This window comes from Heloderma suspectum, chromosome 1 (genome assembly GCF_057233095.1).
Source record: "Heloderma suspectum isolate Gila_16-S chromosome 1, 16-S_ref, whole genome shotgun sequence".
NCBI classification, from domain to species: domain Eukaryota; kingdom Metazoa; phylum Chordata; class Lepidosauria; order Squamata; family Helodermatidae; genus Heloderma; species Heloderma suspectum.
The window spans coordinates 319,055,039-319,199,217 of NC_139458.1; the positions used below are offsets into that span (position 1 = coordinate 319,055,039).

Genomic DNA, 144,179 nt, shown 5'->3' on the forward strand with positions numbered 1-144,179 from the left:
TTGTGGAGCCCTGCACTGACCAAAGCACACCAAAGCCGATCACTTGAAAAAATCCAGGTAATCCTCCATTCACTTCTTCTTCTGTTGTTGTGGAGAACACCCCCCCCCCCGATCATCCTCTGGAACAGGTGAATTTGGAAAAATCCCAGCAGATTTTTCTCAATAAATAAATAAAGCATTCTATGAAAGATCCTTTCCATAGCACAAATACTTAAGGGTCAACTTTTTAAGCTTTCCCTACAACGGAGATTTGAGACTCTTTCCCACAGCTCTAACAAAGCCATGCCTCAACTTGGTAGATATCTCATTTGGTGAAGCTTACATTGCCTCTCAAAAGAAATTTCACTCTTAAAGAGGCTAGCACAGTCTATCGTATGCCAACAGCGACAGAACACTTATTGTGGAACCTGCTCCCTAAGGCCCCTTCTTTGCTTAGTTTTAGGTGCACAGTTAAAACTTTTTTGTTCCGCGTGGGTTTCAAGAGACGTTGAATGTATTCACCTTAGCAGGATACATTCCAGGCAAGTGGGACTTAGCAGGGGGGCATACTGCATGGTTTAGGGGGGGTGTCTCCACAAGCAACTTACTCCAAGCTGGCTGTGTTGGAACGTCATTAGGGATACATGACATTGTGGCCATCCAGCAGCTACTCCCCTCTGAGACTACTTTTAGTCTGACCGTTTTCCTTAATTCAGCTTGTTTGTGCTTCTGTTGTGGTGTGCGCCACCCTCCACATTTACTCTGGCAGGATAGCCATGCCCAGGGGTGTGCCTTTCACCTCAGTGACCCCAGTCAAGGGGTGTTTTTCCGCTGTTTCCGCCATTTCAGGGCTGGCCGTCAGAGTTCTGCGGTATGTCATGGCATTTATTTCACCGTACCTACCACTAAACTCTGGTGGCCATCCCCACAAAGTATAGGTGTGCTCCAGGCAGCCTCTAACTTCTTTTTTAAAATTTAAGAGTTAAACTGAAGTAGCGCTTTTATCAGCAGTACCTACACCTTCCCCCATCTCGCTATCTCAGTATGTCACTATCTTGCATTTGTCCAGCAATACCTATATCCCCTCTCTAACTACCTCACTATGCCACTATTCAGGGGCATAGCTATTGCTGGACAAATGCATGAGTGATAGTGACCTAGTGACATTGAAAACCCCTTTGTAGGTGTAATTTTTTTAACTTCTTCCTTTCTGGATGGATGATTTCTTTCATGTCTGTATGCTTCTTTCATGCATTTGCTCCATCACGCAATTGTGCTATGGTGCGATTGTGCAATAACACAATACAGCACTTGCGTGATAGAGCAAATGCGTGATAGAGGCATAGAGACATGAAAGAAATCACCCATCTAGAAAGGAAGTTTTGAAAAAATCACACCTACAAAGGGGTTTTTAATGTCAGCAGGTCACTATCACACATTTGTCTAGCAACAGCTATGCCTCCTATCTCTCACTATGTCACTATCACACATTAGCACTATTGTCCAATAGTAACAAAGTGAAATAGAAGTTTTAGAGGGGGAGAAATAAAAACCAGTTCACGGAACTGGGCATAGCTTGGGGAAGGGGTGTCCTCAGAAGTAATTCCCATTGTGGTCAATGAGGCTATGCTTCCATCCATTGCTTTACAGGAGTATCGGGGAAGGAAAAAGGAGAGCCTGGATGGGGGGGAGGCTTTCTTATTGGCTGAGCAGCCCCTGCCAGTCTGATGACATTTACTCCAATCGCCCCCCACCCCACCCAGACGTATGTTCTGTTAAGTGACTTATACTGGAGTGGTGCACTTGCTCATGGAGCCCTGCACAGACCAAAGCCAATTCCTTCAAAAATTCCAGGTAAGCTCCCTTCACTTCTCCTTCCATTGTTGTTGAGACAGGGTCTAGGAAGGCCACACTAATGGCTAAGCATATTATTCTACAACAATAGAAAGCACATAAAACCCCAAATATACACAGTTGTGTTCAGGATCTATTGACTTTAGCCACCCATGAAAAGTTGTGTTACACCAACTTAATAAAAGAAAATAAATTCCAATTAATATGGGGAAATCTTCTTGAATTTTATGCAGAGTAATGTGATCCACTGCAGAACCAGTGCAGGCCAGCAAAGAGACGTGCATGACACAACTCTTTTATTTTTATGTATATTTCTATCTAACTATTTATCCATTTTTTTACTTAATAATTTTACATGTATACACTATACCTTTACTCTTTAAATACAAGATGGTATGAAGAAGGGAGGAGGAAACCTAAAGGAGAGGGGAGAGGGATCAGAGGGAAAGGGTTTACTGCGTGTATTGTATTGGAAAATGAAAAAAAAATCTAATAAACTGTTAATAAAAAAAAAAATTGCTCCGCTCACTGTTCTTAAAGGTTTCCTTGCCCCCTGTTCCTAACTGTGCTGTGTACATTCTAAATTGCTTAAAAGTTTTAAATTGTAAGTCACCTTAAAGGCCCTTCTGAGCCAAAAGTTGAGTCAGAAATGTTTTCATCAATCAAGAATCATCTGCTCCTTTAAGATTGCTGGAGAGAGAAAAGCTTTATAAGTGCAGCTGTCCCATCAGAGAGTTGCAGTGGCAAGGGAAATGACACTGGCCGAATTCTGTCCTGTTTCACAGCTCTCAAAGAAATAGAAGCTTTTCTGGAATGTGGTCAACCTGCCAGACTGGATAGATGTTGCCTGCAGAAACCAACCTGCACATAATTCATCCCCATGACGAAAGTGTGTACAGTTCCTGCTGAGAGTAGGCTCAGAATGATTTCCCAAATTCAAAATATTTTCAATGTGGAAATATACCGCAGCATTTCCTGGATCTGGATTATAAATGTGCCAATACTGTTATGAGGTAAACCTAACTGTAACATTTCTGGCCAAGGAAATGTCAGTAAATAATTGGTTCGCCAGAGATGCTCATCACCAAATTTGCACATGAAAATTCCAAGAACTTGAATTGGCACTCAAATATCAGGACAGCAAATCAAACCAGTATGGAGATCCGTCTAAACTTAGTAATTGGGTTAGTTACACCAAGTCTGAGATGTAAGATCTCCTCCTACCTTTTCAGTAGGAGATACATTTAGGCTACAATTCTATGGCCCCTGAGAGGATGTCCTAGAGGCCACGGGATATATTGGATTTCCCCCTCCATGGGCAGAGGGGGGGGGTCCCCCTCAGAGGGGGAAACCCAACCTCAGGCCCCTGTACTCCCACTAACTGTGTTGCACAAGTGGGAGCGACTGCTTGCATGACAGGGAATTATCACTTCTAAAATTAGCCCTGGAAATAAGTAGAAATGCTCGTTTATGGATTGGGACAGGTCAGTGGAGTTCTGTCCTATGAGTTTCGCTGATCGGTCCCATTCCAGAAACGAGCGTTTCTGCTCATTCTGGGTTGTTTTTCAAACCGATAATTCCCCATTGTGCTAGCGGCCACTGGTGCACGGACACAGTAGGGTGCTGCCCAACGAGTCAGATCATTGGTCTGGATCATCATCCAGCTAGTGCTTTTTAGCAGTACTGAAGTGCACAGATAACTGCCGGGCCACATTATACATTCCGTATACTGCTTTTCTAGTGTTACTTCCCACTTTATATTCCATATTTTCCAAAATACCGCAACAGATGTCATTGTATGTGCTACAAGGTATAAATGCGCAAGAGGGATATAGCATGGTGGGATTGTATTGATATGACACGAGGTGTAGCTCTGGCCCCGGTATTGTTAGAGTGGCAGTGGCACTCTGGGGTCTCCTCTCAGGCAAAGGTGATCCTGGTTTTTTTAGCTGGAGATACCAGGAATTGGACCTGGGACCTTCTAAATGCAAAGCATGTACTCTCCCACAGAGCCTTAGGCCCTCCTTATGTGAGTCAAAAACGTGATGTATATCCTTCTGCACGTTCACTTACATGTTGGGGCTGTATGTGAGACAGCCTTAAGGGCAACTTGTTCATGTCCAATATGTATCAAGGGCAATGAATCTAATAGAAGGCCTTGACTGGATTTTTGTTTTGTGTGTAGGGGAAAGCAGTGCATTCCAAAGCACGCTCCTCTGTGCCTGCCACGTATGGTGTCTTTAATGGGTTTTTTAAGACCTTGCCCCTCCTCCCTGCAGCTGTCAGATGGTAACAATTTTCATCTGCTATTGCTGTGAGTTGGTTTTGAACTTTTTAATGCAAACAATGTCTGAACTGGGGAGGCAAACACTTTGTTCACTAGGGAAACTTCAAAGGATTCAAAAAACAATGCCACGCTTGATAAAGAAGCATGAAACAAAATATAAATAAATAAATAAGGAGGGCTTGGAAAAGTGAAAGCCAAATAAATAACCACAAGAGCAGCCAAATAATTAAAAAAAATAAATCAGTTGCTATGTAGAACAGAAGGCAAATCCAGTGGGAGACGATATCACAGTGTTGGTCTGTTGTACCTAAGTATCGGCTTTTTAGTTGAGACCCTGGAGTTAAAGGATATTAATATTGAAATGTTAGGGTAATCAGATAACTAGAAAGGCTGGGAGTACAGTCAGTGTCAGAGTCCACAGACCTGCAGAGATGGGAAAGGACCCTTGACCTGGTTTGAATATGTTTTCATCTATTTATCTACCTATTTATCTATCATATTTGTATCCCGTTCTTCCTTCAAGTCTTACACCGTTTTTATCAATAGAAGACCAACTGTTAAGCTGAGAGATGATGATGTAGCCCACAGTCAGTTTGTGACTTGTGGGATATGAGTGTAGGTCTCTCCGTTGAAGACCATGTGCCTATGGAGTGGAGGATGCTTCAGTCTTCTGGGATTCCCCATAAGAGTATTTCAGAAGCACAACAAATCCTTTATTTAGGCTGGCTTTCAGGATTGCTCCACATATGACAATTTCCCTCTGTAAATATAATGTCCATATCTGAAAACCCGGTGTAAGATGTGAGGTCAGGTCTGGCCCAAGAATTTTGCTTCCTGAGGTGAAGGTCATATATGGAAGCCAACCGGACTAGCAGTTGAATTTTACTTCAACAGTAGTGATGGGACATCCTCCTCCACCGCACCTGAGGGCATCAGGTTAGCTTAGGGGGCACAGCACAGGCCAGGTAGCACACACAGCTCTGTATGCTCCCTGCCCCTCAGCATCTGCTACCTGAGGTGACTGCCTCACTCTGCTTCATGGTAGGGGCAGCCCTGTGCGAGGTGCAGCCACAGCCCTACAACAAAACTTTTTCTCCCTGGAGAGCATGTAGAATTTTCAGGGAGGAAAATTGTTACGACTGAAATGGCCAAGAGGCTAAAGTCACTGTGGCATGCTTGTATACAAATGTAATTCTCATTATTTCAAAATACTGTAGAAAAAGCAATGCAACATACGAATAAAATAGCAAATAGTGTTTTAAATCTGTTAGGGCGCAATCCTATGGCCACTAGTCAGAGGCTAGATGGCCATAGGATAGGTCAGTTCCTGGGAACCAACCTTGGAGCCCACACCCTGAAGTCGGTTCCCTGACAACCGACCTCCACCCCCTCCCGCGCTGCCTATGAGGCAGCACGGATTGGCTCCGCGCTTGTAAGGGCAGCGCAGAGCAGCAAAAATGGGGAGTTCCTGGGGGCGGGGCAGGGAGGGCAGAAGTGCCTTTCTGACGCTTCCTATGCATCATCCGGCCTCCGCCCCCGCCCCCCACTCTGACTTCCCACAGCTAGACAGCCGAAATTGGCTGTCTAGTTGCAAATCCAGGACAGCTGAAGCATGGAGGAGAAGATCCCCTCTGCACTGCTCCTGCCCTGCATTGGATAGGCAGTCGCCTCCGAGTTCAGAGGTGGCCACCTATCTTGATAGGATTGCACCCTCACTGTATTTTACATCTCTGCATCGCTGCTAGGTTTTATTTTGGTCTGTATGTTTATATTGTAGTTTTAAGCTGTTACATTTCATATTGTATTTTATGATGCATTTTGTGATTTTAATTTTAGTGAACTGCCCAGAGAGTTTTGGGTATTGGGTGGTATAGAAATGTAATAAATATATAAATAAATGTTTGTGATATGAAGAGACAAAATGAATTCATAAAGCATAAATATTCAAGCAATGGGGAAAACATTTATCATCCATTATATTTATACAATATTTCCAGAAAAATGGTGAGTAACTGTCATTTGCTGCCAGATTTTCCTGATGGCCATTTGGAATGGAATTTCACATAGTAGTCATGTTTGGGTGAATTTTCAGTGCATTAAATAAATAGTATAATTTACTGATGGTGTAATGATTCTATGTCAACCGCATTGTGAGGTTCACCTGAAAAGCAGTAGAAGTGTCACTCATCAATAAATAACTAAATGAATGAATGAATAAATAAATAAATAAATAAATGGGACTTTATTTTCCTTGAAAACATTCTCAAATGTTTGATAGTTTAATCACACCAGCCACATGTCATATATAAAAAGTCAATTTACTATTAGGGGATTTTAAAAATAATTTTATTTAATGTTAACCTGCTGGGTAGGTGTGTGGAAACAGAGGGAAACAAAATAAATTGTAAATCTGGAAGTACGTCTCCCAGAATTTCTATTTGTTTAATCCATGAAACCAAATGATAGCCATTCAGAGCCAGATTAGATGTTTCAGAGGTGAGCTGTGATTTTGTTTTCTCTTTACTAATTAGCAACTCACTACTGCTTTGAAGATTGAGGAAGTGACACTCTGGGAGAGGGCATTTAACCTCCCCTGCCTTACTCTTTGCTCAGGCTGAATGTCAAGCCCAAGTCTGCTCTTGGCTCCACAGAGGCAAAAAGACTCACATAGCAACCCTGACTGTTCCTCTCCTTCCAAGCTAATGGCAGCTTTGAGTTGGGGTGATTTAGATGGGGAAAGGGGTGAGGGAGGAAAGGGTTCAACACCCTCTCCCACAGCACTACTTCGCCGATCTTCAAAGTAGGCACATCAGGCTATTCAGTGTCAAAACCTGCATCGTGTCGAGTTTGGCTCTTAGCCTTGAAGGCTGGTAGAGTCAGATGAATCATATTTGGTGCTCATGAAATGTCTTCTGAAAGTGATCCCATGAGTTATGTACATTGATGAACACATTATATGTGTACTGGTTATCTATGCAATATTTCTGGGAACAGAGCCCATAAGCTGACAGGTTCTTGTGAGGACAAAAATATTACACCAGGAGAGGTTTTATCTAGCTATGAAACAGAAAACCGTCAAACCAATCACCAGTATTGGCAAAGGGAAGCATGGCAGTCAAGAACTGATGAAATCGTACCATATGGGAATTCCCGGGAGAGCTGACTCATTGGGATGACAATGAATAGCTTGGCAGACTGTGTTACAAGAAACTTAATATCCTGGGTTTGTTAACGACAGTCATTAGGAATTTACAGAAATTGTTCTGATTGATGATAATCTCTGAAAAGTAATTTTATAATGCTTCCATGACTGCATTGCTAAGCTCCACTCCCATCCACCCACGGATTTCTTCAGGAGCTTAGCCTGCCAGCTGCAAGTGAATCTATGACTTGGCACTGACTATCAATTAATAAGATCAGATCCTGAAAAAGAGAAAGTATGACACACTGGGCTTGTAGTACTACTCTTGCATTACTTGCTAGTTCTGTGCCAGGCGGACTTTGTATCTTAATATAAATGGTGGCCAATCATGTTGATGTTTGAAACCCAGTTCCTCTCAAGGAAATAAAAGTTTGGTTATTAATGGGAGCAAATCCATAGTTTCATCTACTCTTTAAAATACATCTCTCTATCTCTGTCTGTCTGTCTGTCTGTCTATCTCCATATCCTTCTAGCATTTGAGTCATCTGTTATAGATTAATTTTGATTTTAATTGATCATTTAAAATGTGGACACTGTGATGGCTTACAGTAGGGATCAGCAAAAGGTGGCGCATGGATCAAATTTGGCCTCACATATGGGAGGCAAAATCAGCAGTGACAAACAGTACTAAGTCTCAATGTTGAAATGATCGGATCCTTTTTCTTCCAAGGCAGCAAGGGTCGGCATGGCTGGGCACGTGCTAAGACCCACAGCTTAGCAGAGGGGCCCACCACTAACCCAAGATGAGCCAATCTTCCATTTCTCTGACTCATCTCAACTTCCAATAGACAATGTTGTCAATTTTCCCACCCCAACTCCCACAGAATCCCACTAACCTTAGGTCAAAACAAGTTACTAAACAATGAGGGAAACCACCACATTCAGCTAACTGGCAATTTAGTCACTAATCTAAACACCCTTTAGAAATACATTTCGTAGTTGGTGGCTGATGCATCTCCAATTAATCTCAAATTATGGATGAGCAGTGAACTACTATCACGCCTTAACAACAAAAATAATAATTGGTTGCCCCACGCCAGCCCCCTGCCACTCTCTTCTATCTCTACCATTTCAGGGATGAGTCAAACGGCCAAGCCACAGAGTCTGAGAAATCACGCCACAATCAGTTCTGGCATCAACTGCTTCTGACTTACAATCTGGTTCTTGTTAACTAAGACTCCTAGGAGCTGCCTCTGACTGCGAGTCTAGCTTCTGAACAGGCATCATTTATCCAGCTTCCAACCATTTCCAATTGAGAAGTCGTACTGAAAATAAACAAAACAACTGACCAGCGTTCAAAAAAACCCACTGCATTTCTAATGGACCATTAGACAGGAATTTACCCCACTGAATACAGAGAGAAACCACTAAATTGAATACAGAAACTACTGGCTTGACAAAAATGTCATCTACCCAAAGTGACACAGAAGGGAAGCCTCAGCTGAAAATTCTTCCCTCAGGCCTCACAGAATCTTGAAAGGCACCTATCCCATTGATCTCAACATTGTATTATTTTCATTAATATTTACATTTATTATATTTTGACCCTTTTTAATTCATGGGTTTTAACTGTAATCATTTTACAGTTCAACTTTTTGACTCCCTTAGATTTTTGAGCTGGAGTTCAAGGTTATTCAACAGAAGCCAGCTCAAGATGGTGTCATACTTTGAGTTATCACCTTGTTCTGATTCTCGGGCATCCCTTGGCTGCTGCGTGGTTTTGAGAGGTGTGGTTTTATTTCATAGTATCACTACACCCTTTTTTTTTTTTTACAGAGATTCAAAATAAGCACAGCGGCCCAGTCCTACCCATCTTATTAACTATGAGTAAGATCTGGGCCCCAAATGTATAATGATGCATATTTACATCCTTATCATACCAGTGAAAAACCGTACAATCACTGCTTTAGAAATAAGGAAATAATTGCTATGAGATACCTTGTATCTCTCCAGAAGGTGGCTGTTACTTACCAGGAGTTCAACTACCTATTAAAATATAGGTAGTACAGTACACCTATATTTGTTAGATTCCAAAGTGGAACAGATGATCACAACTACCTATGAGTAAGAGCTGGAAAGGACACTCAGGACTAGATTTGACTAATGCATGTGTAATGAGTTTGCATAGAATAAATTTAAATATAGACTTTTGTTACCTTTGGGATTTCTAGATATGAATGAAACTGCTAAATGATGATTACACATTATGGATAAATTATAATTATTAGATAGTAGAGCATGAAGATTTGTGTCAGGGTGGAAACTGAGCCCAGAGAGCCCCCGAGCAGTTCTGATTCTGAGGAGGAACAGCAATCCGTGGGAGTGGAGCCAGCTCATCCCTCACAGGCTCAGCACCTGGCAGAGATTCCTCCTGCCGGCATTCCTGGGAGAGATAGTGACCCTGGTAGTGAGGGAGTGTGGGAGGGGGGCTTCTTAGATGCTCAACGCAGACGCAAAGAGCGACAAGCAATGGAGGGCGGAAAGGAGGTGTAGCACCCGTTTGAAGCGCAAGCAACGGCCGCCTCCCATGGACCCAAGGGAAAGAGAGAGGATCTCTCCCTAGCCCATAAGTTCTGGGTCTTCAAGTTACTCTCTTTCAAACGGGGATCAACTGCCTGCCTGAAGCTTAGGCCACGCTGCTGTTCCTTGCTTTAGCCGCTGGTGATTAGCATCTGAAAGAGTCATTAAGTTGTAATGGGATTAAAGCTTTGAAAAGAATTCCCTTTCATCTGTGTCTTGAGTTGGCTACTGGAATCTACTGAGAGAGGCCACCAAGGCACTCCTGACAATTTGGATCACTCTTGTCCCCAGCTACTCTCCTACCTCTGTCACCTATGGTCTACACCGCTGCCATGCTGCCACCCTTTTAATTCACAGTGCCCATGCATGTATGTGCATCAGAACATGGTGGCATCTGTGTACCAGATTCTGGCAATGCTAGTGGACCTCATCCTACCACACTGATAAGGTTAAGAATGGGTGGCATAGAACTGGTGCAGAGGATAGTGGGTGGGCCTATCAGTGAGTGGCTCAAGGAGCAACCAGTAGGTTTTAACTGGTAGGTGCTGTTTATTTATTAAAGTTATTTATGTGTTTAAACTTGATGAGCTTTTCTGTTTTGATTATAATTTTGTACTTTGTCTGGCATTTTACTGTGGCTGCCTTGAGCACTATTTGTAGTGGAAAGGTGGGATATAAATTAAACCAACAAAGTCCTTACTCAAACACCCACATTTTGGACCACTTATACATCCTCTACTACATTTGGACTGCAATCCAGTTAAGCATGTTTAAGACAACTTACTTTAGTGAACCTAAGTCTGCCTAACTTGGTGCTGGATTGTGGCCACAAAGTGAAATTACCCAGGAATTAATATTGATTTTAGAATAAGAATCAAATGGGAATCTGTTGTGTCAATATTTGTATAAAGGGATTGTATCCAATTATGTCCTTCTGCCAACAGAATGGACACTGCTGGTGGACTGAATTTCTCTTCCCCCTGTCGGGCCCCTGTGTGCACCCCAAATCTGCTCCAGGGGGTTAGGGGACCCTCCACAGTAGACTTGGGGAGCTGGAAGGGAAGAATGAGAATGGAAACTCCCTCAACATGAGCAGAAGCCAAATGTATGACATTGAATTTAGTCCAATCTTTTACTTTATCCACTTGCCCAAATAACAAAAAAGTACATGTGATTTTAAAAATTCTTAATATTAACATATATATCCACAAAATATAAAAACACATTCATTATGAATTGCAGATTGTGGATTAACAGCAGTCAAAGTTCATTGGGCAGGGATTTAAAATGAAAACGTTAAATTTGAAAAGGTAGCAAAAAAGGAAACAAAAGGTAGCAAATATTACCAGATCTGTCAAGCGCTCTTTGTATTTTTGTACTTCTCATTACATGAAATTCAATAGGTAAGGAACAGAGCTCAAGCTTTCCTTGTAGTATTGTATATTACATTAGCATAATGCACAGGAAGGATTTTGGCACGGCCATTGAGAACAGGGAGCCGGCAAGAAATTTGCCATGCTGCCAAGACTCCTAGAGCCCACAACACTTATCAAAAAGACCAGCTGACAATAAGAAACTGTTTTTATAATCACAGTAATCTGATAAGAGATTCAATGGATCTCAAGTCTGACTTTTAAATATTGGGACATTGAAGTGGAAACAAATGGCAATAAAAATTATAGAGCATTGTGTATACTAAAACTTGGTCCAGACAATACAACAATCCACTGTTAAACAAACCATGGGTTGCTCAGGACTAAGCAAGTGTTCTAGCCCCTGTCCGCTTGCCCATTCCCGCTCCATCCCTGGGTTGTTTAGTGTGAACCTGGAATTTGGGGTTGTTGGGGGAGAGACTACCCGGAGTTGGAACCCATGGTTAAACCGTAGGTTCAAGTCTGAGTTGTTCCTCCTCCAACAACCCCAAATTCCAGGTTCGCAAGTTGCACTAAACTCAGAAACGGAGCGTCCCTGAGTTGTTTAGTGCTGTGAGAGTGGGCAAGTGGTTGGGAGCCAGCTTGCTCGCTCCCCCTCATTCACAAAATCCACCGTTTGTTTAAACTGTGGGTTGTTGTATCATCCAAACCGGGTCAATGAATACTTCTGCATGCAAATTCTGATGCTGGTGCTGAATTATGTATACAGCCTTCAGTTGCTCCTTTAATTTTCTGAACTGAGGCATAACTGTTCTCAGTATAATAGTACAAAACATCTTGCCATGTTATTTAAGCCACAGTTAGAGGTACATTAAAAAAACACATATGCTTACATTGTCCCCCAATCTACAAAAAAAAAAAAAAAAAAAAAATTTAAGGAGACCAATAAGATAATTGTTCCAACCCAACATAAACATTTTGTAAATTCTAATATTTTACTATAAAGGACAGTTAGTGGTGCTAATATCTTACACATGAAGTTGGCATATGTCTTGGGAAACTATGCAGCCCCTCAAGCTTGAAGCCAATCACATGTGAACCAGGCATATGCACCTAGCACAGCGCATGCGGCTGGCATGATTTCTGCTTTCTACCACATCCACAGGCAAAGGGATTGTTAAAATTAGACACACAACATATGTTGTATCCAGATCTTTTCTGCCGTGGAAGGACATCGCTTGCAAAATGGGATTTCTGTGTCTTCTCCCCTTCCCCAGTAGCTCCTCATGCACCCTCCAGTCCTTCTCTGGAGGGGTAAGGAGAGGACACAAAAGTCCCATTTTGCAAGCGGTGTCCTTCCACTAGTAGAATGGAGGATCTGGATCCAACCCCACTGAGATTACTTTATTTATTTTATTTATTTAAAATATTTCTTGGACAACTCTCAGGGCCGGAGCCCTCCCAAGGTGGTACAGTAAAAACACAATAAAAACAGCAACAGCAGCAAACTTCCTTTAAAAAAAGAGAGCAAAGACCAGCATAAAACATACATTACAACAGACAACTAGAGCTACAACCCAGTCTGATAAAACATAATCAGGGGAAGAACAGAGTAAAAAGTAAGTTTTTGATGGAATTATTTAGTAATGATGCCTCCTGTTAGAAAGGCAATTAGCAGAGAAAAACAAAAAGGCAAAACAGAATGAGCATTTACCAATCCCACGTGCACAAAGGCTACCTTCGAACAATAAAAGACCACACCCTTCTTTAGTGAAGAAAATAAAACAGTTTTACTTACAAATTTTCTTGCATATACAATGCAGGTACAGTGTAGAGTTTCAAAAGAGTTTGTTCAGTCTATTTTGTTCTATTATACTGAAAGGAGTGAGAGAGCAAACAGGCATGCTCCCAGCAATGGAAGAGGTCAGAGGGAGAGGGAGAGGGAGGAAGGGGGGAGCAAATCACAAGAAACCATGCTGTAGGTTAGGATCTCTAGATCCTAAGGCTAGCTATGCCCCAAATTACCATGAATTAACTAACTGCAACACGGCCCCCTTCCAGTAACTTGCAAATGAAGTTGCAATACTCCCAACAGTTTTCAGGGCCTTCTTAAAAGCCTACAATGATGGGGCCTAGCGGACCCCTGATGACAACTTATTCCAGAGGTGTAGGTCCACGGCAGAAAAGGCCCTCTCTCATGTACTTGCCCACCTAGCTGCTCTATCAGGTGGGCAAATGAGAAGGGCCTCTCTGGCTGATCTTGTGTAGGCAGGCTGGTGTGGGTGGAGGGCGGCCCTTTACTTTACTTCATGTACTGGCAGATGCATTACATTACTGAGGCCCATCCTCATGCCCTACCATGCATAGGAGATCACTAGGGCAACTAAACATCTGAACCAGCCCCTAAAAAAAAGCTTTGTAAAATTTACCTCTTCAAACTGTAAACCCACTTCTCATCTAAGAATACTTCACCAGGGTAAGTGGGACATTTCCAGAAGTTAATGGCAACCTGCCAGTATCATGACTTGGAGAGAGCTGGCAACTACCAAAGCATGAAACAAAATTATCTTAGTGCTGGTTGAATAAAAATGCAAAATATATAGGCCTAGTTTTCCAACATTCCTTTTAGTCTGTTAAAATTTTAAATCTCAGAAAACAAATTATTGCAATAGTAAAGGTGAATGAAGAATGTTTAGGCTGCAATGCTGTACACATTTACCTGGGAGTAAGCTCTGCTGAACTCAATTGGGCTTATTTCTGAGTAGACATCTATAGGATTGAGAAGTTGGAAAGTGGCTTTTGATACCACAGCAGTGTTATCCCTGACTGCAGTTTGTATTCTTCCAAGCTCTGTCTGATCCTCTCTTGCTCAGACAGTTTAATGTTAAATGAGTCTGCCTCTTGCAAGATTTGAAGGCTTCCTGGGATTTATGTATCAGTGAATTACAACAAAGAGATTCCCTCCCCACATGTCTCCACAATCTGTCTGGGGTATAATTAGATTAATGATAACCTGTTGAGACCTTTCATTTTTTTTTCCCATTCTAGTATGCATAGGGCTGTTTCTTTAAGTCATAAACATTATATATTGATGTTGCTATTAATAGAAATCAATGCATCTATTTAAAATAGTGTTTACATTATTCCCTCTAGTCTTTTGTTGTTGTTACACAAGATGATATCCTTCCTACTCTGAAGCTGGCAAGAACTGTGCTCTTGACTTAATCAAGGAAGCTTTTGGCCATAACCTTTGTCACAACTGATGATGCTCATTTCACCGACAACCATGGAGAGACACCATAGACCCAGGCTGTTCTGCCAGACAAGGAGTATTTCGGAGCATGATTATGCCATTGCCTTAGGAGAATTTGTAACAATGAAAAAACAAGAGGTCAGCGATGAAGTAAAGGGTGAAGCCATAGCTAGTAAGTAGATACAGAGGTGGGCAGACATATGTCAGGCTGGTGGGATCTACTTTTATTTTTACTAGAACTCCAAGATCCACCAATTGGAGCTCGGGACAAAAGATACACACTTGGAATGAAAGCATTCTGAGCCCAGCAATTTGCTCTGAGTTCCAGAATGAAACTCACAGCCCTTTAATCCACTTCTGGTTATCCCAAACTTCCTTCATTTCTGCAAAATAATTTAAGGGCAGGGACATGGGAGAGTAATTTTGTTGCTGCTATTGTTAAATAACTAGGAGTCAGAAATCCTTGCAGATCTACTGCTAATCACCCAGAGACCCACCAGTAGATCAGGTTCTATCTTCTGCTTACCCCTGAAGTTGAGTACTGCAATAAAGGTTATAAACTTTGCTCCAACAGCTTCTGTGCGCATATGGGGGTTCCAGTGCACACGTGGAGCTCTGTAAAAGTAGGGGTTGCCCCATGCTCTTCAGTACTGAGGAATGTTTCATGTCCACAGTAGGAAAGATCTACACATAGAAGTATTTCCCCATCTAATTGTTTGGACCAGTTTTATTGGATGCGTTCTAGTGGATGTGGACCAGGGGCTTGGCCAAGTCTGGCCAACCACCTGTACCCTCAGCCCCTATGGGCTTATTACATCTAATAAGGAGGAGATATCTGGCTGGGTCCAGGAGGTTGTAGATTCCTTTTTGAGAGAGGAAACAATATCAGCAACTGATAGCAGTCCTCTCCTGAAGAAACTTAATCTAGAACTGGAAGATCTAAAGAACTATAGGCCAGTTGTCAGCATTCTCATCTTGGGCAAGGGTCTTGAGTGAATGGTTGCTGGTTAACTCCAGCCACTCTTGAATGAAATTGGTTTTCTAGATTCATTTCTATCAAGCTTTAAGCTGGTGTTGAAACAGAAACTGCTCTAGTCATCCTATGGGCTGACCTTTACTGAGAGAGGAATAGGGGAATGTGACCCTCTTGATTCTCTTGGACCATGGTATCCTTTTATATAGACTAGCTGTGTTGGGGCTTGGAGGTCCTCTATTGCAGTGGTTCTGCTCCTAGTTGGATGGCTACTTCCGGAAGGTGATGTGGAAGGATTATTGCTCTACCCCATGGCAGTTGTGGTATGGAATTCCACAGAGCTCCACACACACACACACACACACTGTTTAACATCTGCATGAAACCATTGGAAGAGGTTAACCCAACCCTGGATGTGGACTGAAGTGTCATTAAGAGGCAGATGACTCCCATCTCTACCTCTCCTTTTCATCTAATCCAGGTGAAACAGTGGGGGTTCTGAAACAGTATCTGGGAAGGGGAATGGATGGGATGAGGACCAATCCAGATAATAATGAGGTACTGTTAGTGGGTGGTTCATCTCCCAAACTGACTGGTATTCAGACTGGTTTGGAGTGGGTTATACTTCTCATAAAGTTAGATTTGTAGTTGGAACCACACCTTGGTCCAGCATCTAGTGGAGGCACAGGTGGCCTTGGTGGCTCCGAGTGCCTTTATCTGTTTCCCGCCTCCCAGCTGAGCAGAGCAGAGCAGAAGCAGAGCAAGCTGCTCCAGCTGGTCCAGGGACTACAGAAGCAAGCAAGCTCCCAGACAGCGAGCGACCAGAGCGAGCGAACAGGGGGAGCAAACAGGAGTTGGCCAGGGGAGTTGCAGTGGTAGAAGAGACAAAGGAGACAAAGGAGACAGAGGCTAAGAGGTAAGTGGGCTGCAGGAAGCCCAGGGGGCTGCCCTTTATCCTTCTGAGTGGCTGTGAGCTCACCAGGTGCTTCTGAGAGCTCCAACTGAATTGGGGGTGTGTGGCCTGAGTACTCCCAGCAGCTGAGTGGGCGGGAAGCTTCAGTCTGTTTCCCGCCTCCCAGCTGAGCAGAGCAGAGCAAGCTGCTTCAGCTGGTCCAGGGACTACAGAAGCAAGCAAGCCCACAGAGAGCGAGCGACCAGAGCGAGCGAACAGGGGGAGCAATCAAGAGTTGGCCAGGGGAGCTGCAGTGGTAGAAGAGACAAAGGAGACAAAGGAAACAGAGGCTAAGAGTGGGACTCTGCTTTTAACCTCTACTGAGTAGAGGAGCAGGCACAGGCTAGTCTAGAACAATCACAAAGCTAGACACAAAAAGGGAAAAGAGGCAATGAAAGGACAAGACTTTCCAGTGGTGGTGACCTCCAAGGTGTGTGCAATGTTTGTTTTCTTGCCTGAGAACAACATGGCCTACACCTGCAACAAGTGCAAGTTGATCAAGCTGCTGGAAGAAAAAGTAAGTGGACTGGAGCGGCAACTGTCAACCCTCTGGGGACTAAGAGAACATGAAGAGTTCTTGGGCAGAATGGGGGAACTACAGCAGCAAAGGGAAGACCAGAAGCTTGAAGAGCAACAGCAAGATGAGGCAGTGGGAAATGCTGAGGTGAAGACAAATAGAGTAGAGGATACTCCTTGGAAAAGGGTGACAGTTAGGAGAAGAAGAGCTAGACGCCACTGTGCACCAGCGGAAGCAGTGGAGCTGTGGAACCAATTCCAGGTACTTGCGGATGAGACTGGACGACAGCCTGCAGAGGAAGAATCACAGGGGAACCTACATGAGAGTGAGCAAGAGGCTGAAGGTCAGTCAAACAGAGGCGATGAAACCCAGGCCTACAAGAAGAAGAAGAGAAGAGTGGTAGTAGTGGGAGACTCCTTGCTGCATGGGATCGAGACCCAAGTATGTCGCGAAGACCCGTGGACTCGCCAGGTATGTTGTCTCCCAGGAGGATGGATTAGAGATGTGACTGAAAGGTTGCCTGCACTCATAAAGCCCACTGACAGCTATCCCTTTCTTCTCATCCATGTGGGAACAAATGATACCGCCAAGTGGAGCTATGAAGAAATCACACCAGACTTTGAAGCTTTGGGAAGGAAACTCAAGAACTTTGGGGCCCAGATAGTTTTCTCATCCAGCCTTCCAGTAGTTCGAAGAGGGATAGAAAGGGAACGAAAAATAGTCCGGGTGAATGACTGGCTATGAAGGTGGTGCTGACGAGAGAGATTTGGATTCTGGGACCACGGGCTATACTTCCTGGAAGATGGGCTGTTGGCAAGGGACGGGTTGCACCTCACAAAGGATGGGTAGAATGTGTTTGGCCACAGCATGAAGAACTTCATCAGGAGAGCTTTAAACTGAATCCTACGGGGAAGGGAGATGTAATGTTGGGGGTAACAATGGACGTAGGTGCATGCACTGCAATGGAGAGAACAGCTCTGATAGCACCCAATAATAGTCTTCAGACACATGTAGGAAGAAAGCCAGACTATGAAGCACATGGTCTTCGATGTCTATATACTAATGCCCAGAGTATGGGAAACAAACAGACCGAACTTCAACTCTTAATACAGGAGGGGAATTATGACTTGATAAGTACAACTGAGACTTGGTGGGATGACTCTCATGACTGGAATACAGCAATTGAAGGATATAACTTGTTCAAAAAGAACAGGAGGAACAGAAAGGGAGGTGGGGTTGCACTGTATGTGAAAAATACATATCTCTGCACAGAAATACAGGAGGAGGAGCTTGGTAGCCCCATCGAGAGCATCTGGATCAAAATAAATGGAGCAAAGAATAAAAGGAACCTGGTAGTCGGAGTCTACTACTGGCCACCCAACCAAGGAGAAGACGAGGATGAAATTGTTGAAAAGCAAATAGCCAATGTTTTAAGGAAACACGATGTAGTAGTAATGGGGGACTTCAATTTCCCCGATATTTGTTGGGAGACAAATTCTGCAAAACATGGCCCCTCCAGGAAATTCCTGACTTGTGTGGCGGATAACTTCCTCCTACAGAAAGTAGAGGAAGGAACTAGAGGATCGGCTATCCTTGACTTGATCCTAACCAACAGAGATGACTTAGTGGATAAAGTAGCAGTTACAGGAAGTCTGGGGGAAAGCGACCATGTTGTACTTGAGTTCTCGGTTCTAAGGGAAGCAAAAGCCGAGTGTAGTCAAACGCGTACCCTGGATTTTAGGAAAGCTGATTTTCATAAACTCAGCACAATGATCAGTAAGGTCCCATGGCAAGCGATGCTAGCGAGAAAAGGAGTCCAAGATGGGTGGGTGCTTTTAAAAAAGGAAATTCTCAAGGCACAATCACAAGCAATTCCAACAAGAAGAAAAGGTGGAAGACAACAGAAGAAGCCAATGTGGCTTCACAAAAAGCTTAGGGATGACCTGAAAACTAAAAAGGACACATATAGGAAGTGGAAAGAAGGCCAAGTAACAAAGGAAGAGTACAGGCAGATAACACAGAATTGCAGGGATGGCGTCAGGAAGGCTAAAGCTGAGATTAGCAAGGGATGTTAAAAACAACAAAAAGGCTTTCTTCAGCTATAGTAAAAGGCAGAGGAAAGAAATGGTGGTTCAGCTATTAAATAAGGATGGCAAAATGATAACAGATGACAAAGAAAAGGCAGAGGTGCTCAATTCCTACTTTGACTCAGTCTTCTCCTGAAAGAGGGTCTATGACCCCCCTGGCAAAGGTGAAGTACAGGCTGAAGGGGCAGGATTGCAGCTTGAGATTGATAGGCATATGGTCAAGGAACACCTAATTACTTTGAATGAGTTCAGATCTCCAGGGCCAGATGAACTGCATCCTAGAGTGATAACGGAACTGGCAGAAGAACTCTCAGAACCTCTGTCTATTCTCTTTGAGAAATCATGGAGGACGGGGGAAGTGCCAGATGACTGGAGGAGGGCTACTGTTGTTGTCCCTATTTTCAAAAAGGGTAAAAAGGAGAAACCTGGGAACTACAGACCAGTCAGTCTGACATCAATCCCTGGAAAAATTCTGGAGCAGATGATAAAGCAATCCTTCTGTAAACACCTTGAAAACAATGCAGTGATTACTTGAAGCCAACATGGATTTGTCAAAAACAAGTCCTGTCAGACGAATCTGATCTCATTTTTTGATCAAGTAACCTCCCTTGTGGACCATGGGAATGCTGTAGACATCATATACCTCAACTTCAGCAAAGCTTTCAACAAAGTGCCCCATGATATCCTGATGAGCAAACTAGCTCAAAGTGGGCTAGATGAAACAACGATCCGGTGGATCCACAGTTGGCTACAGAATCGGACTCAAATAGTGCTTATCAATGGGACCTTCTCAAACTGGGGAGAGGTAACGAGTGGGGTACCGCAGGGCTCAGTCCTGGGCCCAGTGCTCTTCAACATTTTTATTAATGACTTGGAGGAGGAGGTGCAAGGAATGCTGATCGAATTTGCAGATGACACAAAATTGTGTGGGATAGCTAATACTTTGGAAGACAGAAACAAAATTCAAAGTGATCTGGATAGACTGGAGCGCTGGGCAGAAAACAACAGAATGACATTGAATAGGGATAAATGCCAAGTTCTGCACCTAGGAAAAAGAAACCAAATGCACAGTTACAAGATGGGGGATATGTGGCTCAACAACACTACAAGCGAGAAGGATCTTGGAATTGTTGTCGATCATAAGCTGAATATGAGCCAACAATGTGATATGGCTGCAAAACAGGCAAATGCTATTTTGGGCTGCATTAATAGAAGCATTGCTTCCAAATCCTGGGAAGTATTAGTTCCCCTCTACTCAGCCCTGGTTAGGCCTCATCTGGAGTATTCTGTCCAGTTCTGGGCACCACATTTTAAGAAGGGTTCAGACAAACTGGAGAGGGTTCAGAGGAGGGCAACAAAGATGATCAGGGGACTGGAAACAAAGCCCTATGAAGAGAGACTGAAAGAAGTGGGCATGTTTAGCTTTGAGAAGAGAAGACTGGGGGGAGTCTCTTCAGGTATTTGAAAGGTTGTCACAGAGAGGAAGGCCAAGATCTCTTCTCAACCATCCCAGAGTGCAGGACACAGGCTAATGGGCTCAAGTTACAGGAAGCCAGATTCCGGCTGAACATCAGGAAAAACTTCCTGACTGTTAGAGCAATACGACAATGGAACCAATTACCTGGGGAGGTGGTGGGCTCTCCCACACTGGAGGCGTTCAAGACGAGGCTGGACAGCCATCTGTCAGGGATGCTCTCACTTGGATTCCTGCAATGAGCAGGGGGTTAGACTCGATGGCCTTGTAGGCCCCTTCCAACCCTACTATTCTATGATTCTTTGATTCTATCAGTTTAGGCTGATACACTGACTGCAGCCCTACCCAGACAGAAATAGTCTTGCTTCAGTTATCCACACCTTGGGAACCTCCCATTTGGATTACTGCAATCCATTATAGGTGGAGCTGCCCAGAAACTTCAGTTAGTCCAAACTAGGGCAGCAAAATTTTTGCCTGGGACTGACAGATACGATCCTATTATGCTCAAGACCTGTCATCTACATTGGGCGTGGGTCTGTTTCTGGGAACAATTCAATGTACTGATATTAACCTTTAAGACCCTTAATGTTTTGTGGCAAGGTTACCTGAAGGAACATCTCTCTCTGTATATAACTAACCAAACTCTAAGTTCATCTTCTGAGGCCTTTCTCTGGGTGACCCATTAGAAATGTGTGACCCTCCAGATGCTTTTGGACTATAACCCCCATCATCCCTCACCATTAGCCATACTAGCTACAGCTGATGGAAGTTGCAGTCCAATTGCTTCTGGAGAGCCACACTTCCCACCTCTGTTCTAGTGAGTCCCCCAGAGAAAAGCCTCAGAAGATGACCTTAGGCTTTGGTTAGGAATATATGGGAAGAGACACTAGCCAGTATCCAAGAGGGCCCCCACCAATTCTCCTGCACCCCACCAATCCCATTGCACTAGCAGGTACCGCCACTTGTGCAATGGCGCTTTAACATTTCCAGAGGCAACATGAAACAAGTGGAAATGCTCATGTCTAGAAGGAGGCAGGTCAACAACAGAGCTCACATAACGGAGCTCCACCAACCTGCCTTCTTCCAGAAACAAGGATTTCCACTCGTTTTCGGGCTTTCTTTAGGAAGTGGTAAATCTCTCTTGTGTAAGTAGTGGGTCCTGCTTGTGCAACAGAATCAGCAGGACCCACCGCTTGCAGAAGGGAATCGCCAGCAGCCCACTCCTTCAAGTAATTGGCCCCAAGCTGGCTGGGGTTAATGGGACTTGCAGACCAACCATATCTGGAGGGCCACGCATTTCCCAATCCTTCACTTTTAGTAGAGGAGTTGTGCAATGCCCTCCCCAGAGAAGCTCCTGAGAAGTCACCCTATCACCTGGCACCTACATTGTGGTCTTCTTAGTGCCAGGTGATAGGGTGGCCATGTGTCCTACTTTATAGAGGATAGTCCTTTATTTGAAGGGCATACCAGCCCAAGTCCCAATTAAAGATAGAGAACCATAAGAAGGGAGAACGGGAGCGGCCTTGAAGTTGCCCATCAGCAGTTGGCACCTGGGCAGCAGACTGAACAGGCATATGTGTCATCAGGCCACACTCTACCCCACTATGGTGAAATGCACTGTATTTCACCTACCAGTTGAAGATCTTTTTACGGTCCAGTCCGTCCTATGCATGTCTAGCTGGGGAGTCCTGAGTGTTGTAGGGCTTTTTTCTGTCTAAACATGCATAGGATTGCACCCTTAGTCTCTGAAGCCTCTTAGTTCTTCAGTTTTATAAACATGTTACTGTTTTTTAGATCCTTGCACTGCTGTTGCCTTCTGCAGCTTGTTTTACTTTGGTTTTATTCTGTGGCTGTTTATATTTGTTTTAGATTTTACATTATGTTTTATTCTTATATTCCTTATTTTATGGTTTTAACCTGTATTTTGTGAATAGCCCAAAGAGCTTTGGCTGTTGGATGGGATAGAAATCTAATCAATAAAATAGATAGATGATAGATAGATAGATAGATCGATAGATAGATAAGATTAGTATATTGCCCATTGATTTCAATGAATTTTAAGAGCACATCACTTTCTCTTAACTGACAATGTTAACTTGAGCATTGCAAACTGTTTTTTAGCCACCTCTGTTTACATGGCTTCATGATTGTAGATCTGCTTCTCATCATCAGTTAGTATTTCTAGCTGTTCTAAGGTTAGAAAGCACTGTGGCCTTAAAATTTTACAAATAATACCCCACCATGGCTCTTGTATTTATGAAACCATCTGTCTTATAGTAATGAAGATAACTACCCACATCATGAAATCATTAGTTTTCTTGAAAAGAGATTGACTCTTTTTATTTGAGGGTCTTGGATTTTTGTTTTACTTTTATTTTTGCACACTCCATGCTCTGGTATGGCTTTTCTTTTTTCTTTTGTGCTTATAAAAGCATTTTTATTATTATTATTATTATTGCTAGCCTTGTGAATGCATCCACAATGCACCTCCATGGCTGTAACAATACTTGGAAATATTGAGCCAAATATTAGATGCATTTAGCCTCCCAAAGTCTCATCTATAGGCCAAAAGACAGATCTGTCTATCATAAAACATGCCATGGCTGTCAGTTATTCTAAGCCTCAGAGCCCAATAGAGCAAATATTGTTGGATTGCATCCTCCATCATCCCCAACAATTGGCCAGTAACATCTGGAAGGTCACAGGTTCCCCATCCCTGCAGGAGTGGGCACAAGGTAGATTTATTTATCAATCTACTGAGAGATCTCCAGGCGGTTTGCAGTAGATCAGCAAGAATGTCTGACTCCAACTGTTAAACAATAGCAGCAAATATATTGACTCTCTCCCCCTCAAAATTATGCTGTGGAATTGAAGAACACTCAGGATAACCAGGAGCGGATTTTTGTGTGGAAGGACTGTGAGCTCTGTTCAGTTCTAGTACTCCAAACAGATTCCTGGGCTCAGTATGTCTTTTGTATCAAGCACTGGTTAGTGGATTTCTGGATTCTCTCATAGATCCCACAAGCCCATAGAGCATAAAATCTTCACATAATAATGAAACTTCTCCTAAGACTTAGAACCTAAGCGGTCAAAACACTTCATTTATATTTTTCTTAACAACCTTGTAAAGCAGGCCAGTGTTATTATGCCCATTTTATAGATGGGGGCTGAGGCTGAGACAGTGAATTGCCAAAGCTGAACCACAGACTTCCTGGGTGAAGTGAGATTTCAGTCAGAAACTACCTGGATCACAGCTCCCTTTTTTTTTTTTTTTTAACTATTATACTACACTACCTCTCTAAATAAATTTAAGCAGTACTCTACAGCTTCACATAGAAAGAATATAATAAAATTAACTATGGAGCAAACACAGGATGTGGTTCTGATTAGCTATATGTTATCACCCTCTCAGAAGTAAAGGAAATTGATCTGGGCCAAACTAGACATGACACAAGACATTCTGTTATTTGATATCTTGTTTGTTTGTTTGTTTGTTTGTTGATAACAGCCAGTGGGGTGGAATTTGGATTGGGTTTATGGTGCTGGCTGAGGGGGGTTTAACCCCTTATCCAAGTTAAATCACACTCCCAAACCTGTTATTAGCCATAGAGCAGAAGAGCAATTTCATCATGAACTATCTTTATTCATTCCATATTAATATATTCCAAACTATTATACAGTAACACTTCTTAACTATGAGAAAGAAAATACCAAGAAAGCAAAAGGAAAGGAAAACTCAGTTTGAGTTCACACTCACTTAAATGTTTTGTTGTTGCCAACTATTGAACTGGCCTCCAAAGCTGTTGCTTTAAAAGCAATGTGATATATAGCAATTTATTTATTTTCTATATTTATATAGCCAGCCTATAACATGAATTCTCTGGGCACCTCCCAAAACAAATACAACATTAAAATACAATAGAATACAATAGAAAATAAGGGAAACTATTAAAAATTTAAAATGCAATTAAGACACATTTTAAAACTGAGAGGCCTAGATAGTGAGACACAAGTTATTTAAAAGGCCTGGGTAAATAAAAACCTGCTGAAAAAACAGTGGCTGCATTTGCATGTCACAATAAACCAAAGTCTGAAAGAATCCTAGCTTATTGTGAATGAGCTAGTGTGCTATTGCACACTCCTGGATCGTTTCCACTTGTTTCCTCCTGCAAGAGGGGGTGCTAAACAAACCACGTACCTCCCATCCATTATTTGTTTATCATGATGTGCAGACTGGGAAATTTGGGTTGTCAATTGCTAGACAAGCCAGAGTCATATGCCATGGTTTGTTCTTGGGTTATGACTCTGCCTTGTCTGCGGAGAGACAAGCCAAAGTTCCCAGTTTAGATGTCATGAGAAACAAACCATGGATCGAAGGTCTGTGGTTTGTTTAGTTGCTTCCACTTGGAGTGGGAGTGATCATGCAGTGTGTACCACCACACTGGCTCTTTCATAATGAGCCAGGATTCTTTTGAATTCTGGCTCCTTCTGACATGCAAACGTGGCCCATAAAGAAGGCCCCAGGTGCACCTGTCTCAGAAGGCTGTTTCATAACTGTGGTCCCACTACCCCAAAAACTGTCTCCCTAGTGGTTACCCACCTCACTTCATTTGGTAGGGACACTTGGTGCAGGCCCTCCAAAGAAGATCTCAAGGTTCATGTAGGAACATATTTAGTTAATTAGTTAGCCATTTATTTATGATATTTATATACTGCCTTTCATTAGCAAAGCACAGGACAGTGTACAAAATTCATTAAAACAACAGTTAAAATGCAAAGATGAAAACAAAAAAATGGGAGAAGGCAGTCATGTAGATTACTCTTGTAGGTCAGGCAGATGATCATGTTTAGCTCCATGCTCTGAAAAGCTTTGCTTTCTGATTTCTGCAGATCAAACCTCTATTAAAGACACAGAATCAAGCTGAAGCATTGTTTTAATAGATAGCAGGCAATGCTACATCACATGCAAGCCCTTTCCTGTGGTGTGATCTCACACTGCTGGAGAGTGTATGAGAATATTGCAGTCACCTAGTTGGGGCCAATCATGAGTCTTTCTTCTCCATGCTTTCCAACAAGGTGGGAAATAACAACACAATTGCTTCCACCCATGTGACAGGAAGTGATGCTGGGTAAAAGGGTCCAGCGATACTAACGTCAGGTGGTGGTTAACCTATCTGCAACAGGTTTCATTGGAAGAACTTTCACATCCTCTCAGAGACATCATATTTTCAATGAAGGCCCTTCACACATTCAGGCAAGAGTAATCAAGTGATGGCGTATTGAGTAGAGCTGTGTGCAAATGACCTCTTGAAATGATTCACCCTGTCTGTGAGGAGAGAAATTGAAGCGGTGGCTGAATTTCACCAAATTTCTCCAGTGAAAGAAGAAATTCTCCGGCCGTTTTTCACAGGTAGGGCTCACTACTGGCAACAGTTGTAGCACAGCTACTTTCTTTTTTCCTAAGGGGGCAACAGCAGCAACTGTGTTGGTAGCCTGGCCTCCATTTTGCATTCTCCACAATACCTTATACCCAGCATCGTTCTGGGGAGAGAGGGAAAATGAAATGCACCCAAAATGGGGAAGGACATTTGGGAAAATTCTGCAAAGTGGCCTTTTATTTCTAGCTGGATAAGAAAAGAAAAATCTCAGGACTTTTCTGAGAAAAATGTCTTCTGAGAAATTTTGGCTCAGCTCTAGATGTCATTCTTTAGGGTTCAGTCCTGCCCTAGCAATGTTACATTTCTGAAGGGTAATTGTGGATACACCTTGCCTCTAACGCAGGTGCAGAGACATGACTATAGAATGAGAGACAGGACACTCATACACACCTCAGCCACCTCATAAGTAAGATAAGCACAAGAACCCTGAACCCAGCCCATGAGAATTTCTCTGAAATTTCTTCTCCTTCAAATTTCTTTTCGAAAACAATTTTGTTACTATCAAATTGAATGAGAATGATAAAAAAATAATGTGAAAGAAATTTTCAGCACAGCGCTAGTTCTGAGTGATGAATATAAATGTGTGAATCGGCCACCCGATAATACTTTGTTTGCGACTTGTGTAATACGTTTACAGAACAATGCTTTCAAAACTGATGCAAAGATGCAATGAAACAGATGCAGCAGATGTAGGAAATATAGCACTTTTAGCAAAGCAGACTTTTGGGGGTAATTCAGTTTATTAATGGCATGTATTATGGAGTAACAAGTTGCAGATGATCATTAAAAAAAAACTTATCCTTAACAGACATTCATCATACATTCATCTTCTTGTTGTTTCCAGAGTAGGGGTGGGAGAACCTCACGGAGCTTGTGGCTTTGAAAACTTCACTCACTATATTCTTGTGTTCCCAGAGTTCAATCTCACAAACCTTCTTTATCCTGTAATTAAATCCCTTTGAAAAAAGGATGACATAACATTTTAAAGGTTTTTTTTTAATTGCTTTTACTAAAAAGGAAATCCTGTGGCCCATTTTAGAGAGAAAACACCCTCTGAGGAAATCTCTTTCCCACTCTCCTTCCTTTCCTTTACTCCAGGGGTGGAGCTGATGGGAGCTGGAGTCCAACAACATCGGGGGGGGGCACAGGTCTTGCACCCTCCGTGTGGTACAGAAAGAAGCATGGTAAGATGGCTTTCATAATCTATGACTTTACCAGCTCTGATCATGGATCCTGAAGAAATTCACTGATTGTAACATTCTGAAGGGAATGATCCAGGTAAAGGTAAGCCCCATCAATTCAATTGAAGAGTTAAGAGCTTTGTTGTTGTTATTGAGTAAACAGTCTTAAGAGCATAAGAAAGGTCTGACCATAATAACTATACCTCCTTGATGACCCCATTAAGCAATAAACTGTTTTCAGATTCCTGCAAGTAATTACAACCAGCATGTGGCCTGATGCTTGTTTCAGAACTTTATTTAGAATAGACTCTTGGTGGTCAGGAAGTCGCTTATTCATGAGCCAACCTAGAAGAGCCGGCCTTCGTGTTTACATTTAAGCCCAATTGTCATGTCACTTCTGAAGGACTCCTCTTCAGGAGATGACCTGGAGCCCTCCAAGCCAAACATCACAGAGGAGCTGCCAGGGTCAAGGGACCTTGAGGCAGTTCAGGGGGATCTTTGGCCCTTGCAGAAATGGCTGTCAACCCTATCCCTAAGAGTGGAGTTAGCTCCCTCTTGGATGCAGAGGCAAATGCCAAGTGACCACCTAGCTCCAGGGACCACAGGCGCCTCAAGGTTCAAGTTTAGCCAGCTGCCAGATGCAGAGGTGCCCACCTAAGTAATAAGGATTCCTCAGGAGTAAAGGGATACCTTTGAGCAAGGCTCTGCTCATGGGCAGACCACTGATTGCCTGCCTCTGGGCTCTGGGTGGGGCTCTGAAGGCCAAAAAGCCTTCAGTTCTAGGCTCAGAATACTGGAGAACACATTTGTCCTCCAGTTCCTGGATTCTTGCCTTGTATTTCTATGGTAACCTAGCCCTTCTCTGGAGCTCCCTGTGTTTGGACTGCATACTGACCTTGCCTGTAGTACAGACCCTGACTAATTCCCTGGTGTTCTGTCCCCATGCCAGTGCAAACAGGATATCCATAGAATAAGTCTCAAGTGATGTCAGTGCTACCTTGGACTTCTCTCAGGTTACCTTCCTGGCAGGACAGTCCCTGTAACATGGCTCCTTCTGAAGGAGCATGTAATGTGGTACCTCTCCATGTCAGTATTGCCCCAGTTTCCAGAAAGTGCAGCCCCACAATAAGGGTGGAGAATACATTTGTTTGGTTCATATTTGAATGCAAACCTACTTAATTCACACTTCCTGAAACAATATCTGAACTGACGTACAGCTGTCCTTCAGTATTCACATGCCTCCAAATGTTGTGATGCAGCTCTCCAATCGAAACTATAGAAGTCAAAATGCATATATTAGGAGATGTGAACAAGAACATGTGTATGAATGTTAACGTGTGGACCTTTTTTCTGTTTATTCCCTTTTTAAGAAAAGCAACCTGATGCAGAAGTGAGATAGAACAAATTTAAGATGGGAGAAATGTGAAACTGACATGAGCTGAAATTGAGAGATTCACCCATCTCTGTCCCAGGGTACAGAGGACTTACAGAATGGGATCCCCCCACATGGCCAAGGACTTCCAATATTACAAAAATAACATGAGAAAGGGCCTTGGATGGGCTAACTTTATAGAACCTGAATATGGCAGATAAACATTTCCACTGAAACATTATCTTGACATTTTCACTTTATACAGTGCGAGAGTAACGGCTAGAGTGTTGGACTGGGAGTTGGGAGATCTGGGCTCTAGTCCCCACTCAGCCATGAAGCTCACTGGGTGACTTTGGGCCAGTCACAGCCTCTCAGCCCAACCTACCTCACAGGGTTGTTGTTGTGAAGATAAAATGGAGAGGAAGAGGATTATGTATGCTGCCTTGGGTTCCGTAAGGAGGAAAAAAGCCGGGATATAAATGTAATAAATAAATAAATAGACTGTCAGATTTTCCTAGGTTTTCCTTGCTTAAAATTAGGGTTACCAGCCAGCCAGAGCAGAATTTGATCCTCTTGGCCAGTTGCCAGAGTCAAAGGATACAGAGCCAGAACAAACAAACAAAATCACTGTGAGTTGCTCCTGCTGTTAGCACACATGTGTTTGCCATCACAACACATGTCTGTGCACTAAGGCTTCATATGGCTGTAGAGACTGGACCTGTAGAGTGGATGTGTGTATTGTGAAGGCTATTTGCTGTGAATTCACAGCACATGATGTAGACAGTGCCACACATGGAGCTCCATTCCTCAAGGTGGCTAGTATCATTCTGTGGGATGCATTTAGTGCGGCTGTACATTTTGGCTGAAGGCCAGCCAGCCAGCTCAGAATAGCATCAGCACCTCTTAGAGATGCTAAAGTTATTTGATCTTTTCAAATTCCGCTGAAAACTTACCTGACTCACGTCTCCTGGATTAATGTGAGGGTTGGAACTTAGTTATCCACTGATTGTTGTGGTTCCCAAATCTTCTGGCTCAGTTCCAGGCTTAAATAATGGATAAACATTCATGTTAAAGTGAATTTTTTGAGGTACGCTTAAAAGTGCATATTTAAATATTTAAATGTGCATTTTCATGCAGATTTTTTGAAAATTGCGAATGAATGCAGAAATGAATGGAACATTCTATAGGTGAGCAGATGCAAAAGGACTAGAAATCAAATTACTCTCACTCTCCCCTCAGTTGACTGGCTACCTGTGGTCTCACTCCAGTTTGTCTCTCAGGCAGAGCAACAGTTGTGTGGGGATGCTGCCACCATAGGCAGCAGCCAAAGGTGAGGCACAGCACACAATGGCCTTGCTCCCCTGTCACAGTAAGCCTGGGTTACCATGAACAAGCTGTGCTGTGTACTGGTACACACAGTCCATTTGCTCCCACCTGGCTTATGAATTCTGACTTGGTTGGGAACAACAAAAGGATCCCGGTTTGGATGACACAGTAACCTTTTGATTTCTGGCTGGTTTAGCTGACTCCACTAGCAGGAGGAGTCAAGCTGAAGTGAATGGGCTGCATGTGCAGGCGTGCAATTCTTCACAGTGCAGTAAGCCAGGATCCACCAGAATGTTGTACAAATGCGACTAGTCTCTAGGCAGGCAAGAGCCACAAAATTGGACTACACAGGCAAGATGAAAAAGGCTCAGTAAAGATCAAGAATACATGGCAGCACTACAGAGGCTTTTTTTTGAGAAAAGCAGAATTATTATTATTATTATTATTATTATTTATTTATTTATTTATTACATTTCTATACTGCCCAATAGCCAAAGCACTCTGGGTGGTTCACAGAAATTAAAACCACAAATACAGCATAAAAACAATATAAAATGTAAAAGCATTAAAACTACAGTATAAAAGTACAACCAGCAGAAAACCTAGCAGCAATGCAGAGATTTAAAATACAGTAACAAATTTCAAACAGCAGAGCTAAAAGACTAGAATGCTAAAATGCTGGGGAAATGAAAAGGCCTTCACCTGGCTCTGATAAGAGTACAATGTAGGCGCCAGGTGAACCTCTCTAAGGTGCTTATTCCACAACCAGGGTGCCATAGCAGAAAAGGCCCTCTTCCTTTAAGAATCCTTTAAGCTTAATATAATGACAATGGAAATCATTTTCAAATGGTCAATTCTGTCCAGTTATCAAGAATCATATAAGTGCTGTAGACTTACAGACAAACGTCATGTTCTATGGATTGTAAACAGTGGTGCGTGCCCACTAGCAAAACAGACACCAGTGGTGCAACAGACTCCCCCTATCCGTGAAGCCCTGTGTATCCCCAAATCTGCTCTGAAGGACCTTCCAGGGGGAAGGAGATGTCCAGATGTACAAGCAGAAGTCCTCTCACATAATGTTGGATGTATATGTTACATGCTTAACCAGATTTTTGTATTGTTGTTGTTCAGTCGTTCAGTCGTGTCCGACTCTTCGTGACCCCATGGACCATAGCACACCAGGCCTTCCTGTCCTGCGCTCTCTCCCGGAGTGTGCTCAAGTTCATATTCATTGCATCGGTGATGCTATCTAGCCATCTCATCCTCTGTTGTCCCCTTCTCCTTTTGCCTTCAGTCTTTCCCAGCATCAGGGTCTTTTCCAGAGAGTTTTCTCTTCGCATTAGGTGGCCAAAATATTTGAGCTTCAGCTTCAGTATCTGTCCTTCCAATGAGCACTCAGGGTTGATTTCCTTTAGGATGGACTGATTTGACCTCCTTGCAGTCCAGGGGACTCGTAAGAGTCTTCTCCAGCACCACAGTTCGAAAGCATCAATTCTTTGGCGCTCAGCCTTCCTTATAGTCCAGCTCTCACAGCCATACGTTACTACTGGGAAAACCATAACTTTGATTAGACGGACCTTTGTCGGCAAGGTGATGTCTCTGCTTCTTACTATGCTGTCTAGGTTTGCCATAGCTTTCCTCCCAAGGAGCAAGCATCTTTTAATTTCATGGCTACAGTCACCGTCTGCGGTGATCTTGGAGCCCAAGAAAGTAAAATCTGTCACTGCTTCCATTTCTTCCCGTTCTATATGTCAGGAAGTGATGGGGCCAGATGCCATGATCTTCGTTGTTTTAATGTTGAGTTTCAAACCAGCTTTTGCACTCTCCTCTTTCACCCTCAACAAGAGGCTCTTGAGATCCTCTTCACTTTCTGCCATTAGGGTGGTATCGTCTGCATATCGGAGGTTGAGCTTTGCATAATAGCTGTAATCGTAGCGGCGTAAATGCAAGCACCTGTGCAGCCTAAATAACATTTCTAAAAGTTCACAACTGAAACAAAATGTTAGCATATCCATAACCACACTGCTGCATGCGTGTGCACCACACAGTGTCAAAACACTGACAGTTGCAGAATGCTTCTAAGTGTTAAATCTATTCCAGATAAAAGTTCATAGATGCTTTTTGACGGCGGGTGATCTGTGTGTTTCTGCTCTGTGTGAATTATGTATAGCTTGTTGAGGTCCCACAATGTGAGCCCACACAGACTGCTCCAGACACAGTGAATTAATGAGCGCCATGTTCTTCCTGGCAAAGGAAGGAAGGAAGGAATGAACTTTCTGCCAGTCCAAGTATGCTGACCTGTTACCAGGCTTGCAAGTTCACTCTGATCTGTTTAGGTTCTTTTGCTTTCTATTTGTTTGTGTGTCCCTAAGCCAGGGGTGGGCAAGTTCTGGCCCACTAGATGTTTTGGCCTACAACTCCCATCAGCTCTAGACAGCATAGACAATGGTGAGGGATGATGAAAGTTGTAGGCCAAAGCATCTGGAGGGTCCACCCCTGCCCTCAGCTGAATGACACAAAATGGGAATATGAACGGAGGTGGTAGAATTCTGGACTGTACCACTTCAGATTGCAGGTAAGAGGTTGCATTTTCTGAAAGCTTCCGTGTGTGTGTGTCTGGGACCGGGGGGGAGACTTCCTGCATGTGGCAAACTGGCACATTAGAGAGCAAAGTTTGCTGTAGCCTTTTCTCTAATGTGCTAGCTCACTACATGCACAGAGCGCTTTACATGTGGGAGTATTCACAAAAGAGACCCACCCACATCTGCAGGCTGAAGTGGTATAGTCCAGAATTCTAACACCCCAGTCTATCATATCTTTGTGCATAATGTGTAGAATGGCTCTCACTCAGTCATCTTCCAGATGTTTTGGACATCTACACAGGGAGCTGCTTTAAACCAGCTCAGACTATTTCTCCCTCTAGCCCAGTATTGGCTAGTCCAAATGGTGGTGGCTCTCCAGGGCCTTTTCACTGGAGATGCCAAGGACTGACGATAGAACCTTCTGCATACAAAGCATGTGCTGTACCTCCAAGCAGTGGCACCCTCCTCTTCTCAGGGAGCAGTTTGTCTTCACCCACCATGCCAGCAAGCAGGACATGCCCAGGATTTGGATCTTGTTATTCTCTCCTTTGGACCTGTAAGGCAACCATGCTTGTAGCTAATAATTCTGAGCTTCCAGAAAATCACTCCGTGGAGTCTAGAGGCTTTTTCTTCTTCTTTTAACCTCCTTTGGGGAGGGGAGGTTTAACTACCCCTCCCGGAGTGCCATGGTCCTGATCTGAATTGGGGCCATGTGCACTGTCATGAAGGTGAAGGAAGCTATCATGCATCACTCCACTAGGCATGATTAGCTGAAAGTTTAGTTTGGCCCTTAGTCCCACAAACTGATAATTTCACCTTCTGATTCCATTTACTTTTAGTATGCGAGATGGCATACTATCCACCAGTCCATATGCGGTATTTTCTGGATTCTTTTTCATTAGGCCAGCTAGTGAGTGTCCTGATCTTTGGAAAATCTACTTGCACTTGGCTTTCAATTGTTTCCTTTACTGCAAAATGTCAGTCCCACACTTATCCTCTGGGTACACTCATTCCAGGAAAAGGGACTTCCAGTGCTGCGTTGCTACATTTAGTGCTAAGCTGTGTACTGCTGCATCCTTTCCAGATGTCTAGCTGAAGAGTAGGATGTTGTCCCAATTTCTTGTCTCATAAACAACTCTAGTCCAGAGACTACTATCCAAGTCTGAATCTGGCAGCATCCGGCAAGACAGGCAGTGATTGGTGCTGATGGAATGGGTGCACATCACTCCTTTTGAAATCGGGATGTTCTCTCTGTATCAGCACGGTAACTGGCACAGTATCTGTTGCAACACAGAGAACATGTTGAAATCAGTACTTTTCTTTTCCTGAACTCTGCCCCATAAGTCATCACACGACATCAGCCATTATCACAGGCTGGCTGGCGAGCGAGTGCAGTTGGGGTGGGGGTTCTTAGTAACGGTCCACTGTGCCATGTGCATTGCTGTTGTGGAATCCTGCTCAGAAACACCATGGAAATGGAGCTTTGTACCATTTGGGGAGGTGATTAGAAGCAGATGCCTTGCCTTTCTTTTCCACGATCTCCCATGCACCCTGTCCTTTTATTATGTGTGGCATATGTTTGCAGTACGTTATGTCTCTGTATCACAGGCAAATAAAAGGCAACTTTCACCATTTGTGTGGTATTCCTTGATAATGAGGACCTTACTACACTGCTCTGTGGTGTTACCTCCTACAGATGTTGATGGCAGGTTTGCAGTAACCATCTGGAGCTATGTGCTGAATTGCTGTTATGCTGTACATGTGTGAATCTCTAGCATGTGTGCAGACTGAGTAATAAGTAAAGGCAACAGCTTCGAGTATCTCGGCTGTGTTAGCTAATGTAAAGATTCAGGGGCACAATCCAGAAAAAGTTAGTTGTAGTGAAGTGCCCTTAAAAGGGATAGAATGAAACTCAGTTGTGGCTGGTTTGGCTGTTGATTTCCATGTGACTTCAGCTTTGTTCCATTGCTAGAGCACTCTTCCCTTTGTACAATGAATGCACAGATGGCAATGCGAAGCGGGCTCTACTCTCTGCCATCCACAAGTCAAAATGCATGTCTGTAATGTACACCCATGCATATAAAATAGGATGGCCATGTGTCCTCTTTTACAGAGGACAGTCCTCTATTTGAAGGGCTATCCAGTCCAAGTCCAATTTAAAGATAAAGAACCATCAAAAGGGAGAGCTGGGCCTTGAAGTTGCCCAACAGCAGCACCTGGACAGGAAACTGAGCAAGGCACACAGGTTCCCTGGTCACAGTCTTACACACTAGGGTAATATGGACTATATTTCTATTTAAATTGTAATAATTATTTCTAAGTGTGCATCTAAACACAAAATTAGCACATGAAAATTTTATGCAAATCAGTGTTTTCTTTAGTCTTTTTTGGTGATGCATTTCCTCTTTTTTGGCAATTCATAACATACATCCATGCACATAACCCTATGTGCATGGATGATTGCTCCACATGATTGCTCCACATGATTGCAACTCTGCTTTTTCAGGGTTCCCATCACGTGGAGTCCTGCTAATATGCATATGATTGTACGTGTGGACGTGCAAACATGAGTGAGCAAGGAGCCTGACCCCTAGAATCAGAATCATAGGGCTGGAAGGGGCCGACAAGGCCATCGCGTCCAGCCCCCGGCTCAATGCAGGAATCCACGTCAGAGCATCCCTGAGAGGTGGCTGTCCAGCCTCGTCTTGAAGGCCTCCAGTGTGGGAGAGCCCACCACCTCCCCAGGTAATTGGCTCCATAAGTGGACTCCACTTACTTATTCACTGCATAGATGCAGACCCTTATTATTGATGGAATAGGCCTCAAATCACAACTCACCTTAGGTGGCGTAGATGTGTAGAGAGCGGGTTGTTCAATTTCTTTGTGTTCTGAGAGAGCTGAAGTCAGAGCAAGGTTTCAGAAATGGTGGTATTCTCCTTCACGTAATGAAACAGAAGGGGAATTATTGCCACCTCATATAGTAATAGCAAACTCTTTCTCTGAGTTTGAGCAATCTTTATGTAGCCAAAATGGCACTAACAACACACAAGAAGGAGTTGGTGAAAACTCAAGGTCTGCAGAAGCCCCACAAAAATGTTTTAGAAAAAAACCCTAAGGGGGTGGGAAGCTCCCAAAACAGCCCCATCATGAATGAGCATGTTTAGCAGCCACATAATGCTGAGTGTTTGTTGGGATAGTGGTGAAATGGAATAGCCTCGAAAAGGGCATAGCTGGCTGGCATCCCAAACAGGAACCGTCCACATTGCAACATTTTGTTGCAAGTCCCAACTGTCAGCTTCTAACCACAATTTGAAAGGAAGGTGGAAAAAATGACTCACAATTGCTGTCTCCATTTATGAGCTGTATACCTGCTATATTGTTTTATTTCTTTTTACAACTCTAAACCCCCACAGCTTTATAAAGCCCACATCTAATGTTTTGGTGCCCAATATCCAATGAGACTGCACACTTTTGAGGTTACACATGTGTGGTTTGCTAAACTGAAACTAAAATAGGGACGGAATCGTCTGAGATTATGCATCTACATAAAGGAGAAACATACACTTAGGACTGGTTTGCACATGTGTGTTAATTACTGCGACATCGAGTGGTGAGCTGTCTGTGAATAAACCATCACAGATAAAACGGCACAGATAGAGGTTTTGGATTCACTTCATAGAATCATAGAATCATAGAATAGTAGGGTTGGAAGGGGCCTACAAGGCCATCGAGTCCAACCCCCTGCTCAATGCAGGAATCCAAGTCAGAGCATCCCTGACAAATGGCTGTCCAGCCTCGTCTTAAAGGCCTCCAGTGTGGGAGAGCCCACCACCTCCCCAGGTAATTGGTTCCATTGCCGTATTGCTCTGACACTCAGGAAGTTTTTCCTGATGTTCAGCCGGAATCTGGCTTCCTGTAACCATGTTCATATACCACAACGCTTGTGTCACTGGATCCAGTTCACAAATTTGACTGAGAGTTGTCAAGTGATATATCAAAGGCCAGTCTTTCTGGGTATATGGGCACATTTGGAATTTTGAGGGAGTGTCATGGGTGCTCTCACAAAATGGCTGTCATGGTGTGCATGGCCAGTCATGAAACATTCATTTTCCAGAAGGCAAACTGGTGAGACTAAAAGAAAAGTAACTTGGCCAAGAACCCAAGGACAAGGCAGCAGTGGGTTCTAGGTCTGAAACACAAAACCACTCTGTTGAACCCAAATAAAGGGCAGCCCAATGCTTTACATCATGACAAACTCCCAGTTAAAAAAAGGAAATAAAATATAAACAATAATATTAAGAAATAATATTAAAATTTGGAGGGGCAAGGAGCTTGGTGTGTGGCAAGGGTAGTATCTGCAGGCACATTGGTGTCCATGGGCACCACATTGGAGATCCCAATATGACATAATCAAGGGAAGCATCATAGCACAGAGAAAGAGCACATGCTTTACATACAGAAAGTTGCAGATTTAAAAAGGATCTTTAAAAAGGATCTCAGTGGTAGCAGGTCTGGAAGGAACTGCCAATCAAACTAGACAATACTGGGCTAGATGGACCAATGTTCTGCCTCTATATAAGAAAGTCTTGTAAGACCTTCCCAGGTATAGATGCACATATAATGCTTCCCTCCCCCAAATAGAAGTTGCCATTTGTACTTCTGGCACAGTTGGCAAGATGTTTAATTGCAGTTTTTAATTCTTTAATTTTTTTATTTCCCCCACTGTAATTGTTATTTTTTTTTGTATTTTAATGTATTGTTTTATTGTTTTAATCAATTTTAATTGTGCCTGTAAGCTTCCTGGGTGCCATTTTTTGGTAGAACGGTGGAGTTCCAATCAAATCAATCAATAATAATAATTTCAAAGATCAGAAAGCATATTGGTCTCAATTAGGCCATGTTTTGTGTGTGTAAATCTGGTATATTGGTTAGTCACAAATTATTATTCTGTTCAGATATCAGTGAAAATCAGGGCTGTATAAATTACATTGAGAAGCTTCTTGTCTTAAATTATGATGGCAAAATTACCCAATATCCTCAGAAGAAAATATCAAATATAGTACAAGACATAAAACTCAAGGAGGGCTGGCGCTAAAATTAGTAGCTCAAAAAAGACACGCCAACTCTTTTTCTATTGCACCTTTCAGTCAAAGACCCCTGCAGCAGGCAACAACATTTAAAAAACAATAGACATAATAAAATTGCATGAACATTTCAAAAGATAAAAATGTTGAAGCAGTAAAAACAAGATCAGGCAGCAGCAGCACAATAAACATCAGATATCATTAAAAGGTAGAGAAAATAATAATGCACTGAATGCAGCCTAGACACTATAAAACTGAAAATAGACTGGAGTGGGGAATTTTAAAGGCAGGGCACCACAAATGGGATTCAGAGAAATGTTTTGCAATTTGTTTCATCTTGAGCTGCATCCTTTTTCTTTCTCCTGGTCACTAATCAGATACCATTTGCTTTTCAAAAATCTCACCATATATGCAAAAATCTCACCCACTTTTTATGTAGACTAGGGTGTGGAACCAGTGGCCCTCCAGATGTTGATGGACTCCAACTCCCATCAGCCCCAGACAACACAGTCATTGGTCAGGGATTATGGGAGTTATGATCCAACCACATCTGGAGGACCACAGATTCCCCACCCCAGCTGTAGACCCCTACAGAGAGAGATGTCTTTTGAAGGTTCTCCCACTATCTTTCTGGATTTTGCACACCTCAGTAAAATTCATCATGTGTCAAAAGAGTAAACCAAGCTGTGTGCCATTTTTAAAAACCACTAAGCCAACCACAACAATAACAGAAAAAATGCCCAGTTATGATAGCAGGGAGAAATGTGTATGTACTGTAAATAGGATAGCATACACAAAGCTCACAAAACGTATGGCTTGGCAACTATGAAGAATAATATTTGGGCAGAGGCCATAGCTCGGTGGTAGAGCGCATGCTTTGCCTGCAGAGCACTAGGAAAGAATCCACCCTGAAACTCTGGAGAGCTGCTGTCGATCAGTGTCAACAATACTGGGGTAAATGAGCCAATGGTCTGATTCCGTCTAAGGCAGCTTCCTATGTTCCTAATATAATAAGGCACTGTTAAGAAATGGAGATGTGCCAGCTCGGATAGAGCCTTTGCCATGTGTTTCAGGGCCAAGGCCAAAGTGGACAAGACTGATGTGGCCTCAGATGATAGATGTTACTTCTATCAATAGCTACTAGCCATTGGCCCATGCTGAGAGACACTATATCTCTGAATACCAGATGATGGCGACAAAGAACAGCAGGTTCTTTGAAGAGGCAGGCAATAGGGATGTCAGAGAATTTCGCCCCAAATCTCAAGGAGGCCGAATGCCAGTGCATTCGGCCCCCCTAAATCGGTGGCGAAACGGTCTGCCCCCCCGCTCCCCCCGGGACGGGACTTACCTTGGACAAATCTCCCTAGCAGCGGTGCGGCGGCGCTGCGGCGCTGCGGCAGCAGCCGGTCTTCCGACCGGCTGCCGCCACTACCATTTCCAAGCTTTTTTTAAAAAAAAAAGTTATAGGCTACGTAAATCTTCACGTAAATGTTTACGTAGCCTATCACGGCTGAGTGAAAAAAAACAAAAACCGTGCGTACGCAAATGGCGGCGCCCATGGGCGCCGCCATTTGCGTTCCTTATTTTGGCACGTCTAGTCTACATAAACATTTACATAGACTACGGCGAAAATAAGGGGAACGCAAATAGCGTAGCGTCTACACTATTTGCGTTCCCCTTATTTTCGCCATAGTCTACGTAAATGTTTACGTAGACTAGACATGCCAAAATAAGGAACGCAAATGGCGGCGCCCATGGGCGCCGCCATTTGCGTACGCACGGTTTTTGTTTTTTTTCACTCAGCCGTGATAGGCTACGTAAACATTTACGTAGCCTATCACGGCTGACTGCAGGGACGCAAACAGTGGTGGCTACGGCCGCCGCCATTTGCAGTCCTGGCAGGACAGGATTCGCAGCGGGAGGGACGGGGCGCCTCCCCCCCGGCCAGAATTTTGGGGGGGAGGGATAGGACGCCTCCCCCCCAGCCAGAATTTCGGGGGGAGGGACAGAGCGCCTCCCCCCCACTGCGAATCAAATTTCGTTACAGGTAAGTGACTTTCGTACATCCCTAAGAGGCAATTACCCTGTTCTCTTCCTTGTAAGCTTACTGGGTTATCTGTCTGGACACTGTTAGAAACACTAAGACTGTGTTACATTAGGGGAAGCAGGACCGGATGATGATAGGGCGGTGGGGACATCATCCAGCCTGCCAGATCTGGCCCCCAGACCAAACCAAGTTTGACACCCCAGTCTCATGCCCGCCCAAGTCCTCCATATGACTGGTTTCCATGGTCCACTGAATTGGCGTTCTCCAATCAAGATCTGGTAAAGACCAGCCTTCCTAAATGGAAATCAGACTTCTAAAGAAAGCATCTGCTGATGAACTGACAGGTTGGGTTGTTTCCAACCATGCTCTGCTGTGACATGGAAGTGTGTGTTCCTCTGGGCGCAGCAATGTGTCTTCCTGATGAAATGTATTCTGAAGGGTTTCCAAAGGACAACAGAAAAACAAAGTAACACTTTCATTCATTCCAATGATTCAGGTTGTGGTCAGTAGCCAAGCCCATTCCAGGGTAGGTAATTAGCATGAGGCAGATTGTTTTCATCTTTAATAATACATTTGTATGCAGGTAGGGAAGGGTGTGGATATTTACAGCAGCCACTATCGTGCTAGAGTAATCATCTCATGGGTTTCACTATAAGTGCAGGTAATTTCCAGAATGTCTATTATTAGGTTCAATAAGACAGAGTCATAGGCGTAATTGCAAAATACCAGAAGGAAGGCAGATAGGCTGTGACAAAGTGCTGGGGCATGTTGTAAACAAAGAGAATCCGGGGCTCTCTTGCCCCAACAAGGCACAATCTTCCAGGACGTCTTATTCTCTGCAGAGTCTGCTTTGTTAGAGATGTCTAGCCAAATAACATATATTAAGTTAAATCCTTTTTTGCGTTTAACACAACTTGGTTTAAAAACAACAATAACAAAACCAATCATTGTGGGGTGTTCCCAATCAGGATCAGGGCTACAGCAGGTAGAGGTGGCTTAACCTTCTCCTCACCCCCCCCCCCCACACACACTCATGGTCGCAGTGACCTCCCCACTCCTGCAGAAAGTTGGTATTAGCCCTGGGGAGGGAAACTCCCAAAGCAATTAGTGAGAAAGGGCCTTCCCAGTGGCTGCTCCCAGGCTCTGGAACCCCCTGCTGAGGGAAGCCAGGTTGGCCCCTTCTCTGTTGTCCTTCTGCAGGCAGGCAAAGATGTTTTTATTCAGGCAAGCCTTTGGCATGTAAACTGGTCTGTTTTGGAGGGTTGGCTGCTGTTTATTTCTTTTCTTGCTGTGTTTTAATTGTGTTTTTCATTTATTGTGTTTATGTTACTTTTTAATTAAGATTTTGTTTCTAATCTGCATTTGATTATTGTTAGCTGTCTTGAGTGCCATTTTTGGTAGAAAGGTAGGATATAAATTAAACAATAAATAAAATAGAATTGGAAGGCCATAATGTCTGCAGTATGATAGGAAAAGTAATTCATAATGAATTTCTAAATTAATCACATTAAAAATGTCATTTTTTTAAAATGGAGCTTTAAAGACAGTTGGCCCTGTTTATTTCATTGTTGTAAACAGTTACAAATAATTTAAACAAGAAGTCTCTTGTTTCATATACTACATACAACAGGGTGGGGAATCTTTTTCACCCAGAGGGCCACATTCCCTCATGAGTAACTTTTCAGGACCCACATCCCAGCGGTGGGTGGGGCCAAAGCCAAAAGTGAGTGTTGGCTAAAGTAAGGTGCTGCTGTTTATTCGGTCAGTCGCTTCCGACTCTTCGTGACTTCATGGACCAGCCCACACCAGAGCTTCCTGTCGGCCGTCGCCACCCCCAGCTCCCCCAGGGTCGAGTCCATCACCTCCAGAATATCATTCATAAAGTAAGGTGGCCACTTGTGAATTCCCAAAAAAGAGGAAATGCATTACAAGCATGCAAAAGAGGGTGCCAATTTGCATAAAATATGCATATGCTAATTTGTATGTATAAACACAAATTTAGAAATTATTATTATTATACCTTCACTAGAAATACAATAATCTAGCAACTTCAAGGCCCAGCTCTTCCTTCTGATGGTTCTTTACCTGTATACCAGGCTCAGATTGGACAGCCTGTCAAACAGAGGATGCCTTCAAAATAGAGGCCTGTCCTCTGGCAGCCCTTCAAATAGAGGACTCTCCTCTGTGAAAGAGGACACATGGTCACCCTACTCCCCATATTCTCACATACACACATCCCACAAGATGGTTTTCAAACAAGAAGCTTGATGTCATTGAGTAATAAATTCCTTAAAGTTTCGTCAAAAAAATCACCTGCTGTGAGATAGCGGCACATTTCTCCCCGTTGGATGAGTAGCTGGTTAAAAGCCAGAAAGCTAATGGAGGGCAAGGCGATCAGTGGCTGCTAGTCATGATGGCTCTATATCACCTTCGGCATTGGAGGCAGTATGCCTGTGTACACCAGGTGCTGAGGAATGTGAGTGGGAGTGTCCTCACAGGTGGCCAGGTGGCTTCTTTTCCAGGGGATAGTGCTCTATTTGAAGGGCTACCAGACGACCATCCCCTACTTGAAGCCGCCCTCTGTTTGAAGGGCTGTCCAATCCAGATAAAGCTTAAAGATCAAGATCCATAAGAACTGTTGCCCATCAACAGTTAGCACCTGAAGAGCAGACTGAACAGGCAGGCACAAAGGTCCCCTGGTCACAGTCTTCCGCACTATGGTGAGATGGACTGTATTCCTATATAAATTATAATTATTTCTAAATATGGATCTATACATATAAATGAGCATATGCAACTCCCATGGAAATTGCTGTCCTCTTTTGTCCTCTTTTTTGGTGATTCATAAGTGGCCACAGCACTGACGTGTGGGCTTTCCATTTGGGCAGCTGGTTGGCCACTGAGTGAACAGAATGCTGGACTAGATTGAGCGCAGCTCTTCTCATGTTCTTCCAAATACCTTATTTCCTAACACTGCTGAGAATATGGCTACTGGTTAGCATATTGACAGCCTAATATAAGACCCTTTTCTTGGCTTCACATACATAATTCCCCTGTCTGTTCATTCTGCTTGTTCTACTCTGGATACGTGACATTAAAAATTGCTTTTGAAAATGCTTGGCTGTAGCACATTCCTGATGCAAGCAGTTCTTTCTCTTCTGCTGTCACCCTTTGGTGACCTGCTACATCCAGTTCTAATTGGAAGTGCATTCTGCTATTAAAGATCTTGTTGGCACTCGCTACTTAGGACATTTCTTAAAGGAGATCAGAAGCAGGTAGCCAACTTGATATCCAAGAGCGCTCGATTTTCCAAGATGTTGTGCAAGAGACATTTTCAGGCACCAGACAAGGTTTTACTGTATGCAAATGCATAACTTACACTCTAGGATAAGACTTAATGGAGCCTCCAGCTTTCATTCCATCGGTTGCTGCTGCTGCTACCATCTCCACCTGACTGAATGCTGTCTATAAATAATTAAAGAAATTGCCCCCACCCTTGTCATCAAGGTATGTCATGAGCTGATGCACTCCACTATACATTGCATATTGTCAGGACATCAAGAAAATGCAATCTTGATAAATGGATGTGCCAATTGGATTGCGCAAATGGACTATGGAATGACAAAAATCTTGAAAAACATCAGTGATTCTGGGCTCCTTTAATTCCTATCCTATACATTCACTGAGCTTGTGGAGGAAGAACACTGAGCAGTGTTATTAAAGGCTGGAACAAATTGTGCAAAACTAGTTCAACCAGATCAGGACAGGACTGTGCAGTGCATACTATCTACCAAATGTGCATGCATAAGCACAACATTAAAACATAATAATAAAGACGCACCTAAATCAAGCCAGAGAAATGTTTGGCAAAATAAGGGTGCATATTCTGTTAACCACGTATTTGTGACAATTATATTAGATAAATAGGAATTATTAACTTCATACTGTTGTGCCAATATCATTACAGCTGGAGTCATTTATGAAAAATGAAGGCCTGGATGTGTAAAACCTTCAATATAAACCAAAATGCTTAGTTATGTGCATATGCTTAGGTGAGAAGACCTTGTTTGTACTGGGACGTAGGCCATGGGTCACACTGGAAACTTTAGCCATGACCAGCTAGAGGTCTGAAGATCAGTCCCTCCCACCATACGTGCTGTGTGCTAAGCCAAGTGTGCGACAAATAGTGTCAGCTGCTCCACATTTGGGGGAAGCTTCCTGTCGGAGTGGATCCACCTCCTCTTACTACTTGTCGTCACTGCCCATTCAGTTGCCCTCTTGCTATGGACCACACAACTGCTCAGAAGGAGAACACAAGGCAAGTGGAGGAGGATGTTCTGTATCCTCACTCCTGCCACTGCTTGCATGTTTGGACGGAGAGTGCAGGAGGTGAACAGGCAGTGGTGACAGCGAGGAGGAGGAGGAGCAGGTCCAGGAAGCTTCAGGGGAAAGTAGAGGGGCCCCCACAGATATGTGAGCCTCAGCCGTTGCTCAACTATGCCAACCTGATGCCAGCTCTTATTATTATACACTACATGAAGACTGCAGCTCCTATATCCACTTACCTGGGAGTAAGACCAATTGTAATTAGAGGGACTTATGCCTGAGTAGACATGTACAGGAATGCACTGTAAGAGAGCTATCTCACTTCTATGTAGTAGTTTAGATTTGCATCATTTACTATCCATTTGTCTCAGATTATCTGATGCTTCCATTGAGTAGAAGGACACCTTGTGTCTACATCTGTTGGATTATTCCTTAGGAACTGCACTGCGGATAACACTGGAAAGAGTAGACACCAGTTCAGGTGAGGGATTCCCATGAACGTGAGACTGGAATTACTTTGCCAGTTGCTATGGATTGGGAGCTGGCCTTAACATGGAGATCGTAAGCATGTCATTCTGAGGACACCTTGAGGAATCTAAAATGGGAGCTCACATGTTTGATTTAGTGCAGATGTGTGTGGTGGTGGTGTTGGTCAGGGGGCGGCTGATCGGCAGCTTGAAAGCCAATGATCCTACTGCCAGTACTGGTTACTTTGACTAGTATTAGTCCTCGAGGGACACAGCCAGAGGCTTCTTCCAGTTTTGCTATCTGCAATCATTTTAACTGGTTCTTCAACCTGGGACCGTATACAAGCAAAATATGTCCTGTGTGTCACTCAGCCATGACTGCTATGTGTTAGTACAATGAAGTGTCTTGATTTTAACCAGCTAGCAGTATCACATGTGTAATATCCATGGTTCTAGATATTGCACGCATGATACTGCTTAACTGCAACGGAACGCCTTCGTTTAATTGACACTGAATTTCTACAACTCTCTATGTGGGGCTGCTGTTGAAGAGCGTTTGGAAACTTGGCCAGGTCTACATGGCAACGAATGTGAAGTGCTTTCAAGTGTAATGTGGATTTTCATGAAATCGGCTTTACTCCACAGTTTTTGCTTCGTGTGCTCCTGATGGACTAAACACAACCTTGAAACCCACTTTTCACAGGTCACGCTGCACTTTAGTCCACCTTACTTTGAGGTTGGATGGGCAGAATCCCATTAGTAAGCTTCCTCATCCCCCCCCCACACACACAAACACGCAGGAAAATCACACACACAGGGGACTATTCTGAAGGGAGACAAGAATGAATCAGCGGCTGCTATCTGTGAATGGAAAAGGCAAACTGCTGCATTACTCTGAAGGAGCGACCCAGCATGATTCCGTGATTGGGGAGGTTTGTTCCCAGCCCTGTGCATGCTCCCTTGCTGAACTGGCCACCCTGTTTCCTTCCCGTGTGTCTATTCCCTAGTTTCAGGTGTATTGCATGACTGCAAAGATGCAGGTGTATCGCCACTGCAAAATAGCGGCTGGCTAGCTGGCTGCCCTTTCTCCTTCTGCTCTGTGTATTCTTCATTGTACACTACATATAAACTATGAACTTCAGCACACTCCGGGGGAGAGCGGAGGACAGGAAGGCCTGGCGTGCTATGGTCCATGGGGTCACGAAGAGTAGGACACAACTGAATGACTGAACAACAACAACAACGACATATAAACTGGCTACTACACTACTATGAATGAAACAGGACTACTGATATTATGAATGGGAAAAGAACGCTACTTATTATGAAAGCAGCCCTACTGCAAATGGGGAAACAGAGGGAACGGGGGGAGGGGAGCAGCCCAACCCCTTGACCACCTCACTGCCAGGCCACAGCCACATCACAGAGGCACGCCCAGGATTTAATGTGCAGGGACGGGGCATACTGCAGGGGAACTGCCTGGGAACCACTTTAAATAAAAATATGCTGTAAAAGGACTTCCAGAAAATGCGGCTTTTTTAGAGGAATGCAGCTGGTCGGCTGCGGATTGGCCATGACATCATGTGACCCTAACGACTTTAAGCCACAGCGGCAGCAGAGAAAACCTCCCATGTAGATGGGCCCCTTGTCTAAATGTGGCTGCAGGGGCTTGAACCAGAGCCAATTTTATGGAGCATGTCATCCGCTTTTGTAACTACTTCCCTAGTTCCAGGTTGATTTCTGGGTACAGTTCAAAGTGCTCGTTGTGGCCCTAAAGGGTTTAGGACCAGGATATCTTAAGGACTGCTTCATCTTACATAATTTTGCCAGCCCTCTGTGATCAGCTTGAGAGTCTTTCAGACTCACCTAGACTTGCCTAGGAAAAGCCTCATCTGGAAGTACCCCAAGTCTGATAGGGAGGTTGCCGTATGGATATCCAGCATTAGTGCAAACTGCATTTGACAAGAAGATCAGCATCCTTTTCCAGGTTCCCATGTCCAGTGACTTCAGGATTGCAATCTAAAGCTGTGAGGTGTGTAGAATCTAGTGCGCTAAAAAGATTGCTGGAAAATTTCTTTGTAAACCTCTGTGTGGCATTTTTCAAGAGAAACAAATTCAAATGTCCCCTTTGCATTGTAACATCACAAAAATAGTGCTTGAAACTAGAGTGGCTGAATTCCAACCGCAGCTCTGCCTTGCTTAAAGGAGGCTGAAAGACCTTTTTTCAGCCAGAATGAAAAGTATTTGCAAAAGTGAAACCAACAGCTAATCATCCTGTCTACACATGCCGGATCTTTCCCCCTGACTAATTTCTCTTGTAGTGGGAGTAATTAGGTTTATTAGTAACAATGACTGCATTGTTACCTTCAGGCAAACACTGGAGGAGCAGCTTACTAACACAGTGTCACTTGACTTATCTCACACCGGTTAACTTCAACCTTTGCTCTACAACTACATGTCTGCCAAATATCTCCTGGACTTCTTGTCTCATTTTGAAAGCAACATTTTAACAGCCATGTTAGCTATGAACATCGCTGTGCAACATCTCTGCAGTGCTTGTGCATGGTGCCAGCCCACCTCTGAATGAAAATGGCTATTCTCTATACCCAAAAACAAGTGTGACCCCAAATCACAAAAGCGCCTGTTTATTTTGTGCCAGCCCAGCCAACATTTCGAAGATGAACTCTGTCCTCAGGACAACATATAATTTCATACACATTCAAAAAATCCTCCAGGGTCCTAAAGAAACAGTCAGGCGAGCATTTGAGTAACATCACAAATGGAAGGGAAGGCTCCCCTTTGCAGCAACACTTCATGAGAATAACCATGCTGTCTCAGATGTTTCATTTTGGACAATGGAACAGGTGGTTCAGGGAGATGGAAAAAATGTTATTAAGAAAAGAAATTAAGTGGATTCTGGAGCTTGGAAGTTTGTTTTCAGGAGAGTTGAATGAGGAGATACAATTTCTTTCCTTATTATGATTGTATTTTGGATCCCCCCCCCCTTCTTTATAAAAATGGAGATTGGGAGTAGTCCTTGTGGAGTGAAAAACAGTACTCTGGGTTTTGGCTTTTTGAGATGAGCTCTAGAGGAAAATGTTTGCATCTCTGTTTGCGCATATATATATATATATATATATAGTTTGGGGGTTGTATCTAGTGGTAATCTAATTTACACCCCATTCATTCCAATGGGTCTATCTAAGTAGGACTAACACCGGATACAATTTTTGTGACACTGTTGTGATTTTGTGTCCCTTTGGGGTTTAGGCTACTTGGTGGCCTCCCTTTTTTGGCTGCAATTCTCTATGCCAACCTTTCCCAACCTGGCGCCTTTCAGGTGGGTTGAACTACAACTCCCATTATCCCCTGATAGCATGCCCATTGCTGTGAGTAATGGGAGTTGTAGTTTAACCCATTTGGAGGGCACCAGGCTGGGAAAAGTTGCTCTATACAGAGTCAGGCACAAGGGTGCATGGAGGAAGTGATGTGTGAATTGGTTGGCATGAACATATATCCCTTCAACCTTTCCTTTACATAAAAAGGGGGAGTATCATGGAAACTGGTGTATCAGAAACAATGGCTGGATGGACCTCCCAATTCAGCGCTGGAGGTGACTCACTGAGGATGTGCCCACTATTCACAGAGAATCAACCGATTTAGCAATGGATGAACCCAGCCTTAAAGTTTCCACAAACTATGATGATGAAGCCTGAACAAGTGTGTTTACTCTGTTGCCCCAACCTTATGTAGCAATTTAAGCTGCCGTGACTGACATGCATGGCTGTAGCTGGAGCCTGAATCTATGTCTGAAAAGAAGCGTAGCTTACTCTTCCCAGAAAACCTATCCCTTTACTTACGATCAGCTAGGGCTGCTCCCTTGCTTTCTACTACCACCCCTCACCAGAGCAGTGTGCAGTGGCCCTTGCTTGGTACAAACATGGAACAATCAGGACTGAGAAAAGCTCTAGGGTTTCTTCAGCACTACCCCTTTGTCTAGAATTGCCATCCTTCATTCACTAACTTTTTTTGGAATATCCAGGCAACAACATTATCACCACATTACATTCCAGTGATTTCAGTGTTCTCCTCCTGTGTTTTTTTTAGACTTATAGAATCATAGAGTCATAGAATAGTAGCGTTGGAAGGGGCCTACAAGGCCATCGAGTCCAACCCCCTGCTCAATGCAGGAATCCAAGTCAGAGCATCCCTGACAGATGGCTGTCCAGCCTCGTCTTGAACGCCTCCAGTGTGGGAGAGCCCACCACCTCCCTAGGTCATTGGTTCCACTGTCGTATTGCTCTAACAGTCAGGAAGTTTTTCCTGATGTTCAGCCGGAATCTGGCTTCCTGTAACTTGAGCCCATGATTCCGTGTCCTGCACTCTGGGATGATCAAGAAGAGATCCTATCCTTCCTCTCTGTGACAACCTTTCAAGTACTTGAAGAGCGTTATCATATCTCCCCTCAGTCTTCTCTTCTCAAGGCTAAACATGCCCAGTTCTTTCAGTCTCTCTTCGTAGGGCTTTGTTTCCAGTCCCCTGATCATCTTTGTTGCCCTCCTCTGAACCCTCTCCAGTTTGTCTGCATCCTTCTTAAAGTGTGGTGCCCAGAACTGGACACAGTACTCCAGATGAGGCCTAACCAGTGCTGAGTAGAGGGGAACTAGTACTTCCTGGGATTTGGAAGCTATGCTTCTACTAATGCAGCCCAAAATAGCATTTGCCTTTTTTGCAGCCACATCACATTGTTGGCTCATATTCAGCTTGTGATCGACAACAATTCCAAGATCTTTCTCGCTTGTAGTGTTGTTGAGCCACGTATCCCCCATCTTCTAACTGTGCATTTGGTTTCTTTTTCCTAGGTGCAGAACTTGGCATTTATCCCTATTCAATGTCATTCTGTTGTTTTCTGCCCAGCGCTCCAGTCTATCCAGATCACTTTGAATTCTGTTTCTGTCTTCCAAAGTATTAGCTATCCCGCCCAGTTTTGTGTCATTGACATGCAGCTATTCTCTGTGGGCGTGCGAGAGAGAGAGAGAGAGAGAGAGAGAAAGAAAGAAAGAAAGAAAGAAAGAAAGAAAGAAAGAAAGAAAGCAATTGCAGCACCAGCCTGTACAGCGTGCTGGAGCACTATTAAGGCTTTTCAACATTCCTGGGCCTTTTGCAGTGAACTCTTCTTTTGTATTACTTCCTGTTGATCCCAGGTGCGGAATTAGTGAAGAACAGCTTCTGATTTGCCCCAGTGTGAGTTTATCTCCCTGTACAGGAGGACACACTAAAAAAATCCCTGTACAGGGTAGACTGAGAAAGAGGGTTTAATTACCGATACTAGGTGCAGCTGTATATTGCTACTGAAAAGTGTGTGTGTGTGTGTGGGGGGGAGATAATGAGAGGAAATTGGTAATGAAAGTGCCCCCTCTTAGGAAGGGAAACTGACGCTGAGACAATGCAGAGAGGCTATTCAAGGGGTAAATCTGAGGCCAAATCCCATCATTATACCCAACCTGGATCAAAGAAAGCAACAAAACAGGATGAACCTACAAACAGGAGGCTTTCAACCAGCATTGGAAAGGACCTTTGCTGAATGGAACTTACTTCTGAGTACATATGACAGATATTGGTGTAATATACAAGGTGTAATACAAGGTGTAATATACACCTTGAGGTGCATATTAAGTGGTGTGAGGAGCCTCCATTTTGATTGCACTTCCAGCTAATTTCAGAAAAGTAATGCCTCAGCAGAAATAAAGGGCCCTGGTGTGGAAGCAACCTAGGCTTGCTGTGAGAAAGCTGTATACTTGTATCAGTCATAGGATCCCTGTACTAGATCCTATCGGGACCATAGCCAGGGGTAGGCTGGGGGGTTTGCCCCCCTAAATTTTCTCATCCCCCCTAATATTTTTACAATAAATAATTTTTTAAAAGTTTACAATTTTGTCTTTAAAAGGCCTGCAAACCAAATGAACTGTCCCGTACTTTTTGGGTGCCCCCCCCGCCGGACTTTTAGGCTGGTTATGGGCCTGAATCCTATGAGTCACTGCTCTGGAACAGCAGTTTATTTGCCAAAGCCCTCAGAGTGCCTGCAAAACTGTACAGGCAGGGAACATGGGTTATGTCTTCATAATGTCTGTGATCAAGTATCTGTGGCAAATGCCTGCGTCACTTGTCGTTCACACTAGGGCCTATCATGGGGGGGCCAGGAGGGCCATTTGTCCCTGGCCTCACATTCACAGAGGGCCTCAAATTTAGACTTGACGTTATCTCCAAATGAGGTTATACATACAGCCACAGAGATAAATTGACTGGATTGCAACAAGAGGGTATTCCTCATACAACTTCAAACTTTAAACCATTAGTAATGGGCCCATGGTAGACTCAGAATCATTCTGGGACTTTTTAAAGCATTTTTGACAGTTTGACTTAATATGTCCTGAACTGCTCTAGTAAAAGCATCTTCGCTCCACCAACTCAGTTTAAAAGGGTGTAAATGGGTACCTGCTCCATGGCCAGGAATTTACTCTCAGTTGGGTGAGATAATCCAGTAGATGACTTCCAAAGCTGTGCTGTTTAGAATGCATTTTCCCTCAGTCTGTCTTTTCACCATCATCTCCCTCCTCAAGGAAAGTTCATCAGCCATTCCTGCTGCCTCCTGGACATTTTTTAGGATGTTTCTCCATAGCTGCCTCGCAGGGCCAGCGTCAAAGGTAGGCATGATTGGGCACCTGCTAAGGGCCCACACCCCAGCAGGGGCTCACTGACAAGAGCCCCCTCAACTTGCTCCTCCTCTTCACCAATGCAACCTGCTTGTTCACCTACCTTTTGCTCTGGCACATACAACACTGGTGGTGGTGAGGAGGAGGAGGAGAAATAGATATCACTGCCTCTTTGCTCACTGACAAAGCAAGTGAGTGGTAGCCATGATGAGAAAGAGGATGACAAGAAATAGCAGCTGATGACAATGGCAGTGAGAAGGTAGAATCACTGAGGGAGGGGGCCCATTGAGGGTGCCTTGCCCAAGGACCTTCAAAAGCCTGGAGCAGGAATTACTCCCTCACTTATGTCTGCAAGCACACATTAGAGAATTGTTTGAATCCCACAACATTAAGATGTAACATGATCCTGTCAAATTGAAAGACTCTCCACCATTTCAGCACCTCAATAGTAACATTTCCAAGCATGCCCCTAAGGGAGCAACAGACTTGCTAGGTCCTCTATTTCGATTTCAGAAATTCCTTCGACTTTGCTTTGCAGATCACACAAACCATGTACTTGCTCTGCCCTTAAACAAGTCACAGCCCTGGAATTCACTTTGGCCCAGACCACTTTAAACTTCCAGAAATCCATAGGGATGGCCGTGAAATCCGCCACGGACTCAAATGAGGCCGAATTCCAGTGAATTCGGCCCCTCGGAGTCTGTGGTGGAACAAATGTACTTACCCCTGCCACCCCAGATGCAACAGGCCAAATCTCCCCTCCCGGCAGATTCCGTTCTACTGTCCTGAGCAGAACCAGGAAGTGATCAGATGCAAATGGCGTCCACTACGCCATTTGCGTCCCCCGTTTCTTCTCGCGATAGGCTACTTGTCTTTATTTACGTAGATACTTACATAGCCTGTTGCGTAAAAAAAAACAGGGATGCAAACGGCATAGTGGACGCCATTTGCATCCCTGTTTTTTTCACACGATAGGCTGCATAAATATCTACGTAAATAAAGACACGTAGCCTATTGCGAGAAGAAACGGGGACGCAAATGGCGTAGCGGATGCCATTTGCGTCCAGATCACTTCCTCTTTCCACTCAGACAGCGATACAGACCGCAATGGCAGCCGTATCGCTTGCGGAACGGAGCCGGACGGCGGCTCTGCAGACCCAGCCAGCAAGGATGCCGGGGGGAGGAACGGATCACCTCCCCCCCCCACGGACCCCCGGCAGACTGGAGGTAAGGGATTTCGTACATCCCGAGAAATCCACCAGTAATCTGTGACTCAGTGATTCTTAGGGTTGACCTACACATAACATTAATTATATAAGGCGCAGCTGACGCCTCCCTTTGTTTTTGTTTTCTACTCTACTGTAATTGTGCATGGTCCTAATTTGAACTGGGGGGGGGGGATTAAACCTTATGTCCTGCAGTTTGCTTCCTGAAGTCCGCTCCCCTCACACGCATGTGCAGAGTGGTTAATAAAGAGGAAAAAAACCCTCCATTGACACCAGCGGAGACTTTTTTCTTTTTTAGCCCCCTCCAAGGGTACAAAGGGTGCACTATGGGAAACCAACAGTGTGGTCCTGATCTGAGTCAGGGCTACACGTGCTTCCACTACAGTAACAACAACAAAAAACAAGGAGAGGGGTTGTCTACACACTACCACAATGTGTAGTTTGACCCTCATTTTCTCCCCATGAAGAGAACCACACACCCAAATCTATTTCCCAGGACCCTGACTGTCCATCGTTGACTCCATTATATCGGGTCTTAGAATATAGTTTGGTTTACTTAATGTAATTTGTAACCTGTTTGGGTTTCTCTGGCAATTTAATAGCTTGAGTAGTGAAGATCTACATCAGCAAAACAATTCCAAAGAAAGTACACCAAAGAAATATCAACAGATCCGTGCGATGAGGTCATTTTCCTCACGCGAATACATTTCATGAACTTTAAAGTGGATTGTAAGCCAAAGGAATTGTTTAAGAAATACCCCAACTTGAACTTGCTGGCATGTTTCCTAATGTTACCGTTGCATTAAGGATTTTTCTCAGTCTACCTGCATCGATAGCTTCAGGTGAATGGTCTTTCAAGGTACTGAAGCAGGGCAAGAATTGCTCCTGTTCAACTATGAGACAAGATCGTTTGAATAGCCTTCCTCTGCTTAACATAAACTGTGACATTGCAAGAAAACTATTTTTTTTCCATAATAATTGGTGAATTTGCACAGAAAAAAGCTAGAAAAGCACTTGTTAATTTTAAAAAAGGAACAGTTATTAAAGATTATTGCATTGTATTTTTTTGGTGTTAAAAGTGTTAATTTGTTAAATGTAAACATTTAAAATATACCACAATTTTGTAACTCTGTTTTGGAATTTCTTCATTTTTTAATATACTGGGAGCATCAAAAAATGGAGAGGGCCTGCTTCACACTGATCACATTAGTAATGACTGGGGTGGCAACAAAGTTGGGAGGGAGGCAGTGAACATTTTCAGTTCAAAATGAAGGTTCTGTGGTCCCCAAATGTCTTCCAAAATCTTACCTTTTTATATGGGTTTTTGCTCCAGTTCATTCCTTGTCTCAACAGCTGCTCTGGAGTTTTGGTTTGGCTTTTTAGCAGTGTTCTTTTTGCGGCTAGATACTACCCAAGAAAGAAACACATAGCTAGCATGATTATGTCATAATGGAATTTAGCCAAACAGATTTGACTGCATGATACTTTCCCAAAAGCCAAATCAGAATGAGGGCCGTGTTCCCTGCCCTTACTCTGAATGGGTGAACATTTTTGCCTCCAGTCACAAAAATCACTGAAACAAGGAGTGCTTTTCATAGAGGGTGGTGAAATATTTCCCTAGGAGTGGTGATGGTATAGGATAAATATCTATACATTTGCTGAAGAAGGAAATGATAATACAGAAAGACCCTTGGCTCTGTAGTAGCCACAGTCCTCATGCACCCAGACAAGCCTACAAAGCTACTACCGTGTAAACAAGCAAACAAGTCTCCAATACTGCAGAGCTGCAAGCTGCAAGAGAGCTTGAGCAATCCTCCTCTCCTGTTCACCAGACTCTTTTCATCTGCTTCCCTCCAAGTTGAAAACATTAAACCCAACTCTGTGAAGAGACGCTGCTGTACTCCTTCCAAGTTGTTATCAATGTCAAGAGTACTTTCTCCTATTAATGTGGAGCACAATAGGGAATTGGATCTCTTGAGGATGATGAAATATGCATAGAGGAAATCAGGTCACACACCCAGTCATTATTTGGAATTACAGTATACTGAGGGCAGCAATGCTTCCCTTAAATCCAATCAGAAGGAAATATCCAGAGGTGATGTAAACACTTGTGAATTTACTTACTCTGCAGGAGGAAGGGTTTGGCTGCAGCACGGAAAGCAAGTTAGAGGAGGCAGTAAAAGAAGGCAAGGGAAAGGATGTGGCTTTCATTACTATGCCTCATTAAATACAGGGCATCTCTACACTAGCCTAAAATCCTGCATTTAAAATGGGGCTTTCTGCTTCCATTTTAAATGCAGGACCACAATGACTCCCTTTTTCACCCGCTCCCTTTCCCCCCTCCCCTTCCCCGCTCCTTCTCCCCATATCTGAGTCTTCCATTATCTTTCATTGATCTCACTCCTCTTCTTGCCCCTTTAACTCTTTTCATGGAGGGAACCGAAGCAGAACACAATGGGGTAATTTGATAGCTCATTATCTGCAATCTATTTAAAAGCAGAACAAAGGGCATTTAGTGCAGGAGGTGCCTTGGAGGGTCACAACGTCATGTAAAAAGCCCACAAACTTCCATGAAGAAGCTATCTCAATCGCAGGATAAAAGCTCCGTGTGAAGCCCACTGTCATTGCCTTTGTTTCCCTGGACCCTCCATTCTTTTCAATGAGGCTTTCACAGGACTAGGAGACGGAGACGGGGGTGGGGGTGGGGAGGGTGTGTATGGCCCATTATGTGGTGCTCCTGCTTTGGATGAGGTAAGAGGAATGGAAACACAGTGTTCCTGTTTAAACAAACCTGGTGTGGAGTCCAACCACTCATTTGCAGCAATACCATCCCCACCTTATCCAAACCAACCACACGCAGAAGTGCTCACAGATGTGCATTTTACTGGTTCCCTGTCCACCGGACCTCTGCAAATCCTTTTGAGCAAATACTTGCCCAGTCGGGGTGCCTGTATCGAGAACACTTTCTGTCAGGTCACCATGTATCAAACTGCAAATGCAGCACTGTCAATAGGGCATCCCAACTTGATCATCAGGCAGGTACATAAGGGAGAAGGTGCTCCATCAGGCATCTTGATGGGTTTCTGGATTTGCCCGTATGCATTTTGTGTTATATGATGGGGTGCAGTGCCGGCCCCAGGTTTTTGAAGGTTCTTGGACAAGACACCCTCAGTGGGCCTGCTCTCTCAGTGACTCCACCTTCTCACCACCGTTGTCACCAGCTGCTGTTGCTCCTCATCCTCTTTCTCATCATTTGCTTGCATGTTTGCTTGATAGGTACAGAGCCAGTGAGCAAGTCAGCAATGGCATCTCCTGCTCTTCCTTCTCACTACCACATTGTCTGGGCAAGAATGAGAGGTAGGTGAACAAGTAGGTTGCAATGGTGAAGAGGAGGAGCAACTCCAAGGGGCTCTTGGCTGTCTTGGTGTGGGCTCTTGGCAGGGCTGATGGGGTGTGTGCCAGGATAATGGAAATCATGTATAGAAACACATGTTGAACTTTGCAGACATGCTTCCCCCTTTGTGCCATTCATTGTAAGCTATACTATCCTGGGGCCCATCTACACCCGGCTTTTACTCCAGGGCGGGTGCGAGTCAAGGTCCCTCATGATAGATGACGTAGTCACGACTTCGCAGCCACCTGTGGTTTTCGCTTGGAAAATGTGGAGTTCCAAGGAGTCATTTTGCTGTGATGTTTTTCATTTGCTACAGGTTTCCCCACACTTGTCCCTGCCCCAAACTGACTTCGCATTTTGCGGTGGGCATGTTGTAGGTGTGCGTAGTGCCTGCGTCATTCTGTGACACCCCTTTATTTCCCCCATCCCTTCGCAGCTGTGCAGTTGCAGAGGCACAGAGGGGCATTTTCATCTATTTAATCACACTTTCTCACTTTTTTGCAGCTTCGTATCTTCGCAACGGTTGCTTTTGGAATCAGTACCCAAGGGCTGGGGGGGGGGCAGTTCTTGGGGGAGAACTAACATTGTTCCAACCACCATTATGGAGTGATGGCTAGGCACGTAGTGCTCATGCTTCTGAGTGCGAACCATTACAAGAGTCTCAGGCTGGGGAACTGACAAAAACGGATGATGTGGAAATGAAGGAGCACAAAACACCCACTTTTTACCTAAAAAGGGACCAAAAGACACAGCAGAGCCCCTCAAATACAAAATAGCCACTGAAGTGTTGCACCCCCACACTCACGGGACTGCACAACTGTGCATTTCAGTATAATAGCGGGGGGGAAAGGGCACAGCAAGTCTGTTAGGGAAGTACGCATTACATCACGAGTGTATCGCAGGGCATGCTGAATCGAAGCCACATTGCTGCGCAGTTGCAACGGGGTGGGGGGGTCAAAGCGGTGCCATATAGATGGGGCCCTGGAGTATAGTTACAAGATTAATTTCAGTTATAAGGATCATGCCAGTCTTAAAATAATGATAGTAATACTTTGAACACTCTGTTGGTATCTGTTGGCCTAATTTAAAAGATGGCTTATCCTGGAAAGTGAGCATTTATTTAGTGCTTTTGGAGTGTTCAACGTGCTCCACATAGAGCATCCCCATAATTCTAATTACAGCCCTGTAATCTAGGCCCACATAAGCCCTGTCCAAATGTTTTGTTTTGTAACTGTGGAGGGGCCACAGGGCCATGCACACCACGCCTGCCCCTCCACCCCTGCCTCATCCTGCATTGAACATCAAGATCCGAAGAGAGGTTATAATTGTGTTCTGCTGAATGCGGTGACAGTCCTCCTCATGGTCAGGAACCCTGAGCAATGCACATGCAAAAACACATGCTTAATGGGTGATTTTTCTTAAGAAAAAGCTGCTTCCAGAGAGAGATTTGGAGCAGAGAAGTTGCAGGGAGAGGGAATGCTTAACCCTTTCACGCTTGCTCTTTCTCCACACAAGCTACATACACCTTGCTGCTGCTGCTTTCCCCTCTGATTCAACCACAAGTTTGGAATCTCAGAAATTACTTTTGGTAGGGTCATGATCACCCTACCAAGCTCATCATGACTGGGGTGAAGTCTGAACCAGGGCTTCCAAACTTATAGCTCATTCTGTTAACCACAGCATCACACACTAGCTTCAATTTGAGGAATTGCCATTATGTTTTGTGATGCTCTGCTTCTCTAAAGTTAGGGACAATAAATGGCATCTGTTGACCTACTGTAAAGACAGCTGATCCTAGATAGTGAGCACTTGCACAAAAGACTGCTACGTGGGAAAACCTATGAACTACAATGCTCTAGCTTCACTCCAGTATCTGTCCTTTTACTTCCAATATCCTTTCACCAGCAAAATAAGCCTATGGTTAAAGTATGCCAAAGGGATAGGGAACCTGGAGCCCTCCAGGGTTTTGGATTACAAACCCCATCACCCCCAGACATCATGGCAAATGCTCAGGGACTACGGGAGTTGTAGTCCAAAACATCTGGAGGGCACCAGGTTGCCTACTCCTGAGTTTTAAGCTGGATATGTTTGGCAGGGGTAAGTTATTGAGTGCCTCTTTTCCTTTCCCAAAGCCAACCAGAGCTCAAGTAAAAGGCAGAAATATAAACTAGAAAATGCAAGACTCAGCTAAAAGTCTTGCAAGTACAGCATATGCAGCACAAACAGCCATTTCCCACCCAGTACACTCCATATTATAAAACTGCAAATTATATAATTAACTTTCCACATCATCTGACTTTCCTGTTCTGGAATCTTTGGTCTCTAGTTCCCACTTTTATAGCCTCAAATTAGCTCTTTGTTAAGCAGGATAGATAACTATTTAAGTATTTTGCAATTTCAGTGGTATCAGACAAATGTGCTTACCTGAGCCACTTTTTATCAGATGACTTGGACAGCTGAAATGCATTGTTTGTTGGCTCTGAGTTTTTAGTTATTTATGCATGCATAATAATGGTATAATCTCAGACCCATTTCTGGAAACTCTTATCTCTTCAGAAGTAAGCCCTACTGGGAACTTACTCCCAGGTAAGCATGCATAAGATTGCATAGGATTTGTATCTCTGGCTAAGCACACATGCTGATTTGGAACATAAGAAGTGCTGTGCTAGATCAGACCAAAGGCATTCTGTTTCCAGAGTGGCAAACCAGATGCCTATGGGAAGTCCACAAGCAGGCAATGAGTACAATATCACTCTCCTACTATTGCATTCATATTAAGAGCAACTGGTATTCAGAGGCATACTGCCTCTGATGCTGGAGGGTAAAACATAGCTATCATGACTAGTAGCCATTGATACCCTTATTGTCCATGTATAATCCCCATGTCTAATCCCCTAAAGCTGTCAATACACTTTGTGATAGCAAATTCCATGGTTTAACCATGTGTAGTGAACTTACCCCAATGAATTTGTTATTTACTCAGAAAGTAATGAATTCATCCATGTGAACGGTTTTTGTGGAAGGGGAAGAGAAGTGATTCATTTTCCATTCTCTTCATTTGGGAAGAGACGGGATTCATTTTTCCATTCTCCTCCATGATTTTTTTTTTACAGTTTGTATGAAAATGACATGCTTACCCGAGAATAAACCCCATTTAACTCAATGGGGCTTGCTTCTAAGTAGACATGTATTGGATTGCTCTGTAAGAACCCTGCTTTCCCTCCTAAAAAAGTTCAGAGCTGTTTACATATGATTCCGAGGTTCCTGTACAGGACTTGTAGTGGGTCAGCTCTTAGCATGACCAAAGTTGATCATGAGTTTCTGACAATACTCTGAGATTAGTTTACTATTTGCCCTAGATCTGGGCTACTGGTATTAGTTCTAAGTAGATCTATAACTTTATCTTTTTGATGGTGTCCTGAAATGCGCTAACCTCAAGGACAGAAAATCCTAATTTAAAAAAAAGATATATAGCAGATAAAAAATGGTATGGCCATGGGAGCGGGGTAGCTGTGATGCTCCAACACTAATGCTGCATATAGCTCAATCTAGGCCTGTCACACTTGCACAACTACATTCCACACTGCTCTCATAACAGCAACAGGCATTTCTATTGAGGGTAAATAGTACATTTTCTCAGTGACAACATCTAATGGTTTGTAATCTGATTTAATGGATAAATGTTGCAAGATAGTCGCTGCCACAGAAGCACTATCTTCTTCTGTTGCAGAGAGGTTAAGGTAGGTAAGTTAACCTTAACTGAAGGTTAAGGTCCTTAGGAAAGCATGTTTGGATCCTGTCTAACAAATTAGAAACAACTGCTTATTTACTTCATTTAAAAAATGTTCAGACCCTTACTCTCATTTCCCCACTTCTTTCTCCAAAGCCTGTACCTGAGAAAACTGGTGGCCAGGGAATTTAATTTGACACAGGAAACCATATTATAGTTTGATATGTGACGAAAAAAGAATAATAAATGATATAAGCAATGTGGTACTTTTGAGATTCACAGATCATAAAGGTAAGTAAAAGCCTCAAGCCTCTCATTTAAGTGTAGCTTTGTACAGTTTTGAAATGTTAATAGAGTTGTGTTTATAATGCCTATGTTTCTCATCCTGTGGGGTCAGGCAGTTGTGTTGATCCATAGGTGTCTGTCTGTCTGTCTGTCTATAGCTGGGGAGACCTGGGTTCACATCCCTGATCAGCCAGCCATAAAGTTCACTGGGGGACTGGGGGACAGCCCCTGCCTCAGCCTAGCCTGCCTAACAAAGGGACCGTGTGCCAGGCCAGAACTGTCCTCCAGGTCCACAATCATATGACACTGGTCAATATCACTCCTGCAGATGATGTTGTCAGTCCTGCTGCAAAAAAAGAACTGGAGTTGTGCTCCTCTGCATTCCTACTCCAACACACCCCTATGCCTCAGATCATTAAAGTCTTCAACAAATGCAATTGTAATAAGATAGGCTCAGTTCAGTGAAGCAATGCCCATTTGTGGCCAATTAACCCCGACCACCACCACCCCTCATGATTTTGCCATTGATCCGTTAATTCAGGTGCAGCTGAAAGCCCGTTCCTCTACCACCCTTGACCACAAGGTCTCCAGAGAACCAGCGCCTCCAGGAAGCACAATTCTGCTTGTCAACAAGGTGCATAGTCCCCTTGTTTTCAAGCAGAGTTGCAGTCGAGGTTGCCACTGTTGCCAAATTTGCCAAAGGGGCAACCTCGACTGCAATTCTGCTTGAAAACAAGGGGAGTATGCACCTTATTGACAAGCATTTTCAATGGCAGCGGAGGAGAGGTGTGGCCCCCAGAGGCTCCCAGGAGGTGTTCAGAGTACAGCAGTGCCAAGCAAGTTCAGAAAACAAGAGTCGTCAGATTTCCCATAAGAATCAGTGGGAGAAGGAAATTATGGAGATAGAAATCATACTGGCTCATTATTCACAGATAGTTCAGCTTAAATAACCCTTTTGTCCTTGTGCTAACGTGCTAAATATTTAAATGTTGTTTTGCTGCCTGTACAATAGTAAAACCTTCCTTTCCAACTCTCCTTATGTAACCTTGGTCTGAAAAACTACGGAGGAATCCTGAGTGACACAAGTAAAAACAGGCTTATGTTGAAAGGAGAGTTGTGCAAGTTGCTTTTGCAAAGCAAATCTTCCTCCCCTGGAGCTGAAGTGATTTTCATTAAACAGAAGAAATCAGCATATTGATTGTCTCAGAACATTTCTTGGGTAAGCACTTCTATCTGTAATTGGGGGAAATTGCAGAGAGAGAGAGAGAGAGAGAGTTAAAAAGTGCCCCACCCCTGAGGTGTTTTTAAAAATATGTTCTTGAGAACATTATGTAGTCCTGATTATTTCTTATCTCAGTGTAGCTTCACACTACAACCACGCAATCCCCAGAAACATAAATGATGAGAGCCTTTTTCAAGAAAACAGATACAGTAGGTCCTGATTATTAGCAAACAGAGTTCTCAGAAATAGAACGCCTGAGACCACAACATTGTTCAAGGGCAGTAATCAGAGGAATTATTCCACAACACAAGGAACTGAAACAGGTTATTGGATAAGTTTCCCATTGGAACCAGAGAACCCAACAACTCCCATTGGATTATAAGGAAGAGTCTTGTAGGGCAGTTGTATGCCCTATTTTACAGAGGACAGTCTTCTCTTTGAAGGACTGTCAAGTCCAAATTTGATTTAAGGTTAAAGAACCATCAGAATGGAGTGCAGGAAGGGGCCTTCAGGTTGCCTAGCAACAGATAGCAACTAGACAGCAGGTTGAGCAGCCACACAGGTGACCTGGTTGCAGTCTTCCTGACTAGTAGTAGGTGTAGTGTGTTTCTATTTAAGTACTATAGCGATTATTTCTAAATTAGCATCTACACCTATAAATCAGCATATGCAAATATGTGTCCTTTTTTGTCCTCATTTTTGGTGATACATTTCCTTTTCTGGGGTGGGTGGGGATGCATAAGTAGACTTGTGACACCTTAAAAACTAACTGATTTAGTATGGCATAAGCTTTTGTGGACTAGACTCCACTTCATCAGATTCATGAAATGTCATTCTGAGTTGTTGTTGTTCAGTTGTTAAGTCATGTCCGACTCTTCGTGACCCCATGGACCATAGCACGCCTGTCCTCCACTCTCTCCCGGAGTGTCCTCAAGTTCATATTCATTGCATCGGTGATGCTATCTAGCCATCTCATCCTCTGCCGTCCCCTTCTCCTTTTGCCTTCAGTCTTTCCCAGCATCAGGGTCTTTTCCAGGGAGTTTTCTCTTCACATTAGGTGGCCAAAATATTTGAGCTTCATCTTCAGTATCTGTCCTTCCAATGAGCAGTCAGGGTTGATTTCCTTTAGGATGGACTGATTTGACCTCCTTACAGTCCAGGGGACTCATAAGCGTCTTCTCCAGCACCACAGTTCGAAAGCATCAATTCTTCGGCTCTCAGCCTTCCTTATAGTCCATCTCTCACAGCCATACATTACTACTGGGAAAACCATAGCTTTGATTATGCGGACCTTTGTCGGCAAGGTGATGTCTCTGCTTCTTACTATGCTGTCTAGGTTTGCCATAGCTTTCCTCCCAAGGAGCAAGCGTCTTTTAATTTTATGGCTACAGTCACTGTCTGCGGTGATCTTGGAGCCCAAGAAAATAAAATCTGTCACTGCTTCCATTTCTTCCCCTTCTATATGCCAGGAAGTGATGGTTCCAGATGCCATGATCTTAGTTTTTTTAATGTTGAGTTTCAGACCAGCATTTGCACTCTCCACTTTCACCCTCAACAAGAGGCTCTTGAGATCCTCTTCACTTTCTGCCATTAGGGTGGTATCGTCTGCATATCGGAGGTTGTTGATCATTCTCCCGGCAATCTTAATTCCGACCTATGATTCATCCAACCCGGTGTTTCTCATGATGTACTCTGCATATAAATTAAATAAGCAGGGCAACAATATACAGTCTTGTCGTACTCCTTTCCCAATTTTGAACGAATCGGTTGTTCCATGTCCGGTTCTTACTGTTGATTCTTGTCTCTTGTACAGATTTCTCAGGAGACAGGTAAGGTGGTCTGGTACTCCCATCTCTTTAAGAATTTGCCACAGTTTGTTGTGATCCACACAATCAAAGGCTTTAGCGTAGTCAATGAAGCAGAAATAGACGTTTTTCTGGAATTCTCTTGCTTTCTCCATGATCCAGCGAATGTTGGCGATTTGATCTCTAGTTCCTCTGACTCTTCGAAACCCAGCTTGTACTTCCGGTAGTTCTTTGTTCACATCCTGCTGAAACCTAGCTTGTAGGATTTTGAGCATCATCTTGCTGGCATGTGAAATGAGCGCAATTGTACGGTAGTTTGAACACTCTTTGTCATTGCCCTTCTTTGGGATTGGAATGTAAACTGACCTTTTCCAGTCTTGTGGCCACTGCTGAGTGTTCCAAATTTGTTAAAGTGCTTTAACAGCATCATCTTTTAGGATTTTAAATAGCTCAGCTGGAATACTCTCATCTCTGCTAGCTCTGTTATTAGTAATGCTTCCTAAGGCCCACTTGACTTCACTCTCTAGGATGTCAGGCTCAAGTTCAGTGAGCGCACTATCATGGCTATCAGGGACATTAAGACCTTTCCTGTATAGTTCTTCTGTGTATTCTTTCCACCTCTTCTTAATCTCATCTGTTTCTGTTAGGTCCCTGCCTTCTTTGTCCTTTATCATGCCCTTCTTTGCACAAAACGTTCCCTTGATATCTCTGATTTTCTTGAAAAGATCTCTAGTCTTTCCCATTCTATTGTTTTCCTCGATTTCTTTGGATTGTTCATTTAAGAAGGCCTTCTTGTCTCTCCTCGCTATTCTCTGGAACTCTGCATTCAGTTGGATATATCTTCCCCTTTCTCCCTTGTTTTTCGCTTCCCTTCTTTCCTCAGCTACTTGTAAAGCCTCCTCAGACAGCCTCTTTGCTTTCTTGCATTTCTTTTTCTTTGGGATGGATTGAGTTGCTGCCTCCTGAACAATGTTACGGACCTCTGTCCATAGTTCCTCAGGCACTCTGTCTATCTGGTCTAATCCCTTAAATCTATTCCTCACCTCCACTGTATATTCATAAGGGATATGATTTCGGTCATACCTGAATGGTTTAGTGGTTTTCCCGACGTTCTTCAATTTAAGCTGGAATTTTGCAAGAAGCAGCTCATGATCTGAGCCACAGTCGGCTCCAGGTCTTGTTTTTACTGACTGTATGGAGCTTCTCCATCTTTGGCTGCAAAGGACATAATCAATCTGATTTCGATATTGACCATCTGGTGATGTCCATGTGTAGAGTCGCCTCTTGTGCTGTTGGAAAAGAGTGTGTGCTATGATCAGCATGTTCTCTTGGCAAACTCTATTAGCCTTTGTCATGCTTCATTTTGTACACCAAGGCCATGCTTGCCTGTTATCCCGGTGATTTCTTGACTTCCTACTTTAGCATTCCAATCCCCTATTATGAAAAGGACATCTTTTTTGGTGTTAGTTCTAGAAGGTGTTGTAGGTCTTCATAGAACCGATCAACCTCAGCTTCTTCGGCATCAGTGGTTGGGGCATAGACTTGAATTACTGTGATGTTGAATGGTTTGCCTTGGATTCGTACTGAGATCATTCTATCGTTTTTAAGATTGTACCCCAGTACTGCTTTTCCCACCCTTTTGTTGACTATGAGTGCTACTCCATTTCTTCTAAGGGATTCTTGCCCACGGTAGTAGATATAATGGCCACCTGAATTAAATTCGCTCTTGCCTGTCCATTTTAGTTCGCTGATTCCCAAGATGTCGATGTTCAATCTTGCCATCTCATGTTTGACCACCTCCAGCTTACCTTGATTCATTGACCTTACATTCCAGGTTCCTAAACAATATTGTTCTTTACAGCATCGGATTTTCTTTTCACACCAGACACATCCAGAGCTGAGTGTCCTTTCGGCTTTGGCCCAGCCGCTTCACTCTTTCTGGTGCTACTTGGAAATACCCTCTGCTCTTCCCCAGTAGTATATTGGACACCTTCCAACCTGAGGGGCTCATTTTCGGTGTCATATTTTTTAGCATTGTTATATGTTCCATGGGGTTTTCTTGGCAAGAATACTGGAGTGGGTTGCCATTTCCTTCTCCAGTGGACCACATTTTGTCAGAACTCTCCGCCATGACCTGTCCGCCTTGGGTGGCCCTGCACGGCATAGCTTATGGCTTCACTGAGTTACGGAAGCCCCTTCGCCACAACAAGGCAGTGATCCATGAAGGGGTTATTCTGAGTTACAGGTATATAAACGCACATGGTTGAGGGGAGATTATAAACTGTGTGGAGAAAGGGAAATGCGGAATGTACAAGCAGGGATAATGACATTTTTAACAGTGGCCATTCAAAAACAGATGTTGGTGAGAAGCACAGACAACCTAGCATTGGTATACATGGTAACTATAGATATAAGTTTTCTAGATTAATATTTATTTTATTCAAAATAAATTCTTTTTTTGTACTTAATCATACATGCATATGTATATGTATGAAACCTCCGTATGTAGTGGACGTTTATAGAAGGACTCTCCATAATTATATTTTTAAAGGCCTTTGAAAAATAGGTTCCTCGCTTTGGCAGTTTGCTCCCTTTTTAATCATGAGTCTGTTTCTCTTGGGTCCTCCCCTCCTCAATGTGTGACACACTGTTAAGAGAGGCCCCATGCCTCTCTCTGTGCACAGGATGTTAGTACAGTTCACAAGTTGCATATGTATACAGTGAGAGCTCATAGAGCAGGCGTGCTGAACCTCTTTCAGCCTGAGGGTTGAATTCCATTTCAGAGAGGCTGGGGGGGGGGGCACATTCGAGTGGTGGGTGGGGCCAAAGGCCAAAGGGGTGAGGCCAAAAATTCCAACATATTTTAGCTTAATCCTCTTACTGCAAGTAGCTAAGCCTTAGGAGAGTCATTTCAATCTTTTAGGATGGAGTGGGGGGAGGCAAGGAAGAAGCTGGGAACTGAATTGGCAGTCAACTGAATTGGCAATCAGTTCCCAGCACAGAAGCTGGGAAATGATTGGCAGTCAGGGGAGAGGGGGTAGGGCCAGGAGAAGGAGGCGTAGCTATCTGAGGAACCCTGGAAGGCCGGATTGGGACCCCAGGTAGACCCCAAGGGCCTGAGGTTCAATACCCCTGAGACAGAGGGAGGCGTGGGATTATATCTACTGGCCCCACCTACGCATGCCAGTCATTACTTATGAAGGCCTACACATGGACAAACTGCACACATGTAGGCTCTGTCAGTGTCATGAGAGATGATGCTTTGGCAGGGTTCCGATTCCACAGGCAGAGCACAGAACAGTTTTTACACACATGGGCTTTCACAAGTTACGCCAAATGCACATAGGGTGTGTGTGGGAGGGACTGTAGCTTAGTGGATGAGCATCTGCTATGCATGCAGAAAGTTCCAAGTTCAATTCCAGGCATCTCCAGTAGGGCTGGGAAAGGATCGTGTCAGAAGAAACCTGGAGAGCCCTTACTGCCAGTCAGTGTCAAAAAAGTGGTCTAGATGGACCAAGGGTCTAATTCAGTGTAAAGTAGCTTCCTATGTTCCTAGGCTGGGAGCCAGCAGCTATGATTCCGCCTGCCCACCCCCACCCCCCATGTGCCTTTACTGTACATGCACGTAACATGTGAACAATTCTAATGTAATGTGTGATCCCATTCTCCTAAAACCAACGCTTAAGGGCGCAATCCTATCCAGATAGGCGGCCGCCTCTGAACTCGGAGGTGACTGCCTATCCAAAGCAAGGCAGGAGAAGCACGGAGGGGATTGTTCCCTCCATGTTCCTCCTGTCCTGCTTTTTCTGCTAGACAGCCAATTGTGGCTGTCTAGCTGCAGGAGCACGGAGCGGGGAAGGAGGCTGCTGTATGACACATTGGATGTGTCGTACAGGCAGCGATGCTCTTCCTATCCCGGAATACCCCCAGCCAGGCCCCTTTCCAGATGCTCCGTGCTCCTCTTGCGAGCGTGGAGGACGGGGCTGTTCCACAGTGCCTCCAATGCAGCGCAGAAGTGCACAGAGGTTGGTTCTCTGGGAACCGACCTCGGAGCCCGCAATCTGAGGTGGGTTCCCAGATAGCAGCATATCCTATGGCCGTCTAGCCGCTGTCTAGCAGCCATAGGATTGCTCCCTCCATCTCATAATCATTTGTTTAGCTGCAGAATGTTTTTCTAGTCTGGTGGTTTACACGTCGTGGTCTTTTTAGGAATTGTGTATATCACAAGGGAGCAGGAGACTGGAAAAGCAGGATGTGCTGAGATTTCAGTTCCTTCCTAATGACAAGTTAAAAGAAACAGCTAGATTCATAGCAGAGGCCAAAAAATCACATTTTTTCCAGTCCATCTAATTAAAATATGCCATCATTATGATTTCTCAGTATTTTCCTGGTAAAACCTGTACACTTTCCAGTTCAGAAGATCTGGACAATGAGCCTATACATGAAAATGCACTGTGGAATCTGGCAGCAAGATGTGATCTTTGTTTCCCTGTTGGATATCATTCTCAAGGTTATCTGGGACAGATTGCACCCGGGTAGCTGCATGTACAGGTTTATACTCCTGGTCTTTCCTCTGAAGGCATTACAACACTCCATCACTGCTTGTGGAGTTCACTTCCTCTTCTCTGCCTGATGCTTCTTTGAAATCCATCTCCCTGTTTGCTAATACAGTCATTTCTATGGGTCACATTCACTGTTCCCTGCCTTCCGAGAGTCCCATCAAGTTTTACTCTAAGTTCCTGGATTTTAAACAAGTAATTATCTGTCTGTCTGTCTGTCTGTCTATCTAATCTATTTTACCTATCTAATATATCTATCTAATATATCTACCTATCTAATCTAATCTAATCTATCTATCTATTTGATTTATGTATCGCCCAACTGACAAATGCCTTTGGGCTGGTTTGCAATTTTAAAAAAACCCAAAGCAACAATAAGATAACAACCAGAAACAATCATACAGCCTATTAAAATATTAAGATATTAACAATATATTAATATCTTATTAACATATTTATTATTTCATATTGTTTTTATATTGGCTCTTATGAATTTTTATGCAAACTTCCTTATTATAAAAGTTTTATTATATTATAAACCTTATATTGGCTCTTATGAATTACTTATGCAAACTGCTTAGAGATCTTACGATATAAGTAGTTTAAATATATAGATAAAATAATATGAAGATATTAAAAATATTGAAGAGCAAGAAAGTAAAACACATGCCTTTATCAAGCTGGAACACATTTTAGGAGTTGTAATGGCTGGAGGGACTGCTTCTGAAAATGGCTTCCCTATGGTGAATTATCCTCATTTAGGTCACAATACGTAAAGGCTGCAACAGCAACTAAGAAAGGCTGCTACTACTCCCTGCCTGGAGAGCTGAGGGCAGCACAGCCTACCTCTGTGTGCAGACCAAAACTATCTACTGGGGGAAAAAATGTATCTCATGACCTCTTACATCTTGCAAGCTCCCTTCTCTTTCCCCTATTAGACACTCCTCCACCCTTTGGAAGACCTGGAGCTGACTGTGGCTCAGATCATGAGCTTCTTGTTGCAAAATTTCGGCTGAAATTGAAGAACGTAGGGAAAACCACTAAACCATTCAGGTATGACCTCAATCATATCCCTTATGAATATACAGTGGACGTGAGGAATAGATTTCAGGGATTAGACCTGATAGACAGAGTGCCTGAGGAACTATGGACGGAGGTCCGTAACATTGTTCAGGAGGCAGCAACAAAATCCATCCCAAAGAAAAAGAAGTGCAAGAAAGCAAAGTGGCTGTCTGATGGGGCTTTACAAGTAGCTGAGGAAAGAAGGGAAGCAAAAAGCAAGGGAGAAAGGGGAAGATATATCCAACTGAATGCAGAGTTCCAGAGAATAGCAAGGAGAGACAAGAAGGCCTTCTTAAATGAACAATGCAAAGAAATCGAGGAAAACAACAGAATGGGAAAGACTAGAGATCTCTTCAAGAAAATTGGAGATCTCAAGGGAACGTTTTGTGCAAAGACGTGCATGATAAAGGACAAAGAAGGCAAGGACCTAACAGAAGCAGATGAGATTAAGAAGAGGTGGAAAGAATACACAGAAGAACTATACAGGAAAGATCTGAATGTCCCTGATAGCCATGATAGTGCGGTCACTGAACTTGAGCCGGACATCCTAGAGAGTGAAGTCAAGTGGGCCTTAGGAAGCATTAGTAACAACAAAGCTAGCGGAGATGACAGTCTTCCAGCTGAGCTATTTAAAATCCTAAAAGATGATGCTGTTAAAGTGCTGCATTCAATATGCCAACAAATTTGGAACACTCAACAGTGGCCGCAAGACTGGAAAAGGTCAGTTTACATTCCAGTCACAAAGAAGGGCAACACCAAAGAGTGTTCAAACTACCGTACAGTTGCGCTCATTTCACATGCCAGCAAGGTGATGCTCAAAATCCTACAAGCTAGGCTTCAGCAGTATGCGAACCGAGAACTACCAGAAGTACAAGCGGGGTTTCGAAGAGGCAGAGGAACTAGAGATCAAATCGCCAACATTCGCTGCATCATGGAGAAAGCAAGAGAATTCCAGAAAAATGTCTATTTCTGCTTCATTGACTATGCTAAAGCCTTTGATTGTATGGATCACAACAAACTGTGGCAAATTCTTAAAGTGATGGGAATACCAGACCACCTTACCTGTCTCCTGAGAAACCTGTACGAGGGTCAAGAAGCAACAGTAAGAACCAGACATAGAACAACCGAGTGGTTCAAAATTGGGAAAGGAGTACGACAAGGCTCCATATTGTCACCCTGCTTATTTAACTTATATGTAGAGTACATCATGAGAAACGCCGGGTTGGATGAATCACAGGTCGGAATTAAGATTGCCGGGAGAATTATCAACAACCTCCGATATGCAGACGATACCACCCCAATGGCAGAAAGCGAAGAGGATCTCAAGAGCCTCTTGTTGAGGGTGAAAGAGGAGAGTGCAAAAGCTGGTTTGAAACTCAACATTAAAAAAACGAAGATCATGGCATCTGGCCCCATCACTTCCTGACATATAGAACGGGAAGAAATGGAAGCAGTGACAGATTTTACTTTCTTTGGGCTGCAAGATCACCGCAGACGGTGACTGTAGCCATGAAATTAAAAGACGCTTGCTCCTTGGGAGGAAAGCTATGGCAAACCTAGACAGCATAGTAAGAAGCAGAGACATCACCTTGCCGACAAAGGTCCGTCTAATCAAAGTTATGGTTTTCCCAGTAGTAATGTATGGCTGTGAGAGCTGGACTCTAAGGAAGGCTGAGCGCTGAAGAATTGATGCTTTCGAACTGTGATGCTGGAGAAGACTCTCCTGGACTGCAAGGAGGTCAAATCAGTCCATCCTAAAGGAAATCAACCCTGAGTGCTCATTGGAAGGACAGATACTGAAGCTGAAGCTCAAATATTTTGGCCACCTAATGCGAAGAGAAAACTCTCTGGAAAAGACCCTGATGCTGGGAAAGACTGAAGGCAAAAGGAGAAGGGGACGGCAGAGGATGAGATGGCTAGATAGCATCACCGATGCAATGAATATGAACTTGAGCACACTCCGGGAGAGAGCGCAGGACAGGAAGGCCTGGCGTGCTATGGTCCATGGGGTCACGAAGAGTCGGACACGACTGAACGACTGAACAACAACAACAACAACAACAACCACCCTTTGGGTTTATTTCCTCAGTTTGTGTTTTGTTTTAGGATAATAAACCCCCCAGGGCAGGGGCCTGGCTTATTCATTGTTCCAAATACACAGCTACTGAATATAAATGATAATAATAAAGACAAAGCTAAAAGTCAGCATTTTTACACCAGCAGCCGCATTAAAATGCTTGGGAAGATTCCACAGCCATGTCAAAGCCTTCTCATGTATATTTCTACAAATCAACAAGAAGTGTTTTGTGTGTGTGTGTGTGCTCAATTAGTGTTGCTATTTTTACTTTTAAGGAATGTTTTATCACTCTCGGCCAAAAAGCAAACACCTTGGGGTTTTCCCACCTTCCCATTACCTTTCAGACACATGAAGAGATGAAACCATCCCTAAGGGGATTTCTACACCAGCCTAAAATCCTGCATTTAAAATGGGGCTTTCCACTTCCATTTTAAATGCAGGATCACAACTGATTCCCTTTACACACGCTTCCTTCTCTGTAGATGGCTGTTCCCATAGCGTTATGTTTCCGTGAAGAGGCATTACACACGCTCCAGGTTCAGCAATACTTGCTCCTGGGTTCCTGCCCTTTTCCTTCCCCTTGAACATTACTGCTGGATGGGGACTGACATGTGGACAGCCCCCCCACCGATCTCCCCGGGCCCCGCCTCCCCCTTCCATGCTTTTGGCCAGTCCCTGCCGCTCAGCCTCTCTGCTGCTCCTCCGCTTTGCCACCCCCCCTCGCTGCCGCTCTTCCATTCTGCTGCTCTGCCGCTCTGTTTTGAACAGGCAGGCTGAAAATGGCAAGGAGCCAAAACGGCGCAGGAGCGGGAAGGCTGAATGCCCATCAGACCTTCGTCACCACCTTTGACATCATGACCACGCCCCCAACAACCACACTCAGCACTTCATTCACGCTAGGGGAGAAATACACGGGGAGGACATGGCGCTCCATTTGAGCATATCTGGAAAAATACCCCATTTGTTCCGTTTGAGGAAAACACGGGATAGGTGGGAGGAAATAGTGGAATAATGACCAGACAAACGACGACATCATGTAATGGACCCACACAATTCAGTGAGTGAGCAATCATGAATGCGCAATAAACTTGAGATGTAGAGATCCCCTTAATCTCCTTCCATTGGCCGAGCACAGTGTAATGCAGGCATGAGGCGGATGCGAATCACACCAGCGTAGTGATACTCCTATGCCCACAGGAAGCAACTGCAAGCGTAACCCTTCTGTTGGTGAGACTTTGCCTTCACAAGTGGGGGCGGGGGGAGAGAGACAAGGAGGAATTGCAGTATGCTGGGGGAGGAACATGTCTTATGGTCAAACTATACAATATGTTAAATACATAGCGTGCAGCTGAGCCTCTCTAACTCACTCTAAACTAAGTGTGTGGGGCCCTGATCCAGATTGGGATCACTGTGTGCAGATAGGGGAGGTTTAAACTTTCTGCTTCAGCTGCTTATTGTCTGAACCCCAGCCCCAGCACATGGGAGCTAAAGGGGTGGGGGAGTCTCAATTGGTAACAATTGAAGGTTGTTTTTTCTTATCCCCCATGCAAGGAGCAGGATTTCAGAAAATCAGGGACTGCAGCGGGGATGTCCTAATATGGATCACCACAGTGGTCCCAGTCTGGATCAGGGCCCTGCACACTTAGTTTAGAGTAAGTAAGAGAGGGTCAGCTGCACAATATGCATTTAACATATTGTGTAGCTTGACCCTGAGAGAGTCACAGAATTTTTGCTTTGGGGGTGTTTCTGCAAAACAGGAGCTGTGTGTTTAAACACTGCCATTGAACTGAGCAGAGAACAAAAAGATACTGCTGCCATCTCTGCCCTCTCTGCTTCAGCCACAATGGAAGTCACAATAATAAGAACCTAAGAAGAGCTGTGTTGGATCAGGCCAAGGGTCCATTCTGTTGACACAGTGGCCTGTGGGAAACCCTGGCTAAAGCCCCCTCTGTGCATATAGTGAACACATAACAGGGAAGTGGGACCATGCCCGCTAGACCCCCCCTCCCAGCAGCTGCAGTACCCTGCTGGTGCCCCTATGTTTTACACTGTGTCCTAAAAGGAGAGCCTATGGGCATAAGAGGCTCTCCACATAATTGGGAACCCCGATGTCACAAGGTTCACTGCACATAGACGGCTGTCAGGGTGGACACTGAGCCCATAGAATCCCAGAGTAGTTCTGATGCTGAGGAAGAGCAGTCGCTCCTAGGAGAGGAGCGCGCTCCTCTTTCCCAGGACCAACAGCTGATGGAGATTCCTCCCACCCACATTCCTAGTTTAGAAAGCAGTCCAGGGAGTGACCCAGCACAGATAGCAGACTTGGTGGATGCGCGACGCAGACGCAGAGACCGGTGCCAAATGGAGGGCGCGGAAAGGAGGTGTAGTAGCGCCCGGTTGGTGCTCAAAGAACGGTTGCGCCTAGAGGATCCAAGGGAAAAGGGGAGGGATTCTCCCTAGTCCTTATATTCAGGGGTCTGCCAGTAATTGCCTTTCAAACGGGGACCAACTGTTCCAATTTAGGGCATAGGGATGCTGCTGCTCAGATCTAGTTGCTACCTGTAGAGTTGTTAAGTTGTAAAAGAAGAATAAAGCTTTGAAAAGAATCCCTTTGTCTGCGTCTGGACTTGGCTACTGGATTAGACTGATAGAGCCCTCCAAGGAGCCCTTGACAACAGTCTGAGCAGACTTAAACTGTGCAGTCAGATCTAGCACTCCATTGGTAGTATATATGGCCCAGGGGGAGAACATACATCTTGGACGTTAAGGCATGTAGTGTTATCACTCGGCCACCGTATTTCAAAAACGAGGAGCACACTTTGCACAAACGATAGAAAAGTCCATCAAGCTCCCTATTTTAGGATAGTTTTGAAGACTTCTTTTAAAGTCAGGAAGCCTGTTGGAGACTTATGGAGTCTGATGGATTCCTGAGTGCTCTGGGGGATTTTTCTGAAACTACAGGTGGTGATCCTGTCAAGGCCTTAGTCTTGCTATGAAAGATTGACACAATTGCCGCTGAGTGGCCTGTCCAGCAATGTGAAGCCCAGATTGCTGCTCCCTAGTTCTCTGGAGAACTCTGAGCAATGAAACAGACCAGAAGATGGCTAGAGTGCTAGTGGTGTCAGACTTGGTATGAGGTCAACTGAACACATGTTAGAGTGTGTAACTGAGCCTACTGCATAGTGGTAAGGGCTTTGAAGAAGGGTTACTTCTCTGCCTCTGTTCACGCTTACGTAACCATCCAGCAGAGCTTTTTCTGGATAGTGCTAAGATTGTTAACATCTACCCACAAAAATGTGATGCTGCAACCCTTGGTGGGCTGCTGTGACAATTTTGCAAAGCATTTTGAGGACAAAATGGCTTGCCGTCATAATGGTCTTAACACTGATGTTGTAACAGGTCCAATTAGGTTTCTAGTGCACCATGTTGCCCAGTTTTGTGTAATCAATTTCAGCTTCTGTGGCCTGAGGACCTGAGACTTGTAGCAGCTCAACCCACCGCATGTCTTCTTGACCCTTGCCTATCATGGTCTTTTTGAGCTAGGGGTGATTTGGTGGGTCCAATCCAGAGAGTGTTGAATGTATCATTGCATGTGGTCCTTACTGCCCTTAAAGAGGCCATTTTATGACCACTCCTGGAAAAATAATCTTCCCTGCACCTGCAGGTTTATAATAACTACTGCCCGGTGGCAAATACCCCCCTTTGGGGCAAGGTTCTTGAGAGGGTAGTGGCAACTCATCCTTGGAGATGGTGCTGATGATTTCTTAAATTTATGTGTTGCTTCCCACTGCAAAAAAGGAGTCTCGAAGAAACTTACATAATACAGGCAGTACAGAAATCCATGATTAATATAACTGGGGGCGCAGGGGGATCAATATAAACCATAATCAGCACAATAATACAAATACAAATAAATACCATAAAAACATGATCTAAAAACAATACAATATGAAAAGCGTTCATCCACAAATACACAAAATCTACCCCTGCTCACAGCCTAGAATGAACATTACAAAAGCAGTAACCAGCCAGGCCACTGTGATATTCAGGGGAAGCCCTATTGTCCATGCTACGGCCTACAGATTTCTTGGAGGCAATATGCGGACAGGCCTTCTGTGCAGTGACATCCACCCTGTAGAACGACCTCTGCTCTGCAGTATGTCATGCCTCAATGCTGACATGTTGGTTGGTTGGTTGGTTGGTTGGTTGGTTGGTTGGTTGGTTTATGCCTCTGTTACACTCCTATACCACCCAATAGCTGAAGCTTTTAGGTATTTCTTGAAAATGTATCTTTTTTTAACTTTGGTTTTCTTCCAGCTAAGAGCTGTCTTGAACACTCTCTAATATTGTACTTTTCTGTATTTATTGTTCTTTTGTTTAATGGCAGTGTAAACTGCTTCAGGATTTGTACAAATGAGAAGAAGTATAGAAATATTGCTGCTGCTGCTGAAGAAGATGAGGATGATGATGATATAGATTTATTTTCATTCCTCTCCCTTGCAAAATGCTACCTCACTTCGGAGAGACATCAATATAAAGATGTTATGTACAGCATTACAGAATTTGTTGCCGTGACAATGGGACTCAAATAATTGTGCTAGGACATCTCTCAGTTTCCTTGTAGGCCTCGGGTTTCCATGGCTATGACAGTTTATGTAGGAAAAGGTGCCGTGGTTTCATTCTGGCTGCCTAGTTAGGTGGTTTGCGCATACAAGATTGGGTAACATCATAGGATTGTTTGACCATCACGACATGCTAATTGGCACCTTCTATGCCTGTGTAATTTGGCGGGATCATCAGCAAGAGCCATCCTGATTGGTGGGTGGTGGCAGAGTTTTCAGGGACACTGTGGGTGTGTCTGTCAGTGTTTCTAGGTTAGCACTTATTTCTGCAGCTGTTGTAGTGCTGCTCACTCTGCTTCTGGTTGACCATCGGATCGCAGACTACCAGTTTGCCACTCTCTGCTAACTCCTTCCTTATTTAGGCCAGCCCCTTCCAGAGTTGTTATGCAGGCAGTGCTGATCATTGTTTGCGTGTTTGTACAGTGCCTAGCACAGCCATCTTCATTCAAAGATAAACTAGTAATCTTACATATTTATATGAACCACTGCTATAATAATTACAGGGTGGTTTGAGTTTCACTTTAATTAACGTTTGCGAGTGACTTTGGAGCACTTGCATGCGGAATAGTGATATATGAACGTGAAAGGCCTAAAGACCAAACTTCCCAAAGTGTAAGTGGGGATGTCCTAAAGAAGGGGGAAATCATTAAGGTTCATGCAAACTTCTCCCCGACTCCCTCACCTTCTTCTTGAGTGTTGTTGTTTGTTGTTTTTGAGTCTTCCAGATTTCTCTAAGGAGAAGGAATGCTCACCCATGCACTATTTCTAGTCAATACCATACTGCAGGAGTCTCCACCGTGGCCCCCATGGGCACCATAGCACCCATGGGGACCTCCAATGGCACCCACGAAGCTCTCCCCTCCCTGTCCCCTTCAAAAAAATTGTTTTAAGAAAAACCTTGGGAAATGTTAGGGGAATCTTCTTCTCTCACTTTCTAGCCTCTAGCCTTGCTCTTTCTCTCCCTTCTACCCCTTTGCCCCTTTCTCTTTCCCCCTCCTGCCCAGCCTCTAGCCTCCCTATTCCCCTCTCCTCTTCACTCACTGTTTCTCCCTCTCACAGCCTCTAGCTTTGCTCTTTCCCTTCCCCTTTGCCTTGTTGTTTCCCCCTTCCTCCCAGCCTCTAGCTTCACTATTTCTCTCTCCCCCACCACCTCTTTAGCTCACTTTTGACTAGCAGACCCCCACGGCAGCTATTATGCGACTAGCCACATCCTCCATGGGAGCCCTTTTGTGGTGGTGCCCACAACAGTTTCTCCAATTTCCAAATGTGCCGACAGTCCCAAAAAGGTTGGGGACCCATGCCATACTGGCATCTGAATGGCTCTGTGTCTTCCTGTGCCTAGAAATTAACATGACAAGTGGAACATCTTTTTTCAGCAACACTTTACTGCTCATTGCTCAAGTGAAGCTGAGCTGGAGTCCAGTTTGTTACCCTGGGCGGGAGAGGAGGGTAGGAGAAGGCACCAGGGCAGCAGCAGCAACCAAAAATCTCTACTCCTTAATGCCTTCCTATTTCCAATAGCCATGCTGGCTGGGGATGACGGGGGATGTAGTGGAACACATGTAGAGGGCACCAGGTTGAGGAAGTCTGCCTTACAGGATTTTGCTGGCCTTGCTGTTCCATTCTATCTTGACCTACTTTTCCAGGGCATCATTCATTCTGTGAAAATGGATTTATTCCAGCATAGCTTCAGCCATCTTTGCTGCACCTCAGTTTTTGTCAGGGCCACAGCAAGGAAAGAAAGGGTTAAACTCCCCCCCTCACCTCTTGTGACCTTGATCATTATCAGCCTCCTCAACCTCCTGTGGTTGCTGTTTGCATTTCAAATTTTAAAAATGCGCCTTAAATGCAAATACACATTTAATGGGCAAATACACATTTAATGGCGCTTTTATTCTGCTATTGAGATTGCTCACTCACAGAAGCTTGCGGGCCCTTTAGAGGATGTCATGAACCTCCAGGGCGTCTCCTGCACTAAATGACCTTTATTCTACTTTTAAATAGATTGGACATAATGAGCTATCAAATTACCCCGCTTGTGTTCCACTTGAGTTCCCTCTGTGCAACTAGATCAATGAAACATATGGAAGACTTAGATAAGGGGGAGAATGAGGGGGAAAGGAAGCACGTGTAAAGGGAGTCCATTGTGATCCTGCATTTAAAATGGAAGCAGAAAGCCCCAACTTCACTTCAGGAATCTGAAGTTCATTGATTCTGGTGGAGAGGTTACAAAGAGAGGTTGGCCCAAGTGTTGGCATGCAATTTTTGCCTTGTGTGCCTTGTGTCCCTTGGAAGCCCTAGTCCACAAGTAAAATGGAAAATCCAGTATTTCTACCTCAAAAAAGGCAGATGGCCTTGAAAGGCAGTACATAACCACAGTATATGCACCAGCCCAGACAAATATTCAGTGGTTAGTTCTTTGTATCCCGAATTAATAACAACCTGATCACTAGTACACTATGAACTAGGATTTAAATTTGGATCTAGGTGTTGTTCTTGCTGACTCACATCCAAAAGAAAATTCATGTTGACCTGTTCCTAACCCTGAGAAAAAGGAGGGATTTTTTCATTATGTAATTCTTTCAACCAATTTACATAATCTGTATTAAAATATATCAACACTCAAGACAGTTCATTGTATGTGAAACTCTAAAACAATGCCTTGACTTATTCTAGTGTTCCTATTTCCAGCAAGATGAAAATCCTGTATGCTGAATATGAATGTAGTTCTAGACAACTAAAGTACAGAGAAGCTTCACACACCAGCAGAAATGTTGGTTTTGCTTTTTATTTGAGTAGACCCTAGCATGGAAGACTTTCTGGGTACTTGCACAATAGTTGCTTTCAGATTTCAGATAATGTGTCATGGTCACAGAAGAAGAAAAGGCATTTTTTACATAGGTTGTCACAATCTTACTATTTACTCAGTGCTCCAGTACCATTACTCACATAACAACAGATCCTAGTCAAAGAAAATATCACAGAGTACAGCCCTATGCAAGGAGGTTATCACAAAAATATCTTTTCCAGTATTCATTGAGATTGCCAAAGTATAAAAGTAATTGTGGCCTTCTAGGATGATTATCACTGTCAGCAAATGTTTCTCTGCTGACAGATGAGATGAACCAATAGAAATGATGAAGAAACCCACTGCGGAGTAAAAACAGCAAAGATCACATGTGGACTTTAGTCTACGAAATCTTACGCCATAATGTATTTATTAGTCTCTAAGGTGATTTTGCTGCAACAGACTTAGCACAGCCATCCCTGTGGACATAGTAAACTCTAAGTAGAGGGTCTCTCAATGGCCTGGCCCAGCCCTACCATGAGGCAGAGTGAAGCAGCCACCTCAGGCAGCAGATGCTGGTTTGTAGAGAGAGCACCAACCAGGTGTTTTGCAGGACGGAGCTACGTGTGATATGCGGCCTGTCCTGCACCCCCTAAGCTAGCCTGTTGCTGCCAGGAGTGATGGAAGATGTTGTTCCATGACCAGGGTTGAATCCCATTCAGTTTCTGTATGTCCAACTAGTGAGTGGGGTTCTATATTGACTACCTCAGGCAGCAAAATGTCTTGGGTCAGACAGCTTTACTATCACAGGAAGCCAATGTAGCAAATGTTCTAACCAGACAACTGCCTTGCTCACCATTTGCCCTCTCTGTTTGTCAGGAACATAGCAGGGTATTGTTCCCAACCATGTTGCTTCTCTTGGCAGCTGACCAGAGCAGGGGGGAGTCTACGTGGAAATGGAATGAGAAGCACTTCTGGTATTATCCAGATTTTCATGAAATCGGCTTTGGTCCATCCCAGGCACACGAAGCAAAAAATGTCGAGTAAAAACACAGCCTTGAAGCCCACTTTTCACAGGTCAAACTGCACTTTAATCTGCCCTACTTTGTGGTTGTATAGGCAGAGTCCACTAGAAGAAGTTTAATGAGCTTCCGCCACACATGAAAAATGTGGTTGTTCAGGCAGGCATTTGGGGTGGGTTAGGGTATTTTTAGAAATGTGATGTTTTAATGTAGAATTTTATTGTTTTAAAACTGTTTGTATTTCTGTACATTGCCCAGAGTGGCCAAGTGACTGGCCAGATGGGCGATTAAGAAATTCAATCAATCAATCAGAAAGAAGTGAATGGCATCAACCCCATAGATGCTGCTCAGCCAGTGAGAGAGGCTTGCTACCGCCCCTCTCCATGCTTCACTGCTCAGGGAATGTTTAATATAAGAGATGAGTAATATTGGGTAGTTTAACCTGCACCTCTCCCCCTCACATCCACCTACTGTGAACCAGCAGTATTGAAGGCCAGGGATAGACAGACAGGCAGGCAGGCAGGCAGGCAGGCAGGCAGGCAGGCAGGCGGCACCTAGGACTTGCACGGCAGGGAAGGGTTGGAATTGCGTCCCTCTGCTAGCACTCTGGAGTCAGCAGCGGCTCCTAGCGCTGCTGCTGCTTCTGCCTGCACTTCCCTGACCTGAACTAAGCTTCATCCTCCTCCCCACAAACACACAAGAAAATCAAAAACCCAGGGGACTATTCTGAAGGGGAGACATGACTGAATCAGTGGCTGCTATCTGTGAATGGGAAAAGCAAACTGTTGTGTTACTCTGAAGGGGTGATCTAGCGTGTTTGTTCCCAGCCCTGTCCACGCCCCTGTGCTGCACTGGCCGCCCTTTCTCCTTCCCTTCCGGATATCCCTTAGCTGTAGGTGTATCGCACCACTGCGGCTCTGTAAGTGTATTGCAGTCACGCAACTGCGAAATACTGCAGCTGCAGGCTCCTCCTCCTGCCTGCCCTTTCTCCTCCAGCTCTGTGTATTCTTTACTGTGCACTACCCATAAACAGGCTACTCCACTATTGTGAATGAAACCGCGCTACTGCTATTATGAATGGGAAAAGGAGGCTACTTATTGTGAAAGCAGCCCTACTGCAAATGGGGAAAAAAAGAGAAGGGGGAGGGGCAGCCCCACCCCTTGACCATGTCACTTGCAGGTCACAGCCAGGTCACAGAGGCATGCCCAGGATTTAATTTGGGGGACAGAGCACACAGCTGCAGAACCACTCCGAAACAATGGAGTGAAAGGACTTTCTGAAAATTTGCATTGGATGCTGCAGGATTGTCGCAAACGACCCCAATGCGTTTTTCCACCACATTAAATCAACTGTGTAGATTGGCCCCAGGGCTCTGTCGGACAATAGTGTGTGTGTGTGTGTGTTTTAATTCATTTATTTATTTTATAGCTAAACTACTTGCTACCTCAGTTTCAGTCAGTCACAATAGATTCCTCTGTAGGCCCTGAAAGGCTTGAGAAGCACTAAGTTAGGGATGGGCAACTAGTGGCCATCCAGATGTTTTGGCCTACAACTCTCACAGACAACAAATGTGTTTTGGACTGCAGTTCCCATCATCCCCAGCCATTATGGCCTTAGTCCAGCCTTCCCTGGCCGGGTGCCCTTCAGACAACTCCCATTGTCTCCAGTCAGCATAGTGACATGATGGCTGGGGATTATGGGAGTCCAACACATTCAGCAGGCATCAGGTTGGGGAAGGCTACACTAGTTATTTGTCCTGAAAGGATCTGTGGGCAAGCTGCAAGACAGGAGAAAGACACCAAGGCTGAGCCATAGCAAACAGAGGAAAACAAGACATTCATGTGTCTTCCAAAATGCAAGCAAACTTTAACTTCTCCTGCTAGAGCTAGGAAAACTAGATCATTTACCTGTCTATCACACTAATGCTTTTTATATAGTCCTTATAAATCAGCTCTAAAATCTTTCTATAAATCCCAATTAGCATTTCAGGCAGAACATCAATTGATTCTAGCTGGAGGACAACACAGGAAAAGTCAGGGCATGTTCAAATTATTACATTTTCCTGTTCTCCTTTGCAACATGTGATTGAGTGAGCCTGCATGTACAGTCCATGTAACCCATGTCGGTCATAAACATCAAGGCACTTGGAACACGTCTAGCCCGGGAGCATGGAAATCATACGACTGGGGTTGACTCCTTCCCAGTGTTCAATGAAAGCGAAAGGGTTAACTGTTCAGCAAGCAAGTGAAGTAACCAGCATTAAGGGCTCAATTAGCTATGAAGAGGAAGACCTGTGTTTTATTTTAAAGGGTAATAAGTGCCTTAGGGTGCCACGAGGAGTGAGGGGTTTCACCCCTTCTCCCCAAATTGTTTTCCTTATTAAGATCACATACACCCAAGCTGCTGTTTACCCTGCAGGCAGGGCTGGGTACCTGTGGGGGCGGGGGTTGCTCTCTGTGTGGTAAATAACAGCTAGGAGGTGAAAATAAATGGGAAGCCCCTCTGCCCAGGGCTGGGGAACATGAGGCCCTCTCAATGTGGCTGTGCTGCAGCTCCCCTCAGCCAGAGCCCGCACAGCCAATGGTGAGCGATGATGGGAATTGAAGTCCAGCAACATCTGGAGGGCCAAAAGTTCCCTATCCCTGGCTTTACGCTTTTGCATAGCAATGGGTGCAATCAAGAGGAGGAAGGGAATAATCATGCTAAAGTCCTACTGAAGTCAATGCCGTTTTGAAAAGGGTCTTTTGGGGGTCAACTGTGACATAAACACATGTACCTTTGTCTGGATCAGGGGAGGTTGATGGCTCCTATTTCAGCGGGGTGGTGAATCAGTCAGAACCAAACAGAACTCTAAAGGAGCTATCCAAGGTGCTGAACCTAATTTGGGGATAGGCTTCAACACTTTGGATAGCTCGTTTAGGGTTCTGACTGAAACCCAGCATGGGTTCCCTGCTGCCATTGAAATAGGCACCAGCAGCCTCCACTGGTATGGACTGTATTTGTATCCATTTTGCCAGATCCAGCAAGGGTGTTGATCTGTGCATGGAGACAAGTTTCCAGGTGTGAAGACGTACAGGGCAACTGCAGGCTGCTATCGCTTGCATCCAGCAGCCATATCCAGCACAGTCCTGTCCCTGGTCCTGATGTCTTAGAAGGCAGAGGCAGGCAGCGTGCCAGCTGCTGTGCTCATAAATCCCATTGCTTCTCTCTCCCCTCATCTGTTTAGTGGAGGACAAGGAGAATGGGCTCCACTAATGCTGCTGATAAGGTGGCCAGGTGTGCAGAGGACCTTCCTCTGTTTTGGATAACTGACAGAGGACAGTTCTCTATTTCAGGGTATCCTCTATTGAAAGAAGTGACCTTTCCAAGTCTGGTTTAAAGTAGGGATGTCCAGATTTTGTTAAATCTGCTCCATCTGTGTTTTGCAGATTGTGAGGCATCTTTTATTCCATCACCTGCTCGTTGATGGAACTGGATTGGGAGGAGGAGGTTCTTTGAGGTTTTTGTTCCTGTTTGCACTTGCGCTAATGTGCATTTGCACAAATCCCCCCTCCAAGTAAAAAAAAAAAGTCCGCAGGTCTGTAGGACTTGGAAAAAGCCAATCCACTATGGAATCCACAGGTTGGATTTATAAAAATCCGAACTCAGTAGAAATCCATTGTGGATTTTTCCAACATCCCTACTTTAAAGTAGGGATGGATGAACCCCCTGATGTCCGGCTGGGGGGGGGGGTTGTTCCACCAGGCTGCTTGGGGCCCTGCAGATTTCTCTGGAGCCCTGCTGCGTCCGTCAGAGTTCGCAGAGCAGCTCTCCAGCTTTCAAAAACAATGCTATTTTACACCATTTGCAGCCGTAAAGCTCTTATGTTTACATAAATTGCAGCTGTTTATGGCAGTATTTATTCTCCAGCCTTTCAAAAGCTGGAAAGCCGCCTCGTGAGCATTCTTGTGGACACTCAAGTGAGTGTGGCTGTGGAGTCCAGAAGTGCTGCAGACTCCAGAAGTCAGATTCTTTGGAATCTGGCCTCATTTGAGTCCACAGCAGATTTCTCCAGCATCCCGACAGTAAAGTCAAAGCGGAGAGAATGGCCCTTGAAGTTCCCACCAAATTTAGCTCCTGGACAGTAGACTGAGCAGGCACACAGGTCACAATTTTCCCCACCATGGTTAGATGTATTGCATTTCTCTTTGGATTATAGAAATTCTTTCTAAATGTGCATCTATACATATAAATTGGCATATGCGAATGTTATGCAAGTTGGTGATACATTTCCTCTTCTTTGGCAATGTGTAAGCAGCCACCCTAATTGCTCCTGACCAACTTATGCTTTATCTCCTTGATCTCTGCATCAGGGAAACAGATTTTGGAGCGTACTATCACACAGATGAAATCATAACCCGATCAGATCCAAGGCAGCTTTGCTGTCAACTTGAAAAGAACATGCGCTGCAACCCATGCACACAGTGTCGCCAAGCAAACACTGCTGGAGGCAATTCCACTTTTAAATCTGCCTGCAATTTTTTTTAAATGAAACAGCATCAAGGTTGCATTAATATGTTTATTATGCCGCTTGAGTGACATAATACATAGAAAAGAATAGGTTTCGCATTTCCAAAAGATTTAACAGAAAGCATTGCATCCCATCTCCTTGTTCCCATTTTCTTTACCCCTGTCTTTACCTCCAGGCTCTGAAGGACTTAAGTTGTTCCCCCACATTGGGTCATTTATAATCGACAAATGCACGTGTTCCAGCTCCAGTGCCTTAGAAGGAAAGAAAAAGGAAAAGAGGAGGCAATTGAGAGAGAAGAATGGGAGCGGGTGGGAAGAGAGCTTAACTTTTCTCCATCGTTTCCCCAGCAGAGTTTTGAAATGTGGGTTTGCAAAGACATCCCGACAACTGAAAACTGCTGGGGAGTGGGGAAGCATTTATGACGGACAATTTGGAGTGGCAAAATGTCAGGCAGGGAAGAAGTTAAACTCTTCCTTTCACATGTTAAGGACTTTCTTCTAGGGATGTGGGAGAAATATGCAATGGAATCAAATGAGTTTGGATTTCTATGAATCTAACCAGCAGATTCTGCAGCAGAGCAGCTTTTCCCAAGCTGCACAGATTCCATGTACTTGCAGACCTTTTTTTTTTTACTTCTCAGAATTTTACACAAATTTAGTTGTAGAAAAATGCATAAAATAAAAAAAAAAACACTGGCCAAAAATGCACATTTCCTCCATAGGCTAGAGCATGAAAATGTGCATTCTGGGGGGATTGGTGCATCTTGGTGGGCATTTGTCCAGTTTCACAAGTGCAAATTTGTGCAAATGTGAATTTGTGAAAATTGGGGAAATTGGGGGGAAAATCCAGTTCTCTCTGACAATCTGTGAAATGCACACAGAACGGATTTTACAACTTTCTCCTCTGTCAGCCAACCCATCATCAAGGAGCTTTTGTACATAATGCCATGTGCAGCTAGCCCAGCCTTCTGCAATCCAGTGCCCTCCAGGTGCATTGGACTACAATTCCCATTAGCTATTCTGGCTGAGGCTGATGGGATTTGTATTCCAATGCATCTGGAGAACACTGGGTTGCAGAAGGCTGAGGGCCAAAACAGACATTACTTTAAATCTGTTTCTAGCAGCTCTGTCTTGCTTTCACTTTTACACTACAGTAGGGACAGGAACCCCAGTCCAAACTGGGAGCCTACCATGGGGGGGGGGGGTAGGAGGGCTTTTAAGATCCACATTGGTGAGTTTGCACCTATCCTACAGTAAAAATTGAGATGAGGGAGACATAGCTGCTAGACACAGATTTAAACTCATCTCTTTTTTGGCCTTGAGTTAGCCCCTGGTCAGGTCCAGCCAGTCTGAAACATAGGATTGTGCCATAAGGGATTTAATGCTACTTGGCTTTGGCCAAGAATGCAGGATATAAATCTGAGGAGTAGTCAATGTTTGAACAATAGCTAAATATCTTCATCACTATAATTACAAAGGTTATTTGGGCATTCTGCTGTACTTGCTATATTGACAGTAACTGTTTTTTAAGCTTTGTTTTGAGCCAGGATGTAGCAACAGTTCTCAGGATTTAGACCAGGGCTGGGAACTTGTGGCCCTCCAGATGTTTTGGCATTACAACTTCCATCAGCCCTAGCCAGCCATACCAATGGTGAGGGATGATGGGAGTTGTAGGCCAAACCATCTGGAGGACCACAAGTTGCCCACCCCTTATGTGTTTCTGTGCCAGCAGCTCTTTCTCAAGAAGTCTTAGGATCCCTTCTAATAGTGATGGTTGAGAAGGCAAAACAGACCTTGGGATCCCCAAAGATCCATCTCCCAGTGAAAGATTTCCTTTCAACAGAGGGTATCTTCATTAGAATATGAAACTTACTTTCTCTCTCTCTCTCCCTCTCTGGGTAAAATTGGTGTATAGTTTTTTGCAGTTAGTTGGCACAGCCAAACAACTCATGGCTTTCACCTATGATCATTCTTATGCAAGATGGCCATGCTCAGCACTTGAAAATTAGCTAACCTACAATGGTAGAGTGGTTTCTGAAAGGACAAAAAAAATCATGGCTGGATATGAACATTGATTAATGTCACACCTAAGTTTAAATTGTGATCAGGGAAACTTATTCAGCCCAAGGGCCACATTCCCATATCCATAAACTTCCAGAAGGATACAGGTCAGCAGGGGGTAGGGCAAAAGCCAAAGGTGGGGTCAAAATCACACTCCCCCCCCTACATTCACACACTCATACACAGAGATTCATATAAAGACACACAAACTCATGCCCATGCCCACGGCCATGCACACACACACACACCAATTAGGCTTGAAAAAAGCCTCCCTTTGGAACCCATGGGAGGCTTTTCTCAAACCTAATTATAGCATGGAGGGAATTCTTTGGATCCATTTCAGCATGTGAAAGGTTAACCCTTCCCTTCCTAGTTGTGACCCCCCCCCCTCCAATCTCTCCCTGTGCTTCAATTAAGCTTGGTAAAAAGCTCCAACAGGACATTTTTTTTCTAACCTAACTTCTGCAAAGGGGCAGTGGGTGGTCACAGGCCATTCAGGAGGACCCCATGGGCTGCGTCCAACCAGTTCCCCACCCCTGGCTTCAATCAAGACAAAGCAAGAGTTTTCATTGCATTCCTTGTCTTTATTTGAACCTTGAAGGTGCCATGGAGTCTGCACATCCATCTCTTCCCCAGGGGTTTTGCAATACTTAATGAGAGTTCTGAACTCACAAATGATATGTACCTGTCATGCAAATGGATGCCAATTGGTTCAGCATCAAATTATCTCCACTTAGGTTCTTGAGAAAAGGATGGTAAACACTGCATCAACTCAAAACATGTCAACAGAAGTAGTCATCCAATAGGCTTGTCATTTAATGCTTTAAGATAGCTGTAGTAGAACCCCATGACCTAATGCATACTTATTCCAAACCCACCCAAGGACAGACTTTTCCATACGTTCTTCACATACTCCATATCATTGTGGTCTCTGTAATTTATCTTTAAATTACAGAGACTACTACTTTAATATCCCACCTCTTTTGCTCTTGCAAGGTGGCTTACATAGTTCTCCTCTCCTTTCTATCCTCACAACAACATGACCTATGAGGTAGGTTAGGCTGAGAGTCAGTGACTGACCCAAAGTTACCCAGTGAGCTTCATGCTGAGTGGAGACTAGAACCTGGGTCTACCGAGTCCCAGTTCATCACCCTAACCACCACACTACACTGGTTCTCCAGTTCTCCTGCTCTCTTGGATTTACCATATGTATGCAGGAATGTCAAAGACCTGAGGCTTCCATGCCAGAAATCACACCTTCCCTACCACTACTGCCATCTCTGATAAGTAATGCACATCCCACAAAGCCTTCTTACTACTTGAGAAAATGACTCCATTTTAGCTAGGTATATACAGATTTTGTAAAATCTGTTCCATCTGTGTTTCAGATTGTCAGGTGCCTTTTGTTCCATCACCACTCATTGACGGAATCAGACCCAATTTCCCAAATTTGTGCAAATTCACATTTGTGCAAATTCACATCTACAAAAATGCACATATCCCTCACTCCCCAGTGCACATATCCTCCCAAAATATGCATTTTCATGCTTTAGCCTATGGGGGAAATGGACATTTTCAGCTGGTGGTTTTTTGTGTTTTTTTACACATTTTTCTATGACTAAATTTGAGTATAATTCTGGAAAGTAAAAAATGGTCTACAAGACCATGGAATCCGTGTGATTCAGGAAAAGCCAGTCCACTATGGAATCTATGGGTCAGGTTCATAGAAATCCAAACACATGTGATTCCATTGTGGATTTTTCCAGTATCCCTAATTTTAGCAAGACCCCAAATTTCATGCCAATTCCCTTTCTATAGTGGAATTCAGCAGCAGTTTTTCTCAGCAAATCAATGCACTATAATTTCAGTTCTGAATTAGTAAAGCCAGAGATATCACTCTGTGGCTCAGATACCCCCCTCCATCCCTGCCCCCCTCCCAGCTGCCCAGCCAATTAGCACGGAAAACAGTGGAGGAGTACAATGATTGACGCACTCCTTCGCTGCTTTCAGTGTTAATAGGAAGGAACATGAGAATCTGCCTTGTACTAAGTCAGGCTGTTGGTCCATCTAGGCCAGTATAGTCAACACTGATTTGAAGCAGCTCTCCAGGGTTTCAGGCGGGAGTTTTTCCAGTCCTACCTGGAGATGTTGGGGATTGAGCCTGGGACCTTCTGCATGCAAAACCAGTGAGCCATGGCCTAATCACCAGTTCAGATGCAGGAATCTGATGGGAAGTGGACCTGCCTGCCATACTGAAGTCAGCTGAGATGCACATGTGGCCAGTGGGCCATAAGTTTCCCAGATGTGTTCTAGGCACTGACCAAACCCAGACCTGCTTAGCTTCACCAAGGTTGCTGCATCATGTGCCTTAAGAACATGCTCTGGAGCCATGCATCCACAAGTTTACTGCACAAGCATGAAATCTGATGCCTACAATTCTCAGCTTGCTTCCACCATCCCACCACCACCACCACCACCACCACACACACTTACTTTATCAGCTTTGTTGACAGCGTATTAGCTCAAATGGGCACCAAAACCCTCTATCCCTTTTAACAATTGGGTATGTAGAAACAGCCAAGGGCTGAGGCAGCAATTCAGTCCTCCAAATCACTGGTGCTTTCCAAATTTAACTGTGTTGTGAAAGTTCAGGAACAAAGTAAACATGATGGGGAGGGGAAAGTGTGAGCAAGAATATAAGATTTCACTAGGAAAACAAAGAGACAATGAAAGGGCGTATCCCCCTGCTGCAGAAATCCTTCAAAGGGTGTTAACTCTTAAGGTAATAATACCGATGCCTCCCCTTTAAGATAGTAAGGCCTCTTGTTCAAGAAATAGCATTGAGCTCAATCATCCCTGTCCTCATTGTTTAAAACACAATTAAATTAACCCATTCAAGGCATTTATTTGCTGCCCTATTCAAAGGGCTGTGAAACACATGGTGCTTCCTTGACTGTGCCATAGCCCTGTCTCAAACATAGAATTGTATGTGTGCATGGGGGACATGAGGTAAGCAGGTGTCACCATCATCCATTTGTAATGCCCCCATTTCTTCCATCCTTTTTCTTACCACAAAAAAAGTTGAGGAGGGAAAGATGGAACCACTGCACAATGCCTTCTGGTAGCACTAGGAGCTGTCTGTTTAGAAGCACCCTCAGTTGCAACCCAGATGATGAGGACGGTAATGGTGATGTCCCTTTTCTACAGAAAGCCTATACTCAGGGATCACCAGCAATATTGCATATATTGAAAAGTTCATAAGCCATCAAGGTAATCTTTGTTTGAGGCTGAAGAGATGAGCTCCTAGTAAGGAACTCTTTTTAGTAGCAAGCCATTTGGAATCAGGCAAGGGTATCGTGGAAGAAAGAGGGCACAGGGCAGCAGAAAGACTAGAGCAAAATGCCCCTGGTTGTCCATTCGACCCGGCATCTCCATTTTAGGCAGTGAGGGTGGACATGTGTTTCTGTTTATGTGCCTACCCTGTTCACATCTAAAGTATGTTAAACAGAAGATGGGGAAGGACTGAGGGGAAGGGCCATAGCCTCTCCCCTTCTTTGCCTTACCTCCCTCAGTTCACTGCTCCAGCCGCTTTTCTCTATTCCCTGCTCACTTCCCTTATCAAATATCTATATTTCTCCCAAATTTGAAAACGATTACATTTTCTTACAAATGGGCAAAATATTCCACCACAGCTTGATTAAAATCAGGTCATTTTTTTGGTTAAATCTCTTCTTATTGTAATTGTAATTTTTCATGCTATTTTTGTTTCTTCCTTTTTAATTCTTTCTGAATTATTGGTTTTGCACTGGATATGTTTTGTTTATGGTTTTAAAAAACAGGTAATGTCACCAAAGGCTTTGCAGGTTGGATCCTGTTCATGGACCACCAGTTGTTGGTTTTGGTTTTAGGGCAAGCCCAGAATACAACCTTCCCTACTTCTGATACATTGTTGTCGTTCTCAGCAGTGAATGCAAAACATGTTTCAGGGAAAGAAAGGTATCTTCAAATGCTGGTATTTTGTCTTGTCTCTGAAAACACCCTATCGTTTTCACTGAAAAGTAGTTGAGCACATTCCATAGGGAGAGCGGCTACAGAGCTGGTGTTCTATAATGCAGGGCGCAGAAGGTTGGTTATGATCTAATGGTAGATCTCTGGGAGGTTTGCAGTAGATCTGTAAGGATTTCTGACCTCAGTTGTTTAAGAATAGCAACAACAAAATGACTCCCGCACCTCCAGAATTGAGGAGTGGATTATTTTGCATGGAAAAACTGTGAGCTCCATTTAGTTCTGTTACTCAAAACAAATCCACTCGGATTTTTTTCATTCTAAGTGCATTTCTTTTTCACCACGTCCCAGCTGGCAGAACTCAGGGTTCTAATTAAAAATAAAGTAGATCCTGTAAGTGTGGCCTACCCACCCCTACCATAGTGGATAAATGAATGAGGAGGTAGGAAGTCATTTTTAGATCAGCCATAATCTCAAGAGCTGCGTCTGTGGCCTCAGTCGCCATATGCAATGTGAAGATAATGTCAAGCTCACTTTATCCAATTTATATACCAATTCACAAAGATGTTTTTATACAACAATGTTGTTGTAAGGACGGATAAATTCACTTTGAGCACTTAGGAAAGTATTATGAGTTGGATCCAGACTTAGTCATCCTTAGAGCAGACCCACTGAAATTAGTGGGGCTTAAGTTAGTGACTAACTGGTCCCACTGATTTCAATAGGTTTATTCTAACAATGACTAAGTCTGGATGAAACCCTATATAAATAAGCAGAGCTATGGGGAGGATACCCTTGGTAATGGGCCTTTCTTGTATTCATGTACTCAGTGGCATTGACACAGTTGTCTGTGCATGCCCTTGGTTTTCCTTTCTTCCCACAATCCATTGGCATATGTAGGTGTATGAGAAATTATAGCAGAACAAAAAACCATTCAAGAATGATGCTGAACCTCAGCCTAAAAGCAACAAGTAGAAGCTCCATTATTGTGTAATTTTATTATAGCTGCATCCAACCCAAAAACATTTTTTTCTGCTTCTAACAGCAGAAAGAAGAATAATTCCTTGCACATGTTGATTTATGATGCTGGAACTGACAGGAAGGCTAGTTCAATATTAATTACCTGGATCAAGTCAGGACATCAGACTGGAAATCTCTACAAGTACTCTTGGCTTTGATAGTGTGCTTTTTAAATTCAGTTTCTCTCTCTTTTTCTTCTGTTTCATTTATCATTCTTCTTTCCAGGTCAGTGAAAACACAAGATGGTAAAGGTAGGAATATTTGTGTTTGTATGGAGGTAGGACTTTTGCTACTGTCATATTCCCCTCTGTTTTCAGTAATTATTACATGGAGTACCCTCAGCTTACAAGATCAGCACGGAATGGCTGATTCATGCTGTTGTTTATCTGCAGGTCAGGAGAAGAAGGAAGCACTGAGGAAAGGAAGGGGAGGAAGAGATCATTGCCTCAGTCGCTCATATATCTTTTCATGGTGGTCACAAATACTTTTAAAAAGTGGACCCAGAACCAGGTGACCATCAACTCTGGACCATGTCTCCATGACAACAGAAGGAGAAGCGAATGGAGGAGTACCAGATTTTTTTTTAAAGGAATCAGCTTTGCTGTGCTTTGGTCCATGTAGGGCTCCATGAGCAAGTGCTCCGCATCAGTAAAAATCACTTCACAGAACATACTTCCTGAGGCTTCCTCCCTCCTCGCTTTCTCTTTTCCCCTGAAACTCCAGATGCTCCTGCATTTCAGGAGCAAGCCTCATTGAGCACAATGGGAGTTACTTCCGAGTAGACACACATATGGTTTGCTGGGGAAGAGGGGGGCACAGGGATGGGAAGCCACCCCCTCTTCTAACCGCAGGATCTCTATAATGAAAGTGTGAAATACTTCTTAAGGCAATAAACCAAACCACAGAGAATAGGAGAATCACAGGTTCAGTAAAGCACTTTACAGCCTTCAGGGAATCAGTGCTTTAAACTCTGTATTCAATTCAGGGGGATCTCTGTAAATTGTGATGTGGGCATTCAGAGGGCCAGCCTCATTCAGCACAATGGGAGTTACTTCTTAGGAGACACTAATGGGTCTGTTGTGGGAAAGAGAGCAGAAAACACAAAGACAGAAAACCAACCCCCATTCTAACCCCATGCTGTGCAGGATCTCTGTAACGAAGGTGTGAAGTAGTTACTTCCTAAGGCAATAAACAAAGCAATGGAGAATTGAAGCCTCGAGAGAGCACTTTACAGCACTTAGTGAATAAACTGTGCCATTTCAATTGAGAGGGATCTCTATAAGTTCTGATGTGGGCATTCAGGGGAGAAACGTCATTGACCACAATGGGAGTAACTTCTGAGGAGACACCGATTGGTTTGCGCAGGGATGGGAAACACACTGGAAACACCCCTTGACCAGGGTCACAGTGAAAGACACACCCCTGGGCAGGGCTAGCATACCCGAGATAAATGCAGGGGTTGGGGCCCACAGCAACTATACTGGGGAGAACTTGACTGAAGGAAAAGCATCAGACTTTAAGCAGTCTCAGGAAATCCGTTTTTTTCCGTGATAAGCTCCGGGGTGGCTGCTGGATGGCCACGACGTCATATATCCCTAACAACCTCCAAACACAGCCAGCTCAGAGTAAATCGTTCATGGAGACACCCCCCTGGTCAGCAAGTAGTTCCACAAGAAGGGCCATGGCTCAGTAGTAGAGCAAATGCTTTGCATGCAGAAGGTGTCAGGTTCAATCCCTGGTATCTCCAGATAGGGTTGGAAAATTCCTGCCTCAAACCCAGGATTGCTCCTGCCAGTCAGTGTAGACAATACTGGGCTATATAGACCAAGGGTCTGACTCAATATAAGGCAGATTCCTGTATTCCTAAGAGGATCACTTTGAGAATGGGAGGTAGAGTAGCCTCTCCCCATTTCCCAATAGGTCATGCCAGTAAGTCATGCTGGCATGGCCAGCACTTCCTCCACACACTTTTCTTGCCACATGGTTGGCGACTAGGAGTCGGGTCACCTTGTACTTCTCTGAGGTCAGATTTGGCCCTGGGGCTTCTTGAGACAGGAGATTCATTTCCATTCCATCTGACTAGTTTGTTTCTCTTCTCTGAACAAGTGTGTCTGTGACTCACCTGACCAAGACCAGATCTACACCTCATGTCATATCGCTATGATCCCATCATTGTAATGCTCTATCCCTCTTGTGTATTTATACCTCATAGCACACAACGACATCTGCTGCAATATTTTGGATAATACGGAATAAAAAGCAGGAAATAACACTAGAAAAGCAGTTTACAGAATGCATAATGTGCCCCAGCAGTTATCAGTGCACATCAGTACCATTAAAAAGCACTAGTGTAGGCCTAAAGCCCAAGAGAGAAAATAGCAGCTGCATAGACAGACCCCACTCAGTAACAGATTTCTAAATCCCAGCTGAGCGTTCTGGGCTTCAAGAACTCGTTGTCGTGTCGTATCCAGACCAAACTCCGCTCCGCCAAAATGTAGTCACCGCCACACTGCCGAGCTGCGGTTCGATCAGGTGGTAGAAGGATTAGCCGGCACAATGCACCGTTACCAGGGTACACCCGATTGTACAACAATCTTCGAGGAGGCTCCTTCCGTGTACCCCGCTTCAAGAATTAGTTTATGGGCTGTGGTCCCTGAAACCCTTCTCAAGCCAAATAACAAAAGTGGCACCACAAAATATATACTTATTGCTTAAACAGTATTAAAGAATAACAAAACTTTGCAAAGATGAAACAAGCAAAACGTATACTACATATGATGCAATTAAGATGATTAGAAGCATAATAGAAATCGTGGCTAGCATATTTCTTAGTAAAATTAAAGTTCTATTCCTCGCAAGCAACAAAACAGTCATCATTAAGAATTTATTGTTACCTATCTGGCAGGCACGTTTGGCAGAGCTTAGGTCATCATGTTTAGTAGGTTTCTGGTTCTCCTGGGATCTCTCCCCCAAACAGCTCAAACTCTTGCTTTTTATAACCCCTATGTTGATGACCTCATCCTAAATTTTGGACCTGGTCATACTCCTCGTCCTAGTTCTACCATCTAACCCTAACAGGGCTGCTTCCCACTGCAACTGGGTTTACCATTGACATCCGAAGCACCTTAATGAAAGTATCCCTTCTAAGCCAAGCAGGTTTTCGCTTTGTTGGGGTGGTTAACCAACCCACTTGTGGCACCTTCTTTCACTCTGTTACTAATCATTTACAGTTAGCATGCACCGATCATTATGAATAGCACTCGTATGAAATACATTTAATCCTTATCAACAATACACGTTACGTTCATACTTTGTGCCATTCTGACTGCTGATTCTTCAGTTACAATATAAGATCTGCTTTTAACACAGTTTCTGCAATCCATATATCTGATCAAGAACCTATAGTGCAAAAACGTTTAACATTTTACACTTACCTTGCCACAATATAGTGACTTCATATAAAAGGAATAGAGGTCTCTATACCCATTACCATAAATTGTTGATTAATTTGGACACCGCATATATATTTTTATGAATGATTAAATAAAATTATGGTTTAAACGTATACTATTTCCTTTGCATTTTTCTTGCAAAAGTAAACAATATATGGATTTTAGTCCAGCATTAATTTCATGGATTTTAGCTTAGCATTACAATTCTTCAGACCTGCCTATTAATTTCATGGATTTTAGCTTAGTGTTACAATTCTTCAGAACTTGCCTATCCTGCTAAGACAGCTGCAGCTGGATCCAAGATGTGCAGTGTTATGGAGCTGGCCGTATCTCTGTCACTATCACTGTGTTCTCCAGCAGTTCCTCTTTCCTCAGCTATTTTGGACAGGGTTTACAGAGGATCTGTTTAACAGAGCTCTCAACTGTCTCAATATGCACCTGACCAACCACTTTGCTTTTAATTAGTTGATGGTCCCAGTCCTATGCTCTATGGCCTTGCTGCCATAGTACACAGAACAGCTTGTACTAATGTAACTAGCACTGTATTCTGTGTTTGGCGAATAGAACAAAACCTTCACTGCAGTGCCGTCAGTTGATTGTGATCTTATCACTGGGGTCTCCGACATGGTACCTGTAGGCACTAGTGTGCCTGTGGATACCTCTCTTGGTGCATGCCAGGTTCCCTGGCCCTCCTGATTTTTATTTATTTCTTAAGATTTTTTGTAATTAAAAAAAACCTGGGAGGCTGCCATGCTGCAAAGTGAAATGTTGCCCTCCAGTGCCATCTTTCTTTTGGTTCAAAAGAGTGGCTTTGTGTTTTGGAGCTCAGACCCCACCTCTGTTTTATATTTCTGTTTTGGGCCAAATTACTTTTGTTTTAGTCTCACCAGTTTGCCCTCTGGGAAATGAGGGTTTTCTGACTGGCTATGCCCACCATGGCAGCCATTTGATGAATTGACAAGCCTCCCATAGCAGCCATTTTGTGAGAGCACCCATGACACTTCTTCACAATTCCAAATGTGCCTCCCAGCCCAAAAAGGTTGGACCTTTGTCCTATGATCTCTCTCTCTCTCTCTCTCTCTCTCTCTCTTTCTCTTTCTCTCATTAATTGCCGTAGCCCAAAGTAAGGTGAATTTGCTATAAGCCTTCCAGTAGCTAACTTTGTTCTCTAGCCATCCATAGATGATGTAGAGGTGGTTGGGGGGTGGGGTGGGGTATCTCATATTCTCTGACTTATTTAATTTTAATAATAATAATAATAATAATAATAATAATAATAATAATAATAGCAGCAAGAATATGTGATATACCCAGAAAGATGCATAGAGATAGATTTTCTCAAAAAAGATAGATTTTATCAACAACGACAACAACAAAGGTCCAATACAAACTGGAAATATTTAGTGAGGTAGACCAGAATCTTTCATTACTGTTTGGCCAGGTCTTGTCTGTGGTGAGAGCCTGAACAACTGGTTAAACTTGAGCTGCCACTGTTCCAGATTCTGCCTCAATAACAATATGCCCACAAAATTTTCAATAATAAAACTGATCAGGTAAAAAAAGGGGAGGGGGACATTTCATAACCTATTTGCTTATCTGTCTTATGCACAGTTCACAGCTTCTTTGGCCCCAGTCTGTTGCTTTTGTAGCATATGTTTTAAACCCTTGCTTCTTCCTGGAGTTATTAAAGCCAGCTAGGGTTCCTGTTATTCCTGGAGTTATTACAGCCAACTATGGAATTCATACATTGGGGAAGGTTGCTTGTCCAATGTGCACGTGTTATAAATCAATGTGCTGGTAAACCCTGCTTGCAGGATTGGATAAAAAATGTATTTTGGGGGATCTTTTCACAACAATGGAAGGAGAAGTGAATGGAGGAGTACCGGATTTTTTAAAAGCAAACAGCTTTGCTGTTGATCTATGCAGGCCTCCACGAGTGAGTGCTCTGCACCAGTAAAAATAGTTTCACAGAACATACTTCCGGGTTTTGGGGGTGGTTGGAGTGAATGTCATCTGACTGGCAGGGGCTGCTCAACCAATAACAGAGGCCTACCCCCCTTTCTCCTTTCCCCTGAAGCTCCAGATGCAGCTGCATTTAAGGATAAAGCCTCATTGAGCACAATGGGAGTTACTTCCAAGTGGACACACATATGCTTGTAGTGGGAAAGATGTGGGGGGACACAGGGATGGGAAACCAGCCCCCTTTCTAACCTGATGCTGCACAGGATTTCTATAATGAAGGTGTGAAGTAGTTACTGCCTAAGGCAATAAACCAAGCAATGGATAATCGGAGCCCTGAGATCGCACTTTGCAGCCGTTAGAGAATTTGTGCTTTAAACTGTGTCATTTCAATTGAGGGGGATATCTGTAAATTCTGATGTGCACATTCAGGGGACAAGCCTCATTGAGCACAATGGGAGTTACTTCTGAGTAGACACTAATTGGTTTGTACGGGGACGGGAAACACATAGGAAACACCCCTTGACCAGGGTCATGGTGAAAGGCACACCCCTGGGCAGGGCTAGCATACCCGAGGTCAATGCAGGGGTTGGGGCCCACAGCAACTATACCAGGGAGAACTCAACTTAGGGGAAAGAATCGGACTTTAAGCAGTCTCAGGAAATCCGGTTTTTCCCTGATAAGCTCCGGGGTGGCTGCTGGATGGCTATAACGTCATGTATCTCTAATGACCTCTAAACGCAGCCAGCTAAATCACTCATGGAGACACCCCCTAGGATTGAAATTGTAAGTATATAATATTATCATCACCTAACACATACAGTGCTATCACGGACATGTTTTCATGGAAATACTGACTAATAAATTAGACACACTAAGGGTATTTGTAAAGCTCTGAAACAAAGGGAGTTCTTGTGCTTTTAAAGGGTAAAAGAAAAAGCAGATGGTGTGGTTTCTCAAGTAATAGCATTACTGTATAAAGATGGGCAGAAACTGTTGAATTCCTCTCTTCATTAAGATACAAGAGCAGCCTCTAAGGGCAGGTACTAGCAACCTAGCAATACCTGCCCTAATACTAGCAACTAGCAACCTAGCAATACCTGCCCTAATGCTAGCAACTAGCAACCAGGCAGGGCTGGAAAAATTCCTGCCTGAAACCCTGGAGAGCTGCTGCCAGTCAGTGTCAACAATACTGGGCTAGATGGACCAGACTCAGTATAAGGCAGCTTCCTAACTTCCTCGCCTTCATGCAGTGTTCATGGGGCTGGGGTTGGAGAGAAGAATGCACATTCCAAACATCTACTTCTGTAGACAACTCATAGAACAGCCATCAGATTTTAATAATTTAGTGAAGCATGCAGTCTTCAGTGCAAAATATTTCTCTAGCAAGATTAATCGGGATTAATTTTATACAGAGAAACAAGTTTTAAAGCAACAGTTCTCCATATAAATGCTTGCTCTTCTAAGAAATGCATAAATACATATTTGCTAAGGAGGACACATAATCTTTGGTTATCTGATACAAAAAATGTCAAAGGGAAGTACTATCAGCCTGACACTGAGAATGATCATTTGAATGAGTCATAACCCATCACATTTCTGACTGTCCAATTAACACTTTTATTAACTACCTTTAATATCGTGATCGTTCCTTTTTCTTTCATTCTTTCTATAAGGAAGTCTCTGCTGATTCTCCTAGCCACTGTTTTTTCATGACTTTCTCAACAGTTCTACATTCAAGGACTGTAACAAACTCACACACATGCGCTCAGAACATCCATCATGATTTCCAAGGGAAAACATCACTTTATTGCCATTTGCCTGTCAGTACCTGCCATAGAATTTCCCATAAATTGCATACAATGCATGCAGGTTTATGCCACTCTTGATTCAATTCTTTGTGCAGCACATTTTCAGCCACTTACAGGGTGTATGTTTATGTTTTTTTTTAATCTGAACGGACCAATGTCTCACTTACCAGAAACTGAATGCTTCATTTCCCTGTTTTTCATTTAATAGGCATGTGTGACTATTGGACAGTTTTTGAAATGCAAAACAGAATGAAAGATGGCAATGAAAAAAAAATGAAAAAAAATGTGGCCAATGTCTTTGTTCAGATTTAGATTAATGGTTCTTTTCCACATATCCCACCCTTTGTCATCACTCAGGGCCACACCAGAGTTCCTTACAGACAAATATCTGTCTTCATCTTCTGTAATCTTTGATCTAGCTATATATTTACTTCTTGTACTGACCCTTGTCAGCAAAGTCCACTGTGAGAGCCAGTATGGTGTAGTGCTTAGAGTTTCAGACTAGGATTAAGAAAATCCAAGTTCAAATCCCCATTTAGCCATGAAACTCAGCCAGCAGGCTTCATGCCTGAGTGCCTCCATCACTCTTTCTCAGCCTAACCTACACCACAGGCCTGTTGTGAGGATCAAAGTATCTGTGTGTGAGAGAGAGAACCATGTAAGCTTCCCAAGTGCCTTGGAGGAAGGATGGACTAGAAATAATAAATAAATAAATAAATTCTCCTGCACAAGTTCTATTGAAATAGCAGGGATCGGCTTCACAACTCTGCAACTTCATTTCAATGGGGCTTGCACAGGTAAATTTTCTGGTGGATGATGCCTTATTTGAATAGGCAACAAACGGGGCACATTCGGGCCAAAGGTAAGCATGTTTAGTCCCACCAATTTCAAAGGGAGAGATTTAACATGTTTAACTCTCTCCTTGAAAGTAAAGGGATTAAAAAGTGCTTCATTTTGATTGGATGGGGCTCACTGTTAAATATACTACATTTGTTTGCATCCCATTTCCTTCTTCCTTCTAGAGCAATACAACAATGGGACCAACTACCTATGGAGGCATTCAAGATGAAGCTGGGCAGCCATCTGTCAGGGATGCTTTGAGTTAGATTCCTGCATTGAGCAGGGGGTTGGACTCGATGGTCTTTTAGGCCCCTTCCAACCCTACTATTCTATGATTCTATGATTCATTATTGCGTAACTTCCCTTACCTAACCTTGCTCTCTCATTTTGCTTTTGCTTCTTTCCTCCCTACACTTCCCTCCACCTACTTCATACATATACCTAAAAGCCTTGCTGCAGTAAAAACAGCAGCAGATGTATTGATAAAGTTTTTAAATGACTGTAAAACACAAACAGCAGTGTAGCCAAATATAAGTCAGGGAACAATTATTGCCTGTGTGATGTTTTATACATCTTATTTTCTGATGGTGTACTTGGAAGTAAAGTCCCATTGAAACTAGTTGGATTTATTCCTAAATAATATCCTCAATGCAGCTCTAGTTCCGTTTTTGTATATGCCTAGTAGTCCCAGATGGTGATGTATATTTCCATATACAGCAGGGGCACTTATCAAATTGCTAATATATTTAAGGCAGGATTAGGGAGTCGTAGATGGAGAAGGTGATATACAGGTAGAAATGAGCACTGCACTGGTTCCTAGACTGTGACCAGTTTAGGCAGAGAAAAGTTATGGCAATGTGGTGAGGTTATAGTGCTGAAAAGAAGCAGCTTCTAATGCAATAAATTCACACAGTCAGCAGCCAGTCACTAGTACAAGTAATTTAATACTGGGAACATGCTATCTCCCTGACCAAAATGCTCAGGGTGATCCTGAGATGGAGAATGAAATCAGGGAGACATCCAAAGGAGAAAGGTTTATAGTAATGGGTAACTTCAATTGCCCTCACATAGACCAGATCAATGCATGTTCCTGTAACTTAACAGAAGTAAAAACTAACCCTAAGGCTGCAATCCTATACACACTTAACTGGGAGGAAGTGCTATTGGAAACAATGAGACTTACTACCTCTGAATTGACATGTGTAAGATTCCACTGTAACCAACTGCATGGAACTGATCAGAGGGAAGGCAACCCTAGACTTAATCCTAAATCACACTCAGGACCTACTGTAAGTGGTCAGTGTTGTTTAACCAGTTGATAACAGTGACTATAGTGTTATCAAATTTAATTGATATATATGTGGGAAATTGCCAAGGAAATTGCCAAGGAAGTTGCCAACACAGTCACATTTGACTTCAAAAGAGGAAACTTCTTAAAAAGGGTGGGGGGTAGTAAGGGATTGGCAAAAGGAAGTTGAAAGGTGAAGTCAAGAGGGTCTAAAATCTCTCCAGCACACTTGGGGGGTGGGGTGTACTCAAAACCATAACAATAGAAGCTCAGCTTAGAATGTATACTCAGGGGAGGTGCCACCAAGTCCAAGAGGTCACTAGCACGGTTGACAGCCAAGGGTGCTATAAGAGAAAAAAATACGCCTTTCAAAAAATGGAAGTTGTACCCAAATGAGAAGAACAAAAAGGAACATGAACTTGCACAAAAGAAATGCAAGCCGACAACGAGGGAAGCAAAAATGGATTTTGAGGTGTATATTATAATAACTAAGACCAACAATAAAAAAAGTTATTTGAATTCATCAGCAGCAGGAAACCAGTTAGTTAGGGAGGCAGTAGAACCATTGGATGACAAGCGAATTAAAGGAGTACTAAAGGACAATAAGGAGATTGCAGAAAAGCAGAATTAAGTATCTGTGTCTGTGTTCACTGAAGAAGATGTAGGGAGGATACCTGGTCCAGATAGTATCCCTCCGAGAGTTCTTAAAGAACCTAAATGTGAAATTACTGATCTTCTAAGTAACATGTCCCTAAGATCAGCTCTGTGCCAGAGGACTGGAAAGTGACCAATATGATTGATAGATAGATGACAGACAGACAGACAGACAGACAGACAGATATCTCCAGGGGATCCAGAAAACTACAGGCCATGTAGCTTAATATCTGTTCCAGGTAAATAGGTGGAACACATTATTAAAGATAAAATTATCCAACATAGAAAAGGACAAGTCTTGCTGAAAGAGAATCAGCATAGCTTCGGCAAAAGTAAGTCCAGTCTCGCTAACCTTTTAGAATTCTTTGGGCAGAATCCAATGGTGACCACCTACATGCAGCTAGCCCAACTGATTCTGTTCCACAACCAGTGCCAACTGCTTCCAGAACAATAATTTAGCATTATTACCATTACCAGGTAATAATAATTTAGCATTATTACCATTACCAGGGGCAACCCGAAACTAGCGGAAACGCTTGTTTCTGGAATGGGCTGGCCAGCAGAGCCCAAATAAAGGAGCTCTGATGACCTGCCCTGTTCCTGAAATGAGCACTCATTTGGGGGCTTACCCTTGGAAGTGCTAATTTTCCATGGCACAAGTGGTGGATGCTGCTTGCACAACATAATCAGCAGGTCTGGCCAAGCACAGAACAAAAGAAGCAGTGGGACCCACGTACGGACAGGCAGCATTATATACCGCCCTTTGAAAGAATCATAAAATCATAGAATAGTAGGATTGGAAGGCATACAAGACCATCGAGTCCAACCCCCTGCTCATTCCAGGAATCCAAGTCAGACCATCCTCATCTTGAATGCCTCCAGCATGGGAGAGCCCACCATCTCCCTAGGGAATTGGTTCCATTGTCGTATTGCTCTAACAGTCAGGAAGTTTTTCCTAATGTTCAGCCAGAATCTGGCTTCCTGTAACTTGAGCCCATTATTCCGTGTCCTGCACTCTGGGATGATCGAAAAGAGATGCTGGCCTTCCTCTCTGTGACAACCTTTCAAGTACTTGAAGAGCGCTATCATATCTCCCCTCAGTCTTCTCTTCTCAAGGCTAAATATGCCCAGTTCTTTCAGTTTCTCCTCATAGGGCTTTGCTTCCAGTCCCCTGATCATCTTTGTTGCCCTCCTCTGAACCCTCTCCAGCTTGTCCGCATCCTTCTTAAAGTGCGGCGCCCAGAACTGGACACAGTACTCCAGATGAGGATAGTGCTGAGAAGAGGGGAACTAGTACTTCCCAGGATTTGGAAGCTATGCTTCTATTAATGCAGCCCAACATAGCATTGGCCTTTTTTGCAGCCACATCACATTGTTGGATCATATTCAGCTTGTGATCAACAACAATTCCAAGACCCTTCTCACTTGTAGTGTTGTTGAGTCATGTATCCCTCATCTTGTAACTGTGCCTTTGGTTTCTTTTTCTTAGGTGCAGAACTTGGCATTTATCCCTATTCAATTTAATTCTGTTGTTTTCTGCTCAGCGCTCCAGTCTATAAAGATCACTTTGAATTTTGTTTCAGCCTTCCAAGGTATTAGCTATCCCTCCGAATTTTGTGTCATCTGCAAATTTGATCAGCATTCCCTGCACCTCCTCCTCCAAGGCATTAATAAAAATGTTGAAGAGCACTGGGCCCAGGACTGAGCCCTGCGGTACCCCACTCGTTACCTCTCCCCAGTTTGAGAAGGTCCCATTGATAAGCACTCTTTGAGTCCGATTCTGTAGCCAACTGTGGATCCACCTGATAGTTGTTTCATCTAGCCCACTTTGAGCTAGTTTGCTCATCAGGATATCATGGGGCACTTTGTTGAAAGCTTTGCTGAACTCGAGGTATATTATGTCCACAACATTCCCACAGTCCACAAGGGAGGTTACCTGATCAAAAAATGAGATCAGATTCATCTGGCAGGATTTGTTCTTGACGAAGCCATGTTGGCTTCGAGTAATCACTGCATTGTTTTCAAGGTGCTTCCAGATGGATTGCTTTATCATCTGCTCCAGAATTTTCCCAGGGATTGATGTCAGACTGACTGGTCTGTAGTTCCCAGGTTCCTCCTTTTTACCCTTTTTGAAGATAGGACCAACATTAGCCCTCCTCCAGTCATCTGGCACTTCCCCCGTCCTCCATGATTGCTCAAAGATAACAGACAGTTGTTCTGAGAGTTCTTCTGCCAGTTCCTTTATTACTCTAGGGTACAGTTCATCTGGCCCTGGAGATTTGAACTCATTCAAAGTAATTAGGTGTTCCTTGACCATATGCCTATCAGTCTCAAGCTGCAGTCCTGCCCCTTCAGCCTGTACTTCACCTTTGCCAGGGAGGTCATAGACCCTCTTTTGGGAAAAGACTGAGCCAAAGTAGGAATTGAGCACTTCTGCCTTTTCTTGGTCATCTGTTATTATTTTGCCATCCTTATTTAATAGCTGAACCACCATTTCTTTCCTCTGTCTTTTACTATGCACATAGCTGAAGAAAGCTTTTTTGTTGCTTTTAGCATCGCTTACTAACCTCAGCTTTAGCCTTCCTGACGCCATCCCTGCAATTCTGTGCTACCTGCCTGTACTCTTCCTTTGTTGCTTGGCCTCCTTTCAACTTCTTATATGTTTCCTTTTTTGTTTTCAGGTCATCTCTTAGCTTTTTGTGAAGCCACATTGGCTTCTTCTGTTGTCTTCCACCTTTTTTTCTTGTTGGAATTGTTTGTAATGGTGCCTTGAGAATTTCCTTTTTAAAAAACTCCCACCCATCTTGGACTCCTTTTCTCATTAGAGTTGCTTGCCATGGAACCTTACTGATCATTGTTCTGAGTTTATTAAAATCAGCTTTCCTAAAATCCAGGGTACGCGTTTGGCTACACTCAGTTTTTGCTTCCTTTAGAACCATGAACTCAAGTATAACATGGTCGCTTTCCCTCAGAGTTCCTGTAACTGCTACTTTACCCACTAAGTAAAGCACTCTGACGTCATCCTTTCCCCACCCAAGGTGGAATTTCAAGAAGGTGAAATGGGATGTCTTTACTGAAAATCTAGACAAATGCCTGGGCTGGATCTCCCCTAAATCCAACAATTATGAGAGACTTACAGGTGCATTTATATGTGCGGCAAGAAAGGCTATTCCTAGAGGATACCGCAAGCAATATATTCCAGGGTGGAATGATACCTGCAAGAACCTGTATCAAGTTTTTTTTTTAAAATGGAGACCATGATATTGCAGATGACTTGTTACATAGCATCGATTTAGCACGGTGAGAGAAATGGATGGAGACCATTGAATCACTCAATTTTAAAACGTCTAGTAAAGAAGCATGGTCATTGCTACAGAAATTAGGGGGAAGTAAGAAGAAAATAAATGATAAGACACACATTTCAGCCAATGAGATCACGGCATATATATTGTCTACATCTAGAGCTACAAGGGACAAAGTCCATACAAGACAAATTAGACAAAAATTTAGTGCTCTTAAAACTACTTGTCCTGAACAATCTGAATATTCATGACCTTTTTCCCCCTTTGAAATTACAAATGCACTCAAGGATATAAAAGCTGGCAAGACACCTGGACATGATGGTATACATCCTGAATTCCTCCTGCATTGTGGAAAATATGCAAAAAGATGGTTGGCAGAATTCTTTTCAGATATTACGGAAACAGGTATAATACCACACAAGATGAAGCAAGCAAAAATCATTGCAATACTCAAACCGGGAAGAACAAATGACCAACTAAAGAACTATCGACCAATTGCACTGCTAAGCACTGTCTATAAGCTTCTTGAAAGGCTTCTGCATAATAGAATCAGTCAGAAGATACTCCAGATAATTCCAGTGGAACAAGCTGGATTTCGCCCCACACGAAGCTGCGCTGACCAAGTGCTTTCACTAACAACCTATATAGAAGCAGGATATCAGGTGAAGCAAAAAAATCAGTTGCTTTTATAGATTTAAGTGCAGCATATGATACAGTGTGGAGATGTGGACAACTTTATAAATTAATACAAGTAACCTCATGCCAAAAAACTACCTGACTTATTGATAATATGCTTGCTGGAAGAACTTTTTCTGTGAGTATAGGAGACGATACTAGCGTCCCTAAAATTTTAAACAACGGACTACCACAAGGCTCGGTTCTTGCACCTCTCCTTTTCAATCTATACATAGCTGACATACCACACACAAAGTCAAGGAAGCTTGGCTACGCGAATGATTGGGCTATAGCCACACAACATAAATCCTTTGAGACAACTGAAGATGTCCTCACATCTGATCTAGACATACTGGATAAATATTTCTATAAGTGGAGGTTACAGCCCAATCCAACAAAGACGGAAGTAACATGCTTCCACCTTTGTAATAGATCAGCAGGCAGAGAGCTCAACGTTCAATTTAAGGGAAACCGGCTCAATCACAACATGCATCCCAAATATCTTGGGGTCACACTGGATAGGACACTTTCCTATAAAGAACACTTGATGAAGACTGCTGCCAAACTGAGAAGTAGAAATAACATTCTACACAAACTATGCGGCACTAGCTGGGGCTCAACAGTGGATACACTGAGAACGACTGCACTCAGTCTGGTTTACTCAGCAGCAGAGTACTGTGCCCCAGTGTGGCATAATAGTCTGCAGAAGAGAAAGATCGATAGACAACTGCATGAGTCAATGTGTATTGTTAGTGGGACAATACGATCTACTCCCACATACTGGCTGCCTGTTTTAAACCATATACCACCTCCGGATGCAAGACGAAACAGCACCCTTCTTCAAGAATAAGGTAAAGGTAAAGGTGTCCCCAGCCAGTCGTGTCCAACTCTAGGGGGTGGAGCTCATCTCCATTTCTAAGCCGAAGAGGCAGCGCTGTCCAAAGACACTTCCGTGGTCATGTGGCTGGCATGACTGAACACCGAGGTGCACGGAATGCTGTTAACTTTTCCACCGAAGCGGTACCTATTTATCTACTTGCAATTTCTTGCTTTCGAACTGCTAGGTTGGCAGGAGCTGGGACTGAAGACGGGAGCTCACTCTGTCACACGGCACTCAGGTCTTGAACTGCTGTCCTGCCGACCTTTCGGTCTGCAGTTCAGCATCTTAACCACTAAGCCACCATGGTCTTCAAGAATACCGGAAGATTATTGACAATCTCCAGCTACCAATATTAAATGACGTAACCTACTTGGAGTGAAACAGGTTAAGATCAAGACATCCAGCCATTTCTACCACTAAAGCTCTTCTAGAAGATTATTTCAATATCCACAACACGTGGAAACAATATTGGCTAGGAAACTGCCCTCCACAATGCCGAAGCCTGCCCTGCATCTTGGAAAAACCACCTGGATTTGACCAGCCCTGTGCGATATGGGCAACCTTGAACCGAATTCGCATGGGTCATGGTAGATGTGCAGATGACCTTTATAAATGGGGCAAAACAACATCATCAAATTGTGATTGTGGGACTGAAAAACAAACTATCCAACACATAGTGACAGAGTGTCAAAACTGAGCCTACAATGGAGGCTTTGCTGATTTCCTGGCTGTGACAACAGAAGTAAAAAACTATATCTGTAACCTAGACATACGTTTGTAATATTCCTGTCTATATTTTATATTTTACATTTCATATTTATTATGCTCTATGTTTTTATTGTAATGCGATGTAAATGTGCCATATGATAAATAAATAAATAAATAAATAAATACCCACTAAGTCATCTCTGTTGGTCAGGATCAGGTCAAGGATAGCCGATCCTCTAGTTCCTTCCTCTATTTTCTGTAGGAGGAAGTTATCCGCCACACAAGTCAGGAATTTCCTGGAGGGGCCATGTTTTGCAGAATTTGTCTCCCAACAAATATCGGGGAAATTGAAGTCCCCCATTGCTACTACATCATGCTTCCTTGAAACATTGGCTATTTGCTTTTCAAAAGTTTCATCCTTCTCTTCTCCTTGATTGGGTGACCAGTAGTAGACTCCAACCACCATGTTCCTTTTATTCTTTGCTCCATTTATTTTAACCCAGATGCTCTCGATGGGGCTACCAAGCTTGTCCTCCTGTATTTCTGTGCAGAGATAAGTATTTTTAATATATAGTGCAACCCCACCTCCCTTTCTGTTCCTCCTGTTCTTTTTGAACAAGTTATATCCTTCAATTGCTGTATTCCAGTCATGAGAGTCATCCCACTAAGTCTCAGTTACACCTATCAAGTCATAATTTCCCTCCTGTATTAAGAGCTCAAGTTTGTTCTGTTTGTTTCCCATACTCTGGGCATTAGTATATAAACATCGAAGACCATGTGCTTCATGGTCTGGCTTTCTTCCTACATGTGTCTGAAGACTATTATTGGGCGCTATTAGAACTGTTCTTTCTGTTGTGGTGCATGAGCCTTCATCCATTGTTACCCCCAACTTTATGTCTCCCTTCCCCATAGGATTCAGTTTAAAGCCCTCCTGATGAAGTTCTTCATGCTGTGACCAAACACATTCTTCCCAGCCTTTGTGAGGTGCAACCCGTCCCTTGCCAACAGTCCATCTTCCAGGAAGTATAGCCCATGGTCCCAGAATCCAAATCTCTCTCGTCGGCACCACCTGCATAGCCAGTCATTCACCCGGAGTATTTTTCTTTCCCTTTCTATCTCTCTTCTAACTACTGGAAGGATGGATGAGAAAACTATCTGGGCCTCAAAGTTCTTGAGTTTCCTTCCCAAAGCTTCAAAGTCTGACGTGTTTTCTTCGCAACTCCGCTTGGCAGATGAGAAGAAAGGGATAGCTGTCAGTGGGGTAGTTCAGGCAGACAGTGCAGGCAACCCTTCAGTCATGTCTCTAATCCGTCCTCCCGGGAGACACCATACCTGGCGAGTCTACGGGTCTTCGCGACATACTTGGGAATCAACAAATATGTGGATAGGAGCAATCCAGTAGATGTTTACTTGGACTTGCAAAGTCTTTTGTGTTGTGTCTTTTTAGATTGTAAGGCTGTAGGCAGGGACGGTCTTATTTTTATAGATTTTATATCAGCAGTTCCAGGAGCCTTTTTGCCTGAGAAGCAGAATAAAAATGCTTTAAGAGAGCAAGCAAGCAAGCAAATAAATAAATAAAGTCCTTTACCAAAAGCTCTATGGTGCAACTACACTTGGAATATTGTGCAGAGTTATGGACACACCTCAAAAAGGTGGAGCTGGAGAAGGTGCAGAAAAGAGCAACCAAAGTGATCAAGGGGGCTACAGGAACTTCCCTATGAGGAAACATTACAATATTTCATTTGGGGCTTTTTAGCTTAGAAAAAGTAAGGGGGGACATTTATCTGATGCAATATGTGAGGGGGTACCTCTCCCAGTATGAACCCAGCTATGCGCTACAATCAACATCTGAGGCTCTCCTTCATGAGTCTCCTCTATGGGAAGTTTGAAGGATGGCAACAAAGGAGAGGGCCTTTTCAGTGGTGGCCCACAGATTGTGGACTGCTCTCCCCAGTGAGTCCACTTGGTGCTGACATTGTCATCTTTTCAGTGCCAGGTTAAGACTTTTATCTCCTCCCAGGCATTTAACAACATATGATGAGGCTTTTTAGAGTTTTAGTTGTTTTAGGGGGTCCTGGTATTTTACTGTTGTTTTAGCTGTTTTAAATTGTTTTAAATGTTTGTATGTTAAAAATTTTATATTATGCTTTATCATGTTGTATTTTACAATTTTAATTTTTGTGAATCACCCAGTCAGCTTTGACTATTGGGCAGTATAGAGATGGGGGAGTGGGAACCAAGTGTAGAGTAATCCAGTCTTGTACATACATGTGTGTGTATGTACAGCCCTGAGTGGGATTTCTGGCTTTAGTACCAAGCTATTCTTGATGTTACAAGCAGGCTGAGCAGGACTCATGGTGCTTTTAAGTTCTGTACAGCATCTGTCAACTTGTTGGTGCTAAATAAATGCAAAAATTACCCAGTGAAATGAACAAACAAAAACATACTACTTCAGCCAGAGAGTTCATATTTTAGTTTTTATGTATTTTATTTATCACTGCTGGATCTAGGATATTGGGGCCCCTCAGGAATGGCATCGTCAGTGGTCTCCTCCAACCGGGAAGAGGCGGGACATGCAGATGGAGAATTCTACTAAGCTCCACCTGATCTTCTTGGATACTCTGCACAAAGTGGAAATGATAGCATTGTTCGGGCCGTGAGGCCCCTGCTGGTCTTTGGGGCCCTGGCAAATGCCCAACATGCCATCCTCTGGATCCAGCCCTGTTACTGTATCTCATCTTTTGATCCACTACAAAACAGCAAACAATATGAAATTAAATGAAATGCATGCCACCATTAAACACATAACAGCCAAATCATCAGGTAATCAGCAATACAACAAAAAAAGCAACACAAACAAAACCAGCAAAATCAGGCATGGGGGTGGGGTGGGGTGGGGGATTTCTTCCAATCTTGTGACTTCCTAAATGCCCTCTGAAACAGTGCAGCCTTTACTTGCCCCGGAAAGGCTAACAGCGTGAGCATCTCTACATCATCATCATTATCATAATTTATACCCTGCCTTTTTCCCAGTACTGGGACACAATGCGGCTTACAAAAATTAAAACATATACAATTAAAACATATGAAAATATACAAAAGTTAAAATATAAACAACAATACAATTAAAATTAAAGCCTAAATCACCAGCCTAAAATCCTGCATTTAAAATGGGGCTTTCTGCTTCCGTTTTAAATGCAGGATCATGATGGACTCCCTTTGCATGTGCTTCCTTCCCCCCCTTTCCCCCTCCTTTCCCCCCTTATCTGAATCTTCCATATGTTTCCTTATACAGCCACTAGATGGCGCTGTGGTCTAGCTCCTCTGATTGCCGATCATCCTCTTTTCACCAGGGAACTCAAGCGGAACTCAAGCACTGTAATTTGATAGCTCATTGCCTCTGATGGAATAAAGTGCAGAGATGCCCTGGAGGTCGACGGCATCATCTAAAGGACCCACAAACTTCTGTGAGTGAACAATCTCAATAGCAGGATAAAAGCTCCGTGCAAAGAAGCCCCATAGGTCATTTCCAGTTTCTTTGAAAGGCAGTTCCAAAGCTTCAATGTCACCTTAGAGATGGTCCTACCAATCTAATCACCCTGATTCCTTCAAGAGGGGAGCCAAGCGGAGCTTCCATGAAAGGTTTTAAAGAAGGGGTAGGTTCATAGGGGTAGGAGGTGGTTCTTTAGTTAGGCAATAGAGCAATGATAGCACACTGTGGAGAGCAAATTAATTTTGAGAAGCTGCTAGATTTGCATCTGTAAAGATGGTTATCACCCATTATGTATGGTACTTTATTTTTTTTAGAGAACAATGATCACAGCAACTACTATGATACTGTATGTATTGCAAATAAGTCTGTCTCTGGATTTTATTGTAGAGAAGGAGGAGTTGTGTGTGGCAGGGATGGATAACTTTCCTTTATACACCACACCTGGAATACTATGGTGCGACCACACTTGGAATACTGTGTACAGTTCTGGTCTCTGGCACCCCTAAAAAGATATTGTACAAGTTGGAAAGGTGCAGAAAAGGGCAACCAAAATGATCAAGGGGCTGGAGCAACTCCACTATGACAAAAGGTTATAACATCTGGGATTGATTAGCTTAGAAAAAAGACAAGTCAGGAGGAGACATGACAGAGGTGTACGAAATTGTGCATGGTGTGGAGAAGTGGACAAGGAAACTTTTTTCTCCCTTTCTCGTAATACTAGAACCTGGGACATCTCATGAAGTTCATTGGTGTGAGATTCAGGACAGATAAAATGAAGTACTTCTTCAGACAGCACATAGATAAACTATGAAATTTCTTACCACAGATGTAGGGATGGCCACCAACTTGGATGGCTTAGCTAAATTCATAGAAGATAAGGCTACCAATGGCTAGTCATGATGGCAATATACTACCTCCAGTATCAGAGGCAGTATACCTCTCAGTACCAGTTGCTGAGGAACATGAGTGGAAGGGTGTTATTGCATTCATGTCCTATTTGTGGGTTTCCCACAAGCAGTTGGTTGGCCACTGTGTGGACAGCATTCTGGACTGGATGAACCCTTGGTCTGATCCAGCATGACTCTTCTTATGTTCTTAAACTACAAGTAACATTCAGTCATGATGTTTTCCATGGTGGGGCAGGGAATGTATTTGTATCTCCCCACTTCTATGGGATGATACAGCTCAAAGCGGGGGACATTTAATAAGAAAAACAGCCCACAGAAGAAAAGATAGGCACACACTCCTCCCCCTCTTCCCGCAGGAACCTCCAGTTCAGATTCCTACAGCTATTTGTGGGTGGGGCTCAGGGAAAACATTCAAGAGCCTGTACATCACACATAGTTTGACCCAATGAAACAATTTCACCAAAAAGTGTTTACTTGGTTTGGGGGAGGAGCTTTGAAAATAAGAACTTTATGCCTTTCTGAGTCCACAAACGCCTGTGCAGAGAGAATGTTATACTTTGTGAGACTATCATTATATGAAATTATAACCTGACAGACCTGTTGGAACATTAAAATGACTGGCAGAACATGCTTCTCCACTTGCAAAGGAAAATTTCACTTCTCAGCCCCTGTGTGATCAGAAAGTCTCACTCTTGAGTGTCCTGATTAAGCTATCAGGATTACTGTATGGAAAAAAAAAATCTGAATCAAGAAGAACTAGCCTCTATCACCTGCATACATTGGGCACAAACTGCATATACTTGCTCATTTTGCACCAGTTTTTTTTTCCGGCTGCTGCTGATCATTGGAAAGGGTATGTTACTGAGCCTCTGTCCCCACCCAATGGAAATGCAACTCAACCTCCCACCCTACTCTGATTTCTGGTACTACCCACACATGTCCAAAGCCATGTTGCTTCTCAGCCATAATGGTAGAAAACTTCCTTTCAAAACCAAAACAAAAAAGCTGAGATTTGAAAGGATGCTGAATGATTTAGCCAAATATCAAATTCTGTGCTTGCTCAGCACAATCACAGAATTGCATAGCATAAACACAGACCTCAGTACTAGGTTCATATAATGGTGGAGTGATACATTTTGAAGCGCAAGTGCTCTTCATGACGGTCCCCATAACCATGGTCCCAAGGAGAGGCCAAAAATGCAGGCAGCGGTGGTAATTCATATCAAGCCAGTTTTCATTTCCACCAGGAGCACGTCTTTTGTAAAGCTAATGGGTCTTAATTGCCCATTCAATACCAGGCCATCTCAAAATGCTTTATATTACAACAAGGGAGAACAAGGGAGTTTTATCCCACTCTTGGTTTTATTATATGGAATTGACTTTAATGGATGCTTTCAACTACGTTTTATGTATTTTATGAACTTTTTTTATAAGCTGCTTACAAATAAACAAATAAAGGGTTGGATACAGACATCACCTTCTGCAAACGGAAGGGCACCTTTTATCCTTCAGAGGCATGGATCCCCTTGGCAGGAATGGGAAGGTGAGTTTTGCTCATTCCCCTGGCCCCTGCAACCCCTATACCAACTCAATTTTCTGCCAGAGGGCCCCCCAACCCTCTAAAAAATATTTTTGGAAGGCACAAGAGGCAACAGTGGGAGGGGAGAAATCAGTGAAAGTCACCTCCCATCCTTGCACTGAAGGGAGCATTTCCTGACTGGAATTCCTCTCAGGGGACACTCAAACCAGTGGAAGCCAAAGTCTGGATCCAAGACTCTGCAGCAACATTCAGATTCAGCACATTTCATTCTTCTTCTTCTATTCCTCATGCAAATTTGAATGTAAGGTTCCATCCAATATTCAAGATGTACTTATTTGTCATATTCTCAATACTAATTAGCAATTTGGAAATTAGCAGTTTGGTCTTTGGTGTTACTGAACTTACTGCTTGCTATTCACAAATCCAGGGTGATTGACCTGTATGTGTAACTTGTGGTTGGCTGTATGCACATCACATGTGTCACAGCAGAGGAAAATAAAGCATCTGCTTCTATTTTAGTCAAAGCTGCCAAAGCAAATGAGGCAAAATGTAAATTCAAACTTAAGTATTCAGAAGAGGGGGTAGAGGGAAGGATACTATTAAAATATTTCAGTTTTAATGTTGGCAAGCAGGAGGTGGGAATGCAAAATCATAATACTTGACATATATTCCTGAGAATAAATCTGGTGGCATTATATGGATGACATAGGCTGCCTCTCTGACAAGACTGCACTTGCCCAAGTTTTGCTAAGAAACTCAAGGAGAAATAGGGGCAGCACTCGTTTCCTGGATGCTATTGTCGCTGAGAAAGTTTCTTGAATAGAAAAGCTGTTGTTCTATAGCACCTCTGAAAGACAAACACCCACAACTTTGGGGGTGGGTGTATTTATAGAATCATAGAATCATAGAATAGTAGGGTTGGAAGGGGCCTACAAGGCCATCGAGTCCAACCCCCTGCTCAATGCAGGAATCCAAGTCAGAGCATCCCTGACAGATGGCTGTCCAACCTCGCCTTGAAGGCCTCCAGTGTGGAGGAGCCCACCACCTCCCCAGGTAATTGGTTCCATTGTCGTATTGCTCTGACACTCAGGAAGTTTTTCCTGATGTTCAGCCGGAATCTGGCTTCCTGTAACTTGAGCCCATTATTCCGTGTCCTGCACTCTGGGATGATCAAGAAGAGATCCTGGCCTTCTTCTCTGTGACAACCTTTCAAGTACTTGAAGAGTGCTATCATATCTCCCCTCAGTCTTCTCTTTTCAAGGCTAAACATGCCCAGTTCTTTCAGTCTCTTTTCATAGGGCTTTGTTTCCAGTCCTCTGATCATCTTTGTTGCCCTCCTTTGAACCCTCTCCAGGTTGTCTGCATCCTTCTTAAAGTGTGGTGCCCAGAACTGGACACAGTACTCCAGATGAGGCCTAACCAGTGCTGAGTAGAGGGGAACTAGTACTTCCCAGGATTTGGAAGCAATGCTTCTATGAATGCAGCCCAAAATAGCATTTGCCTTTTTTGCAGCCACATCACATTGTTGGCTCATATTCAGCTTGTGATCGACAACAATTCCAAGATCCTTCTTGCTATTATATTATTATATTATCCATGCCTTGTGGGATAATATATCCCACAGATCATAAACACAAATCACCCAGTGTATTTACTTTGCTTGCGTCTTTCTTTGCTTTTACATTTCCTTGGCTGTATACACAGTGCCTATGTATGCATATACATAAGATTCCATTCCTGGCATCTCCAGTTAAAAGCGCCCTGCTTCAGGTGGCCTTGTCAGAGTAGCGCTTTCAGAGTACATAGTATTGGGCTAGAGGTAGACCAGTTGTCTGACTTAGTATATGTCAGTTTTGCGTTTCCCCTATGCATCTTTCTAGTGCCCTCATAAAGAATATGAAAGCACAATTCAGCTCTTTCATAGGATTAACCCCACTGTTTTGCCTGAGCCCTTGTAACATGCGGTCTGGTTTTCCTGAGCTTTCTTGACTAGCTTATCCCTTTCCTACACTTAGGGATGTACAGATTGTGTAAAATTTCTTCCACTTGTGTTTAACTGATTGTCAGGCACCTGTCATTCCATTGTCCTCACACTGACGGAATCGGATTTGCTTTGTGTTCCCAAATTTGTGCAAATTTGTTTTTGCGAAAATTTGCATGTGCGAAAATGCACGAACTCCCTCTAAATACACATTTTCATGTTTTACCCTATGGGGGAAATGCACATTTGGGGGCTGTTTGTTTTAAATTTTGCATATTTTTCTATGGTAACATTCAGGAAATGTAGAAAACCAGTTCACAAGTCCGGGGCATCCACCCGAGAGGGGGAAAGCCAGTCCACTGCAGAGTCTACAGGCTGGATTCATGAAAATCCAAACTCATTTGGTTCTGTTGCGGATTTCACCGACATCCCTACCTACAGTAGGGCCAGCCCAAAGCATTTTGCTGCCTGAGGCAAATGCCCCCTTCCCACTCCAATCCTACATACAGAAGCCAACTATACTGGCTGCTGAATTTTACTTCAACCGTGATGATCCTGGGCAGCCACTCATGAATTGCCCAAAAAAGAGGAAACGCATCCCCGCAAAAGGGAACACTATTTTCAAAAAGTGTGTATATCCTAAATTACATGTATAAATGCCATTTTAGTAATAAGCGTTATAATTTAAATAGAAATACCTGTCACCATAGTGTGTAAGTCTGTGACCAGGAGACCTGTGTGCCTGCCTGTTCAGTCTGCTGTCCAGGTGCTCTCTGTTGATGGGCAACAGCTCTTATGGTTCTTGATCTTTAAACTGGACATGAATGGGACTGCCCTTCAAATTGAGGATTCCTTCAAATAGAGGATTGACTTCTCTCCACCTTTTTTGTATTAGATGGCCAACAAAAGTGGATTTTAGAGCACTTGCAGTAGCAAAAAGACTTTGGAAGATCAAGTCCACATTGCCAATTCTCCAGTGGTCTGGGGACCTTACTGCCCTTTCTATTTTCAAGTGCACAGACAGACAGTGGCTCCCAGATACTTATTTGGACATTTGGTCATATACTAATACGTCTGCCTACTTTGTACTTTTTTTCCTCTGCCAGGTTAGAATATCACTGAGAAAAGAATGGTATCAATTGAGGTAACTACCCAACCAAGCATTGTATAATAGCTCTGATATTAATGACAGCTGATATATGTTTATGATGATGTACCAACCTTAGTCATACCTAGGGATGGTGGAGAATTTCTCCCCGAAACTTCGGGGGGGCGAGCGCCAACATGTTCGGCCCCCCGAACAAGTTTCGGGGAGAAATTCTCCGCACCCCCCCTGCACCCCGCAGCCCCCCGGGACGGGACTTACCTTTGCCGAATGTCCCTCCCGGCGGCGGGTCCGGCCGGCGGTTCAGCGGGTGTTCGTCCGGGGCGGGAGTGGCAGCTGGTCTTTCGACTGGCTGCCGCTGCCGCCATTCCAATCAAAGAAAAAAAAAACGCCCCCGTGATAGGCTACGTGATGATTAACGTAGCCTATCACGGCTAGATTTGCAAAGTCAGCCGTGATAGGCTACGTAAATCGTCACGTAGCCTATCACGGGTGACTTAAAAAAAAAAAAAGTGCGTACGGATAATGGCGGCCCCCATAGGGAGCCGCCATTCCCGTTTCTTATTTGGTCGCTGTAGTCTACGTAAATCTTTACGTAGACTACAGCGAAAATAAGGGCAACGCTATTTGCATTGCCCTTATTTTTGCCGTAGTCTATGTAAAGATTAACGTAGACTAGCGACCAAATAAGGAACGCGAATGGCGGCTCCCTATGGGGGCCACCATTTGCGTATGCGCTTTTTTAAAAAAAAGTCACCCGTGATAGGCTACGTTAATCGTCACGTAGCCTATCACGGGGGCGTTGTTGTTTTTTTAAAAAAACTTTTGAGTTCGCGGCCGGGCGAGGCAAGGCGCCTCCTCCCCGGCCTGAATTTCGGCCGGGCGAGGCGGGAAGCCTCCCCCCCCGGCCTGAACTTCGCGGGGGAAGCAGCGAAGCGCCTCCCCCCCACCGCGAACAAGCTTCAAGGACAGGTAAGTGACTTTCGTCCACCCCTAGTCATACCCCTACTTTCTTCCCCTATTTATCTGTATTGTTTAAAGGAGGGAAGAGAAAATGTATTATAAATAATAATTTTAAACGTTGTATATTATCTTTGGGGCCCTTTGGGGCAGAAAGGTATTTCATACATATTTTACTTAATAAACAGTATTCCCTAAGTGAAAATTCTTGTGTGTAAAAGAAACATAAAGCTACAAATTGGCCATAAGCTGAAGTGAATTAACTGATCTTCAAAACTGGGGAATTGTATACCAGATACCTATACTGGTTCTCAAATATTGTCTATATGGAATACAAAGGTTATGTGAAGATCAGATAGGCATTACATTTGTATCGTATTTGACTATAATTTGGATGGTGTTATTATTATTATCATTATTATTATTATGTGAACTACTTTGGGTATAATTTTATTAAAAATTCACATATAAACAAAAATGCTGACACCTCAAATGACACTGACCCAAAGTAAAGCCAAGCAAAACTGATTTGGGGTAGGAGATATATTAATATTCATGCATATGTTGTGGGTCAGTATTTTACACTGGATGATTATTCTCCATTTCTTGCTGCAGTAGTGTATCAAAAGAAAATTAGAAAATTTAATGAGCTTCCGCCGTGCATTAAAAACATGGTAGTTCAGGCAGGCATTTAGGGTACATTAGGGTATTTTAGAAAATGTTTTTATTGTAGAATTTTATTGTTTTAAACTGTTTTATTATATGTTGTACATTGCCCAGAGTGGCTGGGTGACCAGCCAGATGAGCAATTAATAAATTTAATAAATAAAGAAAAGAAAGAAAGAAAACCAAAAATGTGTTGTTGTTGTTGTTGTCGTCGTCTACTTATTTCATTTTAAAAGTGACTTTGGGGCTTTGAGAAATAGTCTTGAGAAATAGCCAAGAAGAGTGAAAGTGAACCCTGCAAAAAAGGTTGCTCTTTTCAGTTGCCTATAGTCTTGTTTCATCTGCAAAGCTGGAACTATGCAATGATGAGATTTGCCCAAAGTGGAGAGCCACAGCAATGTTTATGATATGCAAGTGAAAATGTAAATGGGTCCCACTATGTGTCCTGCTTACACTTTTCTGACTGTTTTTCATACTTTCTTCTTGCCTCCTTAAGAAAACTTGAAGAGTTTTAACACAGAGGAGTAATCAGGAGGAAAATGACAGTTGGGTGGAATCAGAGTTCTTTTCCAAATGGAAGCTTTACACCTTTAACATTGTGTGGCTTGCGGACATCATTTCCTTCCATGGAGATAGGGAAAGCTGTACCTACTGAATTTCTAGCTCTGTTCAGGTGTTCTTCTATAGAAGTAACCATGTAGAAGTAACGCGTGAGGGAGCATTCCAGTCCTGCCCTTCTCCATTGTCGCATCATCACCCTCTACTCACTGGGACTGATTGTCTGAAGAGGGGACCCTCCGGTATCCATGGAGGTGCTCCACACAATTAAGGACCCTGGAAAATCAGAGCCCTAACTCACATGGAGAGTACCCACAGATACAGGAGGCTCTTCTCTTCATAAAGTCACCCTCCACACATACAGCATGATGAGAGTAACAATGGAGGGGGGTAGGGTTAGTGCACTCCCTATCCTCATATGTTTAAGCAACACGCTTAGAGAATGCCTGAATAGGGCTTTTGTCTTGCATACATCTATTAAAAGCACAGTCCAGTGTCAGGACGTTGGGGGGTGACAAAGCTAATTGGATGAGAACAAGAGGATGCAATGGAGGGAATGAAGTTGACTCCAGCCTCAGCACAGAAGCAGGAGGACTGAGAAAATCCCTGGAAAGAAGGGAAGGCTCTCAAACACCCCTAGGATTGACAGGTCCTCACTGAGAGAAGCACCTGTAACTTTCAGTATTCTGAGGCAGTGATAGAAAATAATTCCTCTATGACAAATTCCTCTATGACAAATTCCATGCTAGCCATTATTAGGAGATGAACTGAAAATAAAACTTCCAGAATCATAATGCTTTCATATAAATCTATGGTGTGGCTGCATTTGAAGTACTGTGCAGATCTCAAAAAGTATATCACGAAAAGGACGCAGAAAAAAGACTATGAAAGTGATCAAGGGAGAATTTTCCTTATAAGAAAATGCTAAAGAAAAGAACAAGACAGTTGTGTGGTGGGATGATTGAGGTTTATAAAGTTATGCATAGCACGGAGAAAATAGATGGAAAGATTTTTGTCTCCTCATTTTCCTAGAATATGAAAACTTGCATTCAGTAAAACTATTTGGGGGTAGATTCAGAACAGATAAAAGGGTTCACACCACACAGTTAATTTATGGAATTCGTTGCTATCAGGGCTGGCATCAATGGTAGATATGGTTGGGCCCTTGTTAAAGGCCCACACCTCAGCAAGGGCCCACTGACAGGGCCCTCTGGATTTGCACCTCCCCTTCACCATTGCAACTTTCTTGTTCACCTGCCTCTCACTCTGGCCCAGACAGTGGTGGTGGCGAGATGGAAAAGCAGGAGATGCCAATGCCTGCTTGCTCACTGTCTCTCTGCCTGTCGAGGAAGCAAGTGGTAGCAATGATGAGAAAGAGGATGAGGAACCATAGCTGGTGACAAAGGCAGTGAGCAGATAGACTCACCAAGGGAGGGAGGGTACTGAGGTTCTTGCCCAAGGGCTCTCAAAAATCTGGAGCCAGAACTGGTTGCCACAAGATGTAGCAATGGTCACTAGCTTAAATCATTTTAGAAGGGAAATAGAAAAATTATTGGAGCATAAGTCTAACAATGCCTACTGGAGAAGGAAATGGCAACCCACTCCAGTATTCTTGCCAAGAAAACCCCATGGAATGTATCACAAGGCTAAAAGATATGATGCCGGAAGATGAGCCCCTCAGGTCGGAAGGTGTCCAATATACTACTGGGGAAGAGCAGAGGGTATTTCCAAGTAGCGCCAGAAAGAGTGAAGCAGCTGGGCCAAACCCGAAAGGACACTCAGCTGTGGATGTGTCTGGTGGTGAAAAGAGAATCCGATGCTGTAAAGAACAATATTGTTTAGGAACCTGGAATGTTAGATCAATGAATCAAGGTAAGTTGGAGGTGGTCAAACATGAGATGACAAGATTGAACATCGACATCTTGGGAATCAGCGAACTAAAATGGACAGGCATGGGCGAATTTAATTCAGGTGACCATCATATCTACTATTGTGGGCAAGAATCCCTTAGAAGAAATGGAGTAGCACTCATAGTCAACAAAAGGGTGGGAAAAGCAGTACTGGGGTACAATCTTAAAAATGATAGAATGATCTCAGTACGAATCCAAGGCAAACCATTCAACATCACAGTAATTCAAGTCTATGCCCCAACTACTGAGGCCGAAGAAGCTGAGGTTGATCGGTTCTTTGAAGACCTACAACACCTTCTAGAACTAACACCAAAAAAAGATGTCCTCTTCATCATAGGGGACTGGAATGCTAAAGTAGGAAGTCAAGAAATCACCGGGATAACAGGCAGGCATAGCCTTGGTGTACAAAATGAAGCAGGACAAAAGCTAATAGAGTTTTGCCAAGAGAACACGCTGATCATAGCAAACACTCTTTTCCAACAGCACAAGAGATGACTCTACACATGGACATCACCAGATGGTCAATATCGAAATCAGATTGATTATGTCCTTTGCAGCCAAAGATGGAGAAGCTCCATACAGTCAGTCAAAACAAGACCTGGAGCTGACTGTGGTTCACATCATGAGCTTCTTGTTGCATAAATTTCGGATGAAATTGAAGAACGTCGGGAAAACCACTAAACCATTCAGCTATGACCTAAATTATATCCCTTATGAATATACAGTGGAGGTGAGGAATAGATTTCAGGGATTAGACCTGATAGACAGAGTGCCTGAGGAACTCTGGACGGAGGTCCGTAACATTGTTCAGGAGGCAGCAACGAAATCCATCCCAAAGAAAAAGAAATGCAAGAAAGCCAAGTGGCTGTCTGATGAGGCTTTACAAGTAGCCGAGGAAAGAAGGGAAGCAAAAAACAAGGGAGAAAGGGGAAGATATATTCAACTGAATGCAGAGTTCCAGAGAATAGCAAGGAGAGACAAGAAGGCCTTCTTAAATGAACAATGCAAGGAAATCGAGGAAAACAACAGAATGGGAAAGACTAGAGATCTCTTCAAGAAAATCGGAGCTCTCAAGGGAACGTTTTGTGCAAAGACGGGCATGATAAAGGACAAAGAAGGCAGGGACCTCACAGAAGCAGATGAGATTAAGAAGAGGTGGAAAGAATACACAGAAGAACTATACAGGAAAGATCTGAATGTCCTTGATAGCCATGACAGTGCGGTCACTGAACTTGAGCCGGACATCCTCGAGAGTGAAGTCAAGTGGGCCTTAGGAAGCATTAGTAACAACAAAGCTAGCGGAGATGACAGTATTCCAGCTGAGCTATTTAAAATCCTAAAAGATGATGCTGTTAAAGTGCTGCATTCAATATGCCAACAAATTTGGAACACTCAGCAATGGCCGCAAGACTGGAAAAGGTCAGTTTACATTCCAATTCCAAAGAAGGGCAACGCCAAAGAGTGTTCAAACTACCGCACAATTGCGCTCATTTCACATGCCAGCAAGGTGATGCTCAAAATCCTACAAGCTAGGCTTCAGCAGTATGCGAACCGAGAACTACCGGAAGTACAAGCTGGGTTTCGAAGAGGCAGAGGAACTAGAGATCAAATCGCCAACATTCGCTGGATCATGGAGAAAGCAAGAGAATTCCAGAAAAACGTCTATTTCTGCTTCATTGACTACGCTAAAGCCTTTGATTGTGTGGATCACAACAAACTGTGGCAAATTCTGAAAGTGATGGGAGTACCAGACCACCTTACCTGTCTCCTGAGAAACCTGTACGAGGGTCAAGAAGCAACAGTAAGAACCAGACATGGAACAACCGAGTGGTTCAAAATTGGGAAAGGAGTACGACAAGGTTGCATATAGTCACCCTGCTTATTTAACTTATATGCAGAGTACATCATGAGAAATGCCAGGTTGGATGAATCAGAGGTCGGAATTAAGATTGCTGGGAGAATTATCAACAACCTCCGATATGCAGACGATACCACCCTAATGGCAGAAAGTGAAGAGTATCTAAAGAGCCTCTTGTTGAGGGTGAAAGAGGAGAGTGCAAAAGCTGGTTTGAAACTCAACATTAAAAAAACGAAGATCATGGCATCTGGCCCTATCACTTCCTGGCATATAGAAGGGGAAGAAATGGAAGCAGTGACAAATTTTACTTTCTTGGGCTCCAAGATCACCGCAGACGGTGACTGTAGCCATGAAATTAAAGACGCTTGCTGCTTGGGAGGAAAGCTATGGCAAACCTAGACAGCATAGTAAGAAGCAGAGACATCATCTTGCCAACAAAGGTCCGTCTAATCAAAGCTATGGTTTTCCCAGTAGTAATGTATGGCTGTGAGAGCTGGACTATAAGGAAGGCTGAGCACCGAAGAACTGATGCTTTCGAACTGTGGTGCTGGAGAAGACTCTTACGAGTCCCCTGGAATGCAAGGAGGTCAAATCAGTCCATCCTAAAGGAAATCAACCCTGAGTGCTCATTGGAAGGACAGATACTGAAGCTGAAGCTCCAATATTTTGGCCACCTAATGCGAAGAGAAAACTCTCTGGAAAAGACCCTGATGCTGGGAAAGACTGAAGGCAAAAGGAGAAGGGGACGGCAGAGGATGAGATGGCTAGATAGCATCACCGATGCAATGAATATGAAGCTGAGCACACTCCGGGAGAGTGCGCAGGACAGGAGGGCCTGGCGTGCTATGGTCCATGGGGTCACGAAGAGTCGGACACGACTGAACGACTGAACAACAACAACAACTAGTCTTGATAGTTACATGCAATCGCTGGGTTCAGAAGTAATATGCTGCTAACTCTCCGTTGCTGTGTACAACAGCACTAGAAGCCCATTGGCATTAGGTTCCACAGTGGGAAGTCTAGTCTCACTGACCTTAATTTTTTTAGAGTGCCAGCAAACGTGGTAGATAGGTTTATCAATGACTGTTCACCATGGTGGCTAAATGTAAATGTTCTGAGTCAGCAGCATACCGCTGAGTATCAGATACTGGAGACACAGAACAAGGCAGGTCCAAGGTCCAACACGTTGAGGCTATATTGTGCATTACTAGAAGCATCTGCTTGGCCATTGTTGGGAACAGAATGCTGAACTAGATAGACTTTGGTCCAATCTAACAAGGCAGATTTTGTAGTCATTGTGCTCTAACTGCTCTGAGAAGAGTTATATGAATGGACCAAACTACATCAAATTATACCTTTGTGTACAAGTGCTGGTGTTTGCTGAAGTCAAGGAAAACAATGACATTTCAAGGGTGAAAATTAAGGCTGAATTTGGCAGCAGCAGAAAAGCATCAACAAGCCTCAGTCTAAAAATAGTCAAAGCATTTCCATCATTGTATGTCACTAGACTTATTTGTCAATGGAAAAAATGTGTTGCTTCATAGATGGGAGAGAAATAAAGGAAGCTAAATGTAGGAAGGCACAGGGATTTCTGTAGAAAATATTCCAGTGTCTGCCCCTTACAGTTGCCTCTGAATGCAAGAACTATCAAACTGTCCTACTTGCCATAGTCATAAGAAGGGAAAGGCATGCAATGTGATCCACAAACCAGTTCAATCACTGAACAAATGTTCATCCATTGATTCTAGAGGGATGCCGGACATACCTGGGGAAAATAGGTGCCTCCCCTCTACCTGAAGTTTACACCAAAAGTGTTTACTCTGCTGAATAGATTGCTTGGTCCATGATGTTCCCAAAATCTGTAGGGAAAATTCACTAGTATGATTACTGAGTGCACATTGAAGACACTGTACAGATGTCTAATTAGAAAGCTGTAATCATGTGCTGAGTTATGGATGCATCTGCTCCACTGATATCAAAAGAACTTAGACACACATAGCTCTCGCTATCTGTAATGTCTGTATGTTGTATCTCACAATAATGTCGAATTCCCACAGAATATGGATATTTTATTGGATGTAGAGCAGTATATAAATCTCGTAAGTAAGTAAGTAAGAATATCAGGATATATTATTGTAACCCAACCAATTAAGGGTGCTACTTCCTTTGCTTCAGAAGTATAGGGCAGTGTATACATGTGTTCCCTCCTTGTCGATAAACCAGGTCTTCGTATACAAACTAGAGAACTGGCAGGATCCTTCTTGGTTTGCTTCAGGGTGTCATGCTATAGGACATGAATTAATCTTTTCCAGTACAAGAGGGAATCATCATAAATGAGGATGTTGAAACAATTATCTTTCTAAAAAGCCAATATTTCTGGAGGCTCCTTAAATAACCCTTAGCTGCTGTCTCACATTCAGTTTGAAACTGTGAGAAACGATTTGTATGGTCTTCACAGACATAATTAACAAGGAACTTAATGAGTCACTGTCTCAGGCAGCTTGCTTGCATGCAAGCTTTTGTTCTTTTCAACTTCCTTCTTTTCAAAATATTTTTTTCTTAGACAGATGTATTCCAATAGATACTACTTTCCTTATTTTATTATAAAAATGTTTCATGTGCATTGATGAGGCACAGATATCACAGCAGAAATAGTTAACTGAGGGTGTCTTGATAGACAAACACAGCAATGAAATATGTCTGTGTTTTCTGCAACGTTGCAGCCATGTGCCTATATCCATGTTAAAATGCCCTTTGCTTTTTAGTTTTTGATAGATTCAGCAGGGATAGTTTCAGCAGTGAAACAATAAAAGTATTATTCACCACGAGGGAATGGTTTAAACAAATGGTTTGTTCCACTTGTTATGAGGTTGAATGAGATAGGACTAGTATAACTATTGGTAGATATGCAGCCATCAAGGATTACTGTGGTTATGGGTTATTTCGTTGGATGCAGTCCATGTAGTAGTGTCCTTAAAGTAATTTTAGGGCTAAGTAAAAAGGCTTTAAAAAAAGAAAAAGAAAAGCAATTTGGTGACAATTGAGAGTTTCCCTGCTCTTCTTTGCCCCAATACAGGGGGAGACAATTTAGGGAGGAAAGCAACTGGCTAAAGCCAAGTCAACAATACTATTAAAAACAAAAACTAATGTAGCAACACCAGCCAATACTCTTATAGCTCTCCTGAAAAAAATTCTTTTTTGACACCGACTAATCACGGTGTTTTCTGCCAACAACACCCCCCTGTCAGCCTTGCATGGGAAGCACCAATCAATCAGTGCATGACAACTGGCAAATAATTCCATGATGTTATCAAGCCTAGCACTCACACACTGCATGCAACTGGGCAGCCAGAAAGAGACCACAGCACCACTCCCAGAACGAGTTACCATAGTGCTGAGGGTAAGGGGTCAGCATGGAAAACCCAAAGGCTTCCTAGGGGAAGGGTTCAAGTCCTGCTGTGGAAACATTATCCCCATGACAAACACTTTCCCATAATGCTGCACAAAACACATGTGCATTGCTGTCTCAATAAAACCAATAGGCTTTTAGCAAGCAAGAGAGACAGGGCCACAAGGATATGGAAGAATGGAAACCATAACAGTAACCTCAGGGGAAAGAAAAGGCATCACAATGGAAAGCAGAAGATGTGGATTTGAGTCTGACCTTGGGAAAATACACATGTGGCAACAGTAATTGTGAATGAAAATGGGAGAGGCGGAAGGTCTAGAACCCAGCCAAAGCATCCCACACCAGAGAGCAACGAATCAGCCACAGACAGAAAGACCCATGATAAGGAATTCCTCGTCACCCAGGAGCCAAACCACAGCATGGTTTTCCCCGCCCACTGTTCCTTGCATCATCCTAGGGATCCCAGCCATATAGGCCAATGCTGGAGGGAATTATGTAGAATTGGAACTTAATGGAACAGCATAGGTTTGGCATACATAAGGTTCTAGGTTCAATCCCTAGCCATTATTTCTCCCAACATCTTGTTATCCACCATTCATCCAGTTCATTTAGCCCAGCTGTGAAGATTACTGTCAAGCCAGCAGAGAGAGGCAGGGAAACATTGAACTTTGGGGACCACCAATCCTTTGTCTTCATTCATTCTCCGGCAGCAAACCCACGGTTCAAAAGAGTGGTTTGTGTTTTGAGTCTCAGACACCACCTCTGCCTTCTGCTTAGTTTCTTGGGCAAGTTACTTTCTCTTACCAGTTTGGTTTCTGGGATATGAATGTTCTGTGGCCAGCCATGCCCACCATGGCAGCCACTTTATGAAAGGGTAAGGTGCCTCATGGAAGCTATTTTGTGACAATACCCATGACACTCTATCAAAATTCCAAATGTGCTCACTGGCCCCAAAAGGTTGGGGATTCCTGCTAAACATTTTGAGATAGACACACAAATGAAATAGTTGCATCTTCTGCTGAATAGTATCATAGACAAGCAGGGCTTGTTCCCACAGGGCCCCCGGGCCTATGAATTCTGTATGACAGACAGAAGAACACCAGATGCAGCTGTTCCACCATTGCATATCTGTTCTGGATACTGCTGCCAATGTTATGTTACTGACCATCAGACACTCTGAAGAAGCGCAGGAGCCTGGTCAGAACAAAAGAATGGCAACCACACAGATGAACAGCTGCTTTTACCGTGTTCACTGCTGCTCTGCTGTTGTAGGCTTTGCTGGTAGTCTGCATGACATAGAGGCATATCTACATTATCCACACACTGCATCCACAGTAATGCAGTAATACGGGTCAGTTATATCATCAACTCATATGTGGGCAGTGAGGCCCACAGGGGCCAGACTGCATTCTGGAAACCACTCCGTCTATCAACATATTTCAGTAAACTGTTGAACTCTTTTGTAGGGCATTCTACCAAATGAGTGGACCCCACACTCTTCTTCCGTAAAATCCAATGAAGGGCATAATCCTATACTTGCTTAAGCAGGAAAAATGACCTACAATTCCCAGCATACCTGGGAAGTATGACTTCTTTTTTCTGTCTAAAGATGCGTAGGATTCCACCCTAAACCATATTTTGGCAGCATTCTAAGGCAAGAGACACATCATCAGATGCATGAACTGAACAGTTAAGGTGTTAGATAAACATACACACAAATAAGGCTCTGCTGTTGTGAATGGGAGTGTGTGTGGGTGGGGGTGAGAGGATCTGTTTTACGAGGTAAGACTGAGATCAAGGAACACAGGAAAAGGCAATACTTGGGCAATGCCCACTTTCTAAACATAGCAGCCTGGCAATTATGCAGAGCTGCATAAAGGCTGGGACGCGGCTTTTAAATCCACGCGTAGTGCCGCTAATACATTTGATCCTATTTATTTATTTGTTTGTTTGTTTGTTTATTTATTACATTTATATCCCGCCTTTTTTCCTCCTTAAGGAACCCAAGGCGGCTTACACAATCCTCCTTCTCCATTTTATCCTCACAACAACAACCCTGTGAGGTAGGTTGGGCTGAGAGTCTGTGACTGGCCCAAAGTCACCCAGTGAGCTTCCATGGCCAAGTGTGGACTAGAACCCGGATCTCCTAACTCCTAGTCCAACACTCTACACCACACTAGCTCTCTTTACATTTCATAAAGTGTCAAAAGTTCCTCCTTTTCTCCTATCCTTTCCTTAGATGGTTTCTGACAGAAAAAGAAAGGAATAATTAAGAGACCCAGTGTGGTGTAGTGGCTAGAGTGTTGGACTGGGAGCCGGAAGATCCGGGATCTAGCCCCCACTCAGCCACGGAAGCTCACTGGGTGACTTTGGGCCAGTCACAGACTCTCAGCCCAACCTACCTCACAGTGTTGTTGTTGTGAGGATAAAATGGAGAGGAGGAGGATTATATATACCGCCTTGGGTTCCTTAAGGAGGAAAAAAGGCAGGATATAAATGTAATAAATAAATAAATAAATAAATAATAAGAACTAGCAAGCTGATCTGAAAACACTGGCAGCTTGAACAGCACCAACCAGTCTACAGGTATTATTCATCTGAGAGAAACCTATACTTGCAGTTCATAGTATGACATAAAAATATCTTGGTTGTCCTCTTTGGACCACCTAGCCATTTTCCTGCCTTTGATACTGACCAGAATTTTTCAGTGCAATTTCATCTCTGGCTAAAATTGTAATGTCTTGATACATTCCCTCATAATAAAAGTTTGTTGTTGTTCAGTCGTTCAGTCATGTCCGACTCTTCGTGACCCCATGGACCATAGCACGCCAGGCCTTCCTGTCCGGCGCTCTCTCCCGGAGCGTGCTCAGCTTCATATTCATTGCATCAGTGATGCTATCTAGCCATCTCATCCTCTGCCGTCCCCTTCTCCTTTTGCCTTCAGTCTTTCCCAGCATCAGGGTCTTTTCCAGGGAGTTTTCTCTTCGCATTAGGTGGCCAAAATATTGGAGCTTCAGCTTCAGTATCTGTCCTTCCAATGAGCACTCAGGGTTGATTTCCTTTAGGATGGACTGATTTGACCTCCTTGCAGTCCAGGGGACTCATAAGAGTCTTCTCCAGCACCACAGTTCGAAAGCATCAATTCTTTGGTGCTCAGCCTTCCTTAGAGTCCAGCTCTCACAGCCATACATTACTACTGGGAAAACCATAGCTTTGATTAGACGGACCTTTGTCAGCAAGGTGATGTCTCTGCTTCTTACTATGCTGTCTAGGTTTGCCATAGCTTTCCTCCCAAGGAGCAAGCGTCTTTTAATTTCATGGCTACAGTCACCGTCTGCGGTGATCTTGGAGCCCAAGAAAGTAAAATCTGTCACTGCTTCCATTTCTTCCCCTTCTATATGCCAGGAAGTGATAGGGCCAGATGCCATGATCTTCGTTTTTTTAATGTTGAGTTTCAAACCAGCTTTTGCACTCTCCTCTTTCACCCTCAACAAGAGGCTCTTGAGATCCTCTTCGCTTTCTGCCATTAGGGTGGTATCGTCTGCATATCGGAGGTTGTTGATAATTCTCCCAGCAATCTTAATTTCGACCTCTGATTCATCCAACCCGGCATTTCTCATGATGTACTCTGCATATAAGTTAAATAAGCAGGGTGACAATATGCAGCCTTGTCGTACTCCTTTCCCAATTTTGAACCAATCGGTTGTTCCATGTCTGGTTCTTACTGTTGCTTCTTGACCCTCGTACAGGTTTCTCAGGAGACAGGTAAGGTGGTCTGGTACTCCCATCACTTTCAGAATTTGCCACAGTTTGTTGTGATCCACACAATCAAAGGCTTTAGTGTAGTCAATGAAGCAGAAATAGACGTTTTTCTGGAATTCTCTTGCTTTTTCCATGATGCAGCAAATGTTGGCGATTTGATCTCTAGTTCCTCTGCCTCTTCGAAACCCAGCTTGTACTTCCGGTAGTTCTCGGTTCACATACTGCTGAAGCCTAGCTTGTAGGATTTTGAACATCACCTTGCTGGCATGTGAAATGAGCGCAATGGTGCGGTAGTTTGAACACTCTTTGGCGTTGCCCTTCTTTGGAATTGGAATGTAAACTGACCTTTTCCAGTCTTGTGGCCACTGTTGAGTGTTCCAGATTTGTTGGCATATTGAGTGCAGCACTTCAACAGCATCATCTTGTAGGATTTTAAATAGCTCAGCTGGAATACTGTCATCTCCGCTAGCTTTGTTGTTACTAATGCTTCCTAAGGCCCACTTGACTTCACTCTCGAGGATGTCCGGCTCAAGTTCAGTGACCGCACTATCATGGCCATCAGGGACATTCAGATCTTTCCTGTATAGTTCTTCTGTGTATTCTTTCCACCTCTTCTTAATCTCATCTGCTTCTGTTAGGTCCCTGCCTTCTTTGTCCTTTATCATGCCCGTCTTTGCACAAAACGTTCCCTTGAGAGCTCCGATTTTCTTGAAGAGATCTCTAGTCTTTCCCATTCTGTTGTTTTCCTCGATTTCCTTGCATTGTTCATTTAAGAAGGCCTTCTTGTCTCTCCTTGCTATTCTCTGGAACTCTGCATTCAGTTGAATATATCTTCCCCTTTCTCCCTTGTTTTTTGCTTCCCTTCTTTCCTCAGCTACTTGTAAAGCCTCATCAGACAGCCACTTGGCTTTCTTGCATTTCTTTTTCTTTGGGATGGATTTCGTTGCTGCCTCCTGAACAATGTTACGGACCTCCATCCAGAGTTCCTCAGGCACTCTGTCTATCAGGTCTAATCCCTGAAATCTATTCCTCACCTCCATTGTATATTCATAAGGGATATGATTTAGGTCATAGCTGAACGGTTTAGTGGTTTTCCCGACGTTCTTCAATTTAAGCCGAAATTTTGCAAGAAGCAGCTCATGATCTGAGCCACAGTCAGCTCCAGGTCTTGTTTTGACTGACTGTATGGAGCTTCTCCATCTTTGGCTGCAAAGGACATAATCAATCTGATTTCGATATTGACCATCTGGTGATGTCCATGTGTAGAGTCGCCTCTTGTGCTGTTGGAAAAGAGTGTTTGCTATGATCAGCATGTTCTCTTGGCAAAACTCTATTAGCTTTTGCCCTGCTTCATTTTGTACACCAAGGCCATGCCTGCCTGTTATCCCAGTGATTTCTTGACTTCCTACTTTAGCATTCCAATCCCCTATGATGAAGAGGACATCTTTTTTTGGTGTTAGTTCTAGAAGGTGTTGGAGGTCTTCATAGAACCGATCAACCTCAGCTTCTTCAGCCTCAGTGGTTGGGGCATAGACTTGAATTACTGTGATGTTGAATGGTTTGCCTTGGATTCGTACTGAGATCATTCTATCATTTTTAAGATTGTACCCCAGTACTGCTTTTCCCACCCTTTTGTTGACTATGAGTGCTACTCCATTTCTTCTAAGGGATTCTTGCCCACAATAGTAGATATGATGGTCACCTGAATTAAATTCGCCCATGCCTGTCCATTTTAGTTCGCTGATTCCCAAGATGTCGATGTTCAATCTTGCCATCTCATGTTTGACCACCTCCAGCTTACCTTGATTCATTGATCTGACATTCCAGGTTCCTAAACAATATTGTTCTTTACAGCATCGGATTTTCTTTTCACCACCAGACACATCCACAGCTGAGTGTCCTTTCGGGTTTGGCCCAGCCGCTTCACTCTTTCTGGCGCTACTTGGAAATACCCTCTGCTCTTCCCCAGTAGCATATTGGACACCTTCCGACCTGAGGGGCTCATCTTCCGGCGTCATATCTTTTAGCCTTGTGATACGTTCCATGGGGTTTTCTTGGCAAGAATACTGGAGTGGGTTGCCATTTCCTTCTCCAGTGGACCACATTTTGTCAGAACTCTCTGCCATGACCGGTCCGTCTTGGGTGGCCCTGCACGGCATAGCTTATGGCTTCACTGAGTTACGCAAGCCCCTTCGCCACAAAAGGCAGTGATCCATGAAGGGGCATAATAAAAGTAATGCATAGTAAATTTATACTCTTTTAAAAAATCCATTCAAAGAAGTAAAACTAAAATCCTTTGAACTTGGTGACATCACCATTGACTTCAATGGATGCCTGTAAAGTCCTAACCTTTTAAATAATTGTACCAAAGGAAGCTTTACCCACAAAACAACCTGAAGGTGCTTGATGTAATTCTTTCTCTGTGCAGTTAAGCAAGTTGGGAACTTGCCAGTAGGTGGACTGTAAAACATGTATGTGGAAATACATCTAAATTACTCTGAGCTTCTCAGAGGAAAGATGGGATCCAAATGAAGTAGTATCCCATCATCACTACTTATTGCCTTTGAATAGTTTTAAAATACTAAAGGCTGTTATAATTACTCCATTAGAAATAATGCTAGTTATTATTATGCGAAGAAATAAGGTGGAAAGACATGGAAAGGCAAGATTTGGGTTACCATTTTTTCTGTATTAAAGTCTACATTTTCAGTAGATATGTATGCCTGTTATATCTATGCAGTGCCTTACAAATATTGAGATCATGACACACCTAAAATATATATTTAAAACAGTGTATGTTGCAATCTGAAAATTATGAACCAACATGGTTCAACATGCACAAATTCACTGAAAAGTTTAGCTCAGATTGATTTTAGCCTGGAAAAAGTAGTCATATGAATCCATCCGTTATATCCAGCACTTTTGAATGAAGTTTTGCAGCCACTCCTTATTATAAAACACAGAGAATAGATACAGGTAACTAGTTTTTGTCCAAAAAATAATGACTTTTGTAGTGACCAAGTGGTGGAATTCTATTAGAATTTCTTTGTCCAAACTTGTGATGAATTCTGCTACCACCTTGATTTGTCCAAATATGTTGTAATTTGTCCACATTATGGTAGCTGTTTGGTACCTGTGGAGACTATGATATATTGAACTCTTGACTTCCTTTGTTTCCTGCCATTTTACAACTGCAAAGTCATTGCTCATTTGGGAAAATATTGGTTGTATGAAAAGGCCTCCCACGTTTCCCCCACAGTGAAATGCTTTCCTGACCAGAAAGTCCTTCCTGCAACAGGATCTTTAAAATACTTTTTCTGAGTACAAGAAACTACATTCTTCCCTAATTCCCAGGACCACATATGCATGTATACATAGGCTGATTAAATTAAATGACTAAAAGTAATGACATGAATGAATCACCATTACAGTGTACCACGCTTTAAGGTCAGCCTTTATTTCAGTTTTTCTTGTCTTGTCTATGGTTTACTTACTCAGCAAATTTTTTTTAAAAAACAGATATAATTTTAAAAAGGAAACACCACCTACTCTGAATAGAGCTTTCAGAATAGTTCTTTCACATGTTAGTTTAGAAGAAAAGAACCGGGGGACTCCAAATAGTTTGTGATAATTATGCTCAGTTCTGAAAAGTTTTAGAGACAGAACACTTGCCATAAAATGGCCTTCACCTTGCAAGTGATCCCTGCTGGACCACTTGAGTTAGACATTTATTGGGTTCCATCACGATATTGCAAATCTCTGCACTCTCAGTCCACAGACGTATCCAGTGGAGGCTGGTGGCTCCGATTTCAGTGGGGATGTAAATCCATGCTGGGTTCCAGTCAGAACTCTAAAGGAGCTATCCAAAGTGCTGAATCCTATCCCCAAAATGGGTTCAGCTTCCACTGGACATATCCTTGGAGCGAGTGGTCAAACAAACCATTGGGCAAAAAAGCAGTTTATAAATCGTTTTTTAAAATAATTTGTGGCTTGCCCCCAATGATTTACACTTTCTAGTGCTACAAAAAGTGTTGTTGTTTTAATTCAGGAAGTTGAGCCATCAACAGTTACAAGAGGAGAACTGCATCAGCGCAATCACTGGGACCAGAAGGGCAGGGGTGCTGGCTTGGCTTTAGGCCTGGTTTGGGGGAAATGCCAGGCTTGCCTCTCCTCTCTTACATGTCTCTGTTTTTCTAGTTTTCTCCACCACTGCACATCCATGCCTTTAAGTTATGGGTTGTCTCATGGTCCCACATCAGCCACCTATGATGTTATACCCAGCAGCCAGAGACTTTGGCCAAGCGTTCTCTTCAGAGAGTCGTGTAGTGATGGCCAAGCTCCATGCAGTAAGTGGGCAGGCTGGCCCTACCACCAGGCAGAGTGAGGCAGTTGCCTCAGGCAGCAGATGCTGAGAGGCAAAAGCAAGATGTTGGAAAAGATAGTCGTGTGCCTCACAGCCTGCTCTGCCCCACCGTATGCTAGTCTGCAGTTTTCCGATGTAGTGGAGGAGACTGTCCCATTACCAGGGTTGAAGAAAGAAACAACAGCCATCCTGCTTGCTTTCATACATGAAATGAGAGGAGGAAAATTTCTTGGGCCAGTCCTGCTGACAGGCATTCGTTAAAACCTTCAAATAAAACCCCACCACCAATCAAATCTTTCTGCACATAACAACACCCAATTTTGGACAGGATAGCTAACTATACAATTTTTCTCTGAAGAATTAAAAAAAGTAGCTGACAACAATTTCCTACTCGGTTGTGCCACATTTTAGCCAATGCAAACTTTGATGTTTCATATTTAAAGCCTTCCTTCAAATAGTCTGTATCTGACTTTATGGTTATGGAATTGTCACCACAGCTCCATTCTTCCTGCAGGTAGCTCCAGCCACTATACAGTACACAGAGGGTCTTCTATATAGTCAAGGATAAGAAGCAGGCCCCCCTGAGGAGTCAAAAGAAATGCCCTTACAAAATGCCCTCCTACAAAACTGTGTAGGAGTTTTGCAGCTGCTTGATATCCTTCCCTCCAGTTTCCTTAGAAGAAAATGTGTCCAAGCATAATCGCCCACATAAAGACATTAAGTGCCCTTGGGTTAGATTAGCCCCTAAGATCCTCATGTGAAGTTGATGAGGCTGTTTGGCAAGAAAACAGAAAGTTTGGTTTCCTGTCTTCTCAAAGCTGTGTCCTCCGGTATTTAAGGAACTAATAATGCTTGACTTTGGCTGGTGGAGAGCAGGAGGGGGAGGGACAGTTTTCTCATGCAAGCTCTGGCATTTCTTTGGAAGTTTGAACCACACTGATGAATCTGTAGCCACGAACAGGGATGGTGTGGTTTTCATCTGACCTGGCTAGCATTTTCCTGTAACTGGAAGAGATATGTACCAATCTTATAGCAGTTGTACTGGGCCACCCAGTTGGGGGCAGCATGAGGGCCAAATTAGAGAAGACATGTGATAACTGCAAATAGGATCTGCAACATTTTTTTTAGAAATGCACATGAGTGAAATTTATTCAGATCAGGAGACTGTGCTGGGAGAAGAGGCTTAACCCTTTCACCTGCAATTCTCTCCTAAGCTCCTATTTGCTGCACTGGGAAAAAGCATAAAGGTTAAGAGGCAGAAAGCCCACCCACAGCTTTGGAACTGGCTATTTCTTGTGCTTTTGCAGACTGGGTCATTTCCTTGGCCATGTTTCCATGACAATGGAAAGGGAAGCTAATGGAGGAGTACCAGATTTTTAAAAAGGAATCAGCTTTGCTGCAAACAGGGCTCCATGAGCAGGTTCTCCACAGCAGTAAAAAATTGCTTCACATAACATACTTCCTGGTGTCAAGATTCCCTTAGCCTCCACTTTACTTCAGTGCCCAAACATACACAGATGAGAGGCTTCAGTCTATAGCTTTTAATCCATTACTTCACAGAGTCATACAGATGCAAATTCTCAGAGACTCTCTGTCTACAAAGGAATGCCTTCAGGGGATTCAAATGGGATTTACGAGAGTTGCCCACCGTTTGAAGAGGGAGACGGTCTGGCTAGCCTAACTTAAGGGGGAGTCCTTCTCTTCTTGTGAGGCCTCTAAGCTCAGCTTTTCACGCAGGGCCAATCGGGTAAACCATCTAAGTTCCGCCCCAGCCTTCTCTCTCTTTGCTCTGCATCTGCGTCTAGCATCTATTAGGTCATTTTCCCCAAACCCCGCCTCTTCCTGTTCACTGCTTCTCATGAGGGGAGCGGGTAAGGAGGGACCCTCATGCTCAGCCATCTGGACGTTTGTAACCTGAGAAGCATGCCTATTCATATCTGGACTAGCCTGGGAAAATACTTCCCCCATGTCTGACAGTTCTCCTTCAGAATCTGAACTGCTATCCAACTCCCTGCTCTCAGAAACACTCCTGACATTATCCCCGCTTCCATGAGCTCCCCCCCTGCTCTCCCCATGGGGCCTGGGCTTGTGGGGGTAGTGCTGGTGGAAATGGCAAAGCAGCAAAGGGGCATGCAAATGTTCAGCTGCTTCCCAGGAACATTCATCCAGCCCATATCCCTCCCAGTCCACCAACTATTGCAGTCGCCCCCAGAAAAGGCACGAGTCCAGGATGTCAGCGACTTCAAACTCCTCCTCCCCACCACCACCAACACGGGAGGCGGGGGGAGCAGTCGGAGTGATGGGGTCGCCAGAGGCTAGTGGGAAAGCAAGGAGAGATGAAAAACAGGATGCACCTTCATGGAGAGGGAGAGAGCCAATTGAAAGGTGACAGGATTAATCTGGGCCGTAATCTGGAAGGGGCCCATCCAACGGGCTGAGAGCTTCTTAGTGGGCGGGTAAGAGGGGAGGTATCAGATGGACAACCACACCCAGTCCCCAACCTGCAGGGGCGGGCTGGGCTGGCGATGCCAGTCCACAGTTTCTTTATACGTTGCTTTTGCTTGCTCGACATTGTCCCGTAAGAGGTGATGCACAGAGTGCAATTCCTCTAAAAGGAATTTTTAGGAATATTATGCTGCCTGTATCACATCTGCAGAGTGCTGTCCCAGGAGGCTGTTCCAAGTGGTCCAGAGCCTGGTCAGCCCAATTGCTCCTGAACTGCTGGAGCCTCCTGTGAGGCCTTGGCAAGGCACTTTACGGATAAAATTGATCAGATTAGGAGTGTTATTCTGTGCACCGTGGATACAGTTAGCAGGCAAGAAGCGGGCTGTGGCAAACTGGTTTTGTGGGATCGGTTCCAGCTTCTTCCTTCTAATGAAGTGGACAAGGTGCTCTCATCTGTAAAGTCGACCACTTGCTTACTTGATCCTTGCCCATCTTGGCTCATTATGAGCTGCAGAAAGAGGCTGGGCGAAGGGATCAGGGTGGTGGTGAATGTCTCCCTTGAGGAGGGAGTGATGCCATCAGCTCTCAAGGAAGCAGTGATAAGACCGCTTTTTAAAAAGCCCTCCTTGGATCCCCAAGTTTTGAACAACTTTCGCCCAGTTTCGAATCTGCCATTTTGGGGCAAGGTGATTGAGCAGGTGGTGGTGATGCAGTTGAAGGAAGAAGCCAATTATCTAGATCCACTTCAATGGGGCTTCAAGCCTGGGCATGGGACAGAAACGGCCTTGGTCACCTTGGTGGATGATATGAGGAGGGCTTTGGATAGGGGTGAATGCTCCTTCCTTGTTCTCCTCAACCTCTCAGCGGCTTTTGATACTGTTGACCACGGTATCCTCCTGGACTGCCTGGAGGGGTTGGGCATTGGAGACACCATATTACGATGGTTCTGCTCCTTCCTCTCCGGCAGGTACCAGAGGGTAGCACTGGGACAGGAGGTTTCGGACCATGGCTGCTCACTTGTGGGGTGCCACAGGGTTCCATCCTCTCCCCGATGCTATTTAACATCTATGTGAAGCCGCTGGGGGCTATCATTAGGAGGTTTGGGGTGCGGTGTCATCAATATGCGGATGACACGCAGCTCTGCCTCTCATTTAAATCTTCACCAAGGTTGAAGGTTGGCTGTAGAATCCCTGTCCAAATGTCTGGAGAAGGTGAGTGGCTGGATGGGGAGGAATAAGCTGAAGCTAAACCCTGACAAGACCGAGGTACTTTGGGTGGGAGACAAGAGGAGGCTGGGGGATGTTGACCTGGTGTTGAATGGAGTACGGCTGTCCTTGAAAGACCAGGTCCATATCCTGGCGGTCATTTTAGACTCCCAGCTGTCCATGGAGGCTCAGGTGTCAGATGTGAGCCGGACAGTGCTATACCAACTCCATCTGATACGACGGCTGTGCCCCTACCTTCCCGACCAGATGCTCCTATCGGTAGTACATGCCCTGGCCTCCTCTTGTCTAGACTACTGTAATGCACTCTACGCGGGGTTACCCTTGAAGCTGCAGCTGGTACAGAACACGGTGGCTCGCCTGATTAAAGGCAGCCGCTGGCATGATCATATCACTCTGGTGCTGAAGGAGTTGCGCTGGTTACCAGTTGTTTTCTGGGCCAAATTCAAGGTATTGGTTTTGACCTTTAAAACCCTATATGGTTCCGGCCCAGCCTATCTTAAGGAGCACCTCCAGCAACACCAGACAGGCCGCTTAACAAGGTCAGCCTCGGATGGCCTTCTCTCTGTCCCATCAGCCAGGACAGCTAGGCTGGTTTGGACAAGGGAGAGGGCCTTCTCTGTGGTGGCCCCCACTCTGTGGAACTCCCTCCCTAGGGAACTCCGCCATATCCCCTCTTTAATGAGCTTCCACCACACATTAAAAACGTGGTTGTTCAGGCAGGCATTTGGAGTAGGTTAGGGTATTTTTAGAAATATGTTTTAAAGTAGAATTTTATTGTTTTAAATAAAAGGACAGTTGTATTGCTGTACATTGCCCATCGTGGCCAGTGACCGTCCATGATGGGCGATTAAGAAATTCAATAAAATAAATAAATTCATGGGCAGCAGGCACCAAGCCAGGGCCAAGCAAGGAGGGGAAGGCCTTGGGATGGTACCCAAAATTGCAAAGAAAGGAGTTTGGCGTGTGGAGGCATGGCACCCATTGTTATAAGCAAATTCCACCAGAGGCAGCAGGGAAACCCAGTTGTCTTGTTGGTAGTTTCCATAACAATGTAAGTACTGCTCCTGTGTGGCATTGGTGCATTCGGTCTGCCCATCCATCTGGGGGTGGTGAGCGGAGGAAAGCCTGAGTGCCACATTGAGCAGTGCAAGCAAGTCCCACCAGAAACGAGCCATGAATTGGGGCCTCCAGTCCGAAACAAGCCCCTCAGGCCAACCATGCAGCCGGAAAACATGCATCAAAAAGAGTTCTGCCATGTCCCTGGTTGTGGGCAGCCCTGAGCATGGGATAAAGTGGGCCATTTTTGAAAATAAGTCCACCACCACCAGAATGGTGGTCTTACCTTGTGAACGGGGCAAGTCGGTGATGAAATTGAGGGACAGCAGTTTCCAGGGGCCAGAGGGTGTAGGCAGGGGATAGAGAAAGCCAGTGGGTTTGCTCTTGGGGTCCTTCGCTCGTTGACAGGTATCACAGGAGGCGACATAGGTTTTGACATCCTGACACACTCGGGGCCACCAAAAGTCCCACGTAACTCCAAATAAGGTCTTAGAGAAGCCAAAATGTCCAGCAGTGGAGGAGTCGTGGCACCGATGGAGGACTTTTTCTCGGAGGCGTTTGGAAGGCATATAGACTCTGCGTGAGTGGTAAAGCAGCCCACCTTGCAGTGAGAAGGGGGTCGACTTGGGGGCACCAGCTGCTTGTCCCAGTTCCGCCACCTTCTTTCTGAAAATAGTCATCCCAGCCAATTGGGGGCAGATAGAATGAAAATGGTTCTCTTACTGAAGTCAGTTGATGTTCAGATTTACTAGAAAAACTCCTGGTTTCCTAAAACTTAAAGAACTGCTAGTAAACATCAACATTAATTGGAACTTATTTACAAAATGCATGTTTTGCAAATTAATCATTCATTTTGGGCAATCAGATAGGAATCTTGTGAGGAGTAATGGGATATCATACCTATTACATGGCAACTTCCCATTATAGTATTGGTACATTCAACTTCCAATATTTTTTTAAAAATCTCCCAATGCATCACATCCATCAACATGGACACAAGAATTATGAGAAGGGCTGAAAATATAGAATGCAGAATAGAGTCACCATAGCATGGAACTACCATATTGTTTTGGAACAACCTGCACCAGTATAGAATGGGGGCAAACGTGCAAGTGACAATCTGAAAAAAACTTTATTAGTGCACTAGGCTTTGTGCCACCACCCATCTTAAGTGCATGTATTTATTTATTTATTATTTGAAGAATTTTTACCCTGCTCTTTAGCCAAAAAGACCCCCAGAGCAGCTTACAAAAATCAGCAGTAAGACAGTCCCTGCCCTTAGGCTTACAAATTAAAGACAAGCCTACTCTTCCATCACCATCTATGGCAAAGGAACATGTAGCGGGTAGTCTACAGGCCACATCTGAATGCTGATGAATAGGCCTAGTAGGCAGAACAGATGGCATCAACAGCTTCACAACTTTCCTTTCTCCTGCTTTGGGCCTTGCATTGCCTAAGTCTCTGCTACTAAAATCTGTTACGTCTAACTAGCTCTCACTCCTCACTTATCTTTTCCTAATATTTGCGGATGCCTAGTCTGTGCACTTTGGCCTTGTTTTGACATTTCAGCTAGGACTTAAGTGGTACAATTCAATGGGGACTCTTGCAGAGGAAGAGAGTCTAAAGTTTAAAGGATGACTCTGCCAGATACTGTGGTCCTGATCTTTCATTTATGCCGGTTTCAAGCAAAGGGCTGGATGCGCCTGATCTCATCTGATCTCAGAAGCTAAGCAGGGTCAGCCCTGGTTAGTACTTGGATGAGAGACTGCCTGGGAATCAGGCTGTTAGAGCAATACAACAATGGAACCAATTACTTAGGGAGGTGGTGGGCTTTCCCACACTGGAGGCATTCAAGATGAGGCTGGACAGGGATGCTCTGACTTGGATTCCTGCATTGAGCAGGGGGTTGGACTCGATGGTCTCGTAGGCCCCTTCCAACCCTATGATTCTGTGATCTATGATCTAAGAATAAATAACTTCATTTTCTTCCTTTGACTTCAAAGGTGGTATTTTACATGACTTTGCATGCAACATTCTACATGGCCACTTTTGCATCACCAAAAAAGAATAGCAAAGGGGGCACCAAGCTGCATAGCATTTGTATATGCAGATGTATACTGTAGATGCAAATTTAATCATTATTAACCATAAATGTAAATAATAACTATTATTTAAACAGAAATACAAGACATCTCATTAGGGCTGTGCATCACTTCAGCCAGAAGCCCAAGTTCTGAGCTGAAGGGATGTGCTTCAGGCAGCTTCATGCTACTTCTGAGATGAGGCGGAGAGGGTGCACAGGTCACTCCAGAGCACTTTGGCATTGCTTCGAAGTGATCCAGAAGCCCAGCCCAACCATCGCTGCCACCACAACCACCACCCAGCCCCCAGCTCCTTACCTGGGTCCTCGGGACACGTGCCAGCAGCTATCTTCCGGTCCCAGGGAGTCACCATTTAAAAAATGGCAACTCCTTAGAACAGGAAGACATCTGCCAGTGTGCATCCCAAAGGCCCAGGAACTAGTGGCAGCAATGACTGAGTTGGACTAGACAACCCGTCAAAGAGAGGACACTTTCAAATGGAGAACTATTCTCTGTAAAGGAGAGGAAGAATCCAACTTGGTGCTTACGCTCCCACCCATTACCTTCCGCAAGCGGTAGGTCCCACCAATTCCACTGTGCAAACAGTGGGGGCCACTTGTGCAATGTACTTGGTGTGGCATAAGAGAATCAGCAGGGGAATAAGCACCCCACTGGGTTCTGCCCGGGTCACCCGGCCAGCCTACACTCTACATATGTGTGGAGGATATCCATACACCTGTCCCTGCTGGTATAGTTCAAGGGTGGGCAATTTGTGGTTCGCCAGATGTTTTGACCTTCAGCATAGCCTATGGTGAGAGATGATAGGAGTTGTAGGCCGAAGTATCTGGAGGCTCACAAGTTGCCCACTCCTGATGTACTTGTTTCATGTGCAAAGGTCTTGGCAGGTGTGGTGCGTTCAGATGCACAGATCGCATTTCCCCAACTGTGACAACTTCTCCACTCATTTCAATGATGGGGAAGTCCTAACACTGTGTTTCTAAAGAGCATAATATTGTGTTCATTAAGGACGTAATATTAGGTTCATTAAGAACAAACACTTATGAGCTGGGACAAGGCTAACTTTTAATACAAGGCCTTTTTAGGGCAACATTTCCCTCCTCTTGAGTTGTGAGGAGGAAGAGGAGGGCTGGCTTTTTCAAAGCATGGAATAGTTTTTATTCCCAGTTTCAAATGTACTTTCATTGAAAATGAATATTTAGGGTAAAGAATATAGAATAAAGAATATATAGGGTAAAAATGACCGTGAGGTTCAGCTCTAAAAGGAGGAACTTCTACAAACAATTAAAACTAAAAGTGCTGACAGAAGAAATATTGTTACCACAGTAAAAGGAAAGCAAAAGGGAACCTAGTGTGTAAGCACCCTCTTCACACACACACACACGCATGCACACACGCACGCACAGGGTATTAGTGCTATATTTCACCAATGTAAGATAACCTAAGCATTGTAAGAACCAATAAGAAATGTCTTCCTAATCAAAACAATCTAGGTTGATTACCAGTAATCCCCACTGATAATCTTTTATATTTTCTGTCAAAGAATCATACTTGTTAATGAGCCACTTTCAATGTAACATTTTTTTCTACCACAAAAGAAGACTTGTAGAGGAGTATTCATGGAGAACAGTGTCAATGCACAGATATTTCAGAAAGAAGCTACAAATGGAATACCAGATTCTTTCCTGCTTGAGTCCTGTGCAAAGTGTTTGTATTTCTCCTTGTAGTCACATGTTTTTCAAAAGCGCTGAAATTTAATGTACAAATGTGAACTGGAAAATTAAGTATTCTGATTAATGTTGATCAGAAACATTCAGTGGCTGTGAATTCTTATAGAATGAGTCTGTCTACATCAACTGTTTTTTGGTGCCTAGTAAATTCACTCTGAATTCAGAGTTAACTATTGCAGGCATTCAGGCTGGGCCATGGCCTTTTCACCTCTTAATGAAGGTGAAAAGGCAGTGGCACTGTTCGAGCAGCATGGAATTCTACCCACTGCCTCAATGTTCTTCCCCTAAACTGCAACAGCCACCACCCATGTTCCTTTAGCCTGCCTCATTGACCAGCCTGCAGTTGTTGCTCCCATACCACTACCATAAAAAAACTGATGATCTTTTAAGCCCTAAACACCCTTGGGCCAGGCTACCTGAAGGATCATTTCGTCCAATATATACCTGGCCGGACCCTAAGATCATATTCATAGTCCTTCCTCCGGGTGCCCCCACCAAATGAGGTAAAGCAGGTGGCTACTAAGGAGGCAGCCCTTCATGGATCACTGCCTTGTTGTGGCGAAAGGGTCTGCTTAACTCAGTGAAGCCATAAGCTATGCCGTGCAGGGCCACCCAAGATAGACAGGTCATGACAGAGAGTTCTGACAAAATGCGGTCCACTGAAGAAGGAAATGGCAACCCACTCCAGTATTCTTGCCAAGAAAACCCCATGGAACGAATCTCAAGGCTAAAAGATATGACGCCGGAAGATGAGCCCCTCAGGTCGGAAGGTGTCCAATATACTACTGGGGAAAAGCAGAGGGTATTTCCAAGTAGCGCCAGAAAGAGTGAAGCGGCTGGGCCAAACCCGAAAGGACACTCAGCTGTGGATGTGTCTGGTGGTGAAAAGAAAATCCGATGCTGTAAAGAACTATATTGTTTAGGAACCTGGAATGTCAGATCAATGAATCAAGGTAAGCTGGAGGTGGTCAAACATGAGATGGCAAGATTGAACATCGACATCTTGGGAATCAGCGAACTAAAATGGATAAGCATGGGCGAATTTAATTCAGGTGACCATCATATCTTCTACTGTGGGCAAGAATCCCTTAGAAGAAATGGAGTAGCACTCATAGTCAACAAAAGGGTGGGAAAAGCAGTACTGGGGTACAATCTTAAAAACGATAGAATGATCTCAGTACAAATCCAAGGCAAACCGTTCAACATCACAGTAATTCAAGTCTATGCCCCAACCACTGAGGCCGAAGAAGCTGAGGTTGATCGGTTCTATGAAGACCTACAACACCTTCTAGAACTAACACCAAAAAAAGATGTCCTCTTCATCATAGGGGATTGGAATGCTAAAGTAGGAAGTCAAGAAATCACTGGGATAACAGGCAAGCATGGCCTTGGTGTACAAAATGAAGCAGGACAAAAGCTAATAGAGTTTTGCCAAGAGAACACGCTGATCATAGCAAACACTCTTTTCCAACAGCACAAGAGGCGACTCTGCACATGGACATCACCAGATGGTCAATATCGAAATCAGATTGATTATGTCCTTTGCAGCCAAAGATGGAGAAGCTCCATACAGTCAGTCAAAACAAGACCTGGAGCTGACTGTGGCTCAGATCATGAGCTGCTTCTTGCAAAATTTTGGCTTAAATTGAAGAACGTAGGGAAAACCACTAAACCATTCAGGTATGACCTAAATCATATCCCTTATGAATATACAGTGGAGGTGAGGAATAGATTTCAGGGATTAGACCTGATAGACAGAGTGCCTGAGGAACTATGGACGGAGGGACGTAACATTGTTCAGGAGGCAGCAACGAAATCCATCCCAAAGAAAAAGAAATGCAAGAAAGCCAAGTGGCTGTCTGATGAGGCTTTACAAGTAGCTGAGGAAAGAAGGGAAGCGAAAAGCAAGGGAGAAAGGGGAAGATCTATCCAACTGATCTATCCTGGAGAGCCAGGGCCTGCAGAAGAAGCCACCACCACCACCACCGGGGAAGAGGCGTGCCTGCTGCTGCTGGGCCTGCTGCTGCCGCCGCCGCCGCCGCCGCCACCACCACCACCACCACCACCACCAGGCCTTCCCTGTAGACTTCTGCCTGGCAGACCGCCAGTCCCTGCAGGACCAGGCCCCCAGGTACTGAGCCAGCTGTGCTGCTCCACCTGCCCCTCCCTGGAGGGGCTACATAAGCTGGCTGGCTGAGGTGGCCTGGGAGAGCCAGGGCCTGCAGGAGAAGCCACCACCACCACCGGGGAAGAGGCGTGCCTGCTGCTGCTCAGCCTGCTGCCGCCACCACTGCCACCACCAGGCCTCCCTGTGGACTCCTGCCTGGCATTATTTTTAAGGGGATTTTTAATTGTTTTTTGTTTGTTTGGTTGGTTTTTTCTGGGGGATTTTGTTGTGTTTTTAGGGGTGGGTAGCCTGCCTGATAGGCGGGAGCGAGGGGGCATGTGTCCACCTGATGGAGGCAGTGGGGGAAGTGTTGGGGGCCAGAAGATACCGAGGCTGGGCGGCAGGCGCTGCCAGAGCACTAGGGGCAGGCCATGCCAGGTAAGGGGAATAAGGGAGAGATGTGTAATATCTATCCCCTGCTCCGGGCCTGTCCAGAGCCAAAGGATGGTTGGGGGAGGCGTGACCCCATCTTCTGGCCTTCGTTTGCTGCTCTGCAATGCCAGGTCTGTTACCCAGAAAACCTCCCTCATCCATGACATGATCCTGGATGAGGGTGCAGACCTGGCATGTATTACGGAGACCTGGCTGGCCGAGGCTGCTGCTCCAACCCTTGCAGCCATGTGTCCAGCTGGATTTTCGTATGCACAGCAGCCGAGGGCTGGGGATTGGGGAGGGGGAGTGGCTGTTATCTACCGAGAGTCCTTGGTCTTCACCAGACCCCCTCTCCGGGAGACCAAGGTTGCTGAGTGCATGTACTGGAGGTTGGGCCCGAAGGGCAGTCTGGGGATTCTGCTCGTGTACCGTCCACCCCGCTGCACAACTGACTCCCTGGCCGAGGTGCTTGAGGTGGTCTCTGATGTGCGTGTACAGTCCCCTAACTTATTGGTGTTGGCGGCCTTCAACGTACATTCGGAGGCCATCCTCACAGGAGCACCTCAGGACTTCATGGAGACCATGGCCTCCTGGGAGCTGCACCATATTC

The 144,179-nt window shown here is 43.9% G+C and overlaps 1 long non-coding RNA gene across 1 annotated transcript; it reads left to right on the forward strand.

Annotated features, from left to right (window-relative positions):
- The first annotated feature begins 25,463 nt into the window (after nt 1-25,463).
- Nucleotides 25,464-28,970, forward strand: LOC146359381 (uncharacterized). The gene is made up of 3 exons (XR_014787263.1): nt 25,464-25,881; nt 27,008-27,093; nt 28,461-28,970. It is a non-coding gene; the product is annotated as an uncharacterized LOC146359381 (long non-coding RNA).
- Nucleotides 28,971-144,179: the final 115,209 nt, after the last annotated feature.